Below are 107,126 nucleotides of genomic sequence, written 5' to 3' on the forward strand. Positions count from 1 at the left end.
TGTTTCCGGTTTCGGTTTCGGATCTCATTGTTATTTTGAAGGGTTAGCATGGTACGTGTGAACAATCCTTTTATTCTAGTCTTTTGTTGACTACAGAAAAGTTGAACGAAGATAACTTCTGTTTCGGTTTCGGGAGTTATGTTAATTTCTGGCAGGAAAAAAAGTGAGATGAGAGGGTTGATGCTAATCTAGACAAAAGAAGTGTCTAAATTTTACGGTCGTAAATTCGCGATAAAAAAATACGGCTTCAATTGACTTGCGTTGGGTGTATAGGCACTCCAGCCTAAGCGGGAGTAGATTGTGAAAATTGCCCAACGTAGAAATATATACATTAACACGAGTAATCAGTGTTGCCAAGAATTACGTACTTGTTCGTGCAATCGCGCAAAAATCGGTTATATTATGCTTATGTAGCGATTAAACGGGGAATTGTTTTCGTCCCAAATACACCTTAAAACTTGGTAATATGCAACACCAGAGAAGTGCGTTGAAGTGAAACTAATAGGATTTCTTTCATTGGAATTGGTAATCTGATAATTGCTTCAGGCAAAATTGCCAGACTCAAAATCTATTTTAAATGTATATTATATGAGAGAGTGGGGATGCTAGACGAGGAGATGATCTGGTGGAGGGGAGGAGAGGAGAGGAGAGGAGAGGAGAGGAGAGGAGAGGAGAGGGGGGAGGGGAGGAGAGGGGGAGGGGAGCGGGGAGGAGAGGAGAGCAGAGGAGAGGAGAGGAGAGGGAGGGGGGAGCGGGGGAGGGGAGGGGAGGGGAGGGGAGGGAGGGGGGGGGGGGGGGGGGGGGGGGGGGGGGGGGAGGAGAGGAGAGGAGAGGAGAGGAGATCGAGAGAAGAGAGGAGGCGAGCAGAGCAGGGAGGAGTTTATTCCGTTTATTTTGTTTTTTGATTTTTCCACGTTGATCATAGGCCTACTGCTAAAACAGTGAGAGGGGGAGAAGGGTAAAGGAAATACAACATCCAATATAATTCAGATATCCACATAATTCAAAAGATGGCACAGGTGAGAGTTGGGGAGGGGGAGAGACAGACAGACTAGAAAGAGAAGAAAGCGAGAGGAGAAGAGGCAGGGGTCCTTTTTTTTATGTAAGAGTGAGTAAGATTGCCCACTTGAGACGCCAGTGTTGCATATAATTGACTTATCCAACCTTTATTGACAGACATAAGTGTGATTGACAGCACCTATTATTACCTCTTCAAATGAGAAGCATGATGCCCCAAACGTTACAATGAAGTCAACTTACACACCATCCTACTTAATCCCTTGCGTTTTCGTTTCTGAACAATAGAGCTCCCGAAACAGAAAACTTGAAAAGAGGGTAAATTCACTGTTTTTATATTAGCCACGCAAACATATGGCGAATTTTGTTGACTTGCTCTCAACAAAGTGAGGCAAGGTATCGATCGCTATGAATAGTTCACATCAGCTCGTACTCTGCCCGTGTGATTGAGGTCAACATAAAGGTGTCGTAAGTTTATCGAATCGAACCCGTCATTTTATGATTTGCGGCTAGGTTAATACATGTAGTTAAATGCTGAAAAACCATGGTTTGCTGTACATCTATCTGTTAGAATTCAATATTCTTAATAGGATTTTATCGTGCAGACGGGGTGATACCGCATATTTAACCCGAGGAAGGTACTTTCGATGTTAAAATGTGACACGATCTTGTACTTGGGGGCCAAAAGCGGCAAATTTGAAACTGAAATAAAGGTAAAAATATGGAATCAAGAATAAGAAAATACATAAGAAAATAGACATCAAAAAACTTCATAACTTGAGAACAAAGTATGATACACCTTTGGTGTTTTCAGTAAATGATAGCTTATTGTATGTATAATGCAATAATTATAGTAACTCAATTTTCAAAAAAGCCTACTTTGACCCCCCCCCCCATTCGTGTAACAAATGTCACGTACAAACTTCACGTAATATTTGCAAAAGCTATACCATTCGCAGGATGCTATGAACTTCCAAATCGCGACAGTTTAAAATAGTTGTTAACCGTAACAACTATGACATTGCGCATTTAATCCAACATAGAATTCGAGCCAAGCTCTGTCTGGACAAATCATATATCGAAATGTTCACAGGAGTCTGGATAATCTTTGCTGCGATGTCAAGGTAACGACATCATTTTAAAAACAATCGCTATTTAAATCAGAAGAGGGCGCTTTTTACTTGCACAATTTTTTTGAGACAGGCTGTATAGGGCAGTACGTGGGCTATTGGCGTTTAAATGGTAACAGCTGCAATGTTCCAGATGCTTGGAACAGTCCTTCGGTTAAGTGGCTGTTCAACCAGGTAGCGCGTGGAAGGTGGCGATATACTTCTAGTGCTCATTGCTATTCAACGTTATATATTCTTTTTTTGTATTTCTGTTTTTATTGCCCTGTACTTGGAACTGGTGGGTGGAGAAAGATACATCGAGATAACCACCAGTCCCCTTCTTCATTTCAACTACATGACAACAACATTAGAGTGAAACTATTATATGCAGAGCATTCAAATAGATTGCAATGATGACTATTAAAACAAATGTAATTGATTCCCACCACTCGTAAAAGGTGCTGTGATATAGGCCTATAGCTGCAAAAGCTGAAGCCAGGACAGATAAAACAGTGAGCCTATGGCAAAAGGACAATGCAAAAGCTAAATGCCTGGCTAAGACACATGAAAAAGGCCATCACAGCCCCCATAGAAGTGGTAAGTCCCAATTTGAATATGCAATGAGTCATCACAGTCATGAAGGCGTCAATATTAAAGGCATCATGTAGCTGCACATAGCTAGAAAAAAAAATGTCCAAAACCAGGTTTTTTATATTTTTTTGACAGACAAACAACCACACTCACTCCCACCCACTCACATCACATAAACAAGGCAAATAATATACACTAATAATAATACCGGTAATAATAAAAAATACAAGTAGAATTAATGGGGCAAGGTTTGGATTATTAAAAATGTAGTAGGCAAAAAAGGAGAGTTAAAACAATACAAGTAGATAAACTGGAATGAAAAAAAAAGGTTTCATGAAAAAGGCCATCACAGCCCCCATAGAAGTGGTAAGTCCCAATTTGAATATGCAATGAGTCATCACAGTCATGAAGGCGTCAATATTAAAGGCATCATGTAGCTGCACATAGCTAGAAAAAAAAATGTCCAAAACCAGGTTTTTATTATTTTTTTGACAGACAAACAACCACACTCACTCCCACCCACTCACATCACATAAACAAGGCAAATAATATACACTAATAATAATACCGGTAATAATAAAAAATACAAGTAGAATTAATGGGGCAAGGTTTGGATTATTAAAAATGTAGTAAGCAAAAAAGGAGAGTTAAAACAATACAAGTAGATAAACTGGAATGAAAAAAAAAAGGTTTAAGATGCTTCAAGATCAAGGGTAAATTTTTTAAAATGAAGCCTAAGTTTCCCTTTACTCTCAGCAATTTTATATTCAGTAGACCTCTTAAGCTTAATTAAATTCATAAAAGCAACAAAATTGGGAATGGATTCCTGAAATTTGCACTTATGAATATAAAATTTGAGGCAAAGAAAAGGAAATGAAATACACCTATCATGCTCCGAGGAGTCTGTAACACCAAACATTTTTTCAAAGTCGGAAAAATTAAAGGATTCCCCAGAAATGTTGTTTATAAGAAAGCATAAATCATCCCATAAGGGGTAACTTTCTCACATTCACAGAATAAATGGAGAAGTGTTTCGGAAAATTTCTTACAAAAATAACAATTGGGTGAATCAAGTCTACCGATTTTATGAAGAAACTGATTAGTGCAAATTGCTCTATGAAACATTTTGAAATAAAAAGACCTCAATTGTGTTTCAATGGTACAATTGAAATTTGCACTGTGAACATCATTCCACTCCACATCATCCAGGACATCAAAAAGATCCACCCACTTATTTTCAGCCTCAACATGAGCCTGATTCCTTAACATAGAATAAACATGTTTAGGAACCTTTTTTCATCCACAAGAGAAGCACAAATTTTCTCAAAGACGTCCTCCTGAATATTCTTGGGGTTTTGAAACCAGTCTAAATAAATGCCGTTCATCAAATAGTTATATTTCCTCCTATCTCTAATGGGAATATCAAATTCAATAACCAGTTCTTCAAATGATTTGACAATATTACGGCCAAGATAAAGATCTGAAATATGACGAATCCCTTTCTCATCCCAGACAGGGTAGAAAAAGAACTTTTTAGATTTTAAACGGACATTTTTGTTCCACCAAATTGGATCTTGCAGATGAAAATCATGAGTTTGTTTTTGTATAGATACCAAAGTTTAATAGTTTCAATAAGCTGACAATTAGACAAAGAATTCAAAACACAATCAGGAGCATTAGACTTCAACAAAATTTTCCAGTCAGGGTGAAAATTTTCTAAAACAGACAATTCCAACGTTTTCCAAAAACTGGAATAATCGGGGTCCAATAACTGTTTGACCCAAATAAATTTCTGAGCTTGGGAAAACAAAAGAGGGTCAAACATTCTCAACCCACCATTCTCATAATTATTGCAAAGGATATCCCGCTTTACCCTATCATTCCCCCCATTCCAAATAAATTTATAGAAAAGATGGTTCAACTTCTTGAAAAATATTTTTGGAATATTAATGCAAAGAACTGAAAATAGATAAAGAAGTTGGGGTAACATCAATGATTTAATGACAGTAACTTTACCAATAAGAGACAAATTCCTGTGTCTCCAGCAGTTAAGGGTTTGTTCAATCTGACTAAGTTTTGGGATAAAGTTGAGTTCATAAAGAGATTTAACATTGAAAGAAAAATTAACACCTAACGTTTTGAATGTGTTTGACCTCCACCGTAGGCCCGAGTCTTGAAAAGGAAAAACAGTACTATTTCTTTTACTGCCAATATAGATAGCTTCACACTTGGACAAATTAATTTTACATCCTGAAAAAAGGGCATATTTATCAATAAATATCAATTGGAAAAGGGCCTCAAAAGATCCCAAATCCCCATGTAAAAAACAAGTGGTATTATCTGCCAGCAAATTAATCTTTTTTTCCACATTGCCCACTCGAATCCCTCTGATGTCATCATTACTGCGGATTGCAATTGCAAGAATTTCTATGGCAAAGAGAAACAAGAATGGAGAAATAGGGCAGCCCTGGAAAATTCCACGAGACATATTAATAGGGCAACTGATAGATCCATTGTTGATAACATAACTTTTCCTAGCATTATAAAAAGTATTAACCCATTGAATAAAGTTATCACCAAGATTGAACCTAGTTAACATTTCAAGAAGAAAGTCATGTTCAACACTATCAAATGCCTTTTCTATATCTAACAAGACGATTGACCCGGGAATGAACGTTATATATTCTTCACCCGTGTATTATATTTTACGACTATCCTTCATATTTAGTTTTAAAGAAATAGCTATATAGTTAAAATGTGACATTTTGCGGTAAAAGTGGCAAAAAATCCTTAAATAGCGTGACCGTTGCCATGGAAGTGGAATAGAACGCGCGGGTAACACATTTGACAACATCGCAGCAAAGATTACCCGAACTCCTCTGAACATTTCGATATAATTTATGATTTGTCCATTTCAAACACCTGTCTTACGAAAGCGTTAAATAGAGCATTTTGCTTGCATGGCCTCTATACTGATAGCTACAATAATGTATACTCTATAGCTGTTTCGTTTCTAGATTGAGGCACGAGCATCGTCTGCCTCCCACAGCTCATTTCCTTCTCACTTCCTCTGTTCTAGTTCTCATTTCATCTCAACAGTTGGAGATGGCACCTGGTCTAAATGTTGATCACCTTTCTCTATACCTCCACTAGGTGTAGCGAGCCAATGAAGTATTTCCCTACTAGAAAGTAGGGAATAAGCTAATAAAAAACCAGGGTTAAAGCCCCTGATCTTTCATCCCCCAGGACATCCTGTCAGAGTTCTCTGAAATATGACGCATCTGCCTTTAACCTCATGAGGAGGGCGGCAGCTAAAAAGGGGTCAATAGGAGGAAGACCATATGAAACATTTGTTAAATACAAGCGCAGCGTTTTAGTTAGTACCTTGAATGTAAGAACGCTCAACCAACCTCATTGTCTTGGTGAACTCAAAATTCAGCTTCCAAATCCAACATTGACGTTAGATCATCGTTTCATCCATGAGACTAACTACGACATGGCTTCCCAATCTTTTTTTCCTGTAACTCATATGAAATATATAGCACGACCCACAGCATAATACAAAAGCTGTTATTTAGCGAAACATATCAGCGGCGTACCGAGCAAGATTTCCAAAGGGGTCACAATTTCCAAGTCGTCCCGCCTACCGGCTCCCAAAATGACCTTACCGGGACATATGCGTGCGAATTTCAATGCTCAATGAGTCAAAATGGGGTTACATGACCAACACGATGGTACCCTGCACTTTAACATGGTAAATGCACGGAGATGCTTTTTTCAGCAAGTCCCGCGCGCCCTTTTTGAAAAGGCCGCGACCCTCAAAAGGTTCGTGACCCACAGTTTGGGAACTGCTGAAGTACCACACTCTTATACCATCCTCATTCAGTAGGTGTAATGGGCTTTTTGATAAACAAGCATGTATTCATTGACTAATCCAAGGATCATAGTGGTAAAATTTCTTGGAAACTCAGCAACAACAGTAGTTCCCATTTACAGCCATACTAACTGCTCAGATGAAGCTGCAGTGATATTCTTCTTCAAGGATTTGTCCGATGATACCCTAGACGATATTCCTCCGCATAATGTAGTTTTTGTCTGACATGTCTGAGGGGGTTTCAACGCTAACTTGGGCATAGATGATCACAATTTACAGACTTTGGACAATACCAACAATATAATATTCAATCATGACATTTTTTGGTCCTCCATTTTTTTCTGTAATACATCGTCCACTGCTGTTCAACATATTCAGCGATTCGAGAAATGGAGGCGTAATGCCACGGGACAGTAGCTTTTAATTCCCTTGTTACTAACGCAGTTTTACAATATTAATTTTTTTAATTGTTTTTTACAGCTTGCCCGAGCCCAAAGTACGGTCCAGACTGTAACAGCAACTGTGTAACTTGTTGGAATGGAGGAATCTGTGCTGCTGATGACGGAACATGTTTATGTCAACCAGGTTTCTCCGGCGGCGGGTGTGGTCAACGTAAGGAGCCAAAATAGAAGAAAAAACAAAGAAAAACAAAACAAATAAACAAAAACAATAAACATTATTTACTATCTAAAAGCTTAATAATGTTATTAGCATTTCATAATAATTATTATTGCATTCTTGCGTTTTTTTACCCACCATAAAATTTTACAAGGACCAATGTGCTCCAAGAATATTTTAAACAGGCTCCCATAATTTAACGGAGAAGGCGCGTAAAGCACGTTGTAATTGGCATTACTTAGAGGTATTAAATGTGCTTCAGTTGTTTTGACGGTAATGCATAAATGAGATATTGTGATATTCTAAAACTTGTGCATTTAGAGTGTAGGAATATTCGGAAGAGTTTAAATGTCACTTGACTTGCGGAGGTCATCATTAGAGTTTTTACAAATGAAATATTGCCAATTGGCCCGCACTGACCAAAAGTGGGTCAGGAGTCAGGACCGCCGGGCCCCTCTTTGCACATACCACTGTTGACATTTTTAAGAAGTCAATAATACATGTGCATATTTTTTTAATTGCGCTAGCTTTTTCTGTGCTTTTTTCACAGTCAATATAAACACAAGATATAAAGAAAGTCCGCACATATGTAACCTGTCCCGGGAACCTGTCCTGCATGAAATCCTGGTCTTGTTATGATAATGTGATTGATAAGGTCATGTGCAGAATCTTGTTAGCTCCAATTTCATACCAAAGTTGCTACCAAACACTCTAAATTGATAAAGTTTGATACTAGTATTGGTGCATTTTCAAAAGTTGCCAATCAAAACGATGTACGCGGTCGAAATTGTTTAGCATGGTCAAGCTTGCTGATGGGCTCCAGCCGTCTATCCGAAATAGGGCCTACCCGGTTTATTCAATTGTTAATTTAAAACGCATGGATTATTACAATGCTTTACTAGGGCATGATGCTATCGATATGACCTATGGGTTGTTTCGGGCTATGTCAATGGTCGCGCTCTGCAATTACGCTCTACAGGTCTGCGTGCTCCTTTTTTTAATTTGCAACTCTTACAACTGCACCAAATTTCATATACTGGTGTCAATCTATGTCTATTGTGAGTGCTTAGTAGCAAATCTGGCGCTAACAAGATTCTGCACACGACCTTCTCAATCAAATTGTCATAACAAGATCAGGTGTAGAACGGGCTACATAAGTGCGGACTTTCGTTTTGTGTTGTGTTTATATATTTAATGCATACCTCTTTTCTTTGCTTTTTAAGGACCCGTAAGATCCCGGGCCTTGGGGAACATACCCCCTCAATCAAGCACGTGTTTTGGATCAATCAAGTGTTCAGATATGCACCGGGTCTTATTTGTGTATTCCATTGTATTGCCAGGTTACAATGCGGATGGTAATCACTGGGGAGCTTTCACCTCATTGTATTGTAGTGCCGGTAGTGGTAATTGCAGAGGAGCTCTTATATGTGGTCCGGATCCTATTGGATGTTCATGTGTTGCGGGATATACAGGACTTGATTGCAATACAGGTTTGTTTACACAAAAGAAACATGTAAATCTTTGACATTTGAAGGAAATCGGCTTAAGCACTTGGCAATGCATTCACTATCGGGCAACCTTTAGTTGGCATAGCATTTAAAGGACAAATTATAAACGTTATGGCATTTAAAAGAGTTAAAAAAAAGAGTATTACATAAAAAATCGAAAGTACACCCCAGCAAAACACTTTACAAAATACGTTTAAATGTTGGGTTATATAAAGGGTATAAAAACGTTTTAATAACATTCCAAAACATGAAAACTTAATGCAAAAAATTCTAAACAAAATGTTATTTATGTTGAATAAATATTTTGCTAAACTGTTTGCCTAATACATTTTACAATAACGTATAACGTGTTTTTTTTATATAACCCGACATTTAAATGTCAAGTTATGTTAGAACATTTTTGTGTTTGTTGGGGACATACCGCTTATATTGTTATTTATGTATTATTTTGTATTTGTGAAATTAACCAGTGCCAAAGCATTTAATCTGAGCCCTCTTTTGGATGCAATTGGGGTTTTCACCTTACTCTTTCGAAACTGACAGTTCCATGCATGACTCTATAATACTCTCTTATGTTTCATTTACCCGTTTCTGAATTTAATCCATCACAGATGTTGCCAATTAAAATTCAGAGTTTTCCAAGCCAATACCCCAGCCAGTGGCATAGCTGGGAGCATTCTGGGAGCATGTATGTGGTGGGGGCCAAAACCCACCAAACAAATAAGTGTAGGTGCAGGTCGTACGACGCACCCACCCCCATCACCCTTATCGACAAAAAGTGCACTTTTTAGAGTAAAAATATCAAAGTAGGTTTCAAAGTAAAATATTTAATAGGGGCCATTTCTTAGATGGATATACTTAACTTTTTGCATTAAAGTGAGTTTTCGTTAAAAAAAAATGCCTCCTAGCCTGCACCTACACTTATTTGTTTGGTGGGTTTTGGCCCCCACCACATGCATGCTCCCAGAATGCTCCCAGCTATGCCACTGGCTGGGGTATTGGCTTGGAAAACTCTGAATTTTAATTGGCAACATCTGTGATGGATTAAATTCAGAAACGGGTAAATGAAACATAAGAGAGTATTATAGAGTCATGCATGGAACTGTCAGTTTCGAAAGAGTAAGGTGAAAACCCCTGGCTATGCCAATCCGTCCCAATTGCATTCAAAAGAGGGCTCAGATTGAATGCTTTGGCACTGGTTAATTTCATAAATACAAAATAATACATAAATAATATCGTTATGAATTCGGCAGAGAGAATTTTGAGCAAATTGAGTTTTTGTATGCTTAATTATGTTTCAGGTTATCTTTTATTTCCACCAAAAATTAATGGTAAACCTTACTCACCGACGTAGTTATTGAAATTTTGATTTGGACGAATCGCGCCTAAATGCGATAAATGAATTCGGCAGAGAGACGAATCGTATACTTAGCTGTACAAATCATGTTGATCTATAGTGTTGTATAGCGGCAAACCCCGAATTTTCTATTATCACATTTCCTATACTAATATATTTGATACCAACGTATAGCTGTATGTATCTTCTATCTAGTGATACCAAAATAGGTACAAACATTCCCCACATGATATTGCTGTGGTTTAATAATGTGAATGCGCGCCCGTGAAATTGGAAAACCCCGGAAAATCATACGCAACATATAGGTCAATATTATTATTTCCCCTTTAAAATCCTCGAGTAACTTATATAGCCAGTTAAGTCTACATAGCCTTAGGACTACCAGTCATTTCTACACAAAAGCCCCAAATCAAGAATGCGTGCTATGGTTTACACGTAGTTGTATGCGTATTCGACCTCTCTCTGCGCAAGACATTTTGGATACAGCATAAAGCCGAATAGCTGTTAAAACGCGTTTTGAGGGATATATCGATTATTTCAGAACATGCAAGTATTGCCAATACTTCGTGTACATTCACTTCTATAATATACATTTCAAATGAGTGCTCACGAATGTTCTAAATTTTTAGAAGGACCAATGGAATGATACCAAGATTTTCAAACGCCGTTTACTCTGAACAGCAATTTTGCGTATTCGGCACTCTGCCGTGTTCATAACGACATGATTAATTAGGTGCCAAATTGGTACTACAGACAAGTTATTTACCTTACATTTGTTTGTACCACTTTACATTATGATAGCCTGCCCTGATGGTTTATATGGATCTAACTGCGACAGGAAATGTAACTGTGGTAACTGTAATTCTGCGAGAGGCTGTGATTCGGATTGTTATCCTGGTTACGAATATAATTACTGCCAAGGTAAGAATTCAATCATTTGCTTCTACATGTTTTATGCATCACCCAGTTATTGTTAACTACATGTATGCACACAACACACGGGCACTCACAATAGGCAATTGACCCGTACTAGTTGCGCTTTGTTGTAGATATAGGAGATAAATTAGTTAGCGTCATATATCAAAAAGTATAAAAGCTATGATTTAAATACTTTCTCTATGTTTTAATTACTTATTCTTTTCAAAATATCTGAATTTTCAACCCGGTACAAGCTTTAATAACGGGGGACCATACATTTGTATGAGAAAGGAAATCTATATCTTATCCAAACACTCCAATGCACATTTTTCTTCACCGGGCCACCCTGACTTGGTCAGATTTGCAAGAGTGGTACCACGAAACCGTAATAGGTACAAATTTATTACTTTCTGTCAATCAAGTATGGTTTATTCTCTACATGTCAATCTTTAAATTATAAGCATAGTCCTTATAATAACAAGGGACCGCCTTGATAAGTAAATGATAGCAAACAAGTGAATACTCCAAAACTCAGTCAGTGGAGCTCCGCCCGTACATGTCAATAGCGTCATTATCGATTGGATTAGTCGGCGATAATGGTTTAGTACTGCATATTTCGGTTTAATCTTCACTAAGCGGGTTTATGGCTGAAAAGGTCACAGTTGATTTGCCGTGGACAAAACTGCACTATGGCCTATAGCTGCAAATGTTACAACCCGTTGGTAACATATTCAAATGGGTGCAAAAATGTTATAAGAAAACGTTGAAATATCAGGTCATATAAAGGTTATATACCGTTGCGAGAGACTGTGAATCTGATTGTTATTCTGGTTACTCAGGGGCTGTGCAATAATTATGAGCCCGGGGGTAAAATTTCCAAACGGCCCGCCAAAAATCGCTTGTCCCCCTCTCGGCCCGCCAAAATTCGCTTTCCCCCTCTCTCGGCCCGCCAAAAATCTTTGCCCCCCCCGACCCCCCTTGCACATGCCAAATGTTTGGGATCCCAATTTGCAAACCTTAAATGGTCTAGCTATATGTTGCGAGCGCAGTGAGCAGGACAATTTTATTTAAAAGGCGCCCCATGAATGTGTGCCAACAATCGCCCCCCGGCTGGCCGAAAATTGCTTCCCCCCCCCTTCGGCTCGCCAAAATGTCTTCCCCCAATTTTACCCTCCCCAGGGCTCATAATTATTGCACAGCCCTCATATAAATACTGCCATGGTATATGTATGCAGTCAAGTTGGCTAAATCGATAAGGAGTTCGACTATGGTGCAAGAGGTTGGGGGTTCGAACCCTGGCGGTGCCTATTACGCTCTCGTGGAAAATTTCAGTTAGCTTGAAATTCCCATGGACAAGGAACTTCCTGCTAATTGTCTCGTTGCAATCCGTACGAAACTCGGGGAGCTGATCCTGGTTGCGAAGGTTATTTGCGGAATTCTAGGGTATGCGCTCTTGCAACAGCAAAGTCCCTGAATTGTTGTTAAATGGTTTATGGAATGATGTGGGGCCGTAGTGGTCAGCGCGAACCTGTACAGTGTGTATATATAATAAGGAAGGTGTAAAAATTGTTGTCCTGCTCTGCCACTAAAAACACGCTATTATTCAACTCCTCACATTTTTGTCCATTTGTATCTTAATATGACTTAAAATATAGGGATCTTTATATGTCATTAATTAAGATTTTACTAATTATTTTATTAATTTTTATCCGCAACATGCTCAACTATCAGGGCCTAGTTCTTGAACCCCAAATGCATTTGTATATTCATTGGATAACCTTTGACAAAAACTAATACTCTGTAACTGGAGGTCACATTTTGTGATCCATTCTTCATCTCTCTTGCTCTAATTGCGCTATTCCAGTTGAAATCCACACTACCCCTGTGGAAGATTTTGGAAATATCTTCCACAGGGGGAGGGTGTTTTAATCATTTTGAAACCCCCTGTATTATGACTTTACCAATATCTTCCGCACCTGGAATGAGTATTTCCCAATTGTCTATTCTATTCAAAACCTTTGGTAAATCTTCCATAGGGGTGGTGTGGATTCTAAATGGAATGGCCCATTTTGTACCACTTTTTTTTTGCTCTCTCTTGCTAAAAATAGTGTAAATTTTTATTTTCCAAAATACTTTTACTTTTATATGTCCGTAGGAAGGAATGTATGCCCTGATGGTTACTTTGGTGCTGAGTGTGAATTTACGTGTCACTGTCAGGGAGGTGGTCGCTGTGATAAAAGCACCGGTGTCTGCAACAATGGAATATGTGCTTATGGATGGGGCGGGTTTGACTGTCAACAAGGTAACCTAATGTTTAAAGAATTGTAACGTATATATTTAAAGCATCATAACACCTGTTGCATGAGGAATCGACCTCCACGCACTGACCTTATAATTGATAACACTTCTCTGAAGTATGTTCATCATTCCAAAGTTCTTTACATCCAGGCGGATCTCAAATATAATACTCAAGTTAATCATATGCCAACAAAAGATTGTTTATTTTTAGTAAGTTAAAACGTTTTTGTTTCAACACCGCTGAATTGATCACCATTTATTCTTGTTGTGTTCGCCCTCTCCTGGAATATGCCAATGTGATCTGCCATTCTTCTCTTAATTAAGCAATCCTTGATGATTGAACGTATCCAGAAGAGAGCCTGCAAGCTTATAATTAGGTTATAACAAGTTCACTTGGAACCTCTTTCCACTAAGAGGGAAAGTCATTGCCTTACATTAGCTCAGTCGCTTCCTTTTTGTGAACGCACCAGCGGGCTTCTCCCCCTTAGTATGAAGGAAGTCCATGAGTCTCAGGAATGATGATGAATTTTCCAGGCTGACAATGCGCACAGCCCACAGCAACAGCCCGGTGCCCTACTATGACCATCTTCTCAATAATGCCCCGGTCTAAATCTAAATCTAAACAAATACTCAATAAAATCGCAAAAGCGACATCTAATTTAGAAGAAAAAAGGCATACGATGAAAACACAAATACAGATTTGGATTTCAAGGTCATGCAGGGGTCAAATAGGGTAGATTACTGAAAATTACCTTCAAGTTCACTATTTGCTGCATATTAAGTGCTGTGATCATCAGAATAATGCCAAAATGATTATAGCATTGGGTGCATATAGGGCAGTGATGTATCGTTCGAGTCCGGACTCGGACTCGAGTCCGGACTCGAGTCCACTTTTTGTTGGACTCGGACTTGGCTCGGACTCGGACACGAAAAGACTCGGCTCGGCGCGGACTCGGACACAAAAGGACTCGGACTCGAAGCCGAGTCCGCTCCGAGTCCAGTCCAACTAAATCCATGTAAAATGTGAATGATAAATCTAAAATGTCAAAATAGATCTCAAATTTGTTGATTTTTTCTTATTTGAACATTTTCCAAATTAATTGGGGGCTGTCAAATCTGTGATCTGTCATATATCCTACATATCCAACAAATTATTTAGATTTAACTTAGCAGAATCATAATTATTATTGTTGTCATAAATTTATTAATGAAATAATTGATAATTAATTAAACGCATAATTTAATTACATATTTGGACTATAAAAAATATCTAAGAGTTCTTTCATGGAACTTTCCAATCCATTAAAATTTAAGGGAGAAACATGCACACTGGACCCTACATCTCAGCTCCCACTCAGTAAGTTAGTAGGTCTACTCATCCATGACAGGACTATAGTGTCTGTAGTTTGTGTGTGCTCACTACTCACACATGCACAGCACATTTGTGTGGGACAATTTTGAATAGAATTAAAGGTGAATTTCTGTTCTAAAGTATGATGATGATGATAAAGATGATGATGCAGAGATGCCAACATTAACATCCAGAAAATAGGGAGGATTCAAAAAAAAAAAAAATAGGGAGGTTTTCAAAATTACATGCAACTTCAAGGGCACAAAATTTGCCAGAAATAGGGAGGTTGGCAAATTTGGGTGTCAAAATGAACAAAAATGTTTAAAAAATAGGGAGACTCCTCTAAAATGTATTTGAATACATTGCAATTCATTTACACGTATGCTTCACACAGCCTAATGACACTCCTCTAGTCTTGCCTCAGTTTACATGTAGTGAGCCACACACACACCCCCGCACACACACAAATATCCCCACATGACAGCTGCTGTCAGATACAGGTGGTCTGATACATGTAGTTTTTTACCTTCAGGAGTTACATCATGTACCTGCTCATGGGTATGGGTCTTTGAAGTATTGTGTGTACCATGTGTGCATGTACGGTTGGTTGATTGACCTGGGTTGAGTGTTTGAGATGTCAACTGTACGTGTGGGGTCGGGTGGGGTGCAGTTTGGAATGGTGGGTGTGTACAGGGAATGCGGTGTGTGGTGTGGTGTAGTGAGTGACCTTTGACCAATGAACTTCTTTTCTGCAATTTTATCATCAGAATGTCATAAAAGTATGCAGAAACTTTGAAATTGTCTTTTTTTTTCAGCAAATTTGTATTGTAAATTTTCAAATTAGAAACAAAATATAAAATTTTGCTCCATTTTTTGGAAATAATGACCCATTTTTTCAAAATGTTATACAAAATGACCCCCTTTCAAAATTTTATACTTAATTACCCTTTTTCATTTTGTTATACCTAATCCTAATGACCCATTTTTATACACATTCCTACTAAGCAATGCCAGTAGGCAAATACATGTCACATTCAAGTTGAATGACCCCCCCCCTCCGGGCATGGACTCTGACCGAGTCCGGACTCAGGTCTTATTTTTGTTGGACTCGGACTTGGCTCGGACTCGGCATCCCCGGACTTGGACTCGAGTCCGGACTCGGACACAAAAGGACTCGGACTTGGCTCGGACTCGGATACAAATGGACTCGGCTCGGCTCGGACTCGGACAAGCTGGACTCGGGTACAAGTCTGATATAGGGTTATAATCAGATTTGGCTTGAACATGGGGAGGGGTCTGTTTTGGGGTCAAAAAGGGTAAATTTCTAAAATGTGTCCAATTCGAATGAAAATTAGTATATGTGATCACGATATGATTCAAAATATGATGGAGGTAATTTCAAGGTCACCAGAGGTCAACCAAAGGTCAAAAGGGGTAAAATTCCAAAATTTATCCAATTTAAATCTAAATTAGAATATGTAATATTTATATGATTTAAAACAAAATGGAGGTCCATTTCCAGGTCATCAGAGGTCAACAAAGGTCAAATTAATTTATTAGCTAGATTGTTATTAAATTTAATGCCTACATTTTTCACGAAAAGGCAATTGTGTTTCAAATCTTTCAAGGTCATCAGAGGTCACTTCGTAGCCTTGTGAAGCTGCAATATATCTAGTTCTTTCTTTCTTCTGTCAACCTTGACATAATTGGCTCTAGCTCCTTCATTATTTGACCATATATTTGAACATATAGCATGAGGCAGTATCCCATCAAACACAAAACATTTTCGTTTCGATATCATTCGCAAAATGTTATAAAAGGTTGTCAAAAAATGTTAAAATGTCGGGTTATATAAAGGTTATATTAAGGGTATAAAACGTTTTCATAACATTCAGAAACATTTTTTGATAACCTACTGCAAATATTTTAACATAATGTTATTTAAGTGTTGGCAAAATATTTGGCAAAGAATGTTTGGGAAAAATAGTTTTGAAAACATTTTAAAAATATTGGTGTTGTGTGTTTTCATACACAACGTTTTAAAACGTTTTCATATCCTTTATATAACCCGACATTTAATATGTGTTATAGTGTAAAATGTGCATGAAAGTCGTATTCATAGGTACCTCAAGTTGGTGCGACAAATATTGAGAGAGAAAAATCAGGACTTAGCGGGGATTGAACCCCGGTCGCTGGATTACCGGTCCAGAGCTTTACCACTGTGCTACCTGAGTTCACAGTCGGTACTCGGGCAATCTCAACTTAAGTCTCAATATTTTCATATGCCAGTTTGCTCGAGCCCCAATCACGCCATTTAAATTATAATTTCTCGAGCTTGCATCGTTTGTTTCCGATCCTCGCATATATTAATTTGTGTTTCGCATTGTCTTACGCCCTGCTAGAGTGAAGCATATAGACCGCCTCCTTCTTCATTATTTAATATTTAATTGGCCGCTGAAACACAATGAGAGAGTTATCATTGGGACTTAAGTTGAGATTGCCCGAGTACCGACTGTGAACTCAGGTAGCACAGTGGTAAAGCTCTGGACCGGTAATCCAGCGACCGGGGTTCAATCCCCGCTGAGTCCTGATTTTCTCTCTCAATATTTTCATATGCCAGTTTGCTCGAGCCCCAATCACGCCATTTAAATTATAATTTCTCGAGCTTGCATCGTTTGTTTCCGATCCTCGCATATATTAATTTGTGTTTCGCATTGTCTTACGCCCTGCTAGGGTGAAGCATATAGGCCGCCTCCTTCATTATTTAATATTTAATTGGCCGCTGAGACACAATGAGAGAGTTATCATTGGGACTTAAGTTGAGATTGCCCGAGTACCGACTGTGAACTCAGGTAGCACAGTGGTAAAGCTCTGGACCGGTAATCCAGCGACCGGGGTTCAATCCCCGCTGAGTCCTGATTTTTCTCTCTCAATATTTGCATATGCCAGTTTGCTCGAGCCCCAATCACGCCATTTAAAATACCAACCTCATAGAAAAGTAAGCCCCAAAGGTCACCAAATTGTTTCACAATAGTTTTTACCGAAACTCATCACCATTGCACTTTTGGCGCATTGATTTGGTGTAATACGCCAGTATCCTAAGTAAGAATTTGTTCCAAGTCTACCACCTTATAATAATAATAATAATAATAATAATAATAATAATAATAATAATAATAATAATAATAATAATAATAATAATAAACCTTGTTAGACTACGACAAGTCTGTTCTTAAACATTGTTGCTGCATGGATAATGATTTGTAAATTCAAAAGCATCTTTGCAATACATTGTTAATTTTCTTTGAATTTTTCTAGAAAAGCGGACTTAATTTTGTCCAGAATGAAAGTACCCAGTGTTTAAATCAGAAATTAGAAGGTAACAACCTGCTTGGTATGTAGGTTTTGTTGCAAATACTAAAATTAATTGTTTGATTTTTTAAACACACCGTAATGGTTCTTTAAAAACAGCATTACCTTACTTTTACGACGATGACCAACTCAAGGCATACCCTACCAGTACCGCGGTGCTCCTAACTTGGAGAGACTGGAATAAAGCAATGGATTACGGCACTGGACCTGTTGACCACTATAAGATCTTCTATTGGAATGAAGATGATACTGGTACTTTAAACCAGCGATCATCTGACTCAAAAACGGTCATCTTTAACCTATCTATCGAATCAATGTACTATTTTGCTGTGTCTGCGGTTAAAGTGGTAAATGGAGAGATACTGGAAGGGCCTTGGAGCAGGAATATATCAGCCAATAGCGGATGTGGGGGTAGGCTCACTAATTTTGTTGCTCATGACGCAGCATTCTAAATCTAATTAAAATTATTACTATATTTTATTGTCATATTCATTCATTCATTCATTCATTCATTCATTCATTCATTCATTCATTCAACTATTCTTATTCAATGGGTGCGTCTTGTAAAGAATTCACGTAATTTGATTGGTTTTCTGGTGTATAATATCTCACAATAGTTGATAGTGATATTAGTCAAGGCGCGCGCCGCCACACAACGGCTGTACGCTTATTGCTCCTCAATGATCGCGCGATAATGCGTTCGCGTAATACACGTGCGAGAACTAAGAACGCAATTCGGTGGCTTAGATGTTCGTGATGGTTTCGTTCATTTAAAACAACGGGGATGTCCTCACAAAAGTAACTTTATTTTATTCTGAAAAAGGCAGTTTTCCCCGCAAAAAGTACATTAAAACTGAATAAGAATCGTAGTGGATACCGACTGCACCGGCATCCACTACTCAAAATATTGGCCAGTCCATCCATTATGACACGATATTGGATAGGCAAAAGAAAAAATCCTATCTTTTATTTTCTAATTCAGTCAGTCAGTCAGTCAGTCAGTCAGTCAGTCAGTCAGTCAGTCAGTCAGTCAGTCAGACAGACAGTTAGCTAGTTAGGTCTTACAATATTGCTTTAATGTACGGTGTGATAACTACAATTCCCACTTTCATTCTAACCAAAACTAAACGATACAGACAAATTATCGTAAACGTTGAAAATGTTTTGAAACTCAGTCATTCTAGTTTCTTCGTGTCCAATTATGTATAATTTGTAAACAAGATTATTTTCCAATATATATTACATGTATACATTGGTACGTTTAATTTCAGCTCCCACCCTCTCACCAACAATAATGGATGTTAGTCAAATTAACGACAACGTAATAACGTTGTCGTGGTCGGTAAGTGACTGTCGATACTACATGTATTAGCACATTGATGTATTATCAAATCAACTAGCATTGGAAAATTAATTTATAGCGTAGGGGACTCTCTATTTTGAAAGTTTTGATTTAGATAGGTTTGACTTTTTACAAAGTTACAAACTCACGAAAATGGTCTCATGTTCAATTTCATAGATACTTGTGATCACTTTCTACTGATTGTGTTGTCTTTGTTTCCAGATACCATCTGGATCAGAATGGGTGCGGTGTTCTACAGGATTAACTGGATTTGTTATCACATACTACACTAACAGTTCAATAGAAAATGCCACAATAACTACCGATGCTCAAGCCACGTTAATAGATGTCACGTTGGTAACGCCATGCGACAATTATGGATTTCGAATTCGTGCCAAAAACAAAGACGCGGAAGGAGACGATAGCATGACTGAAAATGTTGATTTTTATGTTGGTTAGTTCCAATTCAGATTGATCAAAAAACATCATAAATAAATAGATTACATAATTAAATACAAACTAAATGCACAGCAAATACATAGTAAATTATTTATAATGAATACATAATTCAAAACATCAAAAATACATTTATGAAATATAAAATATCATATTTAAATGAGGATTTCGTGATCCTAGCATCCTCATTTTATGACATTTTGCAGTAGATATCCACGAAAAAAACTTATTCCCAAATTTCAGGGTTTTTTTTTCGTTTGCGAGTTATGCATGATTATGTGTATTACATTGGTCCATAGGCCACTGTGTGTAATTTACCAGAACGAAATTCAAATTTGACGATATTTTTGTAGCCAGAGGTTTCCAGTGGTATAAAAATCTCAACTTTTTTTGAGAAAAGTGGGAGATGAGGCTGTGGATCACGAAATGCCCTTTTAACATACATTTGAACACTTGATAGAACATTGATTGCAGTATGCCCTTCATCAAATAATACGCTCGTATGCTGTTACGGTATGTTATATGTTATTTCTTTTCTTTCAAAACGCGTAACAATTATTTACTTTACCTCCCCCAAATAGCTCCAGAAACAGTGGAAGCCGTTCAGCTAAAAGAAAACATACTTACATGGGACGAGCCTGAGAGCACCTGCGCAGTGATTGGCTATTCTGTCATTGTGACTCTTATTAACATTGGCCAATGTAAACCAACCAACAGACAAGTCGCAGATACTGCGGTGGTTGTTCCAAATATTACACTCCCTGGAATGGACTTCTTCTCAACATATCAAGTCAGCATACAAGCATGGTCTGGAAATAGTAGTTTTGCTAGAGGTGGCGCTAATACTATGGAGTTTGAAACGCCAGAGGCTGGTAAGATAATTTCTAAAGATCTTCTCAAAACCAGATTTAGGTACTCAATACATTGAGGGTGTCGCAGAAAAAATTACCGGACGAATAAATTTGGACGTAAGTCTAGAAATAGACATCAGAATCCAAAAATCTAAAAATCAGCGTGTAGCCATATCTTATTCTGCATCCTATACGCTAATTTCACTGTAATCGGTTAACAGATTGCGCAGACATGAGCGATTACATAATGCATGCCTTAATTCACTTCATTCCAAGTTTGAAAGAAAGATCATTTAACACAATGCGCGCTAGAGGTAAACTGTCAATCTGATTCATATTTTGTTCGGTGAAATCCTTTTCTTTCTTTCTATTAATAATCTTTCTTGCAAAACATTTAATTAGGTTGTGTTCAAATTTGAAAATCTGCACGATATTGAAAATGAAAGCTTGCATGTCAGATGATGCTCGGTATTTGTAAATATCTTTGTTCCTTTATAATGTTGATATAAATGTTGCATAAAGAATTATTGCATACAGAATTCCAGGTGGCTTAAAATCTTTTTTTTTGGAATATTTCCACGAAATTGTAATGCAAAGTTTAAATCTGTTAAAACTTCAACATTAATGTCGCATGGTATCAAAAACCACACCCAAAGCTGTAAGCACTTGATCATTGTCTTTCATGGCTCAAATGTTCTTTGTAAAGTTAAAATATAACATATTTGCACAACCTAAAAAATAAAGTTGGAAAGCCAGATTGCAGAAATCAAAGTTGGCAAACTTTTATTCATCTTCAGTGAAAGCATGAATAACATAACACCGTCGGATTTTAAAATAGATAATGTCGACTAAATTTAATGACATACACAAACTTTAGAAAGCGGTGAGTGAGTATGAAAATAAGCGCCTGTTGATAAAACTTGGAATGAACTGCATTGATGCGCTCATTATGTAATCGTAAATTTCTTTGCAACCAGTAAATCGAATCAAATAAAATTGTCGTATGTGATGCAATAGGCTATGCGCTACATTTTAAATTTTTTAATTCTGATGTCAATTTCTCGACTTACGTTCAATTTTATTTACTCGGTAATTTTTTCTAGGACACCCTGTATGTTTACCATGGAATAAAATGTACTAAAACGCGTAATACGACAATGATACTAGGCCTGTTTAAGCGGAGGCGTAGGATAATAATAATAAAAAACACTCAATCACGTCCATATTTGGACAGGTTATGGTTATGGACAAGCCATGGCAACGACGGCCATATTGGATTTGTCAAGGGTATTGAATTGCGGTTTTTAAACACTTTCTGAATGTTCGTTTTATATAGACTTCGTAGCCTGACAGATAAATGTATTTTCAACCTTCATGCAAAAAGTCATTCGGATGAGTGGTTGTGGGTAAAAAACTGCGCGCAAGGTTTGAAATAAAGCGAAACGACAAGTGGCTAAAAAAGGCATTTTAGTTTAGAAACACTAAATATGTAAATTCAGACGGAATTATGCAAATGAGATTGAAAAAAAAACAAACATATTTATGTCAACCAAAACAATTTTATCCATTAAAGAATAAATAAAATCAGCACCAAAAATCTGTTCAATTGTATATCTTATGATCTTGAAAAACAATGAAATACAAAAGAAATACAACGCACTCATTAGTATAGGAGAAAATTAATTTCCCGTAACTTCTTTCGATTGAAACTGCCGTAAAAACTTTTGATCTAAATGTCCGATTTAAGTATATGTCCTATGCCCTCCCTTCATTATTAATATTTTAATGATTTCAATCAGTTTTTTGTTCCCATTCTTGTGTTGATATGAGAGAGTAACATGTCCGAATAATATGATACAAACTAGAATACAAACTACAGGGGAGAAGAAAATTACGCATCACACACTAATACATTTTAACATGAAATTTAAAGCATAATCTAAAGGTCTGAGTTCAAGTCCCCGCACAGTCAGGTATGTCCGGATATTTTTTCTGACTTATCAGCCTTCATGTTACGTATTGTAATTTCATGTTAAAATGTGCAAGTCTATGATGCGTTGTTCTTCTTTCCCCCCTGTATATTGATATATTAAAAATAACAGTTATGCATGATTAATTAGATCTCGTGCGCTTGTTATGTTTGAGTGTTCCAATGCGCAACATCCCTCTATCTCTAAGGACCGCTATCTCTAAGGTTCGTTATCTCTAAGGTTAGATATCTCTAAGGTTCGCTATCACTAACGTGTAAAGGCTATGGAAATGAGAATCCGGCTATCTCTAATAGAGAAAAGGGTTCGCTATACCTAACAAAGGTCCGCTACTTCTTAGGCTCAATATCACTAAATCAGAATAAGGTTCGCTAGTTCTAAGGTTCGATATCACTAATTTTAAATAAGGCTCGCTATCACTAATTTGAAATAAGGTTTTAGGGATATAGGGCCTTATTTAAAATTAGTGATAGCGAATGTAGTGTTGTGCGCCCGTAACTCAATTAGGCGATTAACTAATCACGTACTAGTAGTTAAACACCGCTTGTATGAAATCATAACCTTTAACCTAAATCAGCACTCGATTATGAACACCATATTGTCCCTTTCTGTTTCCTTTATGTTTGTATAGCCCCATCTGGCCCACCACAGAAAGTCAGAAACAACTCGCCAGAAGATGGTCAGATAACTTTTACATGGGATTTACCGTCATGTGGACAACGTAATGGACAAATAGTCAAATATGAATATGCGTATTGGACACAATATTTGAAACATGATGTTAAGAAAGGAAGTACAACACGTGAAGAGATAACTTTGTCTGGCTTACTTAGCAATGAAACATATGTTTTCCAAGTGCGTGCATATACTAAAGAGGGCCCGGGACCATTCAGTGAACTGTATCTAGCATCAGTCAGCGGTTCTACACGGGGTTCTACATCAGGTAAATGTAGTATAATTATAACTAAACTAAAATTTACAATATCTTCCCATTAGAGAATATGTTTGTTTTGGTCCGTGATGACCACTGGTGAATGACTTGGTTCTGATGTTGATGACTATTGTAATAATAATGATAAATGAACGGACGTTTCGATTACATTCCCAACAAACACAAAACGTTTTATAGAAAATGTTTAAATGTCGGCTTATATAAAGGGTATAAAAAGGTTTTAAAACATTTTAAAAAAAACATTTTTGAAGACTTGATGTTTTTAACAGAATGTCAAGCAGAATGCTAATTAAGTGCTGATAAAATATTTTGCAACATTGTTTGCCCAAAATATTTAACAATAATGTTTTAACGCCAGAGTAATGGGAGAGAACATGGACCTTTTCGAGCATCATTATTTCTTAATTGTATGATCAAAGTATATAAACTGTACATTTTTGGAAATGAAATGTCAAGAAATCCCAAGGTGACTTTTAACAGATTTTAAAACAAAATAACAAAAAATCTCTTTTTTACCTCAATACTTTTGTGACAACATAAACAAAGATCGGTTCGAAGTAAAAAAAAATCAGTTAACTTTTCATGAAGAAGAGACATGAACTTAGGGAAAGTTTTTTATTATTTTGAAATTCGTCTCTTTTTTCGAAATATTGAAAAAAAAACATGTGAAAAAAGCAATTTTGTCACTCTATTAAGCTAAAAAATTGCACATAATGGGGTATATTTTTGTTTAAAACAAAATATTTTTTTAATGAGAAAACCTTCCTAGACTTTGATGCGTTCTTAACGATAGTGCCTTTTGCTTGTATATTTTTTGTCACAAAAATCGTGCAAATTGTCAAAAGTGAACTCTGAGAAATCGACGTTTTATTACAAAAGAAAAATGTCAAAATTATGCACAAAACAATAATATTTAAAAAACGGTAAGACTTTCACGCTGGTAAAGGTGCATATGCATCTTTTTGCACCAATGCATCTATAATGTCTGCGCTAAAATTCAAGATAATTAAAGTGGCATTTTGACTGCAAATTTTTGTTTTGTTTACACCACATTTGCTGCCGTTAACAACATACCGAATGCGCATTGACTGCGTTGTTCATACGTGCAGGGTTGCGCCGCGTCACGAGACGCAAATCGAGCGTAATTACAATATTTCGCATTTGCGTATTCCTGACTCATTATTTCCCGCCAATTTACTAAGCTGTCTTGAGCCATGTTACTTTTTAGAGTTGAAAAGAGTGAAATAAATCAAGCAAAATATGAGGAAATATTAACAAGATGTATTTTATCAGTGAAAGAATACATCTTACTGTTCATAAGCATCAAGGAATCTTAAATTCTTGCGTGGACAAATGTGTCAGCCCTTATTCTGGCCTTAAAAACGTATTCATGACCTTTATATAACTCGAAAAACGTTTTGAACAAATGTTTGTGTTTGCTGGGATTCTTACCAATATGTTGGACAGTAATAAATGATGAGAAGCAACCATTTTGGAGCCTTGGTTTTTTTGGCGTTGTCACTTGTCTGAGAGGGGCAAAGGTAAAAAATATCGTGGTGGGCATTATTTTGGCCCTGTGCTACCGCGACAATTACGCGAAGAGCGCTGTCAAAATTTTAACCAAACAGAGCCTTTTCATGAGGTTAGCCTTTTCATTTATGCCGGTCCAATTGTCCATTTAACACTATTTTAGTCCAACATTTGGGGGCTATAGGAGGGACTGAAATTTTCTTTTGGTGTGGTTGGGTGTGTAACTTCTGGGGGTTGAGTTAACAAACCAAAATATTTGGAGGTTGCGTACCTAATTTTCCTGACAGTGAATATTACTTGATTTACAGTCAAGTAGTAATTGATGCTTTAAATGTTTCTTTTTTTCTGATTTTGTTTCCATGCCAGATATCCGTCTTACTTTTTGTGGGGGTTGTATCTTGCTTCGGATGGTTGCGTTACAACCACACCGCGTTAATTACTTTTTCCCTGAAAGTGGTCACGAATATTATAGCTGATTTTCAGGAGTAGTTGATATTAATATTTAATGTTTAATGTTTCTGTTCTTTTTGTTTCTCATTTTGTTTCCGTCCCAGATTCCCGTCTTATAGCAATTACCACACCATTGGCAATAATAACAGTTATTGCTGTAATCCTTGTAGTCTTTCTCCTGATTTACCCTCAGACTTGTTGTAAGTCCTCTCTTAATATTTTGGACTTTGCTTCTAGATTTGCCAAAAATCAGTAAACTTAACATTATAAGTAGAAGTTAATTAAAGCTTTCAAAGGTATTGTATTGAAAGATATTTTTTCAAGAATATACAATCACATGTATAAATAATACATACTTGTAAGTTTGTTCTAAAATGAAGAAAAAAAAATAAAAAAATTCTCGTTAAAAGTCGCAAAGTTAACTATTTCAATATTGCTTTGTATTTTTCAGGTAAACATTGTTTCAGGTAAGTGGGAGGTGTTAGGGTTTGTGGGTGTGGGGGTGTGTGTGTGGGGGGGCAGGGCGTTTTAGGTTTTTTTTAGTTGTTATTTTTTATGGATATTTCCTCTCATGACCACCAACTTGAAAAATAAGTTAACTGGACCTCCGTCAGCATTGGACATTTTGGGATATGGCAGGTCAAAGTTCAACAGAGATCAAAATCCAACTGTTCAAACACAGTTAAGGGGGTACTACACCCCTGCCAAATTCTGTGCCTATTTTTGCATTTTTCTCAAAAATTATAGAGCATTGGTGACAAGTAAGATGTTAATATTATAGGGGCAAGGACTACAACAACTGCACTGGAAATTTTATTTCAGCACAGACAACAGTTGTGGTGTTACAGTCAAAAATGAGGGAAAACCAATATTTGATCAATAAATCAATAACTACTTGCCTTGAGTTGCTGAATTTTCAGTGCAGTAGTTGTAGTCCTTGCCCCTATAATATACATATCTTACTTGTCACCAATGCGCTATAATTTTTGAGAAGAATGCACAAATAGGCACAAAATTGGCCAGGGGTGTAGTACCCCCTTAAAAAGTTCTCCAAATTATTCCTCTTGTCATGGCGATCAAACCTGCAGGGGTCAAAACCTGCAAAATAGTCTCAGATTTTTCATCTTCTATAAACAATTAAAAAAAGAATAGTTGCCATAGCTAGGATGGTGACAAACGTCAATTTTCATTGAATCACATAGACCAGGCCCTTTTTGGCTATGTTGTCATGGTTACCCATGTAAGGAAACATCATACACAATACAAACTATTACCTCTGCATGGATTTTCTATCATGAACAATTTGACACTATTTTGGTGATGATCGGAGCATTTTTAGGTTTTAACCCCTGCGGAAGTCAAATCGTGCCCTTTGACCATTTTGCTTATAACTCGAGAATAGTATGTCACAGATAGATAAAAGTATACTAAGAGGAATAATTGGGAGAACTTTTCAACAACATTTGAGAAGTTTGAATTTTGACCACTGTATGAACTTTGACCCGCCATATCTCAAAATGGCCAATGGTCCAGTATAATCCAGTAAACATATTTTTGATGTTGGTGGTCTTGAGAAGCAATACGGTATCCATCAAAAACAAAACTATCAGTCCTGTACAATCGACTTACATCACATGGGCGCAGCCATTTGCAGTTGGCGCCAGGTTGTCTGGCATGTGGCTTGAAGCTCTGCGGGTGGTCTTCCTGTAGTTTTCAATGGCAAGATAGGAACTGTGGCCATTTTTCTGGTTAGAAAATTGTATTTTGTGCTAATTTAAAACAATATTACAGACAATTCTCTCGATAACTTTTTTAATCTCTCGACAAAGGTTTTACAAATATTGTTTTGTGCATTGTATGTGAAATTTAGAATCACCCAGTGCTCTGAATTTTTGCCGTAAGCGGTTTATCAAAAAGTCATGATTCATTTTCAAAATTCTCCTATTCATTTGTGTGTGCAGCTGAAAATCATCCAGCCATCTGGCAATGGGTGGTCTGCTAATGGCTGCCTCCATGAGCTCTACTCGATAATATATTATCGACTATATAAAATCACTGTATAGGACTGACTATGGTGGCAGCCGGCTATAAACTGGCCTTTTCGAGGATAAGCAAAAATATTCTGTATTCATGGTACAGTAACTTTCTTGACACAAAGACGCACTTACTTCATAAGTTATTGTTAAATTATCAGCTCATTGTGAACTTCTAAAAATAGCCAGATCAGGGTGTGCAGATTTACATTATGGCATTATGTAGATTGTGATTGTGTTATTCTATTATTTTCTTCATAGGGATACAAGAACATTGTCGACACCTCAACCCCAACCTGACGTCACAAACACTGATAACACAGCATATGAAGATCTCGACCAGGGAACGCTTGAAAAACAGCAAGCCTATATGGACCTCGATGACCCTTATTTGACACCGATGTCGGAAAGCATGGTGACAGAGACGAGTAACCAACAATTGGAATACACAGATGGTGATGAAAGATGTGATGATAATGTGGGAGATCAAGTAACGTATGAAGATATTTTTTAAGTTGAAAATTAAAGAATCTACTAATTAGACTAGAATTAACTAGATATAAATAATATAAATATAAAATAAACAAATTATAGGGTGCAGTCAGCTACATTGGTGTTCACACGAGTTATCAAAAACAAACACGTGGAAAAGGTGTTCTTTCTTGTGCTAAGGGTCTGTGGACCATGATGGGAACCCTAATTTTTTTTTATTCATATTCGCCCAATTTTGAAATTCGAGCCCTGCATTGGCAGCCATACTTGTTTTATGCAAATTATTATTTTTTCCATTTGTCCTTTTTGGATATGTTGTTCAGCAGGGTGTTTAGAGTCACTAGCAAGCAAAATCATTGGTTTTCCCATTTTTAAATTGATTGGTCTATCACTTTGTTTGACATTATGTAAGTTAAGGTCTCGGATAGCGACGCTTGCTCAGTATTTTTGTGGGACCTGAGAGTACACAAATTAGATTCTGAATGCGAGGAATATCCTTCAATAATTTTAAATCCTCGATATGGTTAGACTACTCCGTAGTCCACTTGCCCATTGTCATGATTGTGCATACTCTGGATATTGCATTTAAGCTTAAAACTCCGCGATTTAATTAATTTGTGCACAATTGATAGGTTTTCACAACTGATCATCTTTTCAGTCACCGTACTCCCTCTGTATTATATCGCAAATTTAAAAAGAAATCATTTGATATTAGAATGAAATTCCTCTTATTCAGAATACATTTCGATGTGTTTGATGTGCTCTCGGGCCCCACTAGAATACAATGCAACTTTGGTTGACCAAATTAACCCCTTATAAAAATAATATTCTTGTTCAATTGTCACCCAATGACCTAAACGCATATTTTTCGTTTTATATACTATCATAAATAAAAGGAAGTTAATTGTGAATACACGTTTGTAAATTGAAGATCATTCTGATGATCATCTTTTCGATATTAAATTGAAAATTGATTTAATTAACTCAAACATTGTATATATGTTACATTGTTTTAATCTTTTTAATTTATTATTTTGATGGACACAAATATTGTATATATGTTATATTGTTAAACTCATTTAAAAATAAGTTTAATGAACACAAACATTTTTCTACATTGTTTACCTTGTCGATAACAAAGCTATGAAAATATGAATGATATAATTTATTCAATCAAATCAAAATCTCATTCCACATGACACAACAAAATTCATTATATTTTAACGAGACAAATTCGATTCAGTTTGCATATTCTTAAAACTGTTATTGTTAAAGGTATAATCATGCCATTATAATATATTTAATTTACAGATGATAAATACACAGAGTTTGGATTTTGTAGAGATAAAATTTCTCGTATATTTTAGCCAAACTTATATTGTATACCGTCTTGGTGATTGATAAACCTGTATCTCTACTTGAAAATGAAAATGCACATCTGCTGAGAAAATAAAAGAGCATACACAATTATTTGTTGCTTTGTTTTTTCCATATTAGTAACACAATATACAATCAACAGAAAAATATTTTATGAAATGAAAATATTAAACGATTAATTAAAGTTCGGCAAACCGATTGATTGATTGATTGATTGATTGATTGATTGATTGATTGATTGATTGATTCATTCATTCATTCATTCATTCATTCATTTATTTATTTATTTATTTATTTATTTATTTATTCATTCATTCATTCATTCATTTATTCATTTAATTGATCCATTCATTCAATTCATTCATTCATTCATTCATTCACTCACTCACTCATTCATTCATTCATTCATTCATTCATTCATTCATTGAATGTCAAATTGAATATAATAATACGGTACATGTACGAAGTTTCTCTTACATACGCGGATGTGGTTTGCTATGACAATGACCATGAATTGCTATAGAATAAGTTCATTGGGATCGAAAAGGTACGAAGATACAGGAAGTGTATTAAAGGTGAACGAATAAATCAGGGACACTATAATACAAAAGGTTAACTTCAATCCATTCGGTAGCCCCTCCGTTTATTCGCAACTTCACTTATTCGACATGGTAAACTCCTATACCGTACTGCCCCAGAAAAATACAGCACTAATTTTTTGGGATTAAAAAGATATTATCCTGTTTTGGCAAATGAAACATAGCTAAGTCCTAATCCTTTAGTTAGTCCTAACTAGCAATAAAAGTCAAATTTTGATATTTGGCCAATGTTTGGAAGTAAGGGCCAAAAACATGGGTTTCGGGGTATTTATCGTATACGCTGTGACAATCAAGCCCAGAGACTAATTTTAGTTTATGCATTCTATTTTCTTAGAAAAGACATGTTTCATTTTTATAACCAACCATTTAATTAAAGTATCACAGTGAAAATTAGAGTATATACTCAAGATTTTGAATGCTTAAACTGGTTCCAAGTCTGGGATTTGTGTGATTTGACTGTCAGAAAACATGCAGAAAATGAATGTTTTTGGCTCTTTTTTCAAGAAACTAGTGAACTTTTTCTTTTATCTCCAGTTAGGACTAAATAAATGGTTAGGATTGAGTTATGTTTCATTTGGCAGAAATTGACAAAACCTTTTTATCTCAAAAATTAGTGCTGTATTTTTCTGGAATGGGGAGTAAATCATATTAAAAGTCACAGTAGTCCGGTCTTTGTTCTTGATTGAATCGAGTGGTGATTATCGTGTCGAACAAACGGATGAATACTATCCATTCAACTGTACACAGAAAACTCCTGTGAGTCAGAAGTAGGTCATTTGACACATTTGACGTCTTTTTCATTTAACCCACTTAGCTGGTTCAAATGTCCCATTACATCATTAACCTTAATTGTACATTGTTTCAATCACAGATCAGGTACAAGATTGGTACCGGAGCTAATTTGGGTTATTTTGCTTACTTACAAAGAGAAATATCCAACTTGAAGCTCAGAAACGCAACTGTTGATGGTTCGAATCCATCGGAAGTACCACGTGTTTTTGTTTTCTCTCCATTTTTGTAGGTAATTTTGTCATCGTCATAAAGCATTTATTTTCCAGTGAAGCTTCATAAAGGTTATTAGTGGAATGGAAGTGAAACAGGACCTTATCGTCATACTTTGATAAGCTTCCGTTCATAGTTTAAAAACTGACTAAATAGATATGCAATTAGATCATAAGTTCAGTAAGTGTGAAGTAGCCTGGGACATGTATGGTTGTGGAAGTGCGTCGTATACATGTTTTATAATATTGTGATTGTTGTGAAAAATCAAACATGAGCGTATGGGGCTGGTATATAATATAAAACCCCTTTCTCTCCAATAATGTCTGTAAATGTATATAAAAACATAAAGATAAAAATTCGTCGCTGTTTTTTAGGCAAAATGAGTTATATAAACTTTTTAAATCTATGAATGAAACTCTATATACTCTTGATACCTAAATGTAATACGTTAATGAGATATGGCACTAATTAGTATGATAAGACATGTTTTTATGTAACCAAGTTGAGCCGTTCGACTACTTTTGGAGTAGAGGCTGTGCTGGAATGGCTAGGTTTGTCATGGTTTTGACACCACAGAATGTATATACATGTATATGCATTTGTGTTAACTTGAAACCATGACAAATTATCCGTCTGATGATCGGTATACCCAATGATCGTAAGTGAGGGTATGCTGTGAAACTAGTAGTAACGGTTGCCTTTTCCAGAGATCTATACTTTGAATTTGTTTCTACGCTCACCTGTAAGTGTAATGGGTTTGAGCACTTTTAATTCCAAAGTTAGTCACCTGAAAAATAATACTGAAAAATAAAAATTATAATATTGATACAACCTGAGCCAAAAACTCTACTTTGTTGTTGTTGTTGTTGTTGTTGTTGTTGTTGTTGTTGTTGTTGTTGTTGTTGTTGTTGTTGGGTTTTTTATGAGTGGTAATGCGTCAGCTAAATTGCTTAAATCGTTAAGTTTAGTGAGTAGATTGCCCCAGTTGAGTCACACTACTTACTCTTTACTCCTCTTGACTCGCAAGTTATCACTCGTTGCGTGTCAGTCTGACATTTACCCCGGGACATTTTCATATCAATATCATAACCCTATAGAACTACGAAGGGCGATTTTTTATCCGTCACACTAAAACGCACGCGTTTACGCCCAAACGACATAAGCTAATCGTAAATTCATCCTTTGCGCTCATTTTAGTGGTACAATTTTTACCTCAGGACCTTACCCGTACAAATGTACGACCAAAATGTACGACAAGAATTTTCTCACTATGTACAATGATGTAACGTCGAAGTTCGCTGGTAAACAGTCCAGTCGTTAAGAAATGCCTCTAATTTGAACCCTTTCGAGAGAAAATACAGACAATTTAGTATTTCTCACAATTGCAAAGTATAATGCAAACCAAATTTGCTATAATTTTAAAAGCTTAGTTTGGCTCACAGCCATATCAAAATGTTAATGATTGAAATTGTATCATAATATATTACACGTTTAATGGGAACCGGTTAAATATATTCAATGTAATATTAACTTATAAAACAGTAATCCCCAAACAAAGCAAAAGAAAAGAAAATACGCCAAAGAACATGACGAATACGCCAAAGACGAAAAGAAACAAATACAATTTGTATTCACTTTTCACTTGTAAATCCGGGTCAAGCATTGCTCTCATTATCAAAGTTTAGGTCTGATGAGAAATCGGACCATATAAACACACCAAAAAAGAAAGTGCCCACTACTTTTGGTGGCCATAACTTGACAGCAAAATTAATATAAAGCAATATATATAATTATTAATATGAACATGTGGCAAACTTTATTATATAGCTGTTGTATGATGAACTTGTGCAAAAAATATTATTTAGTGTGTAAAAGGATATGTGTCAATGGTATCAAGCACAACGTATGTAATGGGACTTTCTTTTTTTGGATGCGTATAATATTAATAGGTCGGCACGTTTTGCAATAAGGAAGTAATTCAACGTGAACCCGTGTATCATATATTTGGAAACTCCCGTCTGTGACTGTGATGCTATCAATTATATTAATATTGGTCAGAACTCACATGTAACGACAGTGATATTGCTCAAACCATTTCCGATTTTCCAAGTTTATACTATCCAACATTTGATTTAGTTTACCTTAAAGTTAGTTGTGTACTTTTCTCATGCATGTTTCTCAAGGCAAGATATCTAAATCATGCAAGCCTTATTCTTGGTAGAAATACAAATCTTTGTGGTGGTAACACTGGTGTGTACTTTAACATGGACGGCAGGTGAGTGAAATTATTGAAAGACGAGAACAATAACGTTTATAAACTTTTGTTAGACCGTGATCATAAATATGTCATATCAAATAATATGTGAGTACGCGAGTTTTCACGTGTAATGCGGGGAAGTTAACTCATGCAAACACGGACTTCGTTTCGCTACCGGTTTAGTCAAAAAGTACAATGCGGAGTACAGTGTGTATCACCGCTCGCCAAACTAGATTTCTAGTGAGCGATTTTCCACTCGCCATAGACACTAAATATCCCTCGCTGTGAATCTCCCAAAATTAGCCATTTAATCAGCCAATTCAGCATTCGGTGCCCCTCCTAGCGGAGAAAGTCAAAATTTTTAGCGCACTTAGCGTGCATTTCATCACAAATACATACTTACCGTTTTAAGACCGAAGCTCTACTTGATTATATCTAAATAAGTGACATTTGTGAAAATTCAACCACTCGCCTAGCGACATGCTAACGAGTGGTTGACCACTCGCCTTTAAAATCTAGACGGCAAGGCCTGGTATCATGCACACGACAACTTGGGTTATTAATAATTACTCAAGCGAATTAGCTAACTTGTGAATTTAAGCTAACTTCTGAAGAAATTTGGTGATAATTAAAAAGCTGTATATGTATTTTGTCATAGTTTTAGTCGCCCATAGTGCGAGTTGTGATTCAGGACACGAAGATCTCTGACTACAACATTACATACCTAATATGAAAACCCGAGAATGTTAAATTATTGTAAACGAGTTTTTGCTACTTCCGTACGTACCAAATTATGGGCCAAATTATTGGTTCCAAAGCCGCCTCACACTTAACCATAAGGTCAACAAAGGATATCCTACATCAAATCGCAACCGACCTTTTGAGATCTTATAAAGTGATTTTAAGATTAAATTTAAAGGCGTCATGATATTTGGAGCCTCTAGTCGGAGTGATGGTATTACTTACACATTTTGGCCACGGTTTCATTTTAAACGCTCAAAACACTTTTATTAATGTTAATTGTTCCCGATAGAGTACAAAGTAGACGTAACTGTGTTAGACGACAGTCCCCTTGTTGGTTCAGACTCAAGTGAAGAATACAGAGCATACTTGTCATGGAACAGACGAAGTGCAAATTTTATTGAGATTGGTAGAACCAGCAACACAGGCACAGGAGAGATAGGACAAGGATATATGAACCCTCGCGATGGACCCAGTGTTCCACAAGAGTCGGGTTTTCCTGTGAGTACTTACATAGACATTGAAAGCAATTCTGACAAATGGAGACGGATGGAGGTAAAAATGCCCAGGTCAAGAAGCCTAAATCGTATTGGAGTATTCTATGCCACAACAGAATACAACTCAAACCGTGTTACAATTCCAATAATCAAGATGTCTGAATCTGGTAAGTTAATTTTCTTTGGAAATGTTATTGTATTATATATGATTGACCTCTTCCATAATTCTAAAAGTAAGGCACAACATTTTTTTTGGTCCTATAGCGCTATCGGTGCCCGAAGAGGTACCGATGACACTTTTTATCATACCCTTAATATTTGTACAATGCATTTCTTTTTTATTTAAATGAAAAACAATAACACTCTGCAACTCTTAATTATTATGCTTGATACAATTTATTATATCTCCAGGGAGCGATGTTAAGAGTCATCGGTACCTAATCGGGCACCGATAGTTCTATTGGACCAAATTGAACGTGGTACCTAAACAACTAGTTCACCATTTTTGAAGTAGTAATGTATCGTTCACGAGATATAAATTGTTACACGTTTTCAGATATCTTACCTTGCATAAAAGATTGAAGAATTAAAGCACAAACGGACACGCGCTAGCGTGAAGTTCTTTACAAGAATGAAATTTTTCATACCCTTACAGCTTTCACAAGAGGATACATGTATTTTTCTGTGTTCCTGTTCCGTCTATTTCAATCATCCTTGTTTGTTAATGTCTCGTAACAACAGTAAATTTTGGTCCAAATCCATGACATCTGGCCTTTTAATCCAGAGTTAAGACGAAATTTTGCGCGTCAAAACAACCAAACCTTTTCCTAAGATTAAACCCTTCGGACACGAAGGAAGATGACTCGATCAAAAAAATATTTTGTATGCTTATTATAACTATTTTGGATAGTAATTTGTGAAAAACTGAAAAAAAAAAAATACCTCATCAATTATGCAAATTAGGGCATGTGTACAATTGTACAAATTGTGACTAAGTGACGACGTTTACAATGATTTTTTGGATACAATTGTACACATTATGACTAAGTAATGGCATGTGAAGCAACAAACTTGAACCCTTTGTTTCTTTTTTCTGTTGCCTTCATACGTCCATATCTGTAGGCTCTTAACTCTCATTAATTTGGTATAAAATGCTAATAAACAGTTCTTGTCTTTGGAGAGACCGAAAAAGACATCACACTTAATAAACTTGATTTCTGAGATTAATTTTGTTACTCCACTCTACACGATCCATTTTCGGGCCCATCAACGACCAGTTACTCCTAACTATCTCTGTAATAATAGGCCTACATAGTGGTTTTTCCAAAAAATGCATCCAGAGCAAATTATAAACTGAATGGCAGTATTGACAAAAGAGTTAAAAATAACTTATAATGATGTACAAAGTATACTAAATAACTCCTATATATTGATAAGATTAGTCACACTGTGTACAACTGAACACAATATATTAGTCTTATATTTACAAGGTGAGACACACTGTGTACAATTGTACACGCCATTTAAAAAAAATTCTACACCACATATGTTTGAAGCATTTGATCAAAAATAGTGTTCCATGTTTTCTACAGGTCTTACACTAACCCCCTGACTAGAATTTAGCTTGTTCACAATGATATTTCATATAAAATTAAAAAGGGAAAGTACGTGTCTTCTGGCAACGTGCTGTAGTGGGTGATGCCCTCTTAGATTATGAAAAGTGACATTCAGTTAGGCGAGGGCGCTCTGCACTGGAGGATAGCATATGAATGCACAATTGTGCACATGGTGTTTGTTTGCAGTAATAAGCTTCCCCTGGTATACACGGAGCAATAGAAGTCCATGTGAAGGGGATTTATTCATCTTATTACAGCTACAATAAAACCAGTGCGCTATACGAGAACCATCGGTATTGGGGAATCCATAACATTGAGAGTGACATCAACTGTTGGAAATCTACGCTGGGTTCACAATAACGGTGACGTCATATCAAGATGGGACGACCAGACTGAAGTGACAATAAACGTCGTACGACTGGCAGATGAAGGGATCTATGAATGCTTTGAAGAAGGCAGAAGAGAAATGGGTGAACATGCTATCATGAGGCTAATTGTAAGAAGTAGGTATTTTAACCTTGGTTTTACTACTGATGTATATTTTAATTTTGACCTCTTGTGTGTGAAATATTTGACATTTGACTTATTCGACCTTTTAACTCCTGAATTAACTAAGCACCGTAGAAAAATAATTATGACGATTTACTTTTTTATTCTGTGTGATAATATGAACAATTGCAGACACACTACATCATGTTGGAAATATTTTTTATACAAGTTTCCCCCACTGTGAAGTTCGACCCTCGTGAACCACAGGGGGCATAGAAAAAATGGAACCAATCATTTATCGTTCCAGGCTTCTCGTTTCAGGCATAAGGATGCCAAAAAACAAAAATTCCAAACCAATAGTGCCCTATACTACCAGGGTACAAATTCATTTATTTATTTATTTATTTATTTATTTATTTATTTATTTATTTATTTATTTATTTATTTATTTATTCATTCAAGACATTCGAGGGATCTTGAATTCAGCGGTTCGGAAAATGTAGGCGTAATGACACGGGCACTAGCTTAACCCCCTTGATACTACAGGCTGAATCAAGAAGAAGTAAACTCATGCTTGAGGGGGTGTAACTCGAGATCTGTGAGGAATCTGCTCAAAATGAAAATACCACTAGAAAGAGCAAATTCTACACGTCTAAATAAAACAGGAATTGTGCAATTGCTCACAGCAAACACAAGTTATACTCATTTTAATACAACCACCCATTTTTGTAGCTGCACACGGTTTCACTTCCCAAGTAGGGCCTACCTATTATATTGACTGTTAAGGCGCGATATTCAAATGCAAATGAAGTTCTGTGGCAGGTGTGGTTTCGATCAATAATTCCTACATGTTAAAGGGCTCTTTTCAATACGAATTTGACCACTTTGCACTACATTATAATAAAACGGGCCAAATGACAACATGGCACCACAATTTACTGCACGGGATCGTACGTTTCTGTCGACAAAGTATCATGAAACTTAGAGTCCCACTGAAGGTCAGCGTCTTTTTCGTCTCCAATTTCCTACAGCTAACCGGGTTTCATGTAAGGGAGCAGTATATAAGAATGTGAACAAGCTCAATGGGTATGGGACACTAAGGAACAGACAGCCGGAAGCTTCAGGCAGACCACGAACTGTTAGATCACAACTGAACATTGCTAGAGATCTCAAGTTACAGCCCCTCAAACATGAGTTTACTTCTTTTTGACTCAGCATGTAATGTACATTTACAACATTAACCAAACAAGCACAAAAATGTTCTTAAAACGTTTATTCAAAACATTTTAATAACATTTAAATTTTGGGTTATATCAATATCATGAATACGTTTTTAAGACGTCATTGTAAAATATTTTGGGCAAACATTTTTGCAAAACATTTTTTTCGCGTTTTCAAAAATGTTTTATGTAATGTTATTAAAACGTTTTATACCTTTATTATATAACCGGAGATTTAAACCTTTTCTGTAAAAAGCTTGGGTTTGCTTTGAATTTATCTTACAGCTTGCCCGAGCGGAAAGTACGGATCAGACTGCTCCAGCAACTGTGCAACATGTTGGAATGGAGGAGTCTGTGCTGCTGATGACGGAACATGTTTATGTCAACCAGGTTTTTCCGGCGGCGGGTGTGGTCAACGTAAGGAGCCAACAAAAGTATTATTTATTATCAGTCGAATAGTTTTGAGTCCTAAATATTACATATATTAAAGCCAAATGTTATTAACATTTCATGATCATTTTTATTGTATGCCTATGCTTGCGTTATTTTAACCACACACCATAATAACTCATAATGTTATCAAGGACCAAGGCTCAGGTTTGCACCCTGTCTTTATTTTTATTTTTTGTATTGCCAGGTGGCAATGCGGACAGTAATTACTGGGGAGCCTTCGCCTCGTTGTATTGTAGTAGCGGTGGTGGTAATTGCAGAGGAGCTCTTATATGTGGTCCGGATCCCATTGGATGTTCATGTGTTGCGGGATATACGGGGCTTGATTGCAATACAGGTTTGTTTGTTTGTTTGTTTGTTTGTTTGTTTAATTGTTTGTTTGTATGCATGTTTGTTTGTTTGTTTGTTTGTTTTCATACGAACAAAACCATGTAAACAGTTGTAATGTGAATAAAGTAGGTCCATGCACTAGACAATGTATTCACCATCAGACACGTATAAAACTTCCAAACCTACATTTGGCATATCTGTGATATTTTAAGGGCAACATATTAAAGTTTTGGCCTGAAAAAATCATTACATAAAAAATAAAATCGACACAATACCGGTATTTCTTAAAGCGATTGGGGAAGAGTAGGATAGCTAGGGGTACTCTCATGGTTCATTAATCCAATTCTAAGTGAAACATGGGAGGAGTGGAAATCTAAATTTGATCCACACAAGTTGCCAATTAAAATTCAGATTTACTACTAGGGCAAGTCAATACCGCACGTTTGTTTTTATCACTTTTACATTATGACAGCTTGCCCTGATGGTTTTTATGGATCTAACTGCGACAGGAAATGTAACTGTAATGACTGTCATTCTGCGAGAGGCTGTGACTCTGGTTGTTATCCTGGTTACGAATATAATTACTGCCAAGGTAAGAATTCAATCATTTGCTAAGTTCTATGGCAAAGCGGCAAATGATGCAACCAATTCGTAACATCAAATGGGCGTGTCAAATGTTCACCACACAACATATCGCTAAACAAACTAATGTTATTTACAATGTTGAAAAACATGTTTTCGAAATGTTTTGTAAATATATTACTGTTAGCATTTTGTCAATATTATAATATGTTGGTAGTATTGTTGAATAACAAAATAGTTTTGATGATAAAACTTTATGTAAAGGTAAATTATAAAAAAAAACTTTCATGGGGAAAATGTTTCAAATGTTTTCCATTATACCCCCTTGTGTTTGCATAGATGTATATAACTTCAGTTCAAAAGTAGCCAGTATATTGGGGAATGTTGCAAGGTACTGCTATCGTCAAAAAACACCGGAGATGTGATCCATTCTTCGTCTCTTTTGCACTAATTTTGTACTACGTTTCTATTACTCTCTTTTGCTATCAATAGTGTTAATAATTATCTTTCAACATAATTAAATGAATCACCTCATAAGCCTGTTAAAACACCGTTTAAGATTCTTACATCTTAATATGTCCATAGGAAGGAACGTATGCCCTGATGGTTACTTTGGTGCTGAGTGTGATTTTACGTGTCATTGTCAGGGAGGAGACTTCTGTGATAAAACCACCGGTGTCTGCGACAATGGAAAATGTGCTTATGGATGGGGCGGGGATGACTGTCAACAAGGTAGCCTAATATTCAAAGAAAGATTACAAAGATCATAATATCAGTATAAACTATAACAAGAACCCGATATTCAAAGCATATGAGACCTAACGACGTATCGGTAAAAGGGGGTCTTTCGGAGCTGCGAACTGTAAAAATCATGAACCTTTTTTGGCTTTCTGATTGAAATCCAACTCAAAAAACAGAAATGTGAGGAATGAGTATTTTAGGTGCCTTAAAATGCTGACATCAAAATCAGGGGTTTTTCAGCGCTTTGTATTGGATTTCGGGCTACATTAGCATGTTGTCATATAGCCGTTGTCATATAGCAGGAGGCAGTATATGACGGGTAAATGAATTGTATAAGATAACCATATAAATTAGTTCCTGAGAAATGTGTATCAAATGTTAATAGTCTCACTACATAGGTTATGATAAAGGCACTGTTTGGCTATCATAGTCACCATAGATTTAGCCGAAAACAGGGGCTAAGTGCACGGGCGTTAATCCCGGTGGGGACAGGGGACGTGTCCCCTCCCCCCACACATTTCAGCAAAATGACCACGTTTTTTGTTCTGCAAGTTTTGTCCCCTTTTCAATCCTTTTTGACAATTCAGACCGACCCCCCCCACACCCCCCCCCCCACACACACACACACACACACACACATTTCAAGCCGGATATGCGCTTATGGCTAGATGGAACACAGAGTGGCACATTTAAACGAGGTCTATCATTGTGTACAAATTCAGTAAAACAAAAACAAAAGACAGCAGTACAGGTTGCTCCTAAAATTAACCTGACATACCTGAAAGTAACCTGTTCATAAATTTTATGTCTAACTTTGGTTACGATGGTGCTCGAGGCTTACCAAGATCATCTATCAAACCTTTTATGGCATTCTCTGTAGACCTCGCTGTATTTTAGAGGATTTTTGGAAGACTAGCCCATACAGTGTAGATGTGAAACGTGAATATCATCAGTGTGGTATATCTGAAGGTAACAGTCGGTTTGTATTGGTTTTGTAGGAAATATTGCAATTAATTGTTGGCTTCTTTTTAAACATGTTAAAACACACCATAATGGTTCTTTAAAAACAGCATTGCCTTACTTTTACGATGATGACCAACTCAAGACATACACCACAAGTACATCGGTGTTCCTAACTTGGAGAGACTGGAATAAGGCAATGGATTACGGCACTGGACCAATTGACCACTATATGATCTTCTATTGGACTGAAGATGATACTGGTACTTTAAACCTGCGATCATCTGACTCGAAAACGGTCATCTTTAACCTATCTATCGAATCATTGTACTATTTTGCTGTGGCTGCGGTTAAAGTAGTAAATGGAGAGTCGTTGGAAGGGCCGTCTAGAAGGAATGTATCAGCCACTACCGGGTGTGGAGGTAGGCGCGCTGATTTTGTTGCTCATAACCAGGGACAGGCGATTTGCGCGACGCAGTATTTTCACATCTAATTAAAATTATTACTAATTTTATTGTCATTAGTTAGTTAGTTAGTTAGTTAGTTAGTTAGTTAGTTAGTTAGTTAGTTAGTTAGTTGCTTTAATGTTGGCGGTGTGATGAATACAATTCCCACTTTCATATTAACCTATACTTTATTGTACAATCAAACGATATAGAAAAATTATCGAAATTTTCAATTTTTCATTGACCTTGTAAAATATTAATATCATATCAATATTAATATCATTCAGTTTTCGTTCTTCGTGTCCATTGATGTATAATTTGTGGACAAGATTATTTTTCATTACATATAACATTATATACTTTGGTATTTACATTATGTTCGATTTCAGCTCCCAACCTCTCACCAACAATAACGGATGTTAGTCAAAGTAACGACAACGAAGTAAGGTTGGCGTGGTCGGTAAGTGACTGTCGGTACTACCGTAAACGTTCGCCTAATGGCGCTATGGGCTCGTTTGACATAACTGGAATTTTAGACACAAACTAAAAACTAAAATCCCACCAGCAAATAAGGACACATACCCTTAAATCTTGTTGGGATTTTTAGAGGAGGAGCTTTCTATTTGTACATGAAATTTACCCCCAAGGCAAAGCAGCCCAGGTGCGCCATTCGGCGAACGTTTACGGTATTATCACATCGAGTTAAACTAATATTGGTAAAAAAAAGACTTATGCTGATATTTCAATCAATATTAAGACTTAAAGCGTATGGCACTCTCTTTTGAAGTTGAAGTGTAAATGGCCTCACGTTCAAAATTCGCAGACACTTGTGATCCTTTTTACTGATTGGAATTCATTATTTGTTGTCATTGTTTACAGATACCCCCTGGATCAGATTGGATGCAATGTTCCGAAGGATTAACTGGGTTTATTATCACCTACTACGCTAACAGTTCAACAGAAAATACCACAGAAATAACTACCGATGCTCAAGTCACGTCATTTGATTTCACATTGGCAACGCCATGCGACAAGTATAGATTTCGAATTCGTGCCAAAAACAAAGGCGCGGAAGGAGACGATAGCATAACTAAAAATGTTAATTTTTTTGTTGGTTAGTTCCAATTCTAAATAGATAAATACATAATTAAATACAGAATAAATGTACAGTAAATACAAAGTAAATTACGTATACTGAATACATAGTGGAATATATCAAAAATACATTTATGAAACATAAGATATCATTTACCATACATTTCAAAAGTTGGTAGAACATTGATTGCAGTATATGCCCTTCTTCAAATAATACGCTCGTATACGGTTTTGGTTCTTTTAAAACGCTTAACAGACTTTTGTCTGCATCTGTCCTCCCCCAAACAGCTCCAGGAACAGTGGAAAGCGTTCAGCTACAAGATGACATACTTCAGTGGAACGAGCCTGAGAGCACCTGCGCAGTGATTGGTTATTCGGTCATTGTGACTCTTATTAATCTTGGAAATTGTGAACAAACCAACAGACAAGTCGCAGATACAATGGTGGTTGTATCAAATATTACACTCCCTGGAATGCATTTCTTCTCAACATACGAAGTCAGCATACAAGCATGGTCCGGTGATAGTAGTTTTGCTATGGGAGACGTTAATACTATGGAGTTTGAAACTCCTGAGGCTGGTAAGATATGAAAACTATCAGTAAACTTATGATCCTAGATTTTCATCTGCGGGCCATGAATAGCTACCCATTAACACTCCACCGCCATACACCACAAACAACAACATCAAGATATTGGACTACATACGCCTTAAACAGATCCGTTCTATGTTAATCCTATGTTATGTACCAGAAGAGCAATATCTGGACATGTAAAAGTTGCAGGCCTTTTCGTAAAGAGTAGAGGATCAACCCGGCCCTGTTTTCTGTCACACTCAGCATTGAGGTCAACTCGCGCTGCTCTTAGAGGCTTGACAGCCTATCGACCCGTGGCGCGCTTTGAGGGATCTGAGTATCCAGAAAGCGTGGACAAATGCCGTATTATTATTATTATTATTATTATTATTATTATTATTATTATTATTATTATTATTATTATTATTATTATTATTATTATTATTATTATTATTATTATTATTATCATCATCATCATCATCATCATCATCATCATCATCATCATCATCATCATCATCATCATCATCATCATCATCATCATCATCATCATCATCATCATCATCATCATCATCATCATCATCATCATCATCATCATCATCATCATCATCATCATCATCATCATCATCATCATTATTATTATTATTATTATTATTATTATTATTATTATTATTATTATTATTATTATCCTAACAATTCTAGGGAAAAGTCTAGCTCCCTTTATCTAAAAAGTGGCAACAAGAAGTATAACACTTTATCACTTGTCTTATTTGTACCCATATAGCCCCTTCGGGTCCACCACAGGAAGTAAATCACAAGTCACCAGAAGATGGTATATTGAATTTTACTTGGGATTTACCGTCATGTGGACAACGTAATGGACAAATAGTCAGATATGAATATGAGTATTGGATACAGTCTCTGAAAGATGATGTTAAGAACGGAAGTACAACATATGAGGAGATAACTTTGTCGGATTTACATAGCAATAAAACGTACGTTTTCCAAGTGCGTGCTTATACTAAGGAGGGCCCAGGACCATTCAGTGAAATATATGAAGCAGAAGCAAGTGGTTCCTCATCAGGTAAGTTGAGAGCAACAGTCTAATACAGGCTGTATCAAAATGATCGGTACCCATCATTTTCCAGTGATTATGGACAAGATTGCTACATAAAAATGCAACATTAGATCCATCTCATTTGCAGATAAACGTTATTCAGAGTCCTGGTCATTATTTTGTGGTCATATCAAGAGCAATCCAGTGTTACATTTTGAAGGGGTATGCCTTTCAATCAATATCAAAACTGACAGCTACGGTGCTACCTCGTGACGTCACGCTGGGTAAATTCCATTTAATGTTACAGGAGGGTTGTGGGTGTGAATGCAATGGCGCAAATAAATCTGCAAATTATCAATACAGCATTGATTTGCTAAGATTTGAACAGGCTCTTTTCTCATCAAATCAATCTAATACCTTTTTAAAAGTGACAGGGGTGTCATCGAAGTCATGAAGTTGGAACAGATGATAATCAACACCTTAAATATTGTAGGTCTTGGATAATAATGACAAACTTTATCGCTGAAGTATCTCTGATATAAATTAATTACGATTATCAATTATCTGTTTTCCAAATTAGTAACATCACAAGTTACAAAGGACACATTGTGTGCCTTACGAATTCTTTCCTCTTTTCATAAGTTTTTGAAATTTTCAAATCGTGAAAATATGCACCAAAATGTTTTCTAATTTTGGGGCGAGGTGTTTTGAAACCTTTTATCAATCTATGCATATCTAAGAAATTGGTTGTATACACACAAGCAAAAATGTGTCACTTAGATGAGCTTTCTTCAAGACTCCCCTGCATGTACATAATGTCAAACTGATGTTGCCAATTTTGATGTAATAATTAAAGTAAGGTTTTAAAGAGGTTTTATTTCAAACTCTAATGGTGACCCGCAGGTCAAATTGCTAGAATTTTACATTTAACACACCTAAACAGAAACAATGCAATTTGAAGGCAGCAGCTTAATCAGCGCCAATATTGCAACATCGACACAAACAAACTATACAAACATCCATGCCACCATACCCCACCCCGTAGGCAATGAAGAAAAAGTACCTTGCCAAAGGACACAACACGTTGACACAAGTGGGGTTCGAACTTGCAACCTATAGATTATGAGCCGATCGCCTTATCCACTAGGCCACATGTGCTCCTCAAAATTATATATGTTGTTTAACTAATTTGCTTAGGATTTGTTATTCACTTTGATTTTACCCTTGAATTCTTCAGTTGGCCTCGTGGGCATGGGTGGTGTTATTGGAGGTGTTGTTGGCGGTCTCGTAGTTTTGATACTGGCATTAGTCATCGTATTAGCAATCGTACGAGTCAAAAGGTAGGACAAATACGGAACCATGCTAGAAAAAAATATGTAAGAAAAGAAATCAAAACACAGGTAGATAGATAACTGACAGCACCGCCAGGTGTGGCTGCTACCTGGCTTGATCTGCATCAACGTCTTACAAACACGTGCACGGCTTATACTCCTATTGTCAGTTCACCCAGTCTGCTGCAACTGCCCTTTACTTGGGACGTGCAGTGGTAAGTTGAGCACTTTAGTCGCGGGAATTCACCCTCTCCAGCTGCAGATATTGCTTGATATCGAAAGAGTTTTTCTGCTTCACCATCTAAAATAAGATTTCTTCAAAATGTATTGGTTGAGTATCAGTCTACATTGAAAATGTTGATTTTCTATTTTCTTTTAAAATTTAAGGACGCAAAGGAAACCCTCAGAAGCACTTTCCGAACCAGATGGGAAAGACAAAGTTCGTAAGTCAATAATAACAAGCATTAATTAGTGAGTTAGCTCAATCGATAAGGCGTTCGACTGTGGTGCGAGAGATTGCGGGTTCGAACCCTGGCGGTGGCTAGTACGCTCTCGTGGAAAATTGAGTTAGCTTGAAATTCCTCTGGACAAGGAACGCACTGCTAATTTGTCTCGTTGTAACCCGTATGAAGCTCGGGGAGCTGATCCTGCTTGCGAAGGTTATTTGTGGTATGTCTAGGGTGTGCGCTCTTGAAGCAACAAAGTCCCTGAATTGTTGTTTAATGGTTTATGGAATGGTGTGTGGACGTGGTGAGCAGCTACAACCTGTAAAGTGTGCTGAGCCTTGTGGATTAACGTCTAGGCGTTGTGCCTGTGCGTAGCGCACTATAAACACACTGCGCTTTTTTGTACCCCTATGTCTTTTAGAAAGCAGTGGATTCAATCAAATTGACCACAGTGTTAATTTTCTTAATTTTTGTTATTTTTTACAGAGTACTCAAATCTTGGAAATGTGCCAGAGTCACATATTGAAAACGCAGATAATAAAGATGTGCCATCAACTAAACCAAAAGCTATTGTGAAACCAATTCATGAGAAAAAGGACTTACCTACTCGTAACCAACCAGTGAAAGTAGGAGACCTAATGGAATACGTGGAAGTTAACAAGGCCGGTGGCCCTGATCATGGACTCAGAAAGGATTTTGAGGTATAGGTATAATTATGTCAAATCATTTTTTGTGTCTGAAATTAAGAACAATTTATTACGTTAGTCAATGGCTTTAGTGTTATGTTGAGAGCTGTCATTGTTGGTGTCATGGTCAAGATAAGATGAACATAGAATTGAATACGTGAATCCAAAACCCACCCAAGTCCATGGGAAGTGATTTTGATAAAAAAACCTGTGTATCATTTTAATTCCTTCCGTAAGATTTACCTGGTAAATATGGTAAGTTGTACGTGCAAATGGGTGGGTTAAACTGTATGACGATTAGCATTTCAGGGACTTCGTGGGGTTGATTTTAAATTCTGGACTTGGGTGGTTTTTTCGAATCATATACAAAGACAATAATGTTGAAATGGGATTACCACTAGTAAGACAATACAAAATAAACCACACAGTTATGTATAATGTTGATAACCATTCTGCCATGTAATATAAACCACACACTTTCCTTGATTAAACCCATTTTGTTTTCAAAAGTCACTCTCCAGCAATGAAGATGTTACAAGTGAACTTTTATACATACTGGATTTCAATCAATGTGTTACAAGACTCAAATCATGGACTTGGGTTGATTCTTTCATACATGCTATTTTTCACATACTTGTTCTTTCATATATATGACAGGCCTATGTATAGCAACACTTTCCCATGCTTAACTCAATTTGGCCAAAGTATGGACTTGGGTGACTTTTGTATTCATATATTCAATTGAAGGATAGTGAAAATAATATAATCTGTGCTCACATTCCTTCGTCTATATAGCTTTCTATGATATGCATCGTACATCGATTATTGATGAACGCTACTTAAACAATGACCGATAAAACGTAAACACTAGAAGGTGGATAAATGATAATGATCCATATTACCCTATAAATATGTGTTATTACTATTAATCACTTCACCAGCGTAAAATCCTAATACTGTATACTGTTTTTCGCTCGGATCCGATATCCGTTGCTTGCAGTGATTAATTACTATCATATAATTCAGCTTGATTCTATTAGGCTTCAGTTGGTTTATTCTAAAAAGTCTGCTGTTAACTTTTGCTCCTCCCCTGTAACATTTATGTTAAATTTTCTTTGCTCCGCTTCTATGTTTGTTTAAACCAAACATTTAACCAATCTATAATATCGTTAAAATCACATCTTTATCTAAGATTCATGTCCTATATACAATACACTTTTTGTAGTACTAATATATTCAACCAGAAAGATTTGGGCAAAAGACCTCGTTTTAATTTGGTTTAATAAATATTGATTGCTAAAATACATTCTTTTCATGTTTAAAGGCGTTACCAACATCGGATCAACAATTGCATCCGTGGACCGTTGCAAAGAAACCAGAAAATAGAACCAAAAACAGATACAAGAACATTATACCATGTAAGTGATACAAGCATACATGTATAACAATTTAAATGATAGTGGAATATAGATATGTTGATCTCAATGTTTATCAACAAAGGCAAGGGACTGGTATACCGATATGCTTGAGCGAACTGCCTTCAACCACTAAACTGTTCAATAGCCTTATTGTGGTGTAGGGGGAGTTTTAAAAGCACATTCTCTGAACAAAATATGATGCGCGCGCATGCTGCCAGGCAAAACAAAATGGAAACTGTCATGATGTGTGCGCATACTGCCAGACAATGACGTCAACTCATATATATATATCCATTATGTCATATTAGTCACTAATTACACTAATTATTTCGTTTCTATTTTGCAGATGATCACTCCAGAGTAGTTTTGGAAGTGTTGAATGATGATGAACATTCTGACTACATAAATGCCTCCTATATAGATGTAAGTCTAGCCAAAAATCTTATATTTCAATTTGGCACTTCAAAGTGACGATGCAAGTAAATACTTGAAAGGGAGGCACTCTTGTGCAGAGCAGTTGCTAGAATCAGAGATTTGCAGTGAGAAGTCATAGCTGCAGGCTGAAGTGCATCTCATTATGTTTGGCCTATGAGGGCATAAAAAAATTACATTTTTCATCATTTGAGGTATTAGGATGGAAACCAATTTTGTTCCATTAATGTTGCAAATACATAAAATACATAAAACCATGCTTTGTATCGTCACTTTTTAGAGTTACAAGCCCGACTGGGTAGTGTCCGAATATGTTTTGGTCTAGCCCAGTTTAGTACTAGAGAAATATAAAATAGTTATAACGTTTCTGATAACAATCTCAAACAACTTCATTTTCGACTCCTTACAGGGCTACAAGAAGAGCAATGCATATATAGCTGCACAAGGTAATACTGCATTAAATTTGTACTTTTTATTAACGATAAAAACAAGAGATAGTTAATGACAATAGATTTAATAATTAACAATTTACTAAATGTCACCGCAATGTCACCGTATTTACCAATAACAGGTCCTAATTCTACAACAGTCAAAGATTACTGGAGAATGATATGGCAGGAGAGAACAGAAACTATTATTATGGTAACGGGTCTGGTTGAAGGCGGAAAGGTTAGTCAGTGATCTTTAAAATATTAGAAAACCTCTCATTTTGATAAAACACCTTAATTCAATGCTTATAACAATTTGTAATTTCAAGTACAGATATGAATTTAATTGAAGTGGTTACACGATCCATTTATGTCTATGAATTCTGACTTAACAACGTGGCCAATTCTGCTACTCATTTTCCCGTCCATTTTGTAAATTCCAGGCAAAATGTGAGAAATATTGGCCAGATAAAGGCAAATCAACCGCGTATGAAGACTACTCTGTTACAAATCTCACGGAAGACAATAAAGGACACTATGTTGTACGTGAATTGAAACTGACCAAGGTAAATATGTCGTGATTACAGTACACTAACACCATATAATAATACCATATCAATACATGTGTTATAAACAATACCTGCAACCTTTAAAGTGCCTTACGCAATTTTCCAGGCACTGGTAGTTATATTGTAAATATGGCTTCGTACTGCAACCAAATTCGCCAAACTCTCACTGTACAGTCATATTGATACAGTTTTAAAGTTAACCTGGGTTTGCAGTTTGACAAAGCCGCGTGTGTGGGGTACCACAGGGTTCAATACTGGGACCTATACTTTACATTATAAACTTGCATGACAATTTTACATCAACATTATTGTCGTTTGTGTTCCATTCTCATAAAGATTTTGAAGTACGTAATTGGTTCAAGTGCAATCAATTATCCATAAATACTTCACAAACAAAACTGCTTCGAAGTGAATGTTAATTGGGGTAAACAACAACCCAGCAAACACAAAAACGTTTTAAATACGTTTTAAAGAAGTTATATTTTGGCTTTTGGTTTAGGTAAAAACGTTTTAATAACATTAAAATGTCGGGTTATATAAAGGTCATGATAACGTTTTAAAACGTTTTGTATGAAAACACACTACAACAATATTTTTAAATGTTTTCAAAAATGTTATTGTAAACTATTTTGGCAAACATTTTTACCAAATATTGTGTCAATACTTAAATAACATTATGTTAAAATATTTGAACCCAGCAAACACAGAAATGTTCTTAAAATGTTTTTTTCAAAACATTTTAATAACATTTAAATGTCGGGTTATATAAAGGTCATGAAAACGTTTTTAAAACGTTATTGAAAATATTTTGGACAAACATTTTTCGCAAAATATTTTTCAAGCCCACAATAACATTCTGTTTACAATGTTTTGTACCAAGTTTTCAGGAATGTTTTTGGAATGTTATTAAAACGTTTTTATACCCTTTACATAACCCGACATTTAAACGTTTTCTGTAAAACATTTTTGTTTGCTGAGCAGTAGATTATCAAAAATGTTTTTACGGTTATGAAAACGTTTTATACTCTTAATATACCCTTTATATAACCCGACATTTAAACGTTTTCTGACAACCTTTTATAACCTTTTGCGAATGATGTCGAAAACGTTTTGTGTTTGCTGGGAAAACACATGTTTAGGCCGATCTATATAAGACAATACGGTATGACATGGAAGTCCTATATAAACACTATTCGCGAGCAATGTTTAAAAATTGGATCTTTCTGGATAAGGTTACGCACCTCTTTACCAATAAATTCATTGTATGAACTATATTGCTCATTTATTTTGCCTTATTTGTCATGTGGAATATCGTTTTGGGAATATATAGTGAATAATGTTCAAGCTTCAAAAGAGAGTTCTAAGAATAATTTTATACATCACTTATTTTGAGTCACACAAAGCCATTTATTTGTTAAAAACAGCTGTTGACAAATATAAATTCTTTCAAACAAGGCATTTCATCTCTCGTCCGTCCGGAGAAACAAAACATAACTTTCCACTCAAACGTTTAAAATTTATTGTGATATTTATAATAGACGGAAATATATGCCAATCAACAGACATCGGACGATGATGTCAGATGTATCAAGCACTTCCATTATACCGGTTGGCCAGATATGCGTGTACCAGAATTTGCCGAGCCAATTTTAGGATTTTTAAATCATGTCAATGCTGAAAACTCTCCTGATGCTGGACCTATTATTGTTCATTGTAGGTAAGTACATCACCACTAAGCATTGTAAGAATGTTAAGCACTGGTTTAAAATCCAAAACCTCTAGTTTGCAAATCATTTATATTTTGCTCTTAATATACCGTAAAACCTCGTGTACAAGCATATAGGTGATTTTGATTAAAACTATATTAAAACGAAGCAGCCATAAATATCCCAATGTAATACATTAGTCTTATAATAGTACTTGTTTTTGTATGCTTGTATCGGTAATTTATTTGCTAAAACTCCATAATGTTCTAATTTTGTCGATGGATGGCACCTGGATTAAGTTAGCTTTCATCAAAAGCACTATATACGATTGTAGACGAGGTATTACGGTATTGCAATAATTTTAAACTGGGTTGGGTCAATTTTGTTACATTATACATTTCCCCCTACGTAAAACAATTGTTATCTAATACCCCTTTGTTATCAACTAATTCAATATTCATACTCAGCAAAAGGTATTTGTCATACCTTATGTCATTTTACTCTCCATGGTATAATTGACACTTCATAAAGGAGTATTTCGTGATCCTAGCATCCTCTTTTTATAACATTTTTCAGTAGGTATCCACAAAAAAAGGTTATTCCCGAACTTTTAGTTTGCGTTTGCGAGTTAGGCATGATTATGTGTATTAATTCAAATTTGACGATATTTTTACCAAACGAATTAATCTGCAAGAAAATTTTTGTACATCTAAACATTATATAGCCAGCGGTATCTAGTGATATAAAACATCTCAACATTTTTTGAGAAATGTACGTTTAATATCATTTTGAAGGTAAAACAATAACATCACTACAAGCTTCCTCGTTGTTACATGTCTGCATCAGTATCCATTCCAGTATTACCACAATTTTTGTGGGTTAATTTTTTTATTTAATGCAGATGTGCTTGTTTTTCAATATCCATCTAAATTTTTTTTTTTAACCAATTTAAAAGGTCAATGTTAAATTTAACAAACTATTTCAGTGCTGGTATTGGACGGACAGGAACATTCATCACATTGGATTCCATGCTTAAAATGGCCAAGGCAGAGGGCAAAGTTGACGTGTTCAACTTTGTTCGTGAAATGAGAGAACGACGAACGGGCATGATACAAACGGAGGTAAGAAATTTAAAATTAAGATATGAGCGGGGAAACCAAAAAGAACTGAATTAAATTTAGGCAGAAATTGGTTGATCAAAGATAAGTTTTTTGTTTCTAGTCGTGAGATGAACATATCAAGTGATTGTAGATTATGTGAGAGCATCTGAAGAAGCCATGCAACATCATGGATCAAAGAGATGGATATCAGATCATTATAAACGGTTAATGTTATTAACAGTTATTATATACAGTATGTGGAGTACCTCCTAGTCGCCGACCGCTGGCAGCGACAAAAATGTCTTTGCACCGAATAAATGCAATAACGTCGCGCTCATCTCTTGGCAAATACAATTATGGTAATCTTGGTTTCATCACTCTGAAGAATAAAGTACGACGAATAATTTCTCTAATTAAGAACCAGCGCCAATAGGTCGTGTGGTTTGGTATTATTATGCCGTATTTTTTGTCTGAAACTTAAAATTTAAACTTGTAGGTGGTTTCAAATTATACCCATATCCAAGAGTAAGATTTTAAAAATGCATTTTAAACACATTATAATTATTTAGAATTCATCTCATATTTCAGCCCCAATACGTTTTCGTCCATGACGCTTTATTAGAGGCATTGTTTTGTGGAAAGACAACCATATCGACATCTGATGTTGAGCATGCGTGGAAATCAGTCGAAGGCGCCATCAACGGGGAAGATAATCATATACTTGGTCAATTCAAGGTAAACCATTTGCATTATTGAATGGATGATTATGTCTAAATTGTCTAATTTCCAATGATTCGTCACATTATGTTGTGTTAAATTAGAATAGGGATACTAATTTATAGCAAACAAATTGTGACCGATTTAGTTTTTATGCACAAAGGACTGAAGTCTCTTTTCGTATCTTACCAGAAATCTCCCAAATTCAGTTTTTAAATATTTGAAATTATACAAACATTCATTAAATTGCCTCCAATTGTCTCCGCTCCCTACAATCATTCCATAACAATACGCTATTCCAAAAAATAAACAAACGACCCTTATAGAGGACTCCGTTTTTCCGTACTTTTCGTCCAGTTATCTTTGCTGGAAATCCCCGGGTGGAAATTCGGACTTTTAAAGTGTCTAAATACACGAAATCCAGCAGTCGTCTTTCCAGCAAATCTGGAAATCCAGATATTTTTTTGATTGCAAATTCACTCCTCTATAGAGGGTGTGTACTTATTTTCTGGAATAGCCCATTTTGTTGTCCATGTGTTCTTGAGGTCATTCCCTTTTATCACACCTACCTTTCCCATCCTCCATTCAGTCATTCAATAACATCTCTCCCTTGTAGTTTTAGTCATTGCATTGACTCCAATTTACCCATTTCATATATTTACTCTACCTTTTCACATTTTTCTTACATGCAGTCACTAAATAGCATGTACCCAGCATTATCCGAGAAGCAGAGTGCAAAAGGAAAGACAGAAGAAAACCTGCCCAAAAATAGATTTAGTACATGTGTTCCACGTAAGTCTAATGACTTTTCTCCTTGAGTGTGTCTTCATTGCAATTGCTAAAGTGTATTTTATCTCTTGTACACATTACCTTAATGTAAATTATTTGAATTGCAGCGGATATAATAATTTATAATGCATATCATTGTTCTGTTTAAAGCTGACTCCATGCGGCCAAAATTGTCAACTCCGGGTCTGGAAGGCAGTACTGATTTCATTAGTGCAGCATTCTGTCATGTAAGTGCTATCCAGTAGTGTGTGATAGTATACAAAGGTACAATTCTGGTTTACCCTGCGCACCCTCTATTCCTATATGTTATTCTGGTTTACCCTCTTTTAGGGTTAGGGTTAGAGTTAGGTTACTATTAGGGTTATACTTGTGCACAGGGTATACCAGAATTATTTCTATACAAATATTAACTGTCTATGAACATGACGAGTGTAAACAATCCAGATGGACTGTTCCAATACAGAGCAGAATTGTGAGTAGAATAGAACAACGCTTCTCTCACCGAGTGATTGCGCGAATTTATGACAAGTACTACGGTATTTGTTTTATATCACTCATTCATAAATTCAATAACATTTTCCGAAACATTTCAAGAACAGAAAGCAAAATTACACTTTATTAATAAACATCGATATACATCATTATATTTCAAGAATATTTTACATTTGACAATACAACACTGTGACCAATTAAGTAGTAGTTCTACCGAATCCAGGTATCGCACGCTCAAATTAGAGCAGTCGCTTCCCGGTACGTACTCGGCACGCATACCGTGTCTGACCAACGTATGAAGGTATTACAATGCCGACTGTGGAAGATATATTCAGATATAGTATGCAAGGCTTTGCATGATGATTATGGTGCCCGGGTATGGTGCCTGAAGTTCATAATAAATCATGGTTGAAAACTTGCGTTCTCAGATGTATAATTTAATCTCAACAGGGACACCAAGAGAGAAGCATGTACCTCACGACACAAGTTCCGCTACCGGATACAATAGGAGACTTTTGGCGCCTGATCTACGATTACCAGTTTCATACTATTGTTGCACTCAATCATCCAGATGAAAACAATAAGGTATGGTAATTTGATATTCACCTGTTCGGTAGATCTCAACATCATGCAGTTATTGTTAACTACATGTATGCACACAACACAGGGGCACTCACAATAGGCAATTGAACTCTACTGGCAGCGCTGTATCGTAGCTATTGGGTATGAACTAGTTAGTATCATATATCAAAAAGTATAAAAGCTATGATTTTAGTACTTTCTCTCTGTTTCAATTACTTATTCTTTTCCAAATATCTGAATCTTCAACCCGGTACAAGCTTTAATAACGGGGGAACATACATTTTTATTAAAAAGAAATCCTACCATCTATCCAAACTCGCCGTGCACATTTTACTTCACCGGGCAGCCATTTTTTTTCGTTTTTTGAAGATTGGTGTCATAAAACCGTCATAGGTACAAATTTAGTACTTTCTGTCAATCAATTATGGCTTATTCTCTACATGTCAATCTTTAAATAATTGGCATAGTCCTTATAATAACGGTACTCTGCCTTGATGAGTAAATGACAGCAAACAGCTGCAAATCAGTGAAAAATATCCCAAAACTCGGTCAGTGGGGCTCCGTGCGTACATGTCAATAGAGTCATTATCGATTGGATTAGTCGTCCGTAGCGGACAATTCGGTCGCTCATTGGATCAATATTATCAAGTGGTAATAAATTTGCATTGGACAATAGATTACTATATAATGGTTTAGTACTGCATATGTGACCATCCATCTCAAACCACTCGTAAAGTCGGCAAATTGTATTTCGAGTTACACTCCATAATGTGCACAAAGCTTGTATTCATAATGCACCTAATAATTGTCCTATAAGTGTCACATTTCAGTCCAGTCAAATACAAATCTTTAATCCTATTGTTGAAGAGGATAATAAGCTTATACTAATAGTAAATAGCTTTAGTCTTTGTTTGCTTTGGCTTAATCCTGTTCAAGTGGTGAGTTAACCAAGAATTAACAATGAGAGGACCTTCCTGAACCTCGCTGACCGCCAATTATGACCATTTGATATTTAATACCGGAGGGGAAGGTGGGGCATAACGGAACACTTAACTTTGAGGATGCTCTGTGACGTCACCATAAGTAATATGACTGTAAAAATGATATGTTCAGTTGAAGTTTGTAGTTACCATTAATATACCATTAACCAATATAACTTGAATCTTACAATTTTTTTTATAAAAATGAAGAAATATTTTCACAAAAAAAAAACCGTTTTGCCCCACTATCGGGGCAAAACGGAACCCCCCTATGGGGCAAAACGGCACCCTGGGTGTAAACTTATATCAGTTGTTCCATCAGTAGGCCCTAGGCCTAGTTATATGTAGGCCTATATTCAGTTACAATATTAAGTGGGCCTACCATCTCTGTGGAGTGAGTGGTTAACTTCTTATAGGCCTCATAGGCCTATAATATGTATGACCAATATTTGATCAGAAAGAAATATTCAGTAGGCCTACCATCTCTGTGGAGTAAGTGGTTAACTTTTAATCATTAATTCTATCTGTAGGTCTAGTTATATGTCTATGTTTCAGCGAAGTGTTTACCATGTTCGAGTAGGCCCCTAGATAACGCCTACATTTCCTTGAGTGAAGACAAGTTATGTCCAATTGGGGCAAAACGGAACCCATCTGTGGGACAAAACGCCCGGGGCAAAACGGAACCCTGTTCCGTTATGCCCCACACCTAGGGGTCCGTTTTGCCCCATACCCGATTTTTTAGAAAAAAATAGGTTGCATGCATAATACATCGTAGCATATAGGCCATGCACTTTATACAGCCAATGGCTAGTACCTTCGTGTTTACAATATACACAATTATTTGGGAATCCGATATTAATGAAGTAAAATTTCAGCGCATTAAACATCTACATATCTTACACCAGACGGGTAGTAATTTTTTGACTCGATCTTGCTCGAATGTCAGTGGATTGTTTCAGATAAAATTTTTGTTGTAACTCCTCGTAGCCATACTTGTGTTCCTCGATATAATTTGCATAGACGGCAGTATTGCGAAGGCCTATTTTTCCAGGTGGTTCCGTTTTGCCCCGGGGGTCCGTTATGCCCCACCTTGCCCTACCAGCAATGTAGAAAAAGAGATATATTGTAGCACCAAAATAATGTACCTTTTTACTGAAGTAGCAAAGTTTAACAAGCCATAACCCCGCTTCTGGATATTGTTTGAAGTTAAATGATATATCATTGTAAAGCATATGATATATATTTTCTAAATACGCAAGAAAACAAAATTGACCAGGGGCCGACTTTACGAGCGTTTCGATGTGGATGGTCACATAGATCGGTTTAATCTTCAATAAGCGGGTTTATGGCTGGAAAGGTCACGGTGAATTCGCCGTGGACGTAAGTGCACTATGAAAGCTTTTGTGATTGGATGACGTATCATCTATGTGTAAACCCTGACTGCGCAATTCAACAGTGCGCACATCTTCATTGCGCACGTTGAACATTGTTGACTGCTAACTTGAATTGCGCACCGATGTAACGTTATCATATTGTCAAATCTTTTTTTTTTCATTTCAAAAATACCTTATGTCAATTTTAGTGACTTATCCTTCACTTTTAGGAAATTTATAGCAATTTTAATATATTCCATAAAAAAATTCTAGGCTATAAACTACGACGAGCTATATTTACGCAATTACACCAATTTGAAGAGGTACGTCCCCATTAGTTAAAGGCCCATTCAGTGATTTGCTCATCCGGACGATCGTAAAAATCATCAAAATTCAGATTTTGGTACCTTTGTAATTGGCATAGATGTGCTAACATAGCCTGCTAGTGGTTCGGTCGAAAGCCGTGTATTTTAGACAAAATAAAGCATTTGATGATTCTGGACTTTTGATACTGACAGTACAAAAGTCCGACTCGAGATCGAAAGAAGCTCACTCTCCACGTACCAACACGCGTTGCGTATTGTTTCTACTACTCATTACATCAGTAGCTACTATTTTAAACAAAATACACAATTTTAACTGTTTTTCATATTTGAATTGACCGTTAGTTTGCCTCGGTGACCTTTAATTGCTTATTTTGTTTTCTACTACAAAAATTAAGCGTCTGTTTTAAATCAATTTAGACTCTACTTCCCCGTGTTAGAAACACTGGACTAGGAAGTTTTTCCAGTCGATTGGTGGCGCACTGTACGAAAATCTCGATTTTCTCGAGTCGATCTGAGTTGAAGTAGAAAACCTTTCTAAAACTTCTGTTTTTTGACTAATTTGTCGATGTATCAGGGGAAAAGTGGTTTAATGAAATTCTGTAGACTTATTCTTTATTTCTAAGCAACTCTGACAAATTTCCATTTTTTTTATTGTTCCTGTGAAATCACTGAAAGGGCCTTTAAAGCAGAGAAGAGAACATCTCTGATTTAGGTAATATTCTTTACATGGAAAAACGTTTATTTGAAATTTGATTTAGATTTATTTATAGGAATAAGCTGTGTTAACATTTTCGTTCTCCGTTCTCGTTTGCAGACGTATGGAATATATTTCCCACAAGAAGGTTCTTTGACGTGTGGTCAATTTGTTGTTGAATGTTTGGATGTTGAGAACCACGAAAAAACGATTGAGAGAAAACTGCGCTTCTACAAGTCGGACAAACCGGTATGTTCTGAAGGTTATGTAAAGTTTGAGCTACCTTGTCCGGAAACTTGAGAAAACATTCAATTAGAGAATAAATGATAGGATTTTGTCTTTTGCCTATCCAATATCGTGTCATAATGGATGGGCTGGCTAATATTTTGAGTAGTGGATGCCGGCGCAGCCGGTATCCACTACGATAAAAATATTGGCCAGCCTATCCATTATGACACGATATTGGATAGGCAAAAGACAAAATCCTATCATTTATTCTCATTCTTATTCAGTTTTAATGTAATTTTTGCGAGAAAAACTGCCCTTTTTCAGAAAAAAATAAAGTTACTTTTGTGAGGACATCCCCGTTGTTTTAAATGAACGAAACCATCACGAACATCTAAGCCGCTTTCTTAGTTCTCGCACGTGTATTACGCGAACGCATTATCGCGCGATCATTGAGGAGCAACAAGCGTGCCGCCATTGCGTGGCGGCGCGCGCCCTGACTAATATCACTATCAACTATTGTGAGATATTATACACCAGAAAACCAATCAAATTACGTGAATTCTTTACAAGACGCATCCATTGAATAAGAATATATCTAAGTGCCATTATAAAGTTATACCAACATACATGAATTGAGAACATAAATTACATTTATTTATTTTCACAAGGATTCAATATCATTTTGCTTCATTACAAATTTCTACACTAAATAAAAATGAAGTGTGACATTAAAACAAAAAAGAACTGGTATGGTATAGTAGAAAATATCAGACTAAGGCAATAAAAACAAATTATAATTTTAATAGAGGTTCAACACAAAAATGTGCGTACCTGGAATTTTCAGTCGACACTTCGACTTTCATCAGCAGACTGGCAACCCAAATTAGAGGTCAGCGACCTATCGGACACTTGACCCCAAAATAGGGTCGTAGACTCTAGGTAGCTTGTATCAACACACTGGTAATAACACACTGGTAACAAAAGTCATGTATATTATTGGGGCAAGGAATCCAATTACTACACTGAAATTTCAGTGACTCAAGACAAGCGGTTCAGTATAATATGATAGGAAATGAGGTACGTCCTAGCGGTACCTTATTTCTTATCATAAATAACGAACCACTTGCCTTGGGTCACTGAAATTCCAGTGTAGTAATTGGATTCCTTGCCCCAATAGTATACATAACTTTTTTTACCAGTGTGTTATTAGTTTTTGAGAAAAATGCAAAAATAGACACAAATTTATTGAGGGGTGTAGTACCCCCTTAATAACAAGCATCGAAGTAGTATCGAAGCTAAGGCAGAAATTCCCAGCCATTACACAACAACCAGGTCATCAACAGTTAGGACAAGGAATCAGCATGAAGCACAGTATACCATCATCACACCAAGATCGGATTCATATAAGTACAGCTTTTACCCAAGAACCATCACAGCATGGAACAAACTTCCGCTAGTTACCATCAACAAACCCAACGTCAAGAAGGCAAGAAGAGCTGTTGGTGGCGGGCGTAAGGATTTTTGATGTTAGTGTCTGCACCGAATGTGATGTTGCACCACTTGGCGAGATACCAGTGAATATTGGTCTACCAAGAATTACCGTAGAAGTAGAAATATCGACGGTCGATCCAAAGATCGAACAAATTGATTTTTGGTAAATTTAAATTAAAATGGCGACATGGATTAATCGTGTAAATGTCTCCCTTTCCTGTTCTAGAAAACGGTAATGAATGTGCGTTTTGTACATTACACGGCCTGGTCGACGGAGTCATCGCTTCCTTCTTCTGCTTCTTCATTTGTACATCTCATGGACCGTGTTGATGTACATCGGCGAGATGCTAGTAATCAACGGGTTGTTGCTGTTGATAGGTATGCCAGTCTTTCGATTACTATTGGCCGGCTTTTCCTTTTCAAACGACTTAACCCCTTTTGTATGACTTAAAGCCTTAATGTACGATATCCGTCAAATTTTAATTTTGTTATTCTTTATTCAAAATGTTGAAATAATATTAGTAATAACTGTCGCGAAGGGTTACTGAAATAAGGTAAAGTGAAAGAAACCCCACTGGTTATTTGGCCATGTAACATGAGGTTCTATGGGAGGACATTATTATCATAATTTTTAAATTATGATAATATGTCGAACTTTGCTCTGTTGACCTACAAAGACAACAAATTTGGCGGATTTCATTAGGTGCAAGTTGGGACATGTGTAATCATTACAAATATGCAAAAAAATCAGATTTGAAAAAATAAGACCAATTTCATGTTATAAGATCGTACATTATGGCTTTAAAGGAGTATGTTGTGATCCTAGCATCCTCATTTTATGACATTTTTAGTCGATATCCATGGAAAAAAGCTTATTCCAAAATTTCAGTTTATTCGCCATTTTGTGTTTGCGAGTTCATGCATGATTTTGTGGAATAAGCTATATACAATATTATATACCTCGTATATAGATTCCTGTCATCTGATTGGTTGAAAGTGCAGTCATTGAATTAACCGCAACATGAACTATGGACCGGTCCATGGAAATGAACTATGGACCGGTCACGTGCGTCCCGATCAAACTGCGCAATCGCAGCATCCACGTATCCATTCGGTATATGAAACAAATATTGACTGCTATATTTGGGACATGGTTAACATTATAGACCCAAGGTGATCTCTAAACCATGCTATGACCCTCGGCTGCGCCTCGTGTCATAGCATGGTTTTGAGATCACCTTGGGTCTATAATCTTAACCATGCCCCTCATAGCAGTTAATATTTGTATACTATACAATACAATTAATACAATACTACAGTTCTTCGACAGAATCATAGTTTGATGCGGTTTTATTCTCTCTTACTTTGCATAGTGATGGAGTGAGCCGCTGTGGTTTATTTTGTGCTGTCATGTCAATCATCGATCAAATCAAAGAGAAACAAGAAGTAGATGTGTTTAGAGCTGTGAAGAGACTCAAAGTCTGTCGACATGAAATGATCAAATCTATGGTAAGATAACAAAATAATTATGCTCTTGAACTATGCTCAGATAATATGGATTTTGTGAATATGGCCCTGGTGTGTTATTAGCTACTGGGTAATTGTTATTAGATACCGTATCGTAATAGTTCATTATTATCATAGTAGTTTGTCTAGTTATCATCACCTTCATATACATGCATTATCATCATCATCATCATCATCATCATCATCATCATCATCATTATCATCATCATCATCATCATCATCATCATTATCATCATCATCATCAGGCCTCGAAATAAGAAAAAAATCCAAGAGTCCTCCGGACCCTTTGAAAACCTAGGTTGAAAACTTGATGAGAAATTAAAAAGAAAGTGTACTCAGGGAGCTGGATGGATTATGTCATGTATGTGAACCAGATTGTCCAGTGGAACAACAAAACTATGATTTTCTGCTCTTTGCTTGGTTCATTTTTTACGGGTCACGCGGACCCGTATCGTAGGAAATTTGCGGGTCCGTGCCTACTTTCACGGGTAACCCGCCTTATTTCGAACGCTGATCATCATCATCGTCGTCATCACCACCACCACCACCGTCATCACCATCGTCATCATAATCATCATCATCATCATCATCATCATCATCATCATCATCATCATCATAATCAGCATCATCATCATCATCATCATCATCATCATCATCACCATCACCATCACCATCACCACCACCACCATCATCATCATCATCATCATCATCATCATCATCATCATCATCATCATCATCATCATCATTATGTCTGTCTGAAATTATTTCAATTACGTTTGATAATTTTATGTATGTTATGTCGCCCTTCATAAGTTTTTATCGTTTTATATGTGATTGCAGGATCAGTACACGTTTTGTTACGAAGCAGCTCGCATGTATCTACAGGCATTTGAGACATATGCCAACTTCATGTAGGATGGTAATCATACTGGATACAGGATTATGCAGATCACTTAAGAAAAGTGTTCCATTAATCATCTACAGTAACATGTTATAGCGCTCAAAGATGAAAATAATGAAGTAGTTTGATTAGTACATGTTCGAGTAAACAGATCTATTGTAAATCGCGCTAAGGCATGACATAAGAGGGCGATATATAGGCATCCAAAATAAATAAACCAAATGGACCTGGCGTAGAAGAGTGCAACCACACTATCGTATATTTGTGAATGTGATGTACACGTACAGTACATATTTAGTATTTGTGAATGTGATGTACATATTATTATAAACGATATGGAATATATTTATTTTCTTTTTGTTTACCTCCATTAAACTTTATTATCTTAAATTAAGAAGAATCATAAGTGTGCTATAATATGAAAACAATTCAAATGTCATGATTGTAGAGACCGAATTATTTATACATGGTTTATGAATTATCCTAATAATTTTTGTGATATTCATGTCTGTGATATTCGTTTGATGAGAAATAAATACATATTGAATTTTTCAATACATTAATTACGATACTTGCCATAACATTGATAGAGCTGTTATTATCACGTCTTGACATGATTATTATAAAAATGTGTTATTTAATGGTATATCTAAGAAAGAACTATCTAAATCGTTTGCAGAAGTTGTAAAATAAGTGTGCACGTTTGATATGTCTCAAACCAAACTTTGAACATGTTACCCCTCTCTTGAGCCAACTTCATTGGCTCCCTGTCAGTGAGAGGATTGTATACAAGACGCTGCTCTATGTGTTTAAGGCTCTGAATGGGCTCTCTCCCCAATTCATAACTAGCAGCATCACTGTGAGAAGATCATCCCAGGGGCAATGAAGACCCGCTCAGCAGATAGTATTTCCTTCTTAGTGCCTCGTTCCAAGAGGGTGCTGGGGATAGAGCCTTTTCAGTGGCAGCTTCACGTTTGTAGAACACCTTACTGGTTCATATCAGAAAATGCTGCTACTCATAAATTATTCAAAAATATGCTCAAGATATGTGAATCGTTCAAAAATATGCTCAAGACATGTCTTAAATGTCTCAAGACATATTGTTGCCTTTGTTTTCTGTATTTGATCATATTTGCTGTTCTTTTTTTTTTTTTTTTTCTTTTATTCTTTTTCTTATGTTTTTGTTGCGCTTTGTAGCCACGGGAAAAGGCACATTATAAATAAAATAAAATAAATAAAGTAACTTGTTGTACAGGTGAAGTTGATAAACAAACATGTAGTAAAATAGCTGTTGTAAGTACATTGTTAATGATCCGAGCAGTTTTGTGGCGTTTATGTAAATTATATTAAAATCAACAAGTTATATGGTGCTTTAAAGGACCGTATCTCAGAAACTGGTCTGAATATCTATACATTTAACAATTAAAAAACACCATACAAATAAGATCTTTAACAGTGAGTGTCGTATACTAACTAGTCGAATCTGTATTTCAGTCAAATTATTAATACAACACTCTTACGCATATGATTTCGACTCATTGTTTCTCTTTGTGTTTTCTGAAGCGTTACATTGATTCAATGTTACTGAAACTCTTTTGTCAAGTCAAAGTTCAATTGTCAGAATATTTCATACAGTCATTCAACGTGAACAACTATATAATTCAAAAGATATTTACTTCTTCAACACTTCCTTATTTGGACAATGTGAGCGATATAAACGTGAGAATAGTACATGTTATCATAAGAAATTCGCAGACGGATCCGTCGAAGTTTAACAAGCAAGTCCGGGACGCAAGCAAGTACAACTTGATCATTTCCACACAACACCCGATAAGAAAATTTAGCAATGAAAACCTATGATTCTGAATAGTTTTGTTTGACTCTTGTATACCATACAAACGTCTCATCATGCCTGTCTATACAGTTTTTATACTGATTTTTGTGTCGGTAATGCGTATATGCACTTGGACAACGTGGGCTGCGGGTAAGTACGATACTTGTACTATATAGTACATAAACTGGAATTCATTGCCAATGCTAGTATGCTTACTAACCTATGTAACTATAAAGTAACAATTAAAATGACTGAACAGTATCCACTAGCGATAATTACGAATACCATGAATACCAGGGTTCCTAATTTAAATCACGTGAAGAAGTTTTTCATTGGTAGAATACCACCGCCGTCACCTTAGGAGCCTTATTTATTATGATGAGCACTCCGTCGTTTCCTCTTGTGAAGGTGGCTTGGGAATAGTTCTTTGTACTGTGTTTCTTCTCTTTGCTTACTTACAAACAGCTTATACTCAAGCCTATGAAAAACAGGGCTTAAGATACACTAGCAAGTGCCATACCTTTCGCAACGGTCGACCCGGGGTGATGTATTGAGGCAGCAGGCAGGACTAGTGTAGAAATATGAAAAGTGTCATTGTGAAGTGTTCTTTTATTGGTAGAACATCAACACTGTCACCATCGAAGACTATTTTCACAGTATAATGTGCACTGGGGACTCTTTACTTGGGACCAGATTTTGGTGGGTTAAACCGGTTTTATCAGCGTTCGACCGTCCGCATTGTAAAAGCCTCTGCTTCCTACTTCAATTGGGAAGTAATGAATGCACCAACACCAACCTCTATTCTCGCACCCGGGTACAAGGTCTTGATATTTATACTTTTTCCTTGCATATGCATTGGACGGGTTCTCCTCCATTGAAACAGTGACTTCAATCATAATTACTGTTCTTGTCAGAGTACATGGTAATGCTATTTGTGGAGGGAACACTATTTGTTTGTGTTCTTCATCCATTACGTCGTTGGCCTTTTGTAGGATGTTTGTAAATTCCTTCTTTGGAAGAGGCAAAGCTGCAATAGTAGCGATGTAGTTTATATTATCTGGCATATCATGTTTCCTTTGGTTAACCTCATAGATGAAGGGCATCACACCAGATGCTATGGCTTTTAAGGTTTGGTCATGACGTCAGTCGTATCGACCACTTTGCAGTGAGAAGTTGCAGCCATTTAGGAAATGGAACAGTGTACAGTTGCTGTGATGGCATAGCTGGCAGGATCCTAGATTGGTTTTGCACCATAATCCTAAGTTCGTGGGGGTTCGCAATTGGTCATGTATGGCGTTGATATAGAACAACAACGGCTCGGGTGTCCACACGTACAGCATCTTCTTCCATGATGTGTTAACTTGCATGGCAGAGTCACTGTTCTTGCTTAGCATAACAATAAAGGTAGACAAATCTATCATCTTCATCCACATCTTTGACAACACCGGTCACGCACTTTCTGTGTTCCGGCGGCTTCATGTCTTTGATTAGCTTCTGGTTCTTTCTAAAGCCAAGGCCTGCTCTATCAGTCTGTCCTCTGAACATCTCATTTAGCATCAGGTGACGTTCTCTCTGCTCTAGTTTCTTGACTCCATTTCATGTGACTTGCATTGCCTTCTTGTGGAAACAGTCTTTGTACAGAGCTTGAATGCTTCCATGTATAGAGTGTTTGTTGAGATGGTATTTGGTGACCTGCATGCACTTTGCAGAAGTGGTGAGCCTCTTTAGCCGTAGGCCGTATCTATTCCTATATACTTCGGTACGGGGTGGTACTGGTGATGCATTGGCTTACTCCAGCCCAGCCCATCGCTTCAAGTGTTTGGTTGTGTAGCCTCCAGATTCTCAAGGAACGTAATTGGGAAGTTATAGATGGTGAACTCCCTTGTCAGTTAGGGTATGATTGCGTTGTTGTAGATCCACATCTTTATGATACCGTTGAGTTGGCTCTTGTCCGTTATTTTTATCATATGTGCCAGTTTATCTTTCCCGGATTTTCTGATGGCATGTTCGTTCAAGTCTTCAATGATTTAACTTACCAAGAAATCTTTAAGGCTGTCTCTTCCATCACTTGTTAACTTAGGGTAGTATGCCACCCATAGTGGGTAGGAGAACATGAAAACTAATATGAGATACTGTATTAGGATCACATATTAAGTATCATGTGAGAGTATACTCTTGTACTCCAGAAGACAGGATCACATATTAAAGAAAAAGCGCCCTCTGTTGTTATTAATCGTATTTAATGCGTATTTACAACGTTGTGAATAAAAATTTGACACCATAGAATATAAAAACTAGTAATTTGATAAGTTAAAATAAGATTTTTAACGGAATAAATCTAAATAATATGATTATGCAGTTTATTCCGTTAAATATTTACCCCATAATTTCCCTCATTCTTCAGGCCCTGCCCTCTATCGGGTGCTAATTTAAAGTTTAAGCTTGATTGCTATTGTTTCTTTGTAAGCCTGCGGCGCAACCTTGAATAATATTGTCCTTGTGCTGTCCATGACTTTAAATTATGGTGCTAATAATGTAGCGAATTTGCCAAAAATGGCGGATTTTGGGAGGCTGAATTTGAGCTTTGTGGAAGACGCAATTTTGGACTTTGCAACATTGTTCTGTTTTTATCAAATTTATTAGGGTTTGAGGTGATATTTCCTAAACTTCGTCAGTAGTTGGCATTCATCACAGCTGAAATACACTTGCAATGTACCAATTTTTTGAACATGGGAGGAGCTTAAAATATGGCTCTTAAAAGTGGTACGTACTCAGAAAGTTTGAATGGCCACCCTGAGGTCAAATGGTATAAACAATTGCGCGGATTCTTGGTCGGCCAATGAAATCACGCTGTTTTTTTGTGTACAGTAAGTTTATAACATTTGGCCCCAGGGGGCCATTCAAACTTTCTGAGTGCGTGCCACTTTTTAGAGCCATATTTTCAAAGCTCCTCCCACTTTCAAAACTGGTAGATTACAAGTGCATTTAAGTTCTGACGAACACTTATTGGTATTTAGGTTCAGTAAATATCACCTCAAACCTCGATAAATTTGATAATATCAAAATAATGTTCCTCAAATTCAGAAAATTTGCCCCCACAAAAATCAAATTCAGTCTCCTTAAATCCGCCATTTTAGGCTAATTCGCTACATTATGAGCGCCATAATGTCAACTAATGGAAAGCACATTATCTGTCAAACAATTATTTTACATCATCTCCCGACACACCCCAATTAATATTTACCCCGTGCAGTTTATGCAGACACCTTCCAGACCAGTCTTGGAATTTTGCAAAAAAATATTCCATATTAAATATCAAGTCTGTATTACAATCACGTTTTTTTATGCCTTTTTGGTCAAAAAAGGTCAACATTTTGGAAAGAAAGTCCACTATTCTCAAAATCGCACCCCCTGGAAAATAGGTCCACTTTTTCAAAATCAACACCACCCCCCCCAAACAAATCCTGCGTACGGGCCTGAGACAGCCAGAAGTTGGAGCACCAATACTACAGTGTTTTCAGTCAACATACAAACTATATTATTATTTTTATGATTGATTATTATGACAATATGGGTATAAAATGTTTGAGAATAATGAAGTTATCGTATTCAAATAGACAGAACTAGGGTGTGCGCTAATTCAATACTACAGAGTCTCCTTTTAAATCGCCATTTAAAATCGCAATTTTATTCGTAATTTAAATCTCTTTTTTTTTAAATTAGTGCGTTCTATATGAACATGTAGGGGGTTGGGTCATTTTTAGGGTCATGGGATTCAAATATAGCTTGGCAGACAAATTATTTGAATTCAGCATACCCGAATTAACCAAAATAATTTGGTTGCCAACTTTTACGCGAACTTGCCGCTAGATGCTTAAATAAGCACATATTTCCAAAATAGAACTAGTCTATATCATTCCACAAACCAGTAAACAGCATAACATGGACTTGCGCCTAAGAACGCACACCCTAGTTATGTCTATTGGAATACGATAACCTCATGATTCTCAAACATTTTATACCCAAATTGTTATAATAATCAATCATAAATATTCCATGCAGTTTGTATGTTAATTAAATTTCATTTGTGTGCGATCGCAGCCTGGAATATTGTCATTATTGATATCCATCCGGGGTCCTCATCCTGCGACAAGATACCGACTCTTACTTTACATTCCTATAAACTAAGCATATGTCTTCTAATCTTTCGTACAAATGCCGTTATGTTTGAAGGACAGCTTCAACAAAATACAACATTTCCAACAAGACGTTTTCAAAATATCATCACTGCTATTACATGCCTACTTGTTATTCGTTTAATTCAATCAATAATCATGAACTTGATATTATAAAACAAAACATGTATGATATATGCTTATCGTGCAAGATAATTATCTTTCTGGTCGTTCCAGAACGCTTACAAATTAAAGTTAAATCAGTAGGCCCTACTTTTCACAAATGGGCCATGTTTCAAAAAGTGAGCTGAGGTGCCGGAGCTTTTTAAACTTGCCGATTTCTTAGTGTTGTATAGAAACCAGGGTAAGGCAACCACCCTACGAAAAGTATTTTGGTTGGACGAAGATTGGTCTACATCTTGAGACAGTAAGAAATTCTTCAGGCCTCTTATAGGCTTAAATAATAATAATAATGCCCTGTACAGAAAATTGGTGGATGTTACAATATAAGTGCGGATAGGTTTGCGCTGCAATCGGTCGCGCCCTAGTTGATGCGATCTGATTGAATTTGAAATCCCACACCACAAATTTAACCCTTCTGAAATTGGTCTATATACCGTAAACGTTCGCCTAATGGCGCTATGGGCTCCCTTGACATAACTGGAATTTTAGACACAAACAAAAAATGCCCTCCTATAAAAATCCCACCAGCAAAGAAGGGCACGTACCCTTAATTCTTGTTGGGATTTTTAGTACTATTTGTACTGACATGAAATTTACCCCCAAGGCAAATGAGCCCAGGTGCGCCATTAAGCGAATGTTTACGGTATACAAAGTCTATGGAGCAATTAACCGTTTTCGTCCATTATTCCAATCTCGGATGATCTTTCGTGAATGGTTAAAACATGCTCCTAAATTTTATTTCCACAGAGTACAAAGTAGACGTAATTGTTGTGGATAGCAGTCCCCTTGTTGGTGACGATACCGCAGAACAGTACAGAGCCTACTTGCCATGGAACAGACGAAGTGCGGCTTTTATTGAGGTCGGTAGAACCAGCAACACTGGCACGGGGGAGGTGGGACAAGGATATATGAACCCGCGCGATGGAGCCACAGTTCCACAAGGGTCTGGTTTACAAGACGGTACGGAAATTGCTATTGACAGCAGCTCTAACGATTGGAAACGGATAAGGGTAACAATTCCCAGGTCAAGGAGCCTCAATCGTATTGGAGTATTCTATGTCACAACAGAATATAACTCGAACCGTGTTACAATTCCAATTATCAAGATGTCTCAATCTGGTAAGATATGTTATGTAATATTATGACCTCTATAATAATGACTTTAAATTTCATGCCCTTTAACATTTGACTACTTTATGACCTTTGACTTTGAATGACCTCAGCTTCATTTTTGTCATGTAGGCCCCTATTTCATATATTGAGGTTTATATGCCAAGGGAATGTTTACAGGAGGTCTGGTTTCGAAGTCGTACAATATTTTTGGGAGAAATCTGTCATCATTTCTCCATGAAATTCATTAATTTCTCATCCAGTTTCTACTGTTCTGCTGGTCTACTAGTATAAGTAGGCTACTGTGCACTGTTCACTGTAGTGGCCACTAGCAGCTAAGCTACATTGATTGAATCTCAACGGATCAATAATCTCCTTTCTTAATGATGGGTAACTACTACCTAATCACCTTGTTTGTTCATATCTTCATTGTATGAACATGAGGTAAATAACATAACTACCACCTCAAGCACTCTTTCTGACAATTCGTCGGGTGCATTACATAGTGACGGATGTTGATTTTTGTCATTTTTATGAAAATTGGCCAATGTATTTTAAATAGTGAGTAGTATAATATTACCAAGATTTGAAGCTCAAGTTTGCATAATTAATTAGTTAATTAATTATGCAAATGATGGATGTTGATATATTACATTACCCGACAATTTACATAGTGACGTATCTAAACATCCGTCACTATGTAAAACGCCGTTTACTCGGAAAAACAACTAAATTGTATGGCTTATCTGTCACATCCGTCACTATATAAAAACATTATTTTTCAATTTGAACGTACGTAATTCAATATTGTTCATTGAAACCTACATGATTTCTTGACGGATGTTGATAACTGGGTATAAACCAAAAACGTTTACATAGAGCAGATATTCAATGGATCGTTATTTTAGTAAAATATCACTTTTAATAAATTTTTAATGGTTCGAAAATTATTTAGAGACATTATTTCAAAGCTTTACAATATAAAGGGGATGATTAAGTAATAAAGTAATAAAATGAAAATATGATCCTTTTTAATGAGTAGGTTATTGAAAGATAATCAAAATATGTTCACAGGCGTTTAGAGGTGGCTCCAAATTGACAGATAATACAGTGTAAATTGGTAAAAACTGAATACAATCATTGGCGTTTTGTAAAAAGAAGTTACAGCTTGTGTGATTAGCTATATCATGAGAGTGAGAACTAGTAAAGATCAGGAGTAAATACTCAAATACAATATGCCATGTATGTCGTGGGCACTCGTGACGAGTCGGTTTTATCATGAAAAAGCGTTTAATAATAAGCGTAAAGAACCGACGGATGCTTCGAAGTCCTTCCTTGATCCGACTTTTATGCGCAAGACATAGTGACGGATGTGTGACGGATGTCCATAGATCAATACGAGAGACCAGATTAGCGTGCGCGATATTTGGATGTTAGGGTGCAACGTTTTCACGTTTTTACATACTGACGTATAACTTTGTAATCATTTTACTGATTTAATAGCGAATAATTCTTCATGTGATAGATGTTTCAAGATACTTTAGATACTATTTTTTTTTTAAATACAGCAACTTTTGGAGGATTTTACTTGTTAGTGTTCTCCTATGGTTGATCACAAATCGGCGTACTCTTTGATCGCGTCTAACTCAAAACCTTTTTTTCTGGCGAAGTTTAACATCCGTCACTATGTAATACACCCGACGAATTACACAGTTACTATAGAACTAGATCTAGTTCCTCGAGAGGGGGGTGCGGCCAGCGAGGCGCGCCAGCGAGTCAGAGAGGAGTTTTCATGGTCTCATATATCGATATACTAGGCACTGAACAAGTGCTAAGTTACTACAGTTAATGTCTACAATGCTTCTGTTAGGCCTTTGCCTAAATTTACCAAGATTAGATATTCCTACTATACAGCCGTTTCGCGCATCCAGTTGCCCACCGGATGTCACGACATCCGGTGGGCAACTAGGTGCACCACTGGTTGCCCACCGGTTGTGGCAACATCTAGTGGGCAACTGGATGCAGCTGCACCAGGTGGACATGAGGATGTGGTGACATCTGGTGGCCTACCTGATGTGGACAACAGGTATGCTGAAAGATGTTTACACGTAGTTAGAATTCAGATGTAGACATCTGTTAGCATTATAATTGCATACATGCGATTGCACTGCAGATGTAGACATACCATGCACATCTACATGTAGTCATCAACAAAATATTTTTGGCATCTTACTATAAATAGGGGAATGTTGTGACTATCTATCTATCTATCTATCTATCTATCTATGTATGAAGATCGAAAGGCTCCGTCAGTTTGGATCCAAATGTCGCCAAATTCATACGGGAGATCGAGGAATATACGTGAATGTCCTGTTATTAATTTGGTTGAAAACGGTCAAGAATTGGCCTCAAAATAAGTAAAAAAGTGAGTTTTTCGGGCAAATTTATAGCGGTATATAGTTGTCTAGCATAAACCGCGCCGTTAGCGCGTCGGCGTACGACGCGCGCCGCTTGACTTGCACGCACGGGTGCGGCGTGTATAGCCAACTTTCGCACGGGGTTATGGTGATACGGGATAACGAGATTAGGCCTACGAAGACATAAATTGTAAGGGTACGGGAGGGGAAAAAGAAAAAGAAGGACACAAAATGGTAGGCCTAATTTTCAGTGAGTCTACCTGTACAGTAATTCCTCCTGTTTGAGTGAACGCTTCCATTTACTCATCTAGCGGGGACCCGCGCGAAGCGCGGGTGTCCCGCTAGTGATCTTTAATTTTTAAGTTTTGGCCTATTTAAAGAGGGCGCACCACCAAATCACTCCAGTGAAATTCGGTTAAAATAGTCCACCGCTTATTTGAGCTTGTTGCGGCTTTATTTTCAAAACTTACAGTCAAAATTTGCCCATTTTCAGCTCATTTGCTTCCGACAAGTGTCTACATGACAAAATATGAGAAAAAGTCCCAATGTTTTATTTCAGAGATGGAGTTTTGGCGCGAATTTGGACAATGTCCGGTTTCGAAAATTGAGTGATTTTTAAGGTTAAATTTGCATACTTTTTCTTTGCGGCAAAATAGCGAAAAAAGTCGACGGTTAGCAATATGTTCCGTTGAAAGAATAATATTCTATACATGATTAGCTTTAATTTGATACCAAACTTGATAGCTGAAATACGTTTTTGAACTGCTGAGCGCGATCCAAAAGTGCGTCTTTCCCCGTGTATTTCAATGGCGCATTTAATGGTGGTGCGCTCTCTTATAAGAGGCTTTCAATGTTTGTTGGGCTGTACGCGCTTCTGTACAAAAAGCGAATAAAAAACGGCCAAAAATTTTAATAAATCATTTTATTTCATTCGCAAACGCTTTAAATGACTTTTGTGATTAATTATAGGAACATATTTTTTTAGATTTATCCAAAAATACAAGTCTGTGACGTTAAGAAAAGCATGAAAAATCACTTTCGTGAGTGTTTTTGCTGTAGATTTATACCAGATCAGAATAACGCATAAAAACTTGTATTTTTGCTTCAATTGCCAATATCAGTAGGCCTTGTTTTTAAGACAGCGAAAGAGAAAGGGGGGGGGGGGGTACTTTGACATAATTATGTAAATAGGCCTATATCGAAGATATTCAAAACATGAATACGCACATTTTGTACTTTTCACAACTAAAAAATTCAAATCAGAAAGTATCTTTTAGCATCAAACATTCAATTTTCTGTCCAACATCTGCAAAACTCTGCATATTGAAGAACACGTTGAAATTTGGGTCTTTTGGTGACTCCGAGCTGATTTTTAGAACATCATTTCTTCCGAACGGAATGTCGCAGAGGGATGAAATCTTGCAAAATGACTAGAAACTGTCTCTAGTTTACTTTAAAAGGTAAAAAATTGGATTTTAATAACTAGTGACGTTTATAAGAGGGCGCACCACCAAATCACTCCACGATTTATGTACCAGTGAAATTCGGTTAAAATAGTCCACCGCTTATTTGAGCTTGTTGCGGCTTTATTTTCAAAACTTACAGTCAAAATTTGCCCATTTTCAGCTCATTTGCTTCCGACAAGTGTCTACATGACAAAATATGAGAAAAAGTCCCAATGTTTTATTTCAGAGATGGAGTTTTGGCGCGAATTTGGACAATGTCCGGTTTCGAAAATTGAGTGATTTTTAAGGTTAAATTTGCATACTTTTTTTTTGCGGCAAAATAGCGAAAAAAGTCGACGGTTAGCAATATGTTCCGTTGAAAGAATAATATTCTATACATGATTAGCTTTAATTTGATACCAAACTTGATAGCTGAAATACGTTTTTGAACTGCTGAGCGCGATCCAAAAGTGCGTCTTTCCCCGTGTATTTCAATGGCGCATTTAATGGTGGTGCGCTCTCTTAATTTCCAGATGGCTCCAGTGGTGGTTCCCATTTTCTTTTCTTTTCTAACTCTATGTTGTTTGAATAGTACGTATATGCGTTGGTTGATCTTTGTTTTCATGGGTTTTGTTATTTTGAATGTTACAAATTATTTTTATAACAAAAACCTACTTTTTGATGGTTTCCACTTTCCATTCGTGGTTCGCGGTTTTATTGGCTCCAAGTTGTTTAGCTATTGCTAATGCATTGCTTGATCTTTGTTTTCATGAATTTTTGTTATTTTGGATGCTGCACATTTTTTTTGATCAAAAATTATACTTTTTGACGGTTTCCACGTTTCAGTAGCGGTTCCCAGTGTTATTTGCTCCGTGTTGTTTAGCTGGTAGGCCTACTAATGCGTTTCTCAAGATCTTTTTTCATCAATTTTGTTATTCTTGATATTGCAACTTATTTTTTTGATGGTTTCCACTTTCCAGTGGTGGTTCCTGGTGTTATTGGCTCCAAGTTTTTATGTTGTTTAGCTGATACTAATGCTGTGCTTGATCTGTGTTTTAATAGATTTTGTTATTTTGTATGTTGCAAATTATTTTTGGAACAAAAATCTTCCTTTTTTTATGGTTTCCACGTTTCAGTAGCGGTTCCCAGTGTTATTGGCTCCGTGTTGTTTAGCTGGTACTAATGCGTTGCTTCAAAGTTCAAGATCTTTTTTCATGAATTTTGTTATTTTTGATGTTGCAACTTAGTTTTGGAACAAAAATCTACTTTTTGATGGTTTCCACTTGCTTGATCTTTGTTTTAATGGATTTTGTTATTTTGGATGTTGCAAATTATTTTTTGAACAAATAATGATAATTGTTTATGGTTTCCACTCTCCACAAGTGGTTCCCAGTGTTATTGGCTCCATGTTTTTCAGCTGTGTATACTAATGCATTAAGGGGGTACTACACCCATTGCATTTTTTTTGTTGCATTTTTTTGCATTTTGTGAAGAAATGAGAAAAAGAAAGTGGTATGCAAAATGAAGGGGCAAATCTTCTTGTTCAATTGGTGGCATCAGTATCAATGAAGCGTACATGCTTCTAATGATATAAGCCAAAAGGTGGTACATCACTGATGTTTTAAATTCACTTCATGTTGGAAAGCTTACTATCAACGGATTTCGTTAAAATTTTGGATATGTGTTGCTAACACATTAGGGAAATAATGTTGATATGTAAAATGGGAATAAGTGGTCCCTGATTTCTTTTATGACTTCATGAACTTGGTGCTCCACAACTATCAAAAACGAACCGGTTAAAATGCTTCTATTTTCAATGTTGAGCTATATTTTGTATTTTGAACTTGCGACACTATTTCACTGAAACTTAATTAAGCCATAGGTAACAGGTTACCACAACCACACTACAGCAATGTTGAAAAAGATTGTATTTTTTGTCACCTATACCATCATATTTTCCGTAAGCTTCATTTTTGTGATTTTGGTAACTATTTTATATTTATTTGCCCAATCCATCTCAACTAGGCAATCTAAATTGTACTCACCATTTACATCCCAAGGTATTTTAGTATATCCACCTCACACATTTCCATTATATATCCAGTAACAGACAAAATATCAAAATTGATGCCTCATTATGACATGTATGATATCACAGACTATCACATGTATTCAAAATTGATGCCTGAATTTGACCTGAACCAATTGACCTATAATCTGACCTTTGATGACCTTATAGCCTTTTTTAATCTCTTTTCCTAACAATACATTATAGAAGATAAATACATGGTGTAGTATTAAATTGTCTATGTGGAAGAGATTAGGCCTATTTAATTTATTCAGTGTTATAATCAGTGAGTACATTTCTATAGATGGTATAACAAAGGATTTAATGTATTCTATTCATGTACCCTACTTGACCATGTTGAAAAGAATAAATTATGGTTTGTTATGAAACACGCATCTGAGTTACTAGGATACATGTAAACAAAAAATATATAGGGCTAAAATGACTTACTATACAATGGTTTAAAAGCACCTTTTTTTTTTTTTTTTTTTTTTTTTTTTTTTTATTTCACATGATCCGTGCATAGGGCCTATATCGCCTAGCTATAAATGAAAAAAATATTTTTTTAGACCAATCAAACCAATATATGGGTGTAGTACGCCCTTAATTGATCTTTGTTTTCATGATTGTTATTTTGGATGTTGCACATTATTTTTGTGAACCAATATTACCGGTAATAATTGTTGATGGTTTCCGCATGTTGTTTAGCTAGTATGGGGCTATCATTTTCTTCGAAAGGAGGTCCCAAATATACGGAGGGGTCATAAATTTTTGGAAAGAAGAATAGGGGCGTCATAAAATTTTTGATGACCAAAATGTAGGGAGTCACAAGATGACTATTACACAGTGGCGTAACCAGCAGGGGGTGCAGGGGGGGCTGGAGCCCCCATTTTGAACCCTTGCCCCCTGTTTGCCCCCCAAATGAAAAAGTTAATGTAGGCCTACTTCTGAGAGTTATTAATTAACCTCATATCTGGTCATTTTAACCTTAAAAAACACAAATTTATTCCACTTTTTACCATATGTCACCAGTTTAGCTTCAATATGCCAAAAAATTTTTTCATACACTTCTTTTGTCGCCAAAAGGTGCTGGATTCCTGCCCCTAATTTATTATGTTTGCCCCGCTTGCCCCCCAATGAAAATGTCTAGTTACGCCACTGCTATTACATGCATAGGCAGACATGCCAACTAATACGGTTTCACGGTATTTTGTACGGTAAAACGTGAAAAATACGGTAGTACGGTCACCCCAAAAAAATATGGAATTCCAGAATTTTGACCAAAATAATAAAATGTTGTGTCTTAAAAAGATAAACAGCTGCAAGATTAGACTACTGACTGAATTACTGGTATCATTTGACCACTTTCTTGGTCTGTTAAAGTGGTTGCCTACATCGTTTTTCTCTCGACTTTCGATGATGCATGCACATTAAAAAATTATTATTTAATAGGCCTACAAGATGCTTTCCGAAATAATTTTCTTCTGACTTGCAGATTTTTCATGCACATTAATATTTTTTATTAACCACCTAATGCTTTGTCTTCTGAAGGTATTTAGTTAACTATTTAGCTCTTTTGGTGCAAAAGAATAAGCATACAAGAAGGTTTTGGACCTCCTTTTACTTTCGACTTTCGCACCATGCATGCACATTAAAGAAATATTTAATAGGCCTACAAGATGGTTTCCGAAATAATTTTCTTCTGACTTGCAGATTTTTCATGCACATTAATATTTTTTATTAACCACCTAATGCTTTGTCTTCTGAAGGTATTTAGTTAACTATTTAGCTCTTTTGGTGCAAAAGAATAAGCATACAAGGTTTTGGACCTCCTTTTACTTCCGACTTTCGCACGATGCATGCACATTAAAGAAATATTTATAGGCCTACAAGATGGTTTCCGAAATAATTTTCTCCTGACTTGCGGATATTAAGCATCTTCATCAACTGCTACACACATGCTATATCTTCTGGAGGTGTTAGTTAACTATTTAGGTCTGCAAAAGAATAAGCCTGCAAGATGCTTTCCGACTTTGTTTTTGTCTCGCCTGATAAGGCAGGAGACTATATAACCACTTTTCCGTGTGTATGTAGGTGTACACTGTACAGTCACCATCAGATAATCGTGCCCAGCCGATAACCGCCAAATTCATTTACCTCTACCAAAAATATTTGCAAAAGCAGGTAGTCGCGAAAGCAGGCGAGACTCGTGGTTCGAGAACCGCCTTGTCTCAATGGTGCACGTAGTGGCACATTAATATTTTTAATATTTTTCTTTAACCATACATAGACAACTGCTACACCCAGTACAGTTTTTGTCTCGCCTGAACTTTGTTCAGGATGGGACTTAGTAGTCACTATTTCTGTCTGTCCGTGCGTGTGTGTGTGGGTGGAGGGGTGTGTGGGGGTGTGGATGTATGTGTGTCCGTCCGGAGCTGTATCTGGGGAACCGTAAGACCTACGGCGACGCTACTTGGTGGGAGGAAGGGTATCCGAGTTTGCTCCGTAACCGTATGTTTTCGGTGAAAAATATGCAAATTAACATAGCTAATTTGCATAATTTATGCGAAAATCAGCGCAAATTAATGGCGGAGTTTGTGGACAGACTATCTCAAGATCCGTCGGGCGCATGGTAACGAAACCTGGTGTCAGCTATGATACACACCTGCTGATTACCTGATTAGTTTTTCGGCGAAAAGTATGCGCATTTAGTTGTTAATTTGCATAATTTATGCGGAACGATTCTACAAATATGGTTGGAAATCTGAAGAAATCCGCCTTGTGGAGCTGTATCTGGCGGATTCGTAAGATCCCTAAGCCCTATGATGATGAAACGTGGTAGGGGGTAGTATGACCAGAGGATCTCAGCCCGATTCGATTTTCAGCGCAAAATATGGTAATTAAGTACCTAATTTGCATAATTTATGCATAAAATGCAAAACCTATTTTCTCGGAGACTAGGGTCGCACGTTCTTCAAACTTGGTGGGTGGGTGCATCTTCACCCCAGACAGAACAAGTTTGTATTCGTTAGTGCGTCAAAGTCACCCAAGGTCATCCAGGGGTCATCTGAGGTCAAATGACTAAAAAAACTGTCGTATGGGCACGAAACTTGGTGGGTACGGTCAACATAACGTGGTAGGGGTAGTATGACCAGAGGATGCACACTAGTACCCCCCATGTGGCCCCTCCCACACACTCAAAGTTAAAGGGGGGTCAAAAATTTAATGAAATATTGTTTTTATATTGCGCATTACATATATCAAATTCGGTCATGTAGGCCAAGTTATTAGGCCAAAAAAAGACTTTAAAGAATGTCTCTCATGTACAAAAGTATAGGAAACTGAACATTTAAAACCACCTTTTTAGGGTGAAGGAAGTATTTTTTCAAAAAAATGTCTAAAACAGGTTTTTATGTCAAAAATGGTCTATCATACAATGTAGTCTTCATGCACACTAGTACCCCCCCCCCCCATGTGGCCCCCTCCCACACACTCGAAGTTGAGGGGGGGGGTCAAAAATTTAATGAAATATTGTTTTTATATTGCGCATTATATATATCAATTTCGGTCATGTAGGCCAAGTTATTAGGCCAAAAAAAAAGACTTTGAAGAATGTCTCTCATGTACAAAAGGATAGGAAATTGAACATTTAAAACCACCTTTTTAGGGTGAAGGAAGCATTTTTTCAAAAAAATGTCTAAAACGGGTTTTTATGTCAAAAATGGTCTCGTTTGGGGTGCTACATCGAGTCAAATGTTCAGAAGATTATTTCGGGGTCATCCGAGGTCACCCAGGGGTCATCTAAGGTCAAGTTACTAAAAACTGTCGTATGGGCATGAAACTTGTTGGGTACAATCAATATTTAGAGTCAAATGTTCGGAAGAATATTTCGGTGTCATCTGAGGTCACCCAAGGGTCATCTGAGGTCAAATGACTAAAAACTGTCGTATGGGCATGAAACTTGGTGGGTACAATCAACATTTAGAGTCAAATGTTCGGAAGATTATTTCGGGTGTCATCTGAGGTCACCCAAGGGTCATCTGAGGTCAAATGACTAAAAACTGTCGTATGGGCATGAAACTTGGTGGGTACAATCAACATTTAGAGTCAAATGTTCGGAAGATTATTTCGGGGTCATCCGAGGTCACCCAGGGGTCATCTAAGGTCAAACTACTAAAAACTGTTGTATGGGCATGAAACTTGGTGGGTACAGTCAACATTTAGAGTCAAATGTTCGGAAGATTATTTCGGGGTCATCCGAGGTCACCCAGGGGTCATCTGAGGTCAAATTACTAAAAACTGTCGTATGGGCATGAAACTTGGTGGGTACAGTCAACATTTAGAGTCATTTTTGGACAGTCATTGCAAGGTCATCTGAGGTCACTCATAGGTCATCTGAAGTCAAATGACTAAAAACTGTTGTATGGACATGAAACTTGATAGGTACAGTCAACATTTAGAGCACAATTTTTGGAAGGTCATTTTGGGGTCAGTAGGGGTCATCTGAGGTCAAATTAGTAAAAACTGTCGGATGGGCATGAGACTTGGTGGGTAGTCACCATCAGCCAGGTAATTGCCCAGCCGAGACCCACCAAAATTTAGGGATCAAAGGTCAAATTACAATATTGGTCCAATCAAGCTCAAATTGAACAGGCAAATCGCCATGGGTTGTTGCAGGTTCATTTACTTCTACCAAAAGTAATCGTAAAAGCAGGCGATCGCGAAAGCAGGCGAGACTCGTGGTTCGAGAACCGCCTTGTCTAATTAATTGACACTGGCATTAAACTGTTTAATTTTTTTTTGGAAAACATGAACAAAACCTGACCTACCGACTGATACTATAATGATGATGATTCAGATGATGATGATGATGATGATGATCAATGATTTTCTGAACTTGAAAGTTTTAACAAAGCATAATGCTTCTAACAAAAGCCAATGTTACCAGAAATATAACAATTTGTTTGGTTTACATACTTTATCCAATTTTGTGAGGTCAAAGGTCACATACAAGGTCAAAGGTCGACTGAGATCACCAAAATGTTTAACAATTTTCAACTGTGCATCACATATCCGAAAATCAGCATGATCAATTATGTGATTTTAGAAATATGACGGCTTTAAGATGACCGCTTTCCATGTAAAGTATAGCAAAGTAGCACTTTCAATGAGTGATAACTCGCAAAGGAAGCATCTTTCTGTATTATTTTATTACTTTGATGGAATGGTTCTTTGGTATTGCCAAATTTGATTGCAAATTCGTAAGGTGGGTCCCTGGACCCCGGACGTTAGGTGCTCGGTCGCACAAGTGCTCCCTCGCAATTATGTGTTCTACTTATGGGGTTTCTGGGGTTGGCAGGTATGCAAAATGTACATATTTTAAAAAAAATACGGTTTTAGGGTGCAAAATACAGATTTTTGTTCTTCTCAGTACGGAAATCTGGATTTCAAAGTTGGCATGTCTCATGTCTGCATAGGCCTATCAGGGGCGTCGCCAGACCTATTTCATTATAAAGGGGGTAAGAGTCAATGATTGCAGACGAGCCATCTGTGTGCCAACATACCAAATACTAGAGCGGTTATCGCACCATAACTGAACCATCCCAGGTAAAATAACAAAAATCGCCCACCCAATAAATTATCCTTATTTACCTATTTACCTCCCTGCTTGCTCCTCCCCCCCGCCCCTTTAACCTGCTAAAAATCGCTTGTCCCATCTGTACCTACCGACCTGCCAAAAATGCTGCCCCCCCCCCATTTGGCCTGCCAAAATATATTGGCCCCTCCCATAGTTCACCCCCCCCCCCCCGGGGTAGGCCTACATGACTATTGCACTAATACATGCATTACTTAAAGGCCCATTCAGTGATTTGCTCATCCGGACGGTCGTAAAAATGATCAAAATTTAAATCTTGGTACCTTTGTCATTGCTATAGATGTACTAACATAGCCTGCTAGTGGTTCCACCGAAAGCTGTGTAGGCCTATTTAAAAAAATATAGCTACATGTATTTGAATGAGGCTTCAATTTCGTCAATCACTACTGGTCGATTATGATAAGATTTCGGTTCTAAGAACTTGGAAACTTTTCTGATGAGCGTTTTGAGCTTGTTTGAGCCCTCTCTTTTAGACTTATTTTTTACCAAATCTGTGGATTTGAAACATGTTACCATGGCAACAGAAGAAAGCGAAAATATATGTTTCACTTTATTCTCCTGTCGATGGTTAGCATTTATCAACCTTGACATATCTGCAAAGTTTCAGGTTCGAATTCATAAAAATAACGGAGTTAGACTCATTTTTTACCAAATCTGTGGATTTTAAATACGTTACCATGGCAACAGAAGATAGCGAAAATATATGTTTCACTCTATCTTACTATATATGGTTAGCTTTTTATCAACCTTGACACACCTGCAAAGTTTCAGGTTCGAGTTTCTTAAAATAACGAAGTTAGACTCATTTTTTACCAAATCTGTGGATTTTAAACACGTTACCATGGCAACAGAAGATCACGAAAATAGATGTTTCACTTTATTCTACTGTTTATGGTTAGACTTTATCAACCTTGACATATTTGCAAACGTTCAGGTTCGAGTTTCTAAAAATAACGGAGTTACACTCATTTTTTACCAAATCTGTGGATTTGAAACATGTTACCATGGCAACAGAAGATAGCGAAAATAAATGTTTCACTTTATTCTACTGTTGATGGTTAGCATTTATCAACCTTGACATATCTGCAAAGTTTCAGGTTCGAATTCATAAAAATAACGGAGTTAGACTAATTTTTCACCAAATCTGTGGATTTTAAACACGTTACCATGGCAACAGAAGATAGCGAAAATATATGTTTCACTTTATCTTACTATATATGGTTAGCTTTTATCAACCTTGACACACATGCAAAGTTTCAGGTTCGACTTTCTTAAAATAACGAAGTTAGACTCATTTTTTACCAAATCTGTGGATTTTAAACATGTTACCATGGCAACAGAAGGTAACGAAAACATATGTTTCACTTTATTCTACTGTTTATGGTTAGCTATTATCAACCCTGACATACCTGCAAAGTTTCAGATTTGAATTCCTAAAAATAACGGAGTTTGACTAATTTTTTACCAAATCTGTGGCTTTTAAACACGTTACCATGACAACAGAAGATAGTGAAAATATAAGATTCACTTTATGTTACTGTATATGGTAAGTTTTTATCAACCTTGACATATTTGCAAAGTTTCAGATCAAGATTCAAAAAGTAACGGAGTTAGCTCATTTAAAACATTTTTTCCCTTGATTTTCATCAAAATCACAAAAATCATGTTTTGTTGACGTTTTAGCTAAGATTTTGGTCACGTGACTTGTAAATGAGAATTGGTATGCCCAAATATGGAATCATTATTGTGTTACCTTTCCAAATAACCACAACAAGCAGGCCGCCTAAATGTATGCAAACAGCAGACAACATGATGCACACTTTTGGTGGTCCGCTTGATTTCCAATACTAGCAGTCCACCACATATTCTTATTCAATGGGTGCGTCTTGTAAAGAATTCACGTAATTTGATTGGTTTTCTGGTGTATAATATCTCACAATAGTTGATAGTGATATTAGTCAGGGCGCGCGCCGCCACGCAACGGCGGCACGCTTGTTGCTCCTCAAAGATCTCGCGATAATGCGTTCGCGTAATACACGTGCGAGAACTAAGAACGCGATTCGGCGGTTTAGATGCTCGTGATGGTTTCGTTCATTTAAAACAACGGGGATGTCCTCACAAAAGTAACTTAATTTTGTTTCGAAAAAAGGCAGTTTTTCTCGCAAAAATTACATAAAACTGAATAAGAATGAGAATAAATGATAGGATTTTGTCTTTTGCCTATCCAATATCGTGTCATAATGGATGGACTGGCCAATATTTTTATCGTAGTGGATACCGGCTACGCCGGCATCCACTACTCAAAATATTGGCCAGCCCATCCATTATGACACGATATTGATAGGCAAAAGACAAAATCCTATCATTTATTCTCTCTAATTGACATCCAGTGTCACACCAGATGTCAACATCTGGTTGTCAACTGGATGTGCCTAAACCGGAGTGACACTGGATGTCACATCCAGTGGACCACCAGTGGGCACCCGGTGGTCCACTGGATGCGCGAAATGCCTGTGGCGCTTGCAACCTTTCAAGTTATTCTTCGTAGCGGGGTCCACAGGGATGCAAATTGTGCGGGAGCGGGGAGCACCGCTCCTAGGAAATGGCAGTCAAGATTGAGGAAATAATGCCTTGGGAAGAAAAAAGAAAAAGAGGAAAAAAGGGGGAGGGAGAAGAAAAGGGAAACGGAGAGGAAGAGGGAAAAAGAGGAGAGGAAGAGGAAAGAAAATGAAGAGGAGTGAGGTAGAGGTAGAAGAAAACGTAGAGGGAAACAGATCTCAGCAAAGAGGGCTATGAGGCAGTGAAGCTACGGAATGGAAGCGAGGAAATCTCAAGACACTGCATGATGGATGTGCAAAATTTGGAGGAATTCATGTGATTGTTCAATAATAGCGTATAGCAAGAAAGAGGAAGGTGTTGGTGTATATGGAAATGGGACATAATGCATAAGAGGAAGTTTACAATTCATCACCAGAGGAGGTATTCAATGTAATAACAGGAAAAAGAAGTTGGGTGAAGGCAGGTGAAAACACTGGGCATATAACTGAGGAAATTTATCGCGAGGCGGCAATCATATCTGAGGAAAATGATAGAGATGCGGCAATGAGGATTTTATGGGAATAAAAGTCATGAAGGAATTCGAGTGTATCAATACTAATGGCAGTGAGGAGAGGATGGCAAGGGAAAAGAAAATGGAAAGGAGCCTGTGTCTCACCAAAATTGACCCTGGAATTGACCTCAAACTAGTGTAAAATACCAACATTGCCCTGATACAGCCTTTTTTGGAAGCTCAAATACTTATGTTGCTCCAAATATACATGCTGTGTTACCATTCTTATCTTTTGAAGTGCAGAATAAAGCTATTTTATATCAGGTATGATTGAGGAAATGTTGAGCCTAAAAACCTTGTTCTGAGGAAGAAATCACAATTTGCACACCTGAGCGGTGATATCGAGGCCAATCCAGGCCCTGACAACCCAAAAGTTTCCTGTGCCAATTGCGACCGGACCATTCAGACGTGATCACCGACGTTCATCATGCTCCGTTTGTGGGAATCCGTTGCATCTGAAGTGCTCACTATCACTACCATGTTCACCCGCCCGTGTTTTACCACTTGCGGATACAACTCTCTCTGATCATTCTTCCAACATTAGTGACTCTAGTTTAGATGTAAACTTTAATTTTAACTGTGACTCCCTGCTCCTGTTGAACGCAGGAAGCATAGTCAATAAGGTCAATGAACACACTAACGTTATATTCAATTTGAATCCTATACCAACGATTATTGGCATATCCGAATCGTGGCTGAACGAAAATATTAGTGACTCTGAACTTTCTATGAATAACTGCTATGAAGTTTGTTTTAGACATGACCGCCCATATAGAGGCGGTGTATGTCTTCTTATCCATGACTCTCCAAGGTTATGTTCTAATTTGATTGATGATAATTGTGAAATGGTGTGGGTTGAGTGCAAATTGGCAGTGTCCAGATCAAGATTTGCTGTTATTATCGCCCTCCTCGTCGTAAGATAAACACTATTCCCATATTGAGCAATAGCTTAGCTCTAACTTCTGAATCCGGTTTGGCCATTGGAGCTAGCCATAAGATACTTGTCATAGGCGACTTCAATGTCAACCTCTTGGACCAATCCCACTATCTGTTCAATGATATCTCTGATTTTATGTCTGCTCATAACCTCCATCAATCTGTCTCTGAGCCAACTTATCACGCACCCAACACCACTCCCTCTCTCATTGATCACATATATTGTAATGATCCTGATTTGATTACCAATGTCCTTCCTCCTGTTGGTGCTTGTTATCATTCTGTTATTCACTGCAGTCTTGATATTCAACTAACTAAACCCGACGTTGTATGCCGCAAAATCTGGCAATACAGCAAAGCCGATTGGGATAAGGCTAATTATATGCTGTCAAATTATCATCTCACCGAAGGGGAGGATGCTGATTATGCATGGAATCACTTCCATTCTTTTTTCATTGACGTTATTACTGAATCTGTCCCTCAAAAGACTGTCTCGTGCAAATCAAAAAATCCACCTTGGTTAAATGGGCCAAAATGTGTCGCAAGAAACATATTCTTTTCAGAAAATGGGGAAAAAAATGATGAGATAAATACAAAATTATCAGAAACAAATTAAGTCACGAATTTAAGTATGCTAAACAAACTTTCTTTGACAATCTCCTTGACAATGATTCTCCTAGCAAACGGTTTTGGAGTTATTGCAGGTCCTATTCCTGATAGTGTTCACCATAACGGCACGTCTAGTACCACTTCGGCTGAGATTGCCAATATTTTATGTAATTTCTTTTCCGAATGCTTCAATGACTCCAATACTCCTGACATTCCATCTCTCCATTATGGCATTTCTTCCTTTATCTCTCTTTGCAGTTGTTCCAACGATGACATCCACCCCTTAATCTCCAAGCTTAACAACAACTCAGCCGCTGGGATTGATGGAATCACAAGCCTCATGCTGAAACGCACTGTGGTTACTGTCTCGCCTATTATTTCTGATATTTCAACTTGAGTCTCATAACTGGCCGGATTCCTGATGCATGGAAACTGTCTCGAGTGATCCCTGTTTTCAAGTCTGGGGATCCTCACGCTGCCTCTAACTACTGACCTATCTCATTGCAACCAATTTGCAATAAGATTTTGGAAAAGGTTATTCATAGTAAAGTTCTGCAGCACCTCATCAGCAATAACATTCTCACCAACAGACAGTTTGGTCTTCCACCACGGATGCATTATCAACTGCTCTATGAATTGTACAATCACCTTTTTGATCTACCCAAAGCTTCTGCTCCATAAACTCAGAGCTGTTGGTATTCCCGGTCCACTCCTCTCTTGGTTCAGGTCTTACCTGTCCAACAGGTCCCAGTTGGTTGCTATTCGTGGTGTGGACTCTCAATCTGTTCTTGTGTTATCTGGAGTTCCCCAGGGCTCAGTCCTGGGGCCTCTGTTGTTTCTTGTCTATGTTAATGACTTGTGTCTTTCTTCTTTTTCTTTAAACAGTTCTCTTGTTCTTTATGCAGATGATACTACTCTCTTCAAGCCTATCTCTGCTCCTGATGACTTGGTTGATTTCCAATCCGACATTGATTCCATCCATTCTTGGTTCTCCCTTAATCACCTTTCTGTCAATTCCTCCAAAACAAAAGTCATGGTCATTTCCACTAAGAAGGACCCTTTTCCGGATCTCAATCTCACTCTTAACAGCCTGCCTATTGAACGCGTGTCTTCTGCGAGATTTCTTGGTGTCTGGCTGTCTGACAAGCTTTCCTGGAATCTTCACATTGATCACATATGCAAAAAAGATCGCAAAATTATCGGCTTCATTCATAGATCTTTCCAATCAGCACCATCCGTCGTTTTTTGTACTTGGCATTCTGGAGTATGGTTGTACTACTTGGCATCCTCTGAACATAACCCTTACCAACCGTCTTGAGTCTACTCGTGTCATTCTTTAGTCTTGGAACCTCTCTCATTAGGATCTTCTCTTGGATTCCGACCCCGGGGATTCCGACCTGCCTCTTCTTAGTAAGCGTCGTGATGTTGCTTCTCTGTGTCACTTATTTAAAATCTTTGCCAATCTTTGTTTATCATTTTATCCGTTTACCTCTTCCATCTGGAATTATCTCCCTGAGGCTATTGTCAATGCTTCTTCCCTCCAGGCCTTCAAGTTGGCCATTCAGTCCCACCTCCTCTAACCAGTTCGCCGTATTTTATTTTTGTTTTATTTTATTCTGTCTTGATTATATGTATTTTCTAGTAATGTTCTGATTTTAATGTAAGGGCAATCCTTCAATTTATTGTGTAATCAATATTGGATCTACCTATACTATCGTAGGTGACATTTTTCGCCAAAATGAGATTTTGACGAATTATGGAAGGCCATATAAAAACACACATTTTAAGCCAGGTTTTAAGTTTCAAAATTGCTTAATTATTATTTAATTAATAAAATAAAATATCGTAAGTGCAATGCAATTTTAATAAATACATGCAAGACTATCGTATGTGCCACTTACGATAGTCTTGCACGCTAATTTTGTTTTTCATTTGCTTCAAGACCATCGTATGTGCCACATACGCTACTTTATTGGGCCTAAACAACAAAATGGCGGAATGCTACACAATCGTAAGTGCAAAACAGTCTCTAACACATCACTGGTTGTGACGCTGACGGCTGTATGCGTTGTCATCATGCTGGCTAAGTTCATATCTCCCATGACTGGTAATAGAGACGATAAATCCAGTGTTTTTATTTTTAGATTCAGTAATAAATCTTGAGAGATAACATTACGGCAAAAGGTGTCTTGCTATTGTAAATATTATGTGCCAAAACAAATTAACACTTGTTAAGAAACATAAAATAACAAAATATTGGACATTTGAGCCGATATTACGCATATCCTAATTTAGCAATGAATGCTACACTATCGTATGTGGCACATACGATAGTGTTGCACTCTGCACTTATTTCTATTTGAGGGCAACACTATCGACATCTAAATCAGTAAATAATTCATCGATTTATTAACTTTAACACCATTTATATAGTTTATATTATCAAAATTAAATTGCTTTACATTCCCATGTCATTTTGTGGCTACTTGGAAACAAACGGCTACGCAAAACACAAATAATGCTCCTCCTGTAAAACTGTCCAAACTGCACATACGATAGTGTAGCACTCTGCCGACGAAATCGTGTTACAATACCAACTATCACGATGTTGGCAAATGGTAAGATTTCGGTGGAATGACTTTGCCTCAAGGATGATAAACTTACAGTCAGACACGTCTTGATGCAAACGATCAAACCTTTTTGAATAGAAATTAAGTCAAATCAATGATGTTTCGGGCATTCAATCATATGGGTAGTTTGTACATAGTAACCGTTAACGCAATATAAATGAATGAATACTTACAAACAAATTCTACAACAATGCTACACATTCTACATAGAACCAGCATTTTTTTGGTAGTTGAGCGGCTCTATTTTTCGCAATGGTGCATCGAACATGAGGTAAACCATACTAAACTCTACAGGTCAGCGCATGGAACCAAAAAACATTCATAAAATTTCAGAATTGTAGTATTTTTCACCTTTTTATGCTCAGATGATTAGAAATGTACCTGGTATGGTCAGCGAGTTAAGGGATCTAAAATGAGCGTTTATTGCGTTTCGACAGTATTTTTTGTGGGACATGAGAGCACCTCGGACCTATCGAATTGCATTCTGAATACGAAGCATGTCTTTCTGATATCAAATAATTTTCATTTTTGAAAATCACAATATAATACAAATTTTATGACAAATTATAAAAATTTGATATTTTTCAAATTTTGATATATAACAGTCCTCGAAGTAAATTATATAAATCTAATGACATATTCTATAAGTGTATGTAGCTGGGAGGAAAAGCCGACGATTTCAATTGAAAATTTTGACCTTTCATATTGAAGATATGGATTTTTTTCCCAAAAAGACCTAATTTTTTTGGTGTTTTGGGAAAAAAATCCATATCTTCAATACGAAAGGTCAAAATTTTCAATTGATCGTCGGCTTTTCATCCCACCTACATACACTTTAAGTATAAATCATCAGATTTAGAAAGTTTACTTCAAGTACTGTTAAATATCAAAAATATCAATTTTTAATGATTTGCCATAAAATGTGTATTAAATTGAGAAATTCAAAAAATCAAAATTATTTGATATCAGAATGACATTCTTCGTATTCAGAATGCAATTCGATATGTCTGATGTGCTCTGATGTCCCAAAATAAATATTGTCCAAACGTTCATACCCCAGCCCTTAAACACTGGTTCTTATTTCTTCAGTCAGATAGGGTTGGACCCGATTTAGTGGTGTGATCTCTTATACTCCCCTTATACTCCACCCCCATACCCATCCTTATACCACACTACATCCACCACCCATCCTAAATACCTAAGGTACCCCACTATAAAAACGGAAGCTTGTGAACAGATCCATTTCAGAACCAATAACAATGTATAGGGCCCGGCTCACACATTTATCAGAAACATAGCAGTTTTTTTACTAACGTTCCCAATTATTTTGTTTCTTAACTCATTTCGTATCGCTTCGCAGCAAAAATAACACCAGACTATTACACCAAGACAATCGGTATTGGCGAATCTGTTACACTCACTGTGACATCAACCGTTAACAATGTACGCTGGGTTCACAATAACGGCGACATCATCACAGATTGGAATGACCAGACTGAGGTGACAATACACAACGTACGGATGGCAAACGCTGGTATCTTTGAATGCTTTGAAGAAGGCAAACGAGAAATGGGTGAACACGCTATTATGAGACTTATCGTCAGAGGTATGTCACTTTTTTGCAATGCGTACAGATTATTTCTTATATATTTGACAAAGTAACCCTCGACATCATGATTTTATGAGCGTGTGAGAAACCCGGGGGCACTCACTAAAAATGGGTGACGGGGATGTGCGGCCACATTGATCCATATTTTTCAACACCCTCTCACCCAATGACCCCCTTTTTATTTTACTGAACTCCCTTTCACCCAATGACCCCTTTTTTGTTTTCCTGTCACCAAAAGACCCCCTTTTTCAAAAAATTTGGGAACATTTCTGACAATCTCTCACTAAATGACCCAGTTTTTCATTATTTTTTGCACAAACTTTCAAAAATGTTTCAAATTTTGATGAATTTTTGAATTTTTTTATCAACATTTATATCTTGACCCAAAATTTTTCCCAGTCTCACTGAATGACCCCCATTTTTGGTAAGATTTTTCCCAGTCTCACGAAAATACCTTACTTTTTTTTTTTTTTTGGGCGGGGGCCTTCTCATTGAAACACCCCCCTTTTCAGTGTCTAGGCGCTCACCGAAAGACCCCTATTATGCAAAGACGAATTATCGTCACAACATACGAACAAACTTCCAAAAACAGCAAAAGTACATGGCGCATATAGTTAGTTTTCGGCAGGAATAAACACTATATCCTGGGTTTGCCTTTGGTAAAATATGAGACTTGCCATCAAACTTGGGACGTCTGTGAACTTTAACGACTTTAGGATTTGCCGAGAAGCAACATCATTCTGCACAAATGGCGAAAATGAAAAGAAGTTATTACAAATGATATTGATCATCTCTAAAATGTAATGACTGGTCACGTGTGAGAATTGGTACTCAGTACGATAAATCAAACAACAATCTGCGTCATGCGTGGGATGACCGATACAACAGGCTGAAAATTGCCAAATGTAAATATGGCTGAAACCATAGCAAAACGCCATGACAATTTTAATTTAATAATATGTGAATTTTAATGGATTGTCTCAATCTCAAATGAACAGAAAATTTATTATAAAACTTTCTCATTCAAACGATGACCTCGCTCTCGGTACCACTACTTTTTGTATAAATGTAACAATAGTAGAATAATAAGGAAACAACAGGTACATTACCAACAGCAACAAGTCGGAGAAAGGGCCTGGATCTCGTGCAAGATGAGTTTCAATAATGTTTAACAGGACACAGGTTTAAAGTTATGCACAAAGCTTTCGATATAATATCATCTTCAGTGTGTTATTACTACAGTCTACACTCTACAACAGCAATCACAGAAATGACGGCAATATTGAATCTTACACTACTACTACAGGTACTACAAAATGATGAAAGAAAAAAAGCAAATTAATATATCAATAAATATTTATCAGACAGAAGAAAGGTGAGGAGAAAACAAATGACTCCTCAATGTTTAGCCCAAGGGATGTCAGATACCGGAGCAGGATCCAGAAACTTGGTGAGGTGAGAGGAAGGGTCTAAAAGTTTGTTGGAGGCATCTATGCCAGTAATGGAGAGATCATTGATGCTATGATTGGGAGAGTTGAAGTGATTGGCAACAGCTTTGTCTCTTTTAGTTCTGATATCGGACAAGTGACCAAAAAGTCTTGTTTTGAGGGCATTTTTTGTTTTACCCACATATTGAATACCACAGCAGGTACATGTGATGAGGTAGTTGAGGTGGGTTGATTTGCAGTTGATGTCCTGGAGATTTTGAAAGTCCGGTGAGTGATAGTGTTGGTGAAGTAGGAAGTGTGCAGTAGCGTAGCCAGCGGGGTGGCAGGTGGGGCAGACTGCCCCCTCGGACACCTAAAATGGGGACGAAGAAGCGGGAAAATGGGGACGAGAAGAAGGGGAGAAAGAGAGAAAGAAGAGGAAGGGGGGAGAAAGCGAAGAGAAAGGGGGAGGAGAGGGAGAAAGAGAAGGGAAAGGGGAAGGAGAGGGGAAAGAAAAGGGAAAGTGGAGGAAGGGGTAGGAAAAAGAAAAGGGAAAGGGAGTAGAGGGAGAGTAAAAATAGGGACGATACTGACGTTTGCCACCCCGGACTGACAATGCTGGCTACGCGCCTGGAAGTGTGGGTAACAAAAGCACAGGGCTTGCATGGTTTGTTGCAAGTGCTACATTCAGCGTGTGAGGGAGCATCGGAAACAATGGCCTTGAGGCGGGCTGAAACGAGGAGATCGCTCAAGTGAGAGGTACAGGGTAGACATGTATTTTTTGACAATATTGCCCAATTTGGGAAGTTGAAATAGTAGAATAACAGTTATCTTTTAATCACGGTTCCAAACCAAACATTTACTAGGGGGACTCCCGTTTTAATGTTTGGGGATTAGTCAACAGAGCTAGCAAAAAAACTATTTCCACGTTTGCTATTGCTGGCAATATTAAAATGTTTATAGAAAGAAAACTTGTTTATAAATTATTTGACCTCATATTATAAATAAAGTAAAACATTTCCAGCCTGACAAGATAGTTTTATGAACTGGTTGCTTGGGTTCTAGTACTATTCATAAAGGCAGCACTCTCCGTACTTTAATTCTCGAGAAAACATATTTTTACATATTTTTTTTCAAAGACAAAGGTACAGTATTTATGTGATCATAGAGAAATGCCACGAAATTAATCCATATGTGGGGGCCAAGTCAACTTTCATTACATACTGACCGACTCTCGTAGTATCTTTAAGAAATTGCTTTTAATAAGTGTTCGGATACTATTTTATATATACAAAATTGGCGTGTCGTTTAGGTGTACAGAAATGTTGGCCTATATGTTTGAAATGGGTGTGTAATTCTTTACTTAACCAATACTAATTACTTTTTGTTTAGCGTGCCCGAGTCCTAAGTACGGCCAAGACTGTTCCATCAACTGCGAAACCTGTTGGAATGGAGGTATTTGTGCTGCTGACAACGGAATATGCTTGTGCCAATCAGGATTCTCTGGCACTTTTTGTGGCCAACGTGAGTACGTTCATCAAAATTCAGCAAAAAAAATGCAATAGCTCCGCAGCAGAGGACGGTAGATCAATGATGGTTCGGGCAAAGTATAGCAACCACTGTCTTTGCTTGATTAGATTTAACTAATAACCACCCACCATCATTCGTTTCTAGGTGATGGCAGTAATAGATTCGGAGCTTCAGCCTACATACCTTGTGGTAGTGCAAATAACGATTGCGATAAAAGACTTTTTTGCGGACCTGATCCTATTGGCTGTTCCTGTGTAGCAGGGTACACTGGACTTGATTGCACAACAGGTATTATTGAATTGATATATAGAACAATATCAATAATTTTAATTTCGTACTTGTATGTGTATAAACTTAAATCTGCAAACTTAGTTGAATACGGTATTCATCAATTATCCTGTCGATTTCATATTACGAGCTTTTACGCTCTAGATGGCAATGAAATTCAATGTAGAGTAAGATTAGGTTAATCAATGGGATGGAAGGTGTCACCTGTGATGACATTACGCCCGCATTCCATAATGCCGGAAGACCGAAATCCGTTTGAAGGGACGAAGAAACTTTAGGCCATAAAATATCCAGAATATTTTAGAATGGTCGCTAAATGGTTTAATTGGTTTGTGCAAGACATTAGGGTAATGGTCGCGGAAGAAGGTTGCGCGGAAGTTCTTGGCTCTCAAATAACAGTCAAACATGACCAATGTCATTGCAAGGGTTCTGGGACTCAGTAATTTAAATTGCAACATTTGTCACTCCATAAACAATATAATTAAAAATCAAAACACATAATAAAGACTCGAGACAATGTGTTTGGTATGATTGAAGGTCATCTGATGCCATATGGGGTAGCCAAGTTTTATTCTTCTGAGTCTTCTAAGGCTGGTATTTTCCTTCACACGGCACTTCCATGAATCTTTCTTCCACGATCATTTTTCTGATACCAAATAAACCATTTTGCGACCACTGTAAAGGCATCTGGACGTTATGTGGACTAGTGTCTCTTCGTCTCGGCCTTCAACGGATCTCGGTCCTTCCGCCATTGCAAGCATTGGAATGCGCGTCCGATGTCAGATAAGATAATTATGATATTGCACACTTAGCGCAGTTTTCCAATTCAGTGGTTTAAAGGGGAAAAAAAGAAAATGTCGAGACCCAGGTCATAGTTCGAGAAGAGATGATATAGGAAATGATATACCACTGACGGCCATTTGCGGAAGCAAAAAGCCACGCCAGTGACCTGTACCATAGTCTGGCTATTCAGGAGGATGATTAATATCCCTGCATAATATCATCGAGAAATTCCTGGAGAGGGCTATAATAATTAGCAAGAGGCGTATTGATATGTAAATAGCGTATTGTCATTCAAATTTACTATAACGGATCATAACGGATCGATAACTGGCCTCATTTTCTAGCTAGGAAACCAACTGGATTTGTCATAGGTTTGCGTTGCTAATAGAACAACCGGGTATTTGGTGTCATCCCCTTGATATTATGCCTCATCAGTTACTTGGTATAACCGATTTACTATAGAATAGTTCTTATACCATGTTTACTGTATTAATATTTTATCAAAGTGATAAAATGTGACTAAATCTTTATTAAATATCCGGATGTGCCTTTTAAGCATGCCGGGAAATACACTGACCTATTCAGGTCACTGATTGTGTTCCCTGGTGAATGATCTCGGAAACTAAGACAGCATTTCATCTTTTGATTTATATAAATTACTTGTCCTTCACAGCTTGCACTCAGGGATGGTATGGGTCAAACTGCAATATGGAATGTCATTGTGATGTCGACGACTGTGATAATGCAATAGGTTGTGTAGGCAGTAATTGTAACATTGGTTTCGGAAATGCCTTCTGTCAAGGTAAGAAAATGCAATAATCATGTCAATTGACTTGATGGTGTCTTTATTTTTGTAGCATGCTTCGTTGCGTACTAGACTTTATCAGTGTATTGAATATTGCCATCTCATGGTTTGGTCCAGTGAGTTCTTTCCGTCAAGAAGTCGCTCGCTTAGTATTTGAGAGAAATGCATTTACTATGATTTTCAAAATACGCCTTCAGAGTTCTAGTATACATTCATGTGTTTGGCCTTTGTTCAATCTATGGTGGGAAGTGCAGACATCAAACTATCCGAAGTGAAAAACCTCCATTTTTTCTTCCTTTGAAACTAACAGCGTGTTTATAGTGAATATACCGCATTTTGAGTATACCGTATACGATAATCCTTGTATATGTACCGATACTCTTACTGTTTATAGTGAGACACAGTTACCGCACAAATTATGTACCAACTAACATTATCGTACATTTGCAATAACCCCGATGCCACACGGGGAAAGTGTAAATATTGTGGCGCGAACTATAAACAGCCAATTCTACAGTATGATCATGGCGGCGAACATGTAGCTTCTGTTTTGTTAACTCTTGGGGTGAGAATCGTTCCGAATGTCCTGCACGTATTTTTCGCATCATGAAGAGGCTCCTACTTCCGGTAATACCGCACACAATTGATACCGGTGTGTTTATATCGTGAGTTAGAGAGACTGAGAGTGAAAATGAGATTTCTCCCGCACCTGGGTTTTATTTAGGGAGACCCTATTGATAAAAATCGATCGGAATGACTCGGCAGTTTATGTGAGTTTTCCAAACAAGAATATCCTACAAAAAAGGATGGATCCCCCATCAACATTCTGCACTGTTACATACATAATGCTAGTGTTTATAGTGGGCAAGTATCAGGATAATTTCTGACCGGATAGAAATTATACCGCAATGTACCGCACATCTGATCCCCACTATAAACACGCTCTAAGAGTCTCACCTAAGACATTTTGCTCGTATAGGTGGGCAAAGTTTATTCCAACGTATCATACTAGAAGGTAAAACATGATAAACCTTGATTTAATAGTCGTGACTGTAAAAATCGAACATGTACTAAGATATACATCATATTTCGAAATTTTAATATCATTTTTAAAATTTACATTCACGACAGGATAAAGTGTACTTTTGTTCTACTTGTCTAAAATTATTAAACCTGTAGCTTACTTTTCAGATACAACACACGAGTATTTCTAGGAAAAGATGATAATAAATTTTGCATGACTTCTTCGTTAAGGGAACGATTTTACAGGCTCATTTATAATCGAAAGGTCTCCACGCTTTATTGAATAGCGAGGTCATCGGTAGCGTTTAGCCTGAGAATAAATTCTTCTAGATTTACAAGTTTGGTCTAAAAGTAAAAAGCAAGCGATTTTTGCGGCAGATTTTCATTAATAGGAAGTGAGCTGCATGTGATCTAAATTACATGAATATAGTGCAGTAATCAGTCAATTTATAGTGTATACATTCAGAACTCCATTCAACCGATAGCTATTGTTGTACAAGGCTGACTCAGTCATTTAATGAGGCAATAGAAACGATCGAATTTGGTGTTGAAATGAGCAAATTTTTGAGTTACACCTTTTCAATGTAAAATTTTTTTTTTCGGCCAAATGAAAAGCAATAATTTTTATTTTTTCAGTAAATGTCAGGAAAAAACTATTATGCTTGATACTGATTTTTTTTTTCAAATCCTGGGTGAAATTCAGTCATTTTTTTTTTGATTTTCGATTTTGATAGGCTTCAACTTCAGCTGTCAAGTTGGCCCACGAGCTTTTTTTTTTTTTTTTTTTTGATCAACCTTTTAGCTTTTCAAAGTAATATAGTTCGCTAATGAAGGATTTCCCCAAATTTCTAACGCACATCACCGTGAGCTATATATCATAGTATTGTCAGAATTTTGGTTTTGATTGCACCATTTTTCAATTCCGACTACCAATTTTGTTAAAATCACCTCGCGAATGTACCAATGGATGGATGATTTTGCAAGAAATAGAAATATCGATTATTTTTGCTGGTTATATTAGAAACGAAGTACTGGTTGGACATTTTGGCAGTCGCAAGTGAAAAAAAGTTGAAATCAAAACAGATATTCTGATACTACAATAGACCCATACGATGTGCCTTACACAGGTGGGAAATATCTTTCTTTAGCAAACTATATTAGTTATCTTACACTAAAAGACACAATTTCATGTCTAATTTTAACACCAGGATTTTTTAATGTATATCCTAGCACTATGGTTTAACTGACATTTCAGAAGGAAAAAATATTGCTTTATATTTGACCGATAAATTAATTTCATAGCAAAAAGGTCTATCTCTGAATTGTACTGATTTCAACATGTGTCGATCGACTTTTAGCGCGACTATGCATAACAATAGAACCTGGTGACTAAAGTTCTGAGTGTATAGTGAAGGTGATGTATATTGTGCTGTACTTTCGATAATTGTGAACTCAACTTAAAGTGCGCGTACAATGTTGCAATCGTACTGATATTCATAAAATGACTGATGTTCTAACACTTGGTCCTAGGCTATGGAATAGTTTGCCAAGTGAAGTTAAAGAAGCTAAATGGGTAAATGGATTCAAAAATAGCATTATAAGGTATTTAAAATGTAATTAATACCTCTCATATTCTCAAAATTTCTTGTTTTTGCCGACTCTGTATGCAATTCACCATAATGTATTTTCACACAAACACTGCTTAATTATTTGTTTGCTTTAATTTGTATTTTTATAACCTAAGATGGGTTCTTTGTATGTTTTTATGTTTTTGTGTATAATTAATGTTTTGATTATTTGTGACCGTCCACCACGAATGAGCCGTAAATGTCCTCAATTGTATTCTGAGTTACAGTGTAAAATGGGCATGAAGGTCATATTCATAGGTATTTCAATTTGGTGCTACGTGTATCTCATTAAATGAGGTACACGTAGCACCAAATTGAGGTACCTATGAATACGACCTTCATGCCCATTTTACACTGTAACTCAGAATACAATTGAGGACATTTACGGCTCATTCGTGGTGGACGGTCACATTTAATGTACAATTATTATAATTAAATGTTACAAGGTGGTACATCGTTTTCAGGCATCTTGGCCTTGTGATGTAACTGCCTTCATCAATTCTTGTTAATGTGCAATAATTTAATTTACCTCTGTTGTTACATTGTATGCTTTATGAGATTGATGAAAAATAAAAGATTGATTGATTGATTGATTGATTGATTGATTGAAGTATCACTTACGATTCTGGCATTCTACCATCATATTTTGCTACACTCAACTAAAAATCAAAGTAGAATGCAAGAATATCGTAATTTGAGGTAACAACAAACTGTAATGTTCGATGTCTTCTTGTGGAAAAACTGAGTTAGCTTGAAATTCTCCTGGACAAGGAACTCACTGCTAATTTGTCTTGTTGTAACCCGTACGAAACTCGGGGAGCTGATCCTGGTTGCGAAGATTATTTGTGGAATGTCTAGGGTGTGCGCTCTTGAAGCAGCAAGTCTCTGAAATGTTGTTAAATGGTTTGTGGAATGATGTGGGCCGTAGTGGTCAGCGACAACCTGTAAAGTGTGCTGAGGCTTGTGGATCAACGTCTAGGCGTTGTGCCTGTGCGTAGCGCACTATAAATCACTGCGCTTTCTGCGCTTTCTTTTATTATTTAAAACATAAAGAATCAATTTCACAAATTAGGTCACGATTTAAAATGTGTGCTCTGTCGTTTCCAAACTTCACCAAAATCTGACTTACTTACGATGGTCTTGCACTATGTCGACGATTTATTGGATGTTTGTTAAAGCAAACAAAAAAAGTCGCAGTCAAACTATTTCCGAGACATTTCCACATTCGGAGGCGTATAAAAAATATTGCACAACAGTAATGGTCAATCTACATGTATTTTGACAATCTAAATGCTCTACTTATTCTACTCGTTTACGTACGTGCATGTACGTGCTGGTAAACAAATCTACAAGAGTATATATATAGCATGCAGCACCATGTGTGTTGCACCCCTACTCTCTATGGTTGATGGTCGGCCTTACCCCCGTGTAAGGTGGTGTGTTAACATTTACTTATGGATCTACGATTAGCTTGTGTATATCACTTTACCCAATCCCGGTACCCAATTAATATCATTGCTCTTATATATATAATATTTGAGAAAAATGGGCAACGTTTTCGATCGCTTCGTATTTGAAAGAAACGTATTTATTAGAAGTGCCCAAACAACTCTGGTAACAGAAGGTCTCTAATATTAACATTGTCCTAGGATATGATGAATGCAGTCAGGGATACTTTGGTGAACAATGCGAATTTACGTGTCACTGTCATGAAGGAGAAGGCTGTGATAAAGACAACGGTGTCTGCAACAATGGAAAATGCGCTTACGGATGGGGCGGGGTTGACTGTCAACAAGGTAATGTCATGTAACACTGATCAATAGAAACCACTAGAAGTATCCAGTAAATCATGAGAGTATCATAAATTCGCTCATTTTTAATGATACAACAGAAGAAGTTAATAATTCACAACAAACAATATAAGACAGAAGAATTAATGAATGTAAATTCATATCAAATGTTTGTCAGTAAAATATAGACCACGTGCTCGTTAAAATCTTTCTTTTTCAAAACTCACAAGGAATTAAAATATAGAATAAAGTAATTAAAACCATTTTCGGGCGTTAATCTTTTCATCAGCATTACCTTACTTTTACAACAATGGCCACATCAGTGCAAACGCTACAGGTGCAACCGTACTCCTAGCCTGGGCTGACTGGAATCAAGCAATTGACTACGGTACGGGACCTGTTGACCACTATAAGATCTACTTTTGGAAGGAAGGTGAAAGTGAAACTTCAAGCCAATTTCAGACGTCAACTGATTCGAATGAGATAATCTCAGACTTATCCATAGAGTCAGTATACAATTTTGCTGTGGCAGCAGTTAGAACTGTTAATGGAGAGAAACTAGGAGGACCACGTGGCAGATATATATCGACCACTATACAATGTGAAGGTAAGTGTACACTCGTCGTCGGTGTCGTCGATTAAGGCAAGCGATTAGTGTGCGTTAACGTGAACAGAATAATAATAACGTTTGAAGCCACCTTTGGGATGACGGGTTAGTGCAGTGGTCTTCTCACTCGCTTCTCACCCTCGGGGTTCTCACCACTGCGGCCCAGGTTCAATTCTCGCATTGCCACATGTGAGTTTGGTTGCCGACCCATGTTTTTTCTCCAGCTGCTCCGGTTTTCCTCCTGCTTTTAAAATCGGACTTCTTCCATATCCCTGTCTATCATATTCGGTTGGCATCCCTTTAATTTAAGATGCCCGAAAATTATGGATTTCGAGTTCGTGCAAAGAACAAAGATGCTGAAGGAAATGATGGTAAAACTACAAGTGTTGATGTTTATGTTGGTTAGTATTCATGGTTTGATAACGCTTCAAGAATAAATGTAAAAATAATATCCGATTACTATAAAAGCAATATTTATCATCAGTCTGAATGATTCATTTCATAAGCAAATCAGTCAATTCTTTCTTAAATAGCCTGCCAATTTTAGTTTTTGTGTTCTCTGGAAAACCGTATTGTCTTTTCAAAACACTTTAAAATCTTATGCCTGAACTTGCTCTCTTCCAAACAGCTCCAGGAACAGTGGAAAGTGTTCAGTTTCAAGATAACAATAACATACTTACATGGGACGAGCCTGAGAGCACCTGCGTAGTGATTGGTTATTCTGTTATTGTAACTCTTATTAACCTCGACCAGTGTGAACCAACTAACAGACAAGTCGCAGATTCTGTGGTGGTTGTTCCAAATATTACACTACCTGAAACGCGCTTCTTCTCAACGTATCAAGTCAGCATACAAGCACGGTCGGGAGGTAGTAGTTTTGCTACAGGTGGCGCTAATACTATGAAGTTTAAAACACAAGAGGCTGGTAAGAAATGGAATAAAATTCGTCGGGTACATTATATAGTGACGGATGCCAAACCCATGGTGCATTACATATTTACGGATACTGATCGCAAATTTATCAAAAAATGGGCATCGGGAAAACTTTGAGTACTAGGTAACTTGTATTGGGCATCGGATTATAAACTTGTCATTAATGTTCAGCAATTCATGTGTCTGTTAAAAGTAGACCCTTGAAAGATATTTTCAAAACTTACAATGTTGTAAAATCGTACATCTTACAAGGTTATCCGTCATTGTGTCTTGCACAATTATTTTGAGAGCTCGACATCCGTCACTATGGATTTTACCGTAAAGATCCGCAGATCCGTCACTATGCAATGCACACGACGAAATGTAGAAACATAACACCAGGTCTGTATAACATAGAAATATTGTTGTTTTTTAATCAGTTTCTTTTCCTTGTTTCTTTCTAGTGCTGATTAGTGAGAATAATCTACTACACGCTTGTATACAAACTAGTTTAAATGATTTTGTTTCGATTATGTTTGTATAGCCCCATCGGGTCCACCGCAAAAAGTCCGAAATCGCAGCTCGCCAGAAGCTGGTCAAATAACTTTTACATGGGATTTGCCGTTATGTGGACAACGTAATGGACGAATAGTCAGATATGAATATGAGTATTGGGTACAATCTTTGAAAAATTATGTTCAGAAAGGAAGTACAACACGTGGAGAGATAACTTTGTCTGGCTTACTTAGCAACGAGACTTACGTTTTTCAAGTGCGTGCATATACTAAACAGGGTCCGGGACCATACAGTGAACTGTATCTAGCATCAGCCAGCGGTTCTACATCAGGTAAATTAGTATAGCTCCAACTCAACTGTGCTAACATTTATAATATCTTTCTATTACATTTTACATATTATACAGTCACGATGAATAATTGCTTAGAAATAAAATCCGATATACCAACTTTCTAATGAGACCAATTATAAGATAGCTTGTTTGTAACAACAACATTGCCTTTTAAATTAATGGTTGGTTACAATGATATTGTTTTCCCGAATAAAGATGATATGACATACCCTTATCATGCTAATGGCAATATGCCAAAGAGTAGCGAACATCAAACCTTCGTCGTTTGCTCATGCCCTATCTAACATAAAGAGGAAAAGCAGATGTACTGGAAACACCATTATCTCAGAGTGTTATTTTAAAAATCCTTATTTGGGATCGAAGTATTTTAAATGTTCAGCGGTGTATCAGGGTCACTTGTCTGAGGGAGCAAAGGTACCAAATATTCCGGTGTGCATCATTGTGGTCCTGTACAACTACAATAATTGCGCGCGAAGTGCTGAATAAATTTCAAAGTTTATACACTATTTTATCCCAAAATAAAGGTGAAACATTTCGTTTACCAGACCAATTATTTTATAATTTTACACTATTTTAGCCCAAAATAAAGGTGCGATTTTGTTTTCAAGGAGTCAATTTTTAATTTTACACGGGGGTAGGAGGGGTTGAAATTTTCTTTTGGTGGGTAGTTCTTTTGTTTATTTATTATTGGGGTTTTTGTTGTTGTTTTGTTGTTGTTGTTGGTTTTTGTTTGTTTGTTTTGTTGATGTTGTTGTTGTTGTTGTATTTTTGTGGGGTTGTATCTTGCTCAGTTGGTTGCGTTATCAACCACACTGCATTAACTACTTTTTCCTTGGCAGTGGTCACGAAAACTATTGTTGATTTTCAGTAGTAGTTGATATTGATGTTTAATATTTGATGTTTATATTCTCTTTGTTTCTTAATTATTTGTTTCCGTGCCAGATTTCCGCCTTATAGCGATTACCACACCATTGGCAATAATAACAGTTATTGCTGTAATCCTTGTAGTGTTTCTCTTGATTCACCGTCAAACTTGTTGTAAGTCATCTATTTGCGTTTTGTAGTTTGCTTTTTGATTTGCCAAAATTCAGTAGATAACACGTTGAATAGAAAGAAACTAAACATTTACATAAGTAGAACTTCACAAATTTATAATACGCGACGCTTTCAACGGCAATTTTATTGAAAGAAAAGGTGAGTATGTCTTTTGCTGGCAAATAAAAAAATGATATGATAAGAATATACAATCACACATTTGTAAATTATACACATTCTTAAGTTTGTTCCTAAATGAAGACAAAATAATGTGTATAAAATACAAAAATTAACTTATCTTTTGCACAAAGTTTAACGATATAAATATTGCTTTCTATTTTTCAGGTAAACATTGTTTTAGGTAAGTCCGTGAATAAGAAAACTGAACCACGTTAAGTGCATTGTGGGGTGTGTGGGGGTGTGCGTTTACGTAGCCAGGCAAACGAGGACACACACAAGGATACACACATGACAAATAAGGACACCCGGTGACCGTGGACGTTCTCGGTGTTTTACATACGTCGTATATCCAAGACATTCATTAAGAAAGTAAAATAAAGTTAAATACAAGCAAATAACGTAAAAATGCATTTAAAACGGGTCCACCGATGGGTGGTATAGGACGGGCCACGGTTGGATAGTAAGTGGTCTGGTGTGTGTGAGAGTGAGGTCCACGGTATGGCGATTAAGAACGGATGTGTGAGTCCTCGATTAGTATGTTTTAAATCAAGTGAAATATGAGGTCCTCGTTTTCCTGCCTACGCGAGGGTGTGGGGGTGTAGGGGGGATGGAGGTGTGTGTGTGTGTTATTATTTTTTCATTTAATGGTACTTCATTTTCGCCAAAACTATTGCAGGTCATAAGGTAAAGTTTTTTCTTCGTATTGAACAATGTGATTCAATTCATGTCTGATCAGTACTAATACCGTCAACGTTCGCCTAATGGCGCTATGTGCTCCCTGGGTATAACTGGAATTTTAGACACAAATCATAAGTGCCCTCCCATAAAAATTCCAACAGTAAATAAAGGCACATGTACCTTTAATTCTTGTTGGGATTTTTAGAGGAGGGATCTCTCTATTTCTACATGAAATTTACCCCAAGGCAAAGGACCAAGGGGCGCCATTAGGCGAACGTTTACGGTATTACGAAGTGTCTCTATTATTTTTGACGACAAATAACTTTTTTAGATTTAGATTATTAGGTGGTTACAAACTGCATAACAATAGCTTCCATTGCTTTATTATTAACCTTAAAAGTTAACCTTGGTTAAATTTCATAGATCAAACTTTTGAGCCTGAACATACAGCCCCTGCAACAAATAAGTTACATCTTACTGCAAAAACATTATTTAGCGTTTAAACACTTTTCTAAAAGCATTGTAGCCTTCACTTTGTAAACGTGTTTTTAAATACTAAACATCTAAAAATGTTGAGAATATTGGTGCCATATTGAACCTTAGTGTTTAGGAATTTGAAACGTAATGTTTAGCTTCTAGTCATGATTGCATACAAAGTGAAGGTAAGAGTGTGTTCAATGGCTAAACACATTCGAGTGTAGAGGCGTATGATCATTGTACACTTCTAAAAATAGCTGTAGATTGTGTTGTTTTGTGATTTTTCTTCATAGGGATACAAGAACACCTCAACCACAACCTGCCGTCCCAAACGTTGATAACATTAACAAAGCATATGAAGATCTCGACCAAGGAACGCTTGAAAAACAGCAAGCCTATATGGACCTCGGTGACCCCTATTTGACACCGATATCAGAAAGCATGACGACAGAGACAAGAAACCAACAATCCACAGATGATGATGAAAGATATGATAATGTGCGCGATTCAGTAACGTATGAAGATATTTGAGTTGGAAAGTAAAAAGTGAAGTAATTAGTCTAGATTTAGAACTAGATGCGCTATAGATGAGAGAACCCGGCTGGTATTTCTGAAAAGTGACGTGAGCTGAGATATTTAGGTTGAAATATGCAACGTTTGTGATTCTTTTTACCATAAAGGTATACCTTTGAAAGTAAATAAATTATGAACTTTATGTGTGCTGTAGAGAATACATGTCACATTTATATTCAGTATCCATTAACAATAAATTTCATCTTTATATCTTGATGCAATATCTTGGATGAAATTAATTTTACATGGTAAAAATAGATTTGTTTTTAATTATTTAAAACATTTGTAAGTATACCAACGCATTTTAATATAATATTAAATATATAATAATTATTTTAATATATTTTATTAAAATATGAATGTGTACATCAGTCATGACAACTTCTTGACACCAAAGGTTTTTGACCTATGACCTTGAAAAGCGAAGGTCAACATAAGATGATCGTTTTGGGCAGTTTTGCATCAAAATCGACTGAAAATACCGGGAAATGTGAAATGTGGTTGCTATGATAACTGACCAACCTGTGAGTTCTGCAACTTTCCTAAAATTGTGGTACTAAACACCTCAATAAAGAACGTCCGCACTTACATAACCCGCTTAACACCATAACCTGATCTTTATTGAACAATTTGATTGATAAGGTCAGCTTGACCACGCTTAGCAATTGAATATATGAATACAAAACCCACCCTAGTCCATACTGGCCAAATTGAGTTACGAGAGCTGAGATATGCATGGGAAATTGTTGCTATACATAAGCCAGTCTTATGTATGAAAGAACAACTCAAATTCATCCTCTGTGTCTATTGAGCATGTGAAAAGAGCATGTATGAAAGAACTGCCCAAGTCCATGATTTTAGTCTTGTAACACATTGATTGAAATCCAGTATGTATAAAAGTCCACTTGTAACACATTCATTGCTGGAGAGTGACTTTTGAAAAAAAATGGTTTTAATCAAGGAAAGTGTGTTGTTTATATTACATGGCAGAATGCTTATCAACATTGTACATACCTGTGTGCTTTATTTTGTATTATCGTACCAGTGTTAATCTCACTCCGACATTGTTGTCGTTGTATATGATTCAAAAAACCACCCCACGAAGTCCCTGAAATACCAATCATATACTTAATACAGTTTAACCCACTCATTTGCACGTAAAACTTACCATATTGACCAGGTATATCTAACTGAAGGAATTAAAATGATACACAGGGTTTTTTTTCTCAGAATCACTTCCCATGGACTTGGTTGGGTTTTGGATTCATGTATTCAATTGTTTTGATTTGCAACTTTTGAAAATGCATCAACTTTCATTTATTGGGTATCAATCTTTGTCAATTGAAAGTGTTTGGTAGAAAATTTCGTATCAAATTGGAGCTAACAAGATTTTGCACACGACCTTATCAATCACATTGGCATAACAAGATCAGGTTTTGGTGTAGGACGGGTTACATAAGTGTGGACTTCCTTTATTTCATGTCTTTATTTCGTAATAATAATACAATAAAAATTTTCAGAAAAAATCCCATTTTTAGCCAAAAATCGCCATTTATACCCCAAAACAAACCTTTAATGCTGACCTTTGATTTTCAGGAGGTCATAGGTCAAAACCATTTGATCTTTGGAAGTTGCCATGAATCAATTTTTTCATGTACACATTCATATTACTACCTTGGTGTACTTTTTATTTCAAATATTTTTTTTTAAAGTTATTAAATGATATTGAATATACCTGTCAGTGTGAAATGTATTCTCCATAGCAAATATGAAGTTCATACTTTATTTACTTTGAAACAAAGTTATAGGTGTTCTAATAATTGACATTTTTGGTAAAATAAAAACATCACTTTTCAGAAATTCCAGCCGGGAAAAATGAAAAGTGGGTGGATACATTTTAAGTGCAATATCAGATATTTATTTAGTAGGGTTGGCCACGGTCAAAAAAATTTTTCTTGCTGAGGTGAAAGGACTTTGGTTGGAGGTTACAAAAATGCATTTCAAAAATTCAGCTGAAGTCCGTTGCCATAGCAACGGCCCGATTTGTGTTTTTTACAATTTTCGCATATTTTGGAGCTAAAAAAGTGAAAAATGCCCTTAAAAGGGCGCCTCGTTGCCTTAATACACAAGTTGGTATTTAAAAATAAATTGTATCATAAAAAAGCCCTATCCTTGTTCTATCTACAAACGAAGTTGTGGTTAGAGATTCGTTTTTTAAATATGGATTTCGGAACTGGCAACACGGCAAGTTTTTCAAATTTGAAAAATGCCATTTTTTACCGATTTTGGCAATACGAAAAATTAACTTTTGCGCTCACCTAGGATTTTGTCGTTATGGTTATTGGTAGAACATACCTTGCCCCCAACATATCTAATAAGAACAGCTTGG

At 36.8% G+C, this 107,126-nt stretch overlaps 5 protein-coding genes and 1 long non-coding RNA gene across 6 annotated transcripts in view; all 6 read left to right on the forward strand.

Annotated features, from left to right (window-relative positions):
- Positions 1-7,220, forward strand: part of LOC140163865 (angiopoietin-1 receptor-like) — a 7,583-nt gene extending 363 nt beyond the window's left edge. The window contains exon 2 of the mRNA XM_072187179.1: positions 7,072-7,220. Within this exon, the coding sequence (XP_072043280.1) occupies positions 7,072-7,220 (149 nt within the window). The remainder of the gene's footprint in view (positions 1-7,071) is intronic.
- A 5,954-nt stretch (positions 7,221-13,174) lies between these two features.
- Positions 13,175-19,358, forward strand: LOC140164087 (uncharacterized). Its single transcript, XR_011860489.1, has 3 exons — positions 13,175-13,294; positions 18,113-18,424; positions 19,285-19,358. It is a non-coding gene; the product is annotated as an uncharacterized lncRNA (long non-coding RNA).
- Positions 19,359-19,616: 258 nt separating this feature from the next.
- On the forward strand, positions 19,617-29,616 carry LOC140164088 (netrin receptor unc-40-like). Its single transcript, XM_072187341.1, has 6 exons — positions 19,617-19,809; positions 20,393-20,683; positions 23,282-23,593; positions 25,687-25,782; positions 26,034-26,049; positions 27,877-29,616. Exons 1-6 carry the CDS (start codon positions 19,782-19,784, stop codon positions 28,127-28,129), a joined length of 996 nt encoding a protein of 331 aa, XP_072043442.1. The 5' UTR covers positions 19,617-19,781; the 3' UTR covers positions 28,130-29,616.
- A 3,535-nt stretch (positions 29,617-33,151) lies between these two features.
- Positions 33,152-44,186, forward strand: LOC140163866 (uncharacterized). Its single transcript, XM_072187180.1, has 12 exons — positions 33,152-33,360; positions 34,376-34,747; positions 36,454-36,699; positions 38,191-38,322; positions 38,543-38,692; positions 39,158-39,277; positions 39,853-39,999; positions 41,079-41,390; positions 41,804-41,874; positions 42,294-42,528; positions 42,798-43,088; positions 43,864-44,186. The coding sequence occupies exons 1-12, from the start codon at positions 33,285-33,287 to the stop codon at positions 44,184-44,186; spliced, it is 2,475 nt and encodes an 824-aa protein (XP_072043281.1). The 5' UTR covers positions 33,152-33,284.
- A 1,186-nt stretch (positions 44,187-45,372) lies between these two features.
- Positions 45,373-63,817, forward strand: LOC140165156 (receptor-type tyrosine-protein phosphatase kappa-like). The gene is made up of 18 exons (XM_072188598.1): positions 45,373-45,476; positions 45,855-45,910; positions 46,400-46,614; positions 47,924-48,017; positions 48,364-48,440; positions 48,859-48,895; positions 49,021-49,118; positions 49,321-49,443; positions 50,985-51,163; positions 52,138-52,273; positions 52,841-52,987; positions 53,662-53,761; positions 53,909-53,985; positions 54,701-54,835; positions 58,326-58,454; positions 60,151-60,302; positions 61,298-61,433; positions 62,292-63,817. Exons 1-18 carry the CDS (start codon positions 45,388-45,390, stop codon positions 62,364-62,366), a joined length of 2,055 nt encoding a protein of 684 aa, XP_072044699.1. The 5' UTR covers positions 45,373-45,387; the 3' UTR covers positions 62,367-63,817.
- Positions 63,818-64,087: 270 nt separating this feature from the next.
- LOC140165158 (uncharacterized) lies at positions 64,088-106,436 on the forward strand. The gene is made up of 13 exons (XM_072188600.1): positions 64,088-64,336; positions 69,292-69,663; positions 89,885-90,130; positions 92,953-93,084; positions 93,235-93,378; positions 94,835-94,963; positions 99,267-99,413; positions 99,697-100,014; positions 100,643-100,939; positions 101,471-101,773; positions 102,737-102,832; positions 103,175-103,190; positions 104,458-106,436. The coding sequence occupies exons 1-13, from the start codon at positions 64,261-64,263 to the stop codon at positions 104,693-104,695; spliced, it is 2,514 nt and encodes an 837-aa protein (XP_072044701.1). The 5' UTR covers positions 64,088-64,260; the 3' UTR covers positions 104,696-106,436.
- The last annotated feature ends 690 nt before the right edge of the window (positions 106,437-107,126 follow it).

This window comes from Amphiura filiformis, chromosome 11 (assembly GCF_039555335.1).
Source record: "Amphiura filiformis chromosome 11, Afil_fr2py, whole genome shotgun sequence".
NCBI classification, from domain to species: Eukaryota; Metazoa; Echinodermata; class Ophiuroidea; order Amphilepidida; family Amphiuridae; genus Amphiura; species Amphiura filiformis.

Excerpts from the sequence above, each read along its gene's own strand:
- LOC140164088 (XM_072187341.1), top strand. The coding sequence starts at position 19,782 with ATGACTGAAAATGTTGATTTTTATGTTG. Across the intron at positions 20,684-23,281 it reads GTTTGAAACGCCAGAGGCTG|CCCCATCTGGCCCACCACAG; the intron begins GTAAGATAATTT and ends ATGTTTGTATAG. Across the intron at positions 23,594-25,686 it reads TACACGGGGTTCTACATCAG|ATTCCCGTCTTATAGCAATT; the intron begins GTAAATGTAGTA and ends TTTCCGTCCCAG.
- LOC140163866 (XM_072187180.1), top strand. The coding sequence starts at position 33,285 with ATGCAAGCCTTATTCTTGGTAGAAATACAAATCTTTGTGGTGGTAACA. Across the intron at positions 34,748-36,453 it reads AATCAAGATGTCTGAATCTG|CTACAATAAAACCAGTGCGC; the intron begins GTAAGTTAATTT and ends ATCTTATTACAG. Across the intron at positions 39,278-39,852 it reads CGAATATAATTACTGCCAAG|GAAGGAACGTATGCCCTGAT; the intron begins GTAAGAATTCAA and ends ATATGTCCATAG.
- LOC140165156 (XM_072188598.1), top strand. The coding sequence starts at position 45,388 with ATGGGTGGTGTTATTGGAGGTGTTGTTGGCGGTCTCGTAGTTTTGATA. Across the intron at positions 49,444-50,984 it reads GTGAATTGAAACTGACCAAG|ACGGAAATATATGCCAATCA; the intron begins GTAAATATGTCG and ends TATTTATAATAG. Across the intron at positions 52,988-53,661 it reads ATATACTTGGTCAATTCAAG|TCACTAAATAGCATGTACCC; the intron begins GTAAACCATTTG and ends TCTTACATGCAG.
- LOC140165158 (XM_072188600.1), top strand. The coding sequence starts at position 64,261 with ATGCCTGTCTATACAGTTTTTATACTGATTTTTGTGTCGGTAATGCGT. Across the intron at positions 64,337-69,291 it reads TTGGACAACGTGGGCTGCGG|AGTACAAAGTAGACGTAATT; the intron begins GTAAGTACGATA and ends TTATTTCCACAG. Across the intron at positions 101,774-102,736 it reads AGCCAGCGGTTCTACATCAG|ATTTCCGCCTTATAGCGATT; the intron begins GTAAATTAGTAT and ends TTTCCGTGCCAG.